Below are 144,179 nucleotides of genomic sequence, written 5' to 3' on the forward strand. Positions count from 1 at the left end.
TGCATACAAAGCGTTCGTGGAGAGAATATTCTCTGTTTGAGGACAACTGTCATCAGGCTTGAGAAACCGAACAACCACCTCTCTGGAACGCAGAGTCTTCTTGAAGATAAACCAGAAAATCTTGTTTGGTTGAACTGTTGTTAACAAGTGTCCTATTGCTTATCTTTTTGCTGTTGTTGTAGATGGTTTGTATTAACCCTATTTGAAGGGGTTAGTCAGTGATACATGTTTAGTATTAAATAAACACAACATTTCAAATTTGCCATGACTTCATTTGTTGTTTTTTCTCTCTCTTCTGTCAGATAAAGGTAAAAGGTACTTGATTCTTCTTACATCTACTACCAAAGTTTTTTTTTTAAGCATTGGATTGGTGTGAACATGGACAAGAGTGTTTCCCTCCACCATATTTCTTGCACCAGTCTAGGCACTTATCCTTTAAATCCAAGTCACATTAGAATAGATTTATAATTTAAACCTAACCAAACCTATGTCCTGGCCATGGAGTTGTATGGAGTCCTCTAGTGGCCAAAAGCCTGTGTTAGCATGGGCAGCACCATTGAGGACTATCGCAATTTTGATTTAGTCAACTGGGCGGGACTTCCAACTTCATTGGCTGATCCCTCCTGATGACCCGTTTGGCATGACCTGATGAGTCGTATTTCAAAATGGAGATGGCCTCAATGGCGCTACCCATGCTCTCACAGACGCCATTTACATTTACATTTACGTCATTTAGCAGACGCTCTTATCCAGAGCGACTTAGAAATTGGTGCATTCACCCTATAGCCAGTGGGATAACCACTTTACAATTTTTTTTGGGGGGGGGGGGGTAGAAGGATTACTTTATCCTATCCCAGGTATTCCTTAAAGAGGTGGGGTTTCAAATGTCTCCGGAAGGTGGTGAGTGACTCCGCTGTCCTGGCGTCGTGAGGGAGCTTGTTCCACCATTGGGGTGCCAGAGCAGCGAACAGTTTTGACTGGGCTGAGCGGGAACTATGCTTCCGCAGAGGAAGGGGAGCCAGCAGGCCAGAGGTGGATGAACGCAATGCCCTCGTTTGGGTGTAGGGACTGATCAGAGCCTGAAGGTACGGAGGTGCCGTTCCCCTCACAGTTCCATAGGCAAGCACCATGGTCTTGTAACGGATGCGAGCTTCAACTGGAAGCCAGTGGAGTGTGCGGAGGAGGGGGGTGACGTGAGAGAACTTGGGAAGGTTGAACACCAGACGGGCTGCGGCATTCTGGATGAGTTGTAGGGGTTTAATGGCACAGGCAGGGAGCCCAGCCAACAGCGAGTTGCAGTAATCCAGACGGGAGATGACAAGTGCCTGGATTAGGACCTGTGCCGCTTCCTGTGTAAGGCAGGATCGTACTCTCCGAATGTTGTAGAGCATGAACCTGCAGGATCGGGTCACCGCCTTGATGTTAGCAGAGAACGACAGGGTGTTGTTCAGGGTCACGCCAAGGCTCTTCGCACTCTGGGAGGAGGACACAACGGAGTTGTCAACCGTGATGGCGAGATCATGGAACGGGCAGTCCTTCCCCGGGAGGAAGAGCAGCTCCGTCTTGCCAGGGTTCAGCTTGAGGTGGTGATCCGTCATCCATACTGATATGTCTGCCAGACATGCAGAGATGCGATTCGCCACCTGGTTATCAGAAGGGGGAAAGGAGAAGATTAGTTGTGTATCGTCAGCGTAGCAATGATAGGAGAGGCCATGTGAGGATATGACAGAGCCAAGTGACTTGGTGTATAGGGAGAAAAGGAGAGGGCCTAGAACTGAGCCCTGGGGGACACCAGTGGTGAGAGCACGTGGTGCGGAGACAGCTTCTCGCCACGCCACTTGGTAGGAGCGACCGGTCAGGTAGGACGCAATCCAGGAGTGAGCCGCGCCGGAGATGCCCAGCTCGGAGAGGGTGGAGAGGAGGATCTGATGGTTCACAGTATCAAAGGCAGCAGACAGGTCTAGAAGGACAAGAGCAGAGGAGAGAGAGTTAGCTTTAGCAGTGCGGAGAGCCTCCGTGACACAGAGAAGAGCAGTCTCAGTTGAATGACCAGTCCTGAAACCTGACTGGTTTGGATCAAGAAGGTCATTCTGAGAGAGATAGCAAGAGAGTTGGCTAAAGACGGCACGCTCAATAGTTTTGGAAAGAAAAGAAAGAAGGGATACTGGTCTGTAGTTGTTGACATCAGTGGGATCGAGTGTTGGTTTTTTGAGAAGGGGAGCAACTCTCGCTCTCTTGAAGACGGAAGGGACATAGCCAGCGGTCAAGGATGAGTTGATCAGCGAGGTGAGGTAGGGGAGAAGGTCACCGGAGATGGTCTGGAGAAGAGAGGAGGGGATGGGGTCAAGCGGGCAGGTTGTTGGGCGGCCTGCAGTCACTAGTCGCAAGATTTTATCTGGAGAGAGAGGGGAGAAAGAAGTCAAAGCATAGGGTAGGGCAGTGTGAGCAGGACCAGCAGTGTCATTAGACATAACAAACGAGGATCGGATGTCGTCGTCATGACACAGAGATGTTATGTCTATCCAAGTCTATGGTCCTGGCCCATCACCTTATGTATTACTGCCACCCAGTATTGAAACAAAATAAAAACTAGTAGATCAAGTCTGAAAATGAACTGAAACTAAACTGAATTTCAAATAAAAATCTAGAAACTAACAGAAATAAAAACTAGTATTAAATCACAAAACTATAATAACCTTGTTCCCAGGTCATTTTGGTCCCCTCCCTTTAAATCCCCATCCAGGAAATAATGTTATCACATTACACAATGAAGAAAGTACCCCTCCCCCAATATAGTTTTTTGTCTCCCCTTTGTAACCACCACACCACCAGTTCTGTAAAGTACTTAAGTAAAATTACTTGAACGTACTACTTAAGTAGTTTTTTTGGGTATCTGTACTTTATTTTACTATTTATATTTTTGACAACTTTTACTTTTACTTCACTACATTCCTAATGGAAATTATTTACTTTTTACTCTATACATTTTCCCTGACACCCAAAAGTACTCGTTACATTTTGAATGCTTAGCAGGACAGGAAAATTGTCCAATTCACACACTTCAAGAGAACATCCCTAGTCATCCCTACTGCATCTGATCTACGGACTCACTAAACACGTGCTTCATTTGTAAAGATGTCTGAGTGTTGGAGCGTGCCCCTGGCTATACGTATATTTAAAAAAGAAGAAAATGGTGCCGTATGGTTTGCTTAATATAAGGAATTTCTACTTTTATTTCTACTTTTGATACTTAAGTATATTTTATAAATTACATTTACTTTTGATACTTAAGTATATATAAAACCAAATACTTTTAGACTTTTACTCAAGTAGGATTGTACTGGGCGACTTTCACTTTTACTTGGGTCATTTTCTATTAAGGTATCTTTACTTGTACTCAACTATGACAATCGGGTACTTTTTCCACCACTGCACACTACTATATAATCCTCCTACTTTCTCACTTCCCCCTTTTCACCTTAAAGCACTGCAGGGCTTTTCTCCTCATGTGGGGCACCAAGGTTAATTATGCAACAGTAACGGTCAAACCATGGAAATAACAGAAAGAGAAGCAGTAGAGAGTACCAAATTCACCCAAAGGCTGCCTGCCTATAAACAGAGCAACATTCTGTCCCTCAGATATAGTTGCACACTAACAGATGAAAAAGCCAAAGCGGATTGCAGAGGGCAGCATATGGCACTACAGTATGTGCTCATGGTGTGGTTCATGGAGCTTTGGCCTACCACTAATGAATTTACCTTGGTTACCGTAATCAGTTAGGACCTGATGGGAAAGTCCTTTACACAACAGGTTTAGCAAGGAGAGAGAGTGAGGGAGAGATTGAGGGAGAGAGTGCGAGAGAGAGAAAAGAGAAAGAGAGAGAGAGAGAGGACAGATAAGTAGAGAGATTGCATGTGTGTATTTGATCTATTCAAATGAGTTCATTGCAGTGAAATCAGATTATTATATCACAACAAAGCCTCCTGTGAGAGGGAAAACGACCAGAACCATGGACATAGAAGTTGTCATCCACTTTATTTACTGTCAAACAATATTACAGAACAGAGAGAATAAATTAACCATCTACATCAAAATAAAGAGATTTCAGTCCTGAGATTGACAAAAAAAAAGCAGTTACATTAGATTATCCACTATGGTACCTGGGCTGGAGGAAGGGGGCTGGAGGGGGTTGGAATTGGGGGTGAGGGAGGGGGCATACAGCGGCAGTCACAGAAAATTGGATGTGGTAGAGGTGGGGTGGGAAGGGGAGGTGAGGGGGGATGTCAAGGCGATTAGGGGGAGATTGTAGAGGTGGGCTGGGATAGAGGGGGGTAAGCAATCACAGGTATGCTTGGCTGTAGGCACATTCAAAAGTTGAAAATCCCAAGGCTAAAGAATTTTACAGCTTTTTTAATTTTTTTGAATTCAGAACCCTCCATTCGAAATCCAAGATCAATATATATTATTAATGTTTCCAAAAAACAAACAAAAAACAAACGTGTTCTTTACAAATGTTTCATCCTGAGGAGGCTAAATTATAAATACAACACTGCAGGGAGAACAATAAGAGAGATGCTTTATAGATTTCCCATTTCCATATATATTATTTTCTCAAGGTTGCGGCACCCTCAGACTTTGGCAGCACTGGCGCATTGGAGATCAATGTAGAATCAGTCCTGTTTGTCTACAGGAACATTCTGTGTGCCAAACAAACAATAAATAGATACAACTAAAACAAACCAAAAATCCCCAGACTTTTAGATTGGATACAGCAATATAGCCACTCCATGAAATAGAGGAGATATTTGGGGGCCCTTCTAGAATTAATTTGTGTTGTTATAGGGGAGACTGGGGGGCAATTGTAAGAGTTTTTCTATTTTACTCTGTTGCTCAGAGACCACTTGAACTAGGCCGGTCATTTTTATATATAAGAAACTTGCATGTCTCCTAATCACTCATATCATTTATGTCTGTACATAAGACGGTCGGATCACAATATTGATTTTAATCCGAAAAGTCAGGACGTTACATTTTCTCCGCTTCTATTGTAAAAGTAGCTGGGGTCAAATGTAACACCTAAAAAAATAAACCAAATAAATTCACTTACCTTCAAAAACATTCATGTTTATGAATTATCATATGATCATAGACGAACGTAATGATTCTGCAAGAAATTTGAGTATTTCTATGTACTTAACCAATAATTACAGTAACACCCTTGTTTGTGCATGGCCATTCGCTTCCTCTCAAAACATCTGAATAGTCTGATTGTGCCCAGATCATATCTGTTTACAACTTATTTGGCACTCTACAGGACCCCAAGGCTAGTTAAAGTTATTATGTTACAATATTAAAGTTAAAATCACTTGTTTTCATCATTTGACTGCTTGGCTCAGGGTCATTTTAAAATTGCGTTACAATTACCCCCAACCCAGCAGCCATGACAAAACCTCATGTGCCTAGCAAGAGACAACAATAGTGACATGTCATTCATGTCAATGTTTAGCCAACATATAGTGATGAAAATTATGCTCGTTTGAATTACTGGATATTAATGCTCAGGGCAGTATAAGAAAAATACAGCTGCTGGAAAAAACTACTTTCACCCCTAAAAAACAAATAGTGAGATATTTGGCTGTAACTTTTCAAGCAGAAAGATAACTTAAATGGGCATGTACTGTGGACGTTTCATCACTCTAGCTTGTGTCTGTTTGGATAAATTCAAGGTGTTACAATTGCCCCCAGTCTCCCTTACATACAGTTGTAACATTGAGGAAAATGCAACGTCATAGGCACCTGAAATTGTACCCAGCTGCACTTCGTTGGCAGAGAAGGGATTCTAAGCTTTTCCTAAGGGACAAGGGCATCCCACTGATAATACTTATTTGATCTTTGATCTGTGCTATGAGTATTTTGGGGGGATTATTTTAATGATTTCTAATGATTTAAAAAAAGATAACGCTACATCACCAGTGCTGTACATTCAAACATAATGATATTCACACATCCATCTGTCAACTGTATCACCAGTGCCTATGAGGAGTAACTGTAAGCACTCTGCTCCAAATATGTGGGCAATTCAATCCCCAATATAGATAATGTGCAACATCTATAAGGCTCTTAGGTCACCTATACAAGCCTCCTCAGGAAAACCAGAATTATCAATAGAAACAATGCTTTGCTTTAAACAGACAGAAGAGCGAAATGGAGAGGACTGTGTTGATGATATGATGTTCCAGTTGGCAGTGGAAAAGTGGAGGAGGATAGGAGAAGTCCCTGGGATAGGGGAACCCAGGGGGCAGTCAGAGGACATGTCTCAGCCAGCCCTCTAGGTCTGGGCAAAGCAGTGTCTAGTAGGAGGAGCACTACTCCACCCCGTGTTATCTGTGTGTGCAAGGTACCGTATATAGAGACAGCGCCAAGGCTCTACAGAGAGAGCATCTGCCCTTTTTTGTTTACTGAGATATCTTAACAGCCAGTCTATCACAGTCGATCACTCTTCACCTCTCTCCCCTTGGCCTCATAGTATCTTCCCTTTCCCAGAGTCATGGTGCCCTTGAGATACCTGAGATACAAAGCACTGGAGGAATAAGTCAATAGACATTCTGTGAGGTTAACTTTTCTCTATACAGGCATTGGCCACAGGAAGATAGCACACATGATGTGGAGATCATTCTCTGTGTAGTAAAGGAGTGGGAGATTGTTATATATCCACTACCCTCTGCCCTTCCAGGAACAAATGGCAAGTGATAAATATGAATCTACCATTTGTGCTTCATACAAATGGAACTTTTCAATTCCGCTTACTGAAGACTGTCCTTCAATAAGACAGAGACCTAGGCCAGGATTCAAGCAAGCTGCACTGCGCCAACATCACACTGCACATCTGCAGTATTGACCAATGAAATTTACCAGTAAAAAAAAAACAGTATGATATTGGTGTAGTTTGTTGGAATCCTGGCCAGAGACCTTGATTGATAGGCAGAAGGGCTTTGATGTGAGCGACCAGTGTGCCTCATTACATCCCCAGAGAAACACACTACTTTTTCTCATTGCATAGAGTCACAGGCTGGGTGGCTGAAACCAGAAGCAGCACCCGCCGCAACGTGACAATTATCCTGATTACTAAATGCTTCAAGGGCCTGCTCTGACCCCCTCTGCTTCGCCATCTTGCTCTCTCTCCCTGAGATCTGTCACAGAGAGCAGAAAGGGCCCCTCAGCCAGCAAGCCAGGGCCAAGGCACATACAGTAATCCAACAGAAAACAAATCCCCCTCCATCATCAAAAACAGCAGGCCATCTTTCAAAGGTGCCTTTGCCGCCTCGGAGCCCAGGGCGGTGTGGAGGAGGAAGGCCCTCCGAGATGGCACTGCAGTGGCTGTGGTTCAGTGCCCACCCACCCCCTCCACACTTCCCCATCCCGTCAGTCCTCCTTAACCTGGGTTTGTTTAAGCACTGGTGAACACTGTTGGCCCTGGATGAGGGGGAGGGAGGGCTTAGATAATGACATGCCATATGCCACTCTGCCTCTGAAGCTGAGAGAGGCCTTGCACGGATGGACGGGCGGTCACAAGTTTTATTGAAAATGTAATTCCATTATCCTAATATGGGCTGAGCATCCATCACAAAGGAGCCTAGAAATCCTAGTAAGAGGCCAGTGCAACAGAGGTATAGTCCACCAACAGTAACCCCCCTTGGGACAGACGGTTTGGAGGCTGTGTGGGAATAAAACCCCCTATCCCACCCCATGAAGCATCATGAGGGATGCATGGTAATAGTATTACTGTATCCTAACAATATAAAATAATCACTTTCATTGACCAAGGGAAATGTTCCCTATTTTTATCAATGGAACGATAAATTAAAGAGACTTTCTTTTGGAATGTTTAAAGATTTGGCCCAGTTTTAGATTTGGTTCATTAAGAAATGCTAGCGGCCATTACTGAATTAAAACATGAGTTGGTTTCGGGGTGTGGTTTGATGTGGGTGTCTCTTGTGTGTGTTCACAGGTGGGAAGACTTAGCCGAATCATTTAGCCAATTAGCTTCAGCCGGCTGGTGTGCGACCGTGGCCGGTTTGACTTATTTTTTTATATATTTTTGGAGCTATTGACCTTTTAAGATATTGTCCCATGTACATTGTTTAATTTACTGATGGACCCTAACTAGCCCCATAGGGATATCTAATGTCAAACCAAATCTCATGCAAACCATGGGCATTATGATAGGGTCGCGTGCAGCGCTCAGAATTGACGACTACTTGGGTGCTGCCAGCTGTTGGCATGTGGGCAGGATAAAAAATAAACCCAACCCACGGAAAACTGTTACGGTACCCTTTATTCCGTGACATAATATTTTTTCCTATCATCTTGCAAATCTCTTTATGACCAAAATTATCTTATTTACACTTTGTACTTAATTATGACACTAGAATAAAGGTTTCTGACTCATATCGATGCCACATAGGCCATTTTCAAGGGCTTTATAAGGGCAGTCGCTCTTTACCTCTAAACCACAGTATCATCCTCTATCCTCTCATAATGACAACTCTGAAAAAGCAGAGAATTGCAAATGGACATTAAATAAATCACCTGTCTACTGGACTAGAGTTTGAGAGGATAGTGTCCATAATGATGTGCAGGGCTTTATATTTGGATATAATATAAGCCTCAATATAGGTCTGTGTGGAGTACAGACAGGAAAGAAGAACAGAGCTGAGTACTAAAGTCCTGCACATCCACTGTTAAAACACAACCTCCCAAAAGTGACAGAGAGAAGATGACAGGCCAGGTCGGAAGAGATGACCGTCTGGAAGGTTGCTCTGAGACGTTCCTTTTGTGGTGACAACGATCTGACAGACACAACCAAAAGAAGAAAGACAATCCGTCACAATGCCAAGTGCCCAGGGACTTGTGTGGTTAACTTAAGTGTCTGCCACAGTGACATCGGAGGGGGTGAGCTCACAGTTCAGACCTGTTTCTAACATAGCTATATCCCTTCAATTGTCCAATGATGAAAAAATCTGAATAAATTCTAATGTATTTTGTCATTATCTAAAAAAAACGAATAGACAAAATATGTGATGGGAAACATCAGGAATTAATAAGGGATATAATAAAATATTTATTAAGAGTTTTGATTCTTCTGTCCCTAAAGATAACCCCCCTGCTCTCTGTAAAACAGGGTATTTTGCATTACAATCCTGTGGGCAAATGCACGTCCCTCCCACTGTCAGTCGGCCTGGTGTTATCCAATACTCCCATTAGATGGGAGGCACAATACCAATAACCTCTCCTTGTGGGAAAACGCTGACACCAACTGCTCCACACACTGCCTGTAGTCTCACTATAGCCCTCCTCCAACATCATGTGACATGGTTTAATGCTTGGGTGCAGAAGCCAAAGGGAAGGGGATTTGGGATCAGATACATCTTCTGTAAATCTGTCAAAATATTTCAACAAGACTGAATAAAACGATGCCAGAAACATGTGGCAGGATGTTAAGCTGTTGAAACAACGTGAAAATATTTCACTGTGGAATGTTAAGGATGCTTACTTACTGTATTAGTGCAAGTCTAGATACTCCTTGGTCTAAGAGCTTTGCTTTGTCAGCCTTCCAAGGATTTCCACAAACACTATTACCGTATTCATTTAAAGGGGCAATCAGCATTGCTACATACATTTTTGGACTTATAAATTAATGATATGTACCCATTGATTCTTGAAGAATACAGTGCCGTGAAAAAGTATTCGCCCCCTTTCCGATTCTCTATTTTTGCATATTTTTGATAACGAATGTTATCAGATCTTCAACCAAAACCTAATATTAGATAAAGGGAACCTGAGTTTACAAATAACAAAGAAAAATGATACTTATTTTATTTATTTAATTAACAAAGTTAAACAACCCAATTCGCCTGTGTGAAAAAGTAATTGCCCCCTTACACTCAATAACTGCAATGACTGCAACCAAATGCTTCCTGTAGTTGTTGATCAGTCTCTCACATCGCTGTGGAGGAATTGTGGCCCACTATTCCGTACAGAACTGCTTTAACTCAGCAACCTTTGTGGGATTTAAAGCATGAACTGCTCATTTCAAGTCCTGCCAGAACATCTCAATTGGGATTGGTTCTGGACTTTGACTAGGCCATTCCAAAACATCAAATTTGTTGCTTTTTAGCCATTTTCATGTGTGCTTTGGATCATTGTCTTGCTGCATGACCCAACTGCGCTTCAGCTCACAGACGGATGGCCTGACATTCTCCTGTAGAATTATCTGATACAGAGCAGATTTCATGGTTCCTTCTATGGATGACATGGGTCCCATTATGCCTAGCGAAAACCAAACACTGCATTCATTACACAGTAAGAACGTTATACCAACGGTCAAGCATGGTGGTGGTAGTGTGATGGTTTGGGGATGCTTTGCTGCCTCAGGACCTGGACGACTTGCCTTAACAGAAGAAACCATGAATTCTGCTCTGTATCAGATAATTCTACAGGAGAATGTTAGGCCATCCGTCTGTGAGCTGAAGCTGAAGCGCAGTTGGGTCATGCAGCAAGACAATGATCCAAAACACACAATCAACTCTAAATGAAAATTGCTAAAAAGCAACACATTTGAAGTTATGGAATGGCCTAGTCAATGTCCAGATGTTGTGGCCGGACCTGAAATGAGCAGTTCATGCTTGAAAACCCACGAATGTCGCTGAGTTAAAGCAATTCTGCATGGAAGAGTGGGCCAAAATTCCTCCACAGCGATGTGAGAGACTGATCAACAACTACAGGAAGCGTTTGGTTGGAGTCATTGCAGCTAAAGGTGGCACAACCAGTTATTGAGTGTAAGGGGGCAATTACTTTTCACACAGGGGTATTGGGTGTTGCATAACTTTGTTTATGAAATAAATGAAATAAGTAATTAATTGTTGTGTTGATTGTTCACTCAGGGTCCCTTTATCTAATATTAGGTTTTGGATGAATATCTGATAACATTCAGTATCAAACATATGCCAAAGCAGACAACTAGAAAGGGGCAAATACTTTTTCACAGCACTGTATAACTTATAAATGCCTCATGAGCTTAGTTAACTGTCATACCCCATCAGAACCCAAAATATAAGCTTGTTTTACGCTAATGTTTGTAAACAAAGTAAACTTAAACAAATACTGTACAGCCTAAAAACATGGTTAAAACTATAATTTGCAACCATAGCTCTGTCTTTAAATTTGAGATTAGTTACATTTCTCCAGCCCCATCACCCTGCTTTTTACAGAAATAGTGGTGGGGAAAAAGCTTTGGTAATGTTTCAACCGCTGATTGCCACTTTAAGGCTCATGGTAAAGGGGGTTATCTTGAGGGGGAAATGCAAATCACGTTTGCTGATGCATTGAGATGCAAAACAATGAAAGTCACAGTTTCAGTTTTCTCGTTAGTAATCTACTTTTTGTGGCTCTACTAAAGCTAAGGATATAGAGTTGGAATATCTTCAAATCCTGGTATAGAAAGACTGTAGGTCGATAACTACTTTCTTTCAGTGGTAGGCCTATATAAACAATGGTATGGATATGGCTATTTGAACACATTGTGGCAAATTGAAAAGATGATAAATCCATTATATAAAGGTTAGTTTGGTGGAAGAGGTTCCATAGTGATCACAAAATCATTTATGAAGCATTTGGGACATGGTTGGTGATCGTATGAGGTTATTAAAAGGACCCTTGTTTCCTAAATTGTTTCAGTTCATCTTTAACACACATTCCACACACAAACCTCAGATCTATACACACACCATGAAGAGACTTGCCAAAAATACGATCCTCTCCAGAATCATGGATATTTGACTTGAGTCAATCTTTTTCTCCGACAATTTTTTTGAGGAACATTTAAAAAATTAATAATGACAGACCTCACAGCCAAGATGTGGCTTCTGAATATATCCTTAAATGAGATTTATTTTACACCTCAAAACAGAAAAGTATCGGGCACGTGGTACATTGGGAATGTATTCACAACTGTAGTTTACATTTTTTGGTGTAAGCTCAGAGAAAGATGTTAATACAGTCATTATAATTGCACTTCATAAATCTCCACTGTTGCCAGCATTTCCATGTGGCAAAGCCTCAGCTCTCTCTCCAGTTAATAAATTCAATTTACCAGTGAAATTTGACTGACCAAGGAAATGCTAATTTAGGACCGCTGCACTGATCAATTATTATTATTATTTTTTAAATATTTTCACTTGAGTCCCTCAAGCCAAGGCATTAGACATTTCAGTAATTTAAGTGCAGTACATTCAAGGGAAACTCACAGTCATAATAAATATTTCAATGTTCTGAATCCTAAAGTCAATGAATGACTTGGGCTTAACGCATCTCAACCATGGGCTGAAATGGACCAGGAAAAAGCAGTGTACCTTGTCTCATCTCACATCACCTGAGAGGACAGGGCATGATTGTTTCACTTTGTTGTTTTCGGGGTATGGGGCACATCAAGACTCCCCTTTGGTCCCATATCTCAATCCTCCTATATGATAGTGCCCAAAAGTGAAAGGGATATCCCACTTCTACCATACTTATAAAAGGGAGGCATGACAGGAATAGCACTATAACGGATTGAAGTTAAACGCCTCCCATAGTTAAAAGCTGATTCAGCCTCATTTTCAGATTCCTAAACTGGGGTTTCTTTGTTTGGGGGGGATGGGCAAGTCTAGGGAACACAAATCTGGGGATTAAAAGGAATACACTACCGGTCAAAGGTTTTAGAACACCTACTCATTAAAGGGTTTTTCTTTATTTTGACTATTTTCTACATTGTAGAATAATAGTGAAGACATCAAAACTATGAAATAACACATATGGAATCATGTAGTAAACAAAAAAGTGTTAAACAAATCAAAATATATTTTATATGAGATTCTTCAAATAGCCACCCTTTGCCTTGATGACAGCTTTGCAGACTCTTGGCATTCTCTCAACCAGCTTCACCTGGAATGCTTTTCCAACACTCTTGAAGGAGTTCCCACATATGCTGAGCACTTGTTGGCTGCTTTTCCTTCACTCTGCGGTCCAACTCATCCCAAACCATCTCAATTGGGTTGAGGTCAGGGGATTGTGGAGGTCAGGTCATCTGATGCAGCACTCCATCACTCTCCTTCTTGGTAAAATAGGCCTTACACAGCCTGGAGGTGTGTTGGGTCATTGTCCTGTTGAAAAACAAATGATAGTCCCACTATGCCCAAACCAGATGGGATGGCGTATCGCTGCAGAATGCTGTGGTAGCCATGCTGGTTAAGTGTGCCTTGAATTCTAAATAAATTACAGACAGTGTCACCAGCAAAGCACCCCCACACCATAACACCTCCTCCTCCATGCTTTACGGTGGGAACTACACATGCAAAGATCATCCGTTCACCCACACCACGTCTCACAAAGACACGGTGGTTGGAACCAAAAATCTCAACTTTGGACTCCAGACCAAAGGACATATTTCCACCGGTCTAATGTCCATTGCTTGTGTTTCTTGGCCCAAGCAAGTCTCTTCTTATTATTGGTGTCCTTTAGTAGTTTCTTTGCAGCAATTCGACCATGAAGGTCTGATTCACAGTCTCCTCTGAATGACTGTAAGTCGCTTTGGATAAAAGCGTCTGCTAAATGGCATATTATTATTATTAACAGTTGATGTTGAGATGTGTCTGTTACTTGAACTCTGTGAAGCATTTATTTGGGCTGCAATTTCTGAGGCTGGTAACTCTAATGAACTTATCCTCTGCAGCAGAGGTAACTCTGGGTCTTCCATTCCTTTGGCGGTCCTCATGAGAGCCAGTTTCATCATAGCGCTTGATGGTTTTTGCGACATTAAGAAGAAACGTTAATTTAAATGCTTTCCAGGTGTTTACCTTATGAAGCTGGTTGAGAGAATGCCAAGAGTGTGCAAAGCTGTCATCAAGGCAAAGGGTGGCTACTTTGAAGAATCTCAAATATATAATATATTTTGATTTGTTTAACACTTTTTTGGTTACTACATGATTCCATATGTGTTATTTCATAGTTGTGATGTCTTCACTATTATTCTACAATGTAGAAAATAGTCAAAATAAAGAAAAACCCTTGAATGAGTAGGTGTTCTAAAACTTTTGACCGGTAGTGTATATTAAAATAAATATATTAAAAGAAGTATAACTAAAACACACAGGTCATGGTGGAAAATCTCCCAATCATACAGTAACAATCTTCAATAGTGAAAAAAAAAATCATCTTTTTTTTGTTGCAACATTTTCTTTTTAGTAAGTGTTTTCAAGATGTACTGTAGATTCCAGTGTTGTTTAGAGAAGAGAGCTCTCTGGTTAGGTTACAGAACCAGAGCAGCGACTATGCCTTACACCAGGACATCAGAAACTGTCAGCTTGAGGTGGAATAACAAAATAAATCAATCAACCCAAAATGAGACAGTTTTCCTCCATAGCAGCCTATGCATATAATATACCTACAAATATAGAAAACAACAAAAATAGGTTCACGTTTTCAAGTTTCTTAAATATATCATATCCAAACTACCCAATTCCAAACTCCAAAGTTAACAAGGTTTTTAAACTCCAAGCAGTGCAATTTATGGTATCAATTATAACAACAATAATTACTAATATTGTCATATATTTTTCATTCAACATTGTGACGTTTGTGTGTACACGTCTGTGTTTGTGTATGTGTGTATGAGTTTTTGAGCGTGTGCATGTAAATGTATGAAAATGTGTGTGCGTATGATGTATTTCTTTAGGAATTTAGAAATCAGCCCTACACTTTGGCCCTTTGGGACCTTCTCTGTGACTATAGCACCCCCGTTGCTTGTATTTGGATGGGGGAACAACAGAGGTGGCTGTATGCACTTCATATCAAGCTATGATTCTCACCAAAAAGTTTAATCAACTCAAAACAACAACATCAACAACAAAACAAGAAAGGAACAAATGAAAATAAAATCAGCCCCAAATTCCTGTTGGCAAACCACACCATTGAACATCTGGCAAATCTTCTGTCCGGGCACCCAAAACCACTGAAATCCCTTTTCTCCCTGACTGATTAATAACCACTCTGGGCTGGGAGGGAGAAACCCCCCAGCCCGTCACCCAATACAAGATCCACTCTAACACCATCGCTTCCCTCCCTGGAGCTCCCGAGCTGCTTCAAGCAGTGCCAGTCTATACATCCCCAGGAAATCAAGGTCTTCTCCTCTGTCCCTAAGCTTTTGATACAGATTTCGCATCATTCATTAATTCTTGTTCCCCCCCGCTCTATCTGTAAATCGGGAGGCGGATGTGTGCGTGCTGGTGGTCCAACAGCCGTGGCACCGACACAGTCTCGTAGCCTTTGCCCAGCATCTGCTCTTTGATGCAGGGCGGGTGGACGTCGTTGATCAGGTACTCCAGAGACTGCAGGCTGCTGCTCAGCACCGACGTGTTGCACAGCTGGCTCTTACTGGGCAGGCTGCAGCACATGCCTCCCCCGCTCCCGCTGTCTATGGCGGAGGGGTGGTGGTGATGGTGGTGGTGGTGGTGATGGTGGGGATGATGGTGGTGGGGGTATCCCATCTCCCTGTGCCCCCCCGTGGCTGGCCCTCGGGTTTTGGTGCCCAGGAGCTCCTGGTGTGGGTTGTAACAGTCACTGTCGGGGGTGACCAGCACGCTGTTCCAGGGCGGTGCAAAGTACTGGCCCACTGAGAAGTTGCCATGCATCCCCATGCAGTTCAGAGGGGAGGAGCTGACCTTGTCCAGGCACCCCCCGCCCCCTCCACTGCCACCGCCCCCCGTCAGGTGGTAGGGTCTGGAGGTGGAGGAGGATGACACTTGGGCCATGATCCCTGCTCCCCTCGGGGCACCACAGCTTTCAGGGGACTTACTGATGGCCCCTCCTCCCCCGCTGCCCCCACTGTACATGCGAAGCACAGCCTGCTGCTGCTGTTGCTGTTTCTGCCACAGGATGTAGTCCATACTGTCCGAGTACACCCCGGCCTTCATGGCCTCGCCACTGTGCGCCGCCAGCGGTAGCCCCGCCCCTGTGTACACCAGGTTAGGTTGGGGCGCCATGCCGCCCACATAGCCGCCTCCCGAGGAGCAGGAGGATACCCCCATGACACCCCCCGCACACTGCTTGGAGGGGCTGGGGTTGGTGGAGGGTGCGGTGGAGGAGGTTGCACCCTGGCACACCTGCTGCAGAGCCTGGGCCTGGCAGTGCTGGTTGATTTGATAGATGATGCTCTGGATGGAGGGGAGGTTGGACTGGGGGGGTAGCTGGGCCAGGCCTCGTCCCCCTGTCACAGGGATCACAGAGCCGGCCACAGTGACGTTAGGGGGCACCGAGAGGGAGAGCCCAGGGGCCTCGGGGGGCTTCGAGGGTCCAGTGTGGTACACCATCCGGCAGTGGCCATTGGCTAAAGTACTACTGCTAGGGGGCGGGTACGGTGCGACAGCTATTTGGGCTGGGGAGAGCTTAGTCCGCCTGCCTTCCGAGTTCTTGAGGACGCCCTTAGTGGGGGCGAAGTGGGAGGAAGAGGAGGAGGAAGAGGCCTTGACAATGGCCAGGAGGCCTGTGTAGCCTCCGGTGTGGAGTTGTGGGTAGGGGCTGTAGCGCTGGCTACCTGTGGTGTCAAAGCCGTTCACAGTCCGGTTAAGGTGCTTGTGCTGGGGGACCCTGATATTGGTGGGGAAGATCTTGATGGAGAGCGGGCTGCTCTGCGTCTTCTGGGCGTAGGCATCCAGCTCAGCCACGCTGGGGTAGCGGGGAGAATGTATGGGAACCACCATCTCACCTGCAAGACAAATAGAAAAGAGACACATGGGAGTGAGCACAAGAGACCCTAAACCTCAAATAAATCTTGTAATAAATAATGTGGAAATTGAGCAAGTTGAGGTGACTAAAATGCTTGGAGTAACCCTGGATTGTAAACTGTCATGGTCAAAACATGTTGATACAACAGTAGCAAAGATGGGGAGAAGTCTGTCCATAATAAAGCACTGCTCTGCCTTTTTAACAACACTATCAACAAGGCAGGTCCTACAGGCTCTAGTTTTGTCGCACCTGGACTACTGTTCAGTCATGTGTTCAGGTGCAACAAAGAGGGACCTTGGAAAATTACAATTGGCTCAGAACAGGGCAGCACGGCTGACTCTTAAAAGTAAAAGGAGAGCTAACATTAATAATATGCATGTAAATCTCTCATGGCTCAAAGTGGAGAAGAAATGGACTTCATCACTACTTGTTTTTGTAAGAAGTGTTGACATGCTGAATGGTGTCTGTTTAAACTACTAGCACACAGCTCGGATACCCATGCATACCCCACAAGACATGCCACCAAAGGTCTCTTCAGAATAGACTATTGGAGGGGCACAGTACTACAGAGAGCCATGGCTACATGGAACTCTATTCCACATCAGGTAACTGATGCAATCAGTAGAATCAGATTTAAAAAATACACCTTATGGAACAGCGAGGACTGTGAAGAGACACACACAGGCACAGACACACATACACATGATAAGACACGCACTCTACACACAGATTTTAGATATGTGATAGTAGAGTAGCGGCCTGAGGGACAGACTTAATGTGTTGTGAAAAGTGTTATGAAATGTAATGTCATGTCATATTTTAAATTGTATATAACTGCCTTAATGTTGCTGGACCCCAGGAAGAGTATCCTTAATAAATGTGCTGACTGCTGACATAAAAGCAGATAAACTGCTGGGCAAAATACAAATCTGAGGCATTTTGTAAACCAGAAATGACATCCCTCCTCCATCCATCCATCTCATTTTCACCCCCTGTAAAAGTATATCCCTCGACGAATCGATCTTAAAAAAAAAAACTAATTCTGTGGAAGGCTGGCACCTTAGGCACTGTTAAATCAGTGCTTTGTGAAATTAATTCAGACTCTCTTTAGCATCGAATTGGGTTAGCCTTGGATATGAGGAGGGATGAGGGGGAGGAGGAGGGGTTATAGAAGCATATTTAATTGCAGTGGCACAGTTGAGATTTATAAGTAGTATCACTTACTGGGTTTTACCCTTCCTCAATGATTCGACCCAGGACTACATGGAGATGGGGCGATGGAAACCCGAACTAAAATCCCAATTAACCACCTGTAGGGAATTCTTAACCTGGTTTTAGGGTGAGCTAAATACTGAGAATAACAAGTCACGTTTAATACAATGTGTTTCAACCCTACTGTTACAAAACACTAAAGAATGAAGATACACTACCGGTCAAAAGTTCAGACACACCTACTCATTCAAGGGTTTTTCTTTAGATGTACAATTTTTTTACATTGTAGAATAATAGTGAAGACATCAAAACTATGAAATAACACATATGGAATCATGTAGTAACCAAAAGTGTTAAACAAATCAAAATATATTTTATATTTGAGATTCTTCAAATAGCCACCCTTTGCCTTGATGACAGCTTTGTACACTCTTGTCATTCTCTCAACCAGCTTCACCTGGAATGCTTTTCCAACAGTCTTGAAGGAATTCCCACATATGCTGAGCACTTGTTGGCTGCTTTTCCTTCACTCTGCGGTCCGACTCATCTCAAACCATCTCAATTGGGTTGAGGTCGGGGGATTGTGGAGGCCAGGTCATCTGATGCAGCACTCCATCACTCTCCTTCTTGGTATAAATAGCCCTCTCCTCCATGCTTTACGGTGGGAAATACACATGCAGAGGTCATCCGTTCACCCACACCGGGTCTCACAAAGACACGGCGGTTGTAACCAACCAAAGGACACATTTCCACCGGTCTAATGTCCATTGCTCGTGTTTCTCTTCTTCTTATTGGTGTCCTTTAGTAGTGGTTTATTTGCAGCAATTCGACCATGAAGGCCTGATTCACACAGTCCCCTCTGAACAGTTGATGTTGAGATGTGTCTGTTACTTGAACTCTGTGAAGCATTTATTTGGGCTGCAATTTCTGAGGCTGGTAACTCTAATGAACTTATCCTCTGCAGCAGAGGTAACTTTGTCGGTCTTCCTTTCCTGTGGCGGTCCTCATGAGAGCCAGTTTCATCATAGCGCTTGATGGTTTTTGTGACTGCACTTGTAGAAACGTTCAAAGTTCTTGAAATGTTCCATATTGACTGACCTTCATGTCTTAAAGTAATTACGGACTGTCATTTCTCTTTGCTTATTTGAGCTGTTCTTGCCATAATATGGACTTGGTCTTTTACCAAATAGGGCTATCTTCTGTATACCCCCTACCTTGACACAACACAACTGATTGGCTCAAACGCATTAAGGAAAGAAATTCCACAAATTAACTTTTAAGAAGGCACACCTGTTAATTGAAGTGCATTCCAGGTGACTACCTCATGAAGCTGGTTGAGAGAATGCCAAGAGTGTGCAGAGCTGTCATCAAGGGTGACTATTTGATGAATCTCAAGTAGAAAATATATTATTTAGTATTTTTTTGTGGGGGGGGGGGTTAGTTCAAAAATGTACGCCAAAAGGTTATTCTAAAGGTTCTTCCATTAAAAGGGGTTCTTTGAAGAACCCTTTTAACACTTTTTGGGTTACTACATGATTCCATATGTGTTATTTCAGTTTTTATGTCTTCACTATTATACTACAATGTAGAAAATAGTAAAAATAAAGAAAAACCCTGGAATGAGTAGGTGTGTCCAAACTTTTGACTGGTACTGTAGTAAAGTGTAACTCCAAAAGGTTTAGTTTTAAAATCTCTGAATTGTAAAGCTTAGATTAAAGTTGGCACATGGCTTATATAGAGTTTGTGTAATTACAGTATAGGGGTCCACTAAATTAATTAGAACACATAGTAATATACAGTCATATGTACAGTGGGGAAAAAAAGTATTTAGTCAGCCACCAATTGTGCAAGTTCTCCCACTTAAAAAGATGAGAGAGAACTTGAATTTTCATCATAGGTACACGTCAACTATGACAGACAAATTGAGAATTTTTTTTCCAGAAAATCACATTGTAGGATTTTTAATGAATTTATTTGCAAATTATGGTGGAAAATAAGTATTTGGTCACCTACAAACAAGCAAGATTTCTGGCTCTCACAGACCTGTAACTTCTTCTTTAAGAGGCTCCTCTGTCCTCCACTCGTTACCTGTATTAATGGCACCTGTTTGAACTTGTTACCAGTATAAAAGACACCTGTCCACAACCTCAAACAGTCACACTCCAAACTCCACTATGGCCAAGACCAAAGAGCTGTCAAAGGACACCAGAAACAAAATTGTAGACCTGCACCAGGCTGGGAAGACTGAATCTGCAATAGGTAAGCAGCTTGGTTTGAAGAAATCAACTGTGGGAGCAATTATTAGGAAATGGAAGACATACAAGACCACTGATAATCTCCCTCGATCTGGGGCTCCACGCAAGATCTCACCCCGTGGGGTCAAAATGATCACAAGAACGGTGAGCAAATATCCCAGAACCACACGGGGGGACCTAGTGAATGACCTGCAGAGAGCTGGGACCAAAGTAACAAAGCCTACCATCAGTAACACACTACGCCGCCAGGGACTCAAATCCTGCAGTGCCAGACGTGTCCCACTGCTTAAGCCAGTACATGTCCAGGCCCGTCTGAAGTTTGCTAGAGTGCACAGAAGAGGATTGGGGAGAATGTCATATGGTCAGATGAAACCAAAATAGAACTTTTTGGTAAAAACTCAACTCGTCGTGTTTGGAGGACAAAGAATGCTGAGTTGCATCCAAAGAACAGCATACCTACTGTGAAGCATGGGGGTGGAAACATCATGCTTTGGGGCTGTTTTTCTGCAAAGGGACCAGGACGACTGATCCGTGTAAAGGAAAGAATGAATGGGGCCATGTATCATGAGATTTTGAGTGAAAACCTCCTTCCATCAGCAAGGGCATTGAAGATGAAACGTGGCTGGGTCTTTCAGCATGACAATGATCCCAAACACACCGCCCGGGCAACGAAGGAGTGGCTTCGTAAGAAGCATTTCAAGGTCCTGGAGTGGCCTAGCCAGTCTCCAGATCTCAACCCCATAGAAAATATTTGGAGGGGAGTTGAAAGTCCGTGTTGCCCAGCGACAGCCCCAAAACATCACTGCTCTAGAGGAGATCTGCATGGAGGAATGGGCCAAAATACCAGCAACAGTGTGTGAAAACCTTGTGAAGACGTACAGAAAACGTTTGACCTGTGTCATTGCCAACAAAGGGTATATAACAAAGTATTGAGAAACTTTTGTTATTGACCAAATACTTATTTTCCACCATAATTTGCAAATAAATTCATTAAAAATCCTACAATGTGATTTTCTGGATTTTTTTTCCTCATTTTGTCTGTCATAGTTGACGTGTACCTATGATGAAAATTACAGGCCTCTCTCATCTTTTTAAGTGGGAGAAGTTGCACAATTGGTGGCTGACTAAATACTTTTTTTCCCCACTGTACGTATGTATTTCTATGGCTGTAACACTAGCTAGAAATCCTGCCTAATGCCAGAATTCCACTGTCATAAGCAAGCTCATCTGTCACTTACAACTAAATGGTGGTTGTGGTATGCTACCTGAAGTACCTGCAGCCATTCCAACCCCCATATTAAATTCCACAACATCTGAGTTCATTCACACAGACTAGTATTATTGGCCTTTACTCAGGTAGCAACAGCTTAATCGACCCAGAGTAGAGGTGACAAAGTAGGAAAATGTCCCTTTCTAAAAGCCCTCCATGATTTGTCAGTGTTGGGGGGAGGGATACAGAGATTGGATTTAAACGACATTCAGGCAATTTCATGGCTATTTAAAAGGTGACAGGCAAAGGTTTCCCTGTTTTTCTAAACCTTTCTTTATACAACAGCTAAATACATCATAAAATGACCTGCAATAATATTTTGGTCAGGGTAGATTTTATATCCTTGATATAACACTAAAAGACGCATGACTACATGCTCCTTTGGAATGTTTGGAAATGATGTCATTTGAGGGTATTGTGAAAATTCCATAATTTGAAAATGTTCAAAGTTGTCTTATCTCTGAGCTCACATGCTCGATATTGTACTGAACATAATCAGAACTCTATTTCACATTTGATCCAGCTATTCCGTCAGGAGATAATCTGATAATCTGGCTGTAGCTAGGTACCGGGATTTCAAAGTAGTTTTTATTTTTCACTTGTGATGCACTGTGACACTCGGTGGTCGGTCGGATTCATACTGCAGAATGAGGAGACAAGACGCTGTTCTCCTTCTAGCTAACTATAATAAATCACTTGAAACGACACTACTGTTTACAGTGATCTTTAGTTATGGACAGCTCAATGTAGTAAGAGTATTTGGGATTGAAAGAATATGCTTTTCAAAGCAATTTCACCAGGAGAGATTATGATCATGGATGTTCTTGGCTAGCTAAGCCACACTTGGGCTAGTTAACGTTTGCTAGCTAGCTAACCTTGAGCTCACAGTACAATTGTCAGAAAGGGTCTAGCTATCTATATATGGTAACATTTGATCAGAAATAGCTGAATTGTTTTCATGTGGTAGTTAGCCACGTTTTGGTTAGCTAGTTAGCTTTCTGTCTGCAATGGCTGCAGCCAGTGTAGCTAGCTAGATAGCATCAATATTGTTTCCCAAGAAGTAAACTAAATTTATGAGCTAGGTAACTAGCTGGCTAACATTCATTATACATGTGTTCTGTCATACAACAAGTCTTACCAACTAAAATATTTAGCTAGCTAGTTAGCTAGCTAGTCTTAGCTGTTTGAATGGCAGCCTCATCACATTGATTGGGAATAATGTACACTGTCTTGCTATAGCTAGCTAACTAGCTAGCTAGATTATATGTCATTCTCTGCATATGAATACATGTTTATTTCCCAGATATACAAGTGTCTTCTCACATCATGTCAGTATCATTCGTTTTATTTCTGATTCAGAAAATGACTCATAAAAGCCATGTCTGTAGCTTATGTTCTTTGCAGTATTATATGGCCAGAAAATGACATCTTCACCAAAAAGTAGAAATGACAACTAAAATGTTGTCATAGACAAAAATGTTGTTGAGGCTTATTTTAAAAGGTGCACTATGCAGAAATTGCGCCACCATTTCCTGGTTGCTAAAATTCAAATATTTAGCCTAATTTCAGTTTGTGACAAAACAAGCAAGTATAGAGTAGAGCAGGGTTTCCCAAACTCAGTCCTGGGGCCCCCCCTGGGTCCATGTTTTGGTTTTTGCCCTAGCACTACACAGCTGATTCAAATAACCAACTCATCATCAAGCTTTGATGATTTTAATCAGCTGTGTAGTGCTAGGGCAAAAACCAAAATGTACACCCAGGGGGGTCCCCAGGACCGAGTTTGGGAAACCCTGGTGTAGAGAATCATTGTACCATCTAAACCGCTGTGAAATATATTTTCCATTACCAAAAATATTGCAGTTTCAGCTGTTTAATGCTGGTGTACAAAACCGAAAGTCAAAGGCACAAAAATGAAACTTAAGAACAGGAAGCATATAAATAGCGCACAAAGAATAGATCTACCGCTTCTTAGACTTGCTTTCAATGAGAATGACAGATCTATAACTAACATTTCTATGTCAATTTGGTCGGGTCACCCAAAAAGTTATTAATTATTAAGGTGTTTTTGTGGAGACCTTTGCCTGTCACCTTTAACTATGTGCAACAAAAAGAGGGGCATCGGGGAAGAACTCAATTTAACAGAAATAAATACTCTGCCACCAATGACTCGTACCCCTTAAAAAATGAAATTTTCATGCAAAAGCTAACAAAAAAAAGCACCAAGATTAAGTGAAATAAAAACGTGCCAGTCAGCGAATGTCATGGCGACCTGAGGAGTTGAGGCTAGGGGCTGTGTGAGCAGGACTCACACCATTTCATTTTAAAGAGACTTTACTGCCAAGCAGTCACCAACTCTTATTCTTTCGCTCCCATTACTGATAGCATGGGGAGTTAATTTCTACTATCCAATGGGCCTCCAACTGTGAAAATTATTACATCTACAAGATAGAAAGCAGAGGGGTGAAGGGCATATTATTTGTGTCTGTGAATTCTCCATGCTAAATGGAAGACACTTCTTAAGCACAGTCCCGTTGCTCCAACTACAAGACAGGAAAAGCCTATTAAATACTGTTGAAGTAAAACATATTGATGCTTCAAGCCAAATATATTAGGCCTACACATCACAACCTTTTCAATAGTCAATGACAGTACTATCAGACTCCAGCATCACACTTGGTCCTAAATAACACGAGACAATTGAGTATCCCTTTCCTGCAGTCAAATGACCAAATCACCCTCTAGTGGCCTCATGGGGGGAATGTTATTAATATTTGTTATTATAATAATAATAATAATAATAATAATATGCCATTTAGCAGACGCTTTTATCCAAAGCGACTTACAGTCATAATTAATCAAAAAAACTGTAAATGCTGAAAATCCAGTGTTTCTATGTCAAACGGTTTTGTTATATTTTAGTCTTCTGTGATGTACGTATATAAAGTGTAATATTGGGATGCAAACTCAAAATATAATATATCTCAACTCTATATCTGACATGGTACGGGTGTTTTTAGGCCCATAACAATGTGTGTGAGGTGTATACTTTTGTTTCAAAGTAGATTTGTTTAAGACTTCAAGAAACACTCAGTGTGATCCTGATTTAGCCCACTACGGTAAAAGGTTAAAAAAATATACAATCTTATGTTTATGGCTGTAAATTAATCTGATCACATTTTAATGGGTTGGGCTGGAATGGTCATATATGACTCTGAAACCAAGGATGCATGACTGTCCTTATAAGGATACCGTACATACAGTGGGGAGAACAAGTATTTGATACACTGCCGATTTTGCAGGTTTTCCTACATACAAAGCATGAAGAGGTCTGTAATTTTTATCATAGGTACATTTCAACTGTGAGAGACGGAATCTAAAACAAAAATCCAGAAAATCACATTGTATGGTTTTTAAGTAATTAATTTGCATTTTATTGCATGACATAAGTATTTGATACATCAGAAAAGCAGAACTTAATATTTGGTACAGAAACCTTTGTTTGCAATTACAGAGATCATACGTTTCCTGTAGGTCTTGACCAGGTTTGCACACACTGCAGCAGGGATTTTGGCCCACTCCTCCATACAGACCTTCTCCAGATCCTTCAGGTTTCGGGGCTGTCGCTGGGCAATACGGACTTTCAGCTCCCTCCAAAGATTTTCTATTGGGTTCAGGTCTGGAGACTGGCTAGGCCACTCCAGGACCTTGAGATGCTTCTTACGGAGCCACTCCTTAGTTGCCCTGGCTGTGTGTTTCGGGTCGTTGTCTTGCTGGAAGACCCAGCCACGACCCATCTTCAATGCTCTTACTGAGGGAAGGAGGTTGTTGGCCAAGATCTCGCCATACATGGCCCCATCCATCCTCCCCTCAATACAGTGCAGTCGTCCTGTCCCCTTTGCAGAAAAGCATCCCCAAAGAATGATGTTTCCACCTCCATGCTTCACGGTTGGGATGGTGTTCTTGGGGTTGTACTCATCCTTCTTCTTCCTCCAAACACGGCGAGTGGAGTTTAGACCAAAAAGCTATATTTTGCTCTCATCAGACCACATGACCTTCTCCCATTCCTCCTCTGGATCATCCAGATGGTCATTGGCAAACTTCAGACGGGCCTGGACATGCGCTGGCTTGAGCAGGTGGACCTTGCGTGCGCTGCAGGATTTTAATCCATGACGGCGTAGTGTGTTACTAATGGTTTTCTTTGAGACTGTGGTCCCAGCTCTCTTCAGGTCATTGACCAGGTCCTGCCGTGTAGTTCTAGGCTGATCCCTCACCTTCCTCATGATCATTGATGCCCCACGAGGTGAGATCTTGCATGGAGCCCCAGACCGAGGGTGATTGACCGTCATCTTGAACTTCTTCCATTTTCTAATAATTGTGCCAACAGTTGTTGCCTTTTCACCAAGATGCTTGCCTATTGTCCTGTAGCCCATCCCAGCCTTGTGCAGGTCTACAATTTTATCCCTGATGTCCTTACACAGCTCTCTGGTCTTGGCCATTGTGGAGAGGTTGGAGTCTGTTTGATTGAGTGTGTGGACAGGTGTCTTTTATACAGGTAACGAGTTCAAACAGGTGCAGTTAATACAGGTAATGAGTGGAGAACAGGAGGGCTTCTTAAAGAAAAATTAACAGGTCTGTGAGAGCCGGAATTCTTACTTGTTGGTAGGTGATCAAATACTTATGTCACGCAATAAAATGCAAATTAATTACTTAAAAATCATACAATGTGATTTTCTGGATTTTTGTTTTAGATTCCGTCTCTCACAGTTGAAGTGTACCTATGATAAAAATTACAGACCTCTACATGCTTTGTAAGTAGGAAAACCTGCAAAATCGGCAGTGTATCAAATACTTGTTCTCCCCACTGTATGTAGGAATGTCCTAATATGGACACTGTACATGCATGCCCATAGAGATCCAGATCAGTGGGCAGCAGGACTGGGGCTGCCTGACTGGGGCACAACTCTCCCAACCTAACCTTCCCTGGTGACAGCGTTGGTGGCACCACGCTTTGATGTTCCCACAGGCAGGGGAAACTGACAGAAGACTTATTTCATTTGCTCCAAAGAAAAAAAATAGCTGCATTCGCCAGTCCACATTCAAATAGACCGGCTGCATTTTTTTTTCTGAACAACGCAGGGTGAAAAAAACATCTTTGATCATCACATGGTTTAAATGAGGAGCGATACTCGGCTTTGGCATATCAAGGGGCTGTGCCCCCCCCACCCCCCACAACATGCCCATCATTCCCCCTAATTACTGCCACATGAAGAAAAAATTACTTATCAAAACAACCAGGAAATTCATTCAAGGGTGGCTAATTTCCATTCCTTCTCAGTGACTGAGTCCATATTTTCCATGCCTGACTCTACTGTGCGGTCTCTCCTTCTGCCGCGGAGAAAAGCCCCACTACTCCTGATCTCCTCAGTCTCCCTCCGTCTCTCCCGGCCCGCCCGTTGTTTGTCAACAGGCAGAGCCTTTGGCGAGCGACCTGACATCAAAGGGTTTCACACTTCAGAGGCCACAGGGATTAGAGGCTTGACAGGCCCCACAATACCCATCTCAGCCCCACAAAGGCTTCCGGTTATTAGAGCCTCCTGGCACTGAGGAAGAGGAGGAGGAGGCAAATGAGCGTATGCTCTTCCGTATTCAAGTTGCCTACAATATTCTGTTTGTTGCAGAGTTGATTAAATGTGACACACACGCACAGACACACTGACACACACACACACACTTTGATGTGCTGTTTGATGTGCATGGCCAGGGCATCTTCATCTGTCCTCTCCCAGGAGGAGCTGTGGGTCTGCAGGATAAGTAAGCTAAGGGCATGGAGGAGGTGAAAGGAGAGCGCCTAGCGGTGTTGAGGCCAGCTCTGCAGCGCTACGTGACTTATTGGCTCCAGCTGCAGTAGATCACAGTGCTGAGCAGCAGCGTACAGATGGTACTGGGTGATAAACAGCCTCCGAGGTGCCCGCCACTGCCTCCTCTGAGCTTCCCTACCTCCTCCTCAAAGGGCTAGGGTTTCCTGTACACACACTCACGTGTACACATGTACACACACACACACACGCACCTACGTGCACATGCGCACACAAACACACACGAGAAGAAGCTCCAGCTGTGATTGTGTGTTTCACTTGCCATCACTGGAGCATGTTGTTTTCCTCTGCTCGGTGCGCTCTGCTGAAATGTAGGGCAGGGACGACAACAGGTGCCTGCAATGCCTCCTGGGCTAAATGCTTCACACTTGCTTCATTTCAACACGCGACAGCCTTGTACGGATTAATTATTTCCCTTGGGGATGGAATAAGACACTTTTCTATTTTTTTTATTTTCCACAACAAGGCATGAGGCGACGACAGGCATTCTCATATGCACATCTGAAACAGCATCAATGAACAGAGAAAAAACTGGAAAGACCAACACAGCTTCATAGCGTAACGTTACAATATCACTATCCAAACCCAGACTTCATAGTGAGGTCATCCAATCCCCGTACCATAAGATTGAATTGCCTATATACTATAGCAGTGAAGATAAGTGGCAGCGCCAGCACCATACAGCTAGTGGTGGTGAGAGCTGGGAGCTGGAAGCTGGGCTCCCACGCCAGGGAGAGGAGATGGCAGGGAGGCAATTAACGGGCTGACCTTCATCCTTAATCACCCAGCGCCTGGCACACAATGCCTGTGTGTCAGAGCGGGCACATCTCAAAATGCCATCGCTCATTAGCGCTTCGCACTCGAGTGAGAGAGGCTGTGTGTTTGTGTGTATACAATATATAGCATGGCAAGACAGAACTGAACAGAACAGCAGAGGGCCTTTCTCAACAGAATGAAGAAGCTCTTTAACCCCTAAGGTTTATTAGCATAAAAAAATATATAATAATAATCTGTCAATTTAAGCTAGAAATATCTGTTTTTTTGCATTGGATGCATCTCAATCCACTACATCCGCCTATGTCGCACTTCTGCATCTGCAGTGAAAGGTAACAGAGCTAGAGCGGTGTTTGTCAGACTATGAGACATCCACAAAATCCCTCTATGGAAAGATGAGACTCTCGCGAACACAATAGTGTTCTCCCTTTTGCTCTACGAACTCCACAAGTGTCCGTCGATAGAGCCGATCTGCCAACTTCTGTCTGTAGCGTCCGAACCGTTTGGGCTATACACTAATATTTTGCTCTAGGACACCCACAGGCCTCACAAGAATCCTCTGAAGGTCCCCCGGTACTAGTTGAAAAATGTAATGGAAGTATATACAATGGGGGGAAAAAAGTATTTAGTCAGCCACCAATTGTGCAAGTTCTCCCACTTAAAAAGATGAGAGGCCTGTAATTTTCATCATAGGTACACGTCAACTATGACAGACAAATTGAGATTTTTTTTCCTCCAGAAAATCACATTGTAGGATTTTTTATGAATTTATTTGCAAATTATGGTGGAAAATAAGTATTTGGTCACCTACAAACAAGCAAGATTTCTGGCTCTCACAGACCTGTAACTTCTTCTTTAAGAGGCTCCTCTGTCCTCCACTCGTTACCTGTATTAATGGCACCTGTTTGAACTTGTTATCAGTATAAAAGACACCTGTCCACAACCTCAAACAGTCACACTCCAAACTCCACTATGGCCAAGACCAAAGAGCTGTCAAAGGACACCAGAAACAAAATTGTAGACCTTCACCAGGCTGGGAAGACTGAATCTGCAATAGGTAAGCAGCTTGGTTTGAAGAAATCAACTGTGGGAGCAATTATTAGGAAATGGAAGACATACAAGACCACTGATCATCTCCCTCGATCTGGGGCTCCACACAAGATCTCACCCCGTGGGGTCAAAATGATCACAAGAACGGTGAGCAAAAATCCCAGAACCACACGGGGGGACCTAGTGAATGACCTGCAGAGAGCTGGGACCAAAGTAACAAAGCCTACCATCAGTAACACACTACGCCGCCAGGGACTCAAATCCTGCAGTGCCAGACGTGTCCCCCTGCTTAAGCCAGTACAGGCCCGTCTGAAGTTTGCTAGAGTGCATTTGGATGATCCAGAAGAGGATTGGGAGAATGGCATATGGTCAGATGAAACCAAAATATAACTTTTTGGTAAAAACTCAACTCGTCGTGTTTGGAGGACAAAGAATGCTGAGTTGCATCCAAAGAACACCATACCTACTGTGAAGCATTGGGGGTGGAAACATCATGCTTTGGGGCTGTTTTTCTGCAAAGGGACCAGGACGACTGATCCGTGTAAAGGAAAGAATGAATGGGGCCATGTATCGTGAGATTTTGAGTGAAAACCTCCTTCCATCAGCAAGGGCATTGAAGATGAAACGTGGCTGGGTCTTTCAGCATGACAATGATCCCAAACACACCGCCCGGGCAACGAAGGAGTGGCTTCGTAAGAAGCATTTCAAGGTCCTGGAGTGGCCTAGCCAGTCTCCAGATCTCAACCCCATAGAAAATCGTTGGAGGGAGTTGAAAGTCCGTGTTGCCCAGCGACAGCCCCAAAACATCACTGCTCTAGAGGAGATCTGCATGGAGGAATGGGCCAAAATACCAGCAACAGTGTGTGAAAACCTTGTGAAGACTTACAGAAAACGTTTGACCTGTGTCATTGCCAACAAAGGGTATATAACAAAGTATTGAGAAACTTTTGTTATTGACCAAATATTTATTTTCCACCATAATTTGCAAATCAATTCATAAAAAATCCTACAATGTGATTTGCTGGATTTTTTTCCTCATTTTGTCTGTCATAGTTGACGTGTACCTATGATGAACATTACAGGCCTCTCTCATCTTTTTAAGTGGGAGAACTTGCACAATTGGTGGCTGACTAAATACTTTTTTTCCCCACTGTGTGTATATGTGTATATATATATATATATATATATATATATATATATATATATATATATAATTTATATAGACTGTTTAATGCCAAAAATATGGGGTTAAATACATGTAAAACAAAAACTAACAAATGTTTCCTGATCTTTCTTATATTTACATTTGAGTCATTTAGCAGACACTATTATCCAGAGTGCATACATTTTCATACTTTTTTCATACTGGTCCCCCTTGGGAATCGAACCCACAACCCTGCCATTGCAAGCGCCTTTTTCTACCAATTGAGCTACATGGTACCCCTCTATAGGAGAGACACTTCAGAACAAACTTCCTTTTGATATGTTTTTGGGACCATTTGTTGTTCCATGTAGTGAATCTGTTATTCAATGCGTTTGTATGGGCTAATGGCAGTAAGGCCATATATTTTTGATACTTTAAGGGGTCTTTCAATTCAAAATCAAATAGCAAAATGATCCTTGGTATGACCTTCTTAATACAATTCCATATAGCTTTGTAGTACCCCCCTCCCCCGGCTTAGACAGGGCTTAGACTCTTATGGGTTAAAAGAACAAAGCAGAGGGGGCGGATGTAACTGTACTCCCCCTGTCTTTTGAGTGAAGTGGAGCTCCCCAAGCACATCGTCCTTGGGGTGCCCTGTGCCATCTTTGGGGGTGGTTTGTGTGCGCGTGTGTTGCCCAATCCTGAACACTCAATTAACACTCCTTTAATTAGCCAGCGGTACTCTGAATTCTGATGAACTAATTTTTCTGTGTGTGGGGGTGGAGGAGGGAAGGGTGGGTGGGTGGGTGGGTGGGTGGGGGGGGGTGAGGTCCACTGGGTACGAAACAGCAATAAGGAGAGAACTGGGAACGGGATCAGACTATAAAAAATCAATTCAATTCGGTGCACTTCTTCCAAGTGAGTGGTCAAATTGTGTTTATCAATAGAAGCAGTGGCAGATGGAGTGAGCAGGAGAGGGTAGAGTTAGACAAGATGGAGGCGAAGGAGAAAGTAAGGGATGGAGGGAGGGAAAATAGGACAGCAGAAAAGGAGAGACAGACAGGGATGAGGAGTCAGAGGTTGTGCAGAGAGAGTGCAGTATGAAATTCAGAGGAGCATAAAACTGCTTTGCATTCTAATTAGCGGCTTAATTGAATATTCACAGGAATAAGCCAGAAAGAACTGCCTGAAACCCTCTCCTTCCTTTCTCCCATTTATTAGAGCTCAAAATGTTCTAAAATCATGAGCAGGTTGGAGACATTTCTAGTTATTAGTGAAACCAACGGGTAACACCGACACATCACATGAGAGCATCTGGTATGTTCTCGATCTTTACTTTCAGCCAGTATCAGCAATGTGGTGCTTACTTATACACTTTAATCTATCCCCTCTTTCTTTCTACAGCAACAAAGCCAAAGAAAATGCCATTTAAGTTTTTTTTTTAAGAGGGGTAAAGACCATGTGGTTGAGCGGTTTGCAATTATGTCTTTACAGAACGATGAACACATAACACTCATTAGCTTTCACCAAATAAGCAGAGGCTGTGAGGATGACAGGGTTAGGGCAATTACAACAGGAGCTGATTCTAAGTGAGAGAAAGAGCGAGAAAGAGAGAGATGAAAGAAAACACTAGGTCAGCAGCTGTGTAACATCCGCCAGGTTCACCAGGAACCTTTTCTCCAGAGAAGAGAAGCTGCTGTTAAATGTGCATGAGCTGTCAGCACTATCAAAGCCCAAAGAAGGCATTATCCGCTGCAGCCCCGGCCCCAGCACCCACCACCATGTGTCCTTTTAAAACCACAGGTCCCTATAAATTACAATGTTTTTAGGCCAAGCCATGCTAATCTACTTTTTTTCCCTTCCACCATCCTGCTGCATATTCAATCTGTCCTGTCTCCACGGAGCAAGCAAGGAACGCTTTGCCCTTTCCACCTCATTGTTATGGAGCTATTCAAGTTAATAATTAATGTCTAGAACAGCCTTCGAATCCCTCATGCTTGAATCACTTACTTTGGAAAAAGTTTGACTTGTTCAAATGTATTGTTGTTCGGGAACGGACGGATTTGAAAATGCATTGTTGTGAAGGGACACCCTTGACCCGTGCCTATCGTTTCGTCCTGGGCTAGATAGACCCTGATCCTATGACAGACATCCTCTCCGCCCCCCTCTGTTACCAACGCCGGACAAAAGCTGAGCTATGAAAGGAGGCGCAGGCGGGGGTGGATGGGGGAACTAGAGGCAGCTTTGCTCGCTGAACAATACCTGCCTTGTGCTAATGGAGGTGTCATCTGCCACAGGGCTGACTAGTTAGCGATTACAGGCTGGCCCTCGATTGCCGTGACAACTGCTGCAATGCACAATGGGCCCTGACAGAGCCAGCTGTTTGGTCCTCTGCAATTAACCCTGCATCCCTGTTGTCTCAGCCGGGGCGCCGCCTCTAATTGACTATTGGGCACACAAAGCAGGGGCTGTTGGCCAGACCACTCGGACAGCACCCCCCACCTCCTTATCGGAGGTAAAAACTATAATAATAGAGGTGCTCTGCCGACTCGGCCGTCAGTCAATCAAAAACCTGGCTCCCCTGCAGGAGCATTCTGAGTAGAGTGATGGAGAGCGAGAAAGCAGCATGTGTGAGCCAGCGATCAATAGGGAAGAGTTGCCTGGCGGGGGGGGTGGGGGGGGGGCATGTTGAATATGCCCTCAGCTAGGGAAACTAATCAATTCAAGTCCATGTGGGGGCAAATGAGAGCCCTGCTGCTTGTAAGTGCGCCTACAGTAGGCCTATGTGTGGTCTCAATGAAATAGAGTAGGCTGCCTATGTATGGGTGGAGAATCACGTGGCAGTTAGGCCTATCTTTCCAAGGAAATTTACTTAAATATGATTAGGCTATAATTTACTACAGTGTCTGTAAATACAGTGCCTTCAGAAAGTATTCACACCCCTCGACTTGTTCCACATTTTGTTATGTTACAGCCTGAATTTAAAATGGATTAAATTTAGATTTTGTGTCACTTGCCTACACACAATACCCCATAATATCAAAGTGGAATTATGTTTTTAGACATTTCTTTAAATTTTCTGGAGTCAATAAGTATTCAACCTCTTTGTTATGGCAAGCCTAAATAAGTAAACATTTGCTTAACAAGTCACATAAGTTGCATAGACTCACTCTTTGTGCAATAATAGTGATTAACATGACTTTGAATGACTACCTCATCTCTGTACCCCACACATATAATTATCTGTAAGGTCCCTCAGTCGAGCAGTGAATTTCAAACATAGATTCAACCACAAAGACCGGGAAGGTTTTCCAATGCCTCGCAAAGAAGGCACCTATTAGTAGATGGGTAAAAATAAATAAGCACTGTAAATATTGGTAATGGAAAACATTTATCGCTTTCAACCAACGTGAGTTGAGGTGCAATAAAAATAAATTATCATTGAAAAGGAAAAAGGTGCAACAAGCAGACCATGGTGTGCAAGCGTTGTGCCTTTTCCTTTTCAATAAATATTGATTAACGGGGCTCGAGTGGCGGAGCGGTCTAAGGCAATGCATCGCAGTGCTAGAGGCGTCACTACAGATCCGGGTTCGATCCCGGGCTGTGTTGCAGACGGCCGCGACTGGGAGACCCATGAGGCGGCGCACAATTAGCCCAGTGTCGTCCGGGTTAGGGGAGGGTTTGGCCGGCCGGGATGTCCTTGTCCCATTGCGCTCTAGCGACTCCTGTGGCGGTACGGGCGCATGCACGCTGACTTCGGTTGCCAGTTGGACGGTGTTTCCTCCAACACATTGGTGCGTCTGGCTTCCGGGTTAAGCGAGCAGTGTGTCAAGAAGCAGTGCGGCTTGGCAGGGTCGTGTTTCGGAGGACGCATGGCTCTCGACCGTCGAGTTGGAGCGATGGGACAAGACTGTAACTACCAATTGGATATCATGAAATTGGGGAGAAAAGGGGGTATAAATAAATAAAATAATAATAATAATAATATTGATTACCCATTTATTTGTCTCTGCCTGCAAATCATCCCGCTCCTGAAAAGGTAGGTTATATCCTATATGCAAAATATAGCTCAAGAGAAAGTGCAAGTGTCCACTCTCATCATTCTTGCTGCTTCAAGTTCAGTAGCCATACCTCTTCTCTCCTAGTTGGGCGTGCAAGATCAGGTGCAAGTGTGGTCTCAATTAAATAGCATATGCATGGGCGGAGAAGCACGGGGGCAGTTATCTTTCCAAGGAAATGAACTTCCTAAAAATTATTAGGCTATAGTTTACTACATTGCCTAGAAATAAATATTGATCATCCATACTTGTCCCGCTCCTAAAACATAGGCTATATACAAAACGTAGCTCAGGAGAAAGTGTCCGCTCTCTCTCCAACTTTGCTCTCTTCAAACTATGTCTAGCCTATTGGCTGATATAGCCCTGTAATGCCAATAGCCTAATATAATGGGCCACGTGACAATCTCTGGTATTTTAACCTATTTCTTCACATTTGTATATTGCCTATAGGACCATGGCTGTCAAGCCAGCTGCGTCACATATACCTAAAATAACATTGCGGGACTGCAGTTGGGTTCGAGACCAGTTCTTGCGGGCGCCGGTGGGAGTCGGACAGAAAGCCAGCAGGAGCGGACGGGTGCAGTATGAAAAGCTGTGGGTGCAGGTGGGAACGGGATTAAGAAATCAGTCCCACGCAGACCTCTACCCCAGAGTTAATACTTGGTGGAAGCACCTTCGGCAGTCATTAAAGCTGTGAATCATTTTGAATAAGATTCCACCAACTCTTAGGGCAACACTTATCCATTGTTTTTGTCAAAATTACACAAGCTCAGTAAATGTGGTTGGGAATCATTGATGGACTGCAATTTTCAAACATTGTCTCAGATTTTCAAGCAAATAAAGCCAGGACTGAGACTGGACCACTCAACACCTCTTGGAAAGCCATTCTGGTGTGTCTTTGGCATTAACATTTGTGTAATTGTCCCACTGGGTTTTCAGAAGACTGGGGAAGGGTTTGCCTCTAACTTTTTACCTGGGCTTTACGCATGTAATATTTATTTTGATCCTGACAAACTCCCCAGTCCCTGCGAGTGACAAGCATACCCATAACATGATGCTGAGACCACAATACTTGAAAATACAGAGGGTTTCACACTGTGATGTGTTGTATTGGATTTGACCCAAGACTACCGTTTTTAATTTAGGCCAAAAGGTTAATTTATTTGCTGTGTTGTCTTACAGTATTACTTAACGGCCCAGTTGCAAACAGAATGGATGATTTGTACTGGATTTTTTAGCAAGGGGGAGGTGGGAACAGGTAGCTGACTAGTGGTGGCTATTCAGCAGCCTGATGGTTTGAGGGTAGAAACTATTGGCCAGTCTTTCAGTTTTTGCCATGATGCTCCTGTACTGCCAGCGTCTGAGTTATTGAAGCAGGGAGAACAGGGCATGGCTTAGGTGGCTGGGGTCCCTGATCTTCTTGGCCTTCCTGCGACACCTGGTGTTGTAGGTGTCCTGTAGGGCAGGCAGTGTGCACCCAATGGTGCGTTCGGCTGCACGTATCACCCTCTGAAGAGCTTTGCGGTCCGCGGCGGTGGAGTTTCCGTACCAGGCTGTGATGCAGCCCGACAGTATGCTCTCGATGGTGCTCCTGTAGAACACTGAGGGCCCTCGGGGACAGGCCGAATTTCTTCAGCATCCTGAGTTTGAAGAGTCGTTGTCGTGCCTTCTTCACTATGGTGTCCGTGTGGTTAGACCATTTCAGCTTCTCTGAGATGTGTACGCCGAGGAATTTGAAGTTATTGACCGTCTCCACGGCGGCCCCGTTGATGAGGATGGTGGCGTGTCAAGCTTGGTTCCACCTGAAGTCCACAATCAGCTCCTTCGTTTTGGCTAATGTTAAGGGAGAGGTTGTTTACCTGGCACCATGCTGTCAGAGTGCCTACCTCCTTCCTGTAGGCTGTATCTTTGTTGTTGGTGATCAACATACTTGATGATGGAGTTGGAACTGTGTGAGGACACGCAGTCGTGGGTATACAGAGAATACAGGAGGGGCCCCGTGTTGAGGATCAGAGTCGAGGAGGTAATGTTGCCTACCTTCACTACCTGGGGGCGGCCCGTCAGGAAGCCCAGGACCCAGTTGCATAGGGAGGAGTTCAGACCCAGGGCTGTGAGCTTTGTAATGAGCTTATAGGGCACTATGGTATTGAAGGCCGAGCTGTAGTCGATGAACAGCATCCTCACATATGCATTCCTTTTGTCCAGGTGGGTAAGGGCAGGGTGCAGTGCAATGGCGATTGCGTCGTCCGTGGATCTGTCAGGACGGTTGGCGAATTGGAGAGGGTTGAGTACCAACGGTCAAGCATGATGGTGGTAGTGTGATAGTTTGGGGATGCTTTGCTGCTTCAGGACCTGGACGACTTGCCTTAATAGAGGGAACCATGAATTCTGCTCTGTATCAGAGAATTCTACAGGAGAATGTCAGGCCATCCGTCTGTGAGCTGAAGTGCAGCTGGATAATGCAGTAAGACAATGATCCAAAACACACAATCAAGTCTAAATGAAAATTGTTAAAAAGCAACACATTTAAAGTTTTGGAATGGCCTAGTCAAAGTCCAGACCTAATCCAAATTGAGATGTTGTTGCAGGACTTGAGAAGTGCAGTTTATGCTTGAAAACCCACAAACGTCGCTGAGTTAATTCAGTTCTGCATGCAAGAGTGGGCCAAAATTCCTCCTTAGCGATGTGAGAGACTGATCAACAACTACAGGAAGCGTTTGGTTACAGTCATTGCAGCTAAAGGTGGCACAACCGGTTAGAGTGTAAGGGGGCAATTTCTTTTTCACACAGGGGAATTGGGTGTTGCATAACTTTGTTAATTAAATAAATAAAATAAGTATAAATTGTTTTTGTTATTTGTAAACTCAGGTTCCCTTTATCTAATATTAGGTTTTGGTTGTAGATCTGATAACATTCAGTATAAAAAATATGCAAATACCTTTTCACGGCACTGTATAGGACTAAGGCTGAGACAATAAGAAGAAACAGTGGCAGAATAAATTCAACCACACCTTTGATTCAACACAAAACCGGAGAGCAACCTCTGTCCTGTGAACACAAAGCATATAGCATGTAACAAACAGTTACATGACCTACAGCATGATCAAGCAAGTTAATGTTTCTGACTCACACTACTTGTAGAGAAACGGCAATGCCATCCTCCTCTCTTTCATGTTGACGAAACGGTCTATGACTCTGTCATACAGTACACGCTTTTAGTTTCTGTTGTCCTAGCCTACCTGGCTAAAAGGCTTGCAAATATTGGCCCACTCTTGGAACTTCCTTTAAATGGGCAACGATGAGCCAGCTAGTTAACATTAGCCAACTACATCTAGCTACATATTGAACTTCCATCCTCTCAGGCCAGGGGCACAATGTATACATTTATGGTTGGATCAAAATCAAAAAATTGATTTTTTGGGGGTTTGTATTATGTGATTTACACAACATGCCTACCACTTTGAAGATGCAAAATATTTTTTTATTGTGAAACAAACTACAAATAGAACCCCCCGGTGGAAATGTGTCCTTTGGTCTGGAGTCCAAATTTGAGATTTTTGGTTCCAACCGCGTGTCTTTGTGAGACGCGGTGTGGGTGAACAGATGATCTCTGCATGTGTAGTTCCCACTGTGAAGCATGGAGGAGGTGGTGTTATGGTGTGTGGGTGCTTTGCTGGTGACACTGTCTGTGATTTGTTTAGAATTCAAGGCACACTTAACCAGCATGGCTACCACAGCATTCTGCAGCGATACACCATCCCCTCTGGTTTGGGTTTAGTGGGACTATCATTTGTTTTTCAACAGGACAATGACCCAACACACCTCCAGGCTGTGTAAGGGCTATTTGACCAAGAAGGAGAGTGGTGGAGTGCTGCATCAGATGACCTGGCCTCCACAATCCCCCGACCTCAACCCAATTGAGATGGTTTGGGATGAGTCGGACCACAGAGTGAAGGAAAAGCAGCCAACAAGTGCTCAGCATATGTGGGAACTCATTCAAGACTGTTGGAAAAGCATTCCAGGTGAAGCTGGTTGAGAGAATGCCAAGAGTGTGCAAAGCTGTCATCAAGGCAAAGGGTGGCTATTTGAAGAATCTCAAATATAAAATATATTTTGATTTGTTTAACACTTTTTTGGTTACTACATGATTCCATGTGTGTTATTACATAGTTTTGATGTCTTCACTATTATTCTACAATGTAGAAAATAGTAAAAATAAAGAAAAACCATTGAATGAGTAGGTGTGTTCAAACTTTTGACTGGTACTGTATATAGCGCCACATCAAAACTACACTGAACCAAAATATAAACGCAACATGTAAAGTGACATTTTTCATACGCACAAAACGCTTATTTCTCTCAAATGTTGTGCACAAATGTGTTTATATGCCCGTTAGTGAGCATTTCTCCTTTGCCAAGATAATCTATCCACCTGACAGGTGTGGCATATCAAGAAGCTGATTAAACAGCAAGATCATTACACAGGTGCACCTTGTGCTGGGGACAATAAAAGGCCACTTTAAAATGTGCAGTTTTGTCACACAACACAATGCCACAGATGTCTCAAGTTTTGAGGGAGCGTGCAACTGTCCACCAGAGCTTTTGCCAGAGAATTGAATGTTAATTTCACTACCATAAGCTGCCTCCAACGTCGTTTTAGACAATTTGGCAGTACGTCCAACCGGCCTCACAACCGCTGACCACGCGTAACCACACCAGCCCAGGACCTCCACATCTGGCTTCTTCACCTGTGGGATCGTCTGATGGGGGGTGCTGAGGAGTATTTCTGTCTGTAATTGTCACGGTTTCGGCCGAGGCTGCTCCTCCTCCTTGTTCAGGCAGGCTTCGGCGGTCGTCGTCTCCGGAGTACTAGCTATCACCGTTTGATGTTTTCGATGTCTGTTTGGTTTTGTCTGATTGTGTACACCCGTTTCCTGTTTGGTTGATTATGTCTCCTATAAGTTTCTCTTTTGGTTAGTCTTGTGTTGTGTGTTATTGTTCCGCCTGTCTACTGTTGCTGTTAGTTTTGCTCCTCTGTGTTGAAGAGGTTTTGCGCACGGTTGTGCGCGTTTGCTTTGTATTTTGTAGTTTACGCCTTGTGTGCGTAATCGCTCGCCTCCGGGCTCTTTTGAGGCTCGTTTTGTATTTTTGTGACTAAAATCTGTTGGACTAAGCTTCTGTGTCCTGCGCCTGATTCCTGCACTACATCCACATTCAGCACGCCTGACAGTAATAAAGCCCTTTTGTGGGGAGAAACTCATTCCCAGTGGGTGGGCCTATGCCCTCCCAGGCCCACCCATGGCAGCACCCCTGCCCAGTCATGTGAAATCCATAGATTAGGGCCTAATTCATTTATTTCAATTGACTGATGTCCTTCTATGAACTGTAACTCAGTAAAATCCTTGAAGTTGTTGCATGTTGTGTTTACATTTTTGTTCACTTTAATTAGCTGGTTTGTTGTAGCAACCTGCCTTTTATGGGCTGTAGGGGAAATGACTGAGGATTCTGAAGAAGTCCTCTGTACACAGGGCCTAACACGCTCGCAGGCACACACACATACACCATCCTTTTCAGAACAGATCACCCAAACCTCAGCTCTTCAGCTGAACCTCACTTCCTCTAGTAACTGACACTGTGCATCATTTTAAGAAGTCTGGATTTTCTCCATCCCTCTACCTTCTTTCCTCACTCTATATTTCATTCTCCACCCCTCCCTGTCTCTTCTCTCTCCCTGAGTAAGTGAGTTCCATTGGGGGGTGCTCGCAGAGTGAAATCACCTAGGGCGAACACTTTATTATCTGTAGTCAAAGAGTCACCACAAATACCATTCTACACACACAAGTGTCACTTTCCATTTGTCTGCTCTCGAGCTGCATTAGGCCTAGAGCAGAGCCTTGTCTCAAACGCGGCCGGCAGAGGAAAAGCAACAGCGTGGGAAAGCACTACAGCATTCCTGCCCTGCAGAGCCCTGCAGACACCACTGCTACAAGGAATTCCTCTTATCATTTTTAGGATTATTATTAGGAGGAGGAGTAGTCCTCGTAGTGCTGGTGGTCATGTCATAATGGTGCCTATATACACTGCTCAAAAAAATAAAGGGAACACTTAAACAACACAATGTAACTCCAAGTCAATCACACTTCTGTGAAATCAAACTGTCCACTTAGGAAGCAACACTGATTGACAATACATTTCACATGCTGTTGTGCAAATGGAATAGACAACAGGTGGAAATTATAGGCAATTAGCAAGACACCCCCAATAAAGGACTGGTTTTGCAGGTGGTGACCACAGACCACTTCTCAGTTCCTATGCTTCCTGGCTGATGTTTTGGTCACTTTTGAATGCTGGCGGTGCTTTCACTCTAGTGGTAGCATGAGATGGAGTCTACAACCCACACAAGTGGCTCAGGTAGTGCAGCTCATCCAGGATGGCACATCAATGTGAGCTGTGGCAAGAAGGTTTGCTGTGTCTGTCAGCGTAGTGTCCAGAGCATGGAGGCGCTACCAGGAGACAGGCCAGTACATCAGGAGACGTGGAGGAGGCAGCAGGACTGCTACCTCCGCCTTTGTGCAAGGAGGAGCAGGAGGAGCACTGCCAGAGCCCTGCAAAATGACCTCCAGCAGGCCACAAATGTGCATGTGTCTGCTCAAACGGTCAGAAACAGACTCCATGAGGGTGGTATGAGGGCCCGACGTCCACAGGTTGGGGTTGTGCTTACAGCCCAACACCGTGCAGGACGTTTGGCATTTGCCAGAGAACACCAAGATTGGCAAATTCGCCACTGGCGCCCTGTGCTCTTCACAGATGAAAGCAGGTTCACACTGAGCACGTGACAGACGTGACAGAGTCTGGAGACGCTGTGGAGAACGTTCTGCTGCCTGCAACATCCTCCAGCATGACCGGTTTGGCGGTGGGTCAGTCATGGTGTGGGGTGGCATTTCTTTAGGGGGCCGCACAGCCCTCCATGTCCTCGCCAGAGGTAGCCTGACTGCCATTAGGTACCGAGATGAGATCCTCAGACCCCTTGTGAGACCATATGCTGGTGCGGTTGGCCCTGGGTTCCTCCTAATGCAAGACAATGCTAGACCTCATGTGGCTGGAGTGTGTCAGCAGTTCCTGCAAGAGGAAGGCATTGATGCTATGGACCGCCCGTTCCCCAGACCTGAATCCAATTGAGCACATCTGGGACATCATGTCTCGCTCCATCCACCAACACCACATTGCACCACAGACTGTCCAGGAGTTGGCGGATGCTTTAGTCTAGGTCTGGGAGGAGATCCCTCAGGAGACCATCCGCCACCTCATCAGGAGCATGCCCAGGCGTTGTAGGGAGGTCATACAGGCACGTGGAGGCCACACGCACTACTGAGCCTCATTTTGACTTGTTTTAAGGACATTACATCAAAGTTGGATCAGCCTGTAGTGTGGTTTTCCACTTTAATTTTGAGGGTGACTCCAAATCCAGACCTCCATGGGTTGATACATTTGATTTCCATTGATAATTTTTGTGTGATTTTGTTGTCAGCACATTCAACTATGTAAAGAAAAAAGTATTTAATAAGATGTCATTCATTCAGATCTAGGATGTGTCATTTTAGTGTTCCCTTTATTTTTTTGAGCAGTGTAGTATTTTTATTATACAGAAAGATTTGGCCCTAGTCAAAAGTAGTGCACTATATAGGGAATAGGGTGCAATAGGGCTCTGGTCAAAAGTAGTGCACTATTAGGGAATAGGCTGCCATTTCAGATAGCGTCAAATATTTATTTTTAATCCCCACGGATAAAAAGGAGGTTGCTGACTATTTTAAACAGTGATTCTAGCCCTCCATCTCCCTGGTTGAGCAGCTAGCTAGACCAACAACAACAGGGATAGAGAGACACACAGACAGAGAGAGAGTCAGGGAGAGACACGAGAGAGTCAGGGAGAGACACGAGAGCGAGACACAGTGAGAGAGACACAGTGAGAGACACAGGGAGAGCGAGACACAGAGAGAGAGAGACAGAGAGAGAGAAAGCAAGACACAGAGAGACAGAGCGAGACATAGAGACACAGAGAGCGAGAGAGAGAGAGAGCGAGAGTGAGAGAGAGAGCGAGAGCGAGAGCGAGAGACACAGAGAGAGAGAGCGAGAGAGAGAGAGCAAGAGAGAGTGAGGGCTGGCCGAGCCGGTCCTTCTTTGTGCTGGCTGGGGAGGAAGAATGCAGTCCGTCAGCAGCAGCCATGCCGGCTCTATTGTGGGTCAGCGGCCATGCCAAACAAACACAGAATCTGGGGCAACATGTTTACCCCACACTTCATGCGACACCCTACAAACAAAACAGGCCAAACAAAAAAAGCTATGCTTTGTTGTTTGTGCTGTTCGTTCCCATGAAAGCCAAAAAGGGTGTTCCAATCAAACATGGAGAAAAAAACAACGGAAAATGTTTAATCTCACGCCGCCGGCAAAGCCCATAGCCCCGATCTCATTTCAATCCCCGAGCCTCACCAGTCTTTTTATTTTCCATTTGCAATAATTTATGGGGCCGAATGCGTGACATAATAAATTAGAAATGGAAAGGAAAATGACTTTATTCACCGGCCTGTCCTTCTATTCGAACGGAGTATGGCTGTGACGAGCCTGCCCCTCTCCCTGGGGCAAGCCTGGGCCACCCTCATTGTGCACACAGCATGGTGTAGAAAGCCGAGCTTTATCAGCAAATACCCCGAGTCAGCAGCCCTAGCTAGCGGCGTGTGGTTATGCGTTGCGACTGGCACACCAGCCGATATTGTCATGTGCGATTTGGCCTGTGCTCAGGAGCCTGTGAACTCATTCCTGTGGCATCAAAGTCACCCCAGCCCCCTGCTCCCTCCATCCCTCCCCCTCTCTCTTCCTCCCACACCATTTCTCTCCCTCTCTAGCCCCCGTCCAGCCCTGCCCCCTCCGACACAATGGGCCCCCATTGCATTGTGTTCTGTATTAGAAGCTGAGCTCCAGAGCTGAGGGATAAAGAGCCAACATTCAATATCAACCCAGACTGGTTTCCAATTCCAAAACAGTACTAATGGCCTTTTTATATGCTAATGATCCCTGAGCCATAGGGGTCACCCACAGGTTACAGCCAGCCAACGGACCAGCATGTACTGGGGCACTTGTTTCATCTCATCACACCTCTCCAGATGATAGCCCTGATAAAGAGGGACAAAGGGAGGCTCTGTGTAAAGCAGCGCACACACACACACTGTACCCATCTATATCATCTATGATAACAACAAGGCACCTCTCCTGTCCTGGCTGCTGTCAGTAGTATTTGCCACTGTGCTACACTATTCCCTCAAAAGCCTAAAAGTGGAGCCGAGAGCTGGCGGCAGCATGCGCACACACACTTCCTCTACATACACAACCAAACCCAGAGTTTGAGTAGGGGACCTGAGGACTGGAGATTGTAGGAGCACACAGACACAGAGATAAGAATGGAGGCAGAGCTGAGCGGAGCAGCAGTTGAAGGGAAAGGGAGAGAGGGAGGGAGATGAGGGGAGGCGGTCCTGGGCAGGCCTGGGCTGTCAGACTGGAGGAAGCGCTGGTTCGCGGGCCTGCACGCAAATGGGAGAAGAGAGGCACCCGCAGGCTGCCTGAGGCAAAAGCCTGGGCCCTTCTGTTCTATCATTTAGGAGACAAGTCCTCCACTGATTCCCAATTAATATTTAACACTGCACAGACAACAAGGCCCTCCGCTGTCTGCATTACACCAGCAGCCAGGGAAGAGAGGGAGAGAGAGACGGGAGAAGGAGAGAAGGAGAGGGAGATAGAGAAAGAGGGAGGGAGGGAGCGAGAGAGAAGGGAAAGAGAAAGGCAAAAGAGTTAGGAGAGAGAGAGAGAGAGAAAAGCAAAAGAGGGAGAGAGAGAAAAAAGGGGAAGGTCCGAAACAGAAAGACAGAGAGAAGGCAGCAGTAAATATTACAGCTTTAATGACTCAATGCAGGTCAGAAAAGAAACATCCTCCATTGACTCAAATCATTGTCCAATATGGATGGATACTGTGGTCTGGATATATGAGTAAGGAATTTCATTAGTATTTTCTCAACATAAATCTTTCTGTCACTGGTTTGGATGTGTGGTTTGAATGATTCATTTTAGCCCTCAGGGATCCCGAGAGCAGAGGTGACAGTTAGGGTCAGCAAGAACACTCCAGCCATGTCACACATCTGATACAGTTATTGTACACTGCTATAGGTCTAATACCTTGGATGGCCAACCCCCTGATAAACGCGCACGCACATACACACATAACACAGTTAAGATGGACTACATTAATTAAAGTTAAAGGTTCTTCAGGAGCCATGCTTTTAGCATTGTGCTGTGGCCAACTTTCGCTCAGATGTTTTCACAGTCCATCCCTCTCTTCTCTCTGTCCATCCCGCTCCTATCTCTCCATCTTTTCAATCCATCCCTCTCATCTCTCTCCATCTTCTCAATCCATCCCTCTCATCTCTCTCCGTCTTCTCAATCCATCCCTCTCCTCTCTCTCCATCTTCTCAGTCCATCCCTCTCCGCTCTCTCCATCTTCTCAGTCCATCCCTTTCAGTACTGAATGGACAGAGGCCAGGGGAAAACTGTCAGTCACCATACGCAGTGCTGGATATGGACAGCAACTGTAAAATGATCAATTTGAAAGATGGCGTCGTTAGTATGATTATTACGACATTGTTTATGATGTCAATTGTGATGAAGAAATAGTCCTACTCTTGGCAGTGACAACAGAATCTCACAGCCCCCATGATACCAACGTGCAACACCGCCGCAGCATCCTACGCTCCAGCCCACTGAGGGCTCAGCTCAGGAGATGGCAGGGGCTACCATGTCATTTCCTGTGGGACAGCAGGGGCCGTGGACACTCCCTCCCCTACTAGTAATAGGGTGTCAATGCCATGCACCTGTGATGCCCAAATGCCAGCTAGCTCGGAGGGGGTTTGGCTTGGAACAGGGAGCCTAAAGTATGTTTCTAAACCAAGTCCCACTGTGGCCAAAACTAGAGCGGTGGCCTGCCTCCCAGAGCCTAACCGCCCTATGCAGTAACAATACTCCACACCCCCACCCACACGCTACCTCCTTGCCCCATAAACAGACGGCAGAGGGCAGAGCGAAGGGGCATGACACTGTGGGATGCGGCCCGCCGGAAATGATCATCTGAGTGCCAGCGCTGAGATTCCCTCCACCATCCTGGCACAACAGAGTGCTAGTGGGCATGAGACAGGCTGCTGGTGCTTGTACTGTTTGCCCAGACTGTGCCTGTCCTCAAAACCATGCTCAAACCTGGGTTCAAATAGTCGTTGTTTTCTTTCAAACACATTTGAACGTCTGATCACGCCTTCCTTTAGTGCCAGATTAGGGCGGGGTTTGAACTTTTGGGACTATTCCATTGGTTCCATGGTGCCAAGCAAGCTCAATCAAGTGCAGGTAAAGTTGTTACTCATGAAAAGAAATCGGTGCATTCTAAAACGTTTTTTTTTGGGCTGTTGTAGAGATACACTTCGTGATACTAAGGGAGAGGATGGAGAAGAGTGTATATCAGGGAGCGGGGGCAGGAGCATGAAACGCTTGGCTGTCAATCACCTCTCACTTTGAGAAAAATCCTTCTGACCTCTCTCTCTGTTCTCTGGCTAAAGTGGAGTAAGTGGAATAATGACGGCGGCAGGCTGGCCATGTGCAGTGAGTCTGTGGAATTCCAAACAGGAGATGGAAAAGAGGCAGTTCAATCAGTGGGGAAAGGTCAAGTGCATGCAGATTCTCCCCAGGTCCACCGCTCCTTCTCTCTCCTCTCTACATTTCCACTCCAATCCTCTCTCCCTCCGGGCTCAAAGGCAATCAGGGAAAACGTTGTTATTTCTGCTGCTACTCGTGACCACATTTAAATATTCTACAGAAAACCTTTCCCTTTTTCTCCCCACTTAACAGGTCCTGGAGATACAGTGCTCGAATTGGATATGGAAGGGTAATTCTACTGTCATGTCTACCTTTGGCTCAAACACGAGAGCGAGAGAGAGAGAGAGAGAGAGAGAGAGTGAAAGAGAGAGATAGAGAGAGCGAGAGAGAGAGCGAGAGAGAGCAAGAGAGAGAGCGAGAGCGATAGAGAGAGATAGAGAGAGAGAGCGAGAGCGATAGAGAGCGAGAGAGAGCGAGAGAGAGCGATAGAGAAATAGAGATAGAGAGCAATAGAGAGCGATAGAGAGCGATAGAGAGATAGAGAGAGAGCGATAGAGAGAAAGAGCAATAGAGAGCGATAGAGAGCGATAGAGAGATAGAGAGAGAGTGAGAGAGAGCGATAGAGAAATAGAGATAGAGAGCGATTGAGAGCGATAGAGAGATAGAGAGAGAGCGATAGAGAGATAGAGAGAGAGAGCGATTGATAGAGAGATAGAGAGAGAGCGAGAGAGAGCGATAGAGAAATAGAGATAGAGAGCAATAGAGAGCGATAGAGAGCGATAGAGAGATAGAGAGAGAGCGAGAGCGATAGAGAGATAGAGAGCGAGAGAGATAGAGAGCGAGAGAGATAGAGAGCAAAAGAGCGATAGAGAGAGAGAGCAAAAGAGCGAGAGAGAGAGAGCGATAGAGAGCGATAGAGAGAGAGCGATAGAGAGATAGAGAGAGCGATAGAGAGAGAGCGATAGAGAGAGAGCGATAGAGAGAGAGCGATAGAGAGAGAGCGATAGAGAGATATAGAGAGAGCGATAGAGAGATAGAGATAGAGAGAGAGTGATAGAGAGAGCGATAGAGAGCGATGGAGAGAGATAGAGAGCGATAGAGCGATAGAGAGATAGAGAGAGAGTGATAGAGAGAGCGATAGAGAGCGATGGAGAGAGATAGAGAGCGATAGAGAGATAGCGATAGAGAGCGATAGAGAGCGATAGAGAGCGATAGAGAGAGAGAGATAGAGAGAGAGAGATAGAGAGAGAGCGATAGAGAGACTGGAGGTCATTATCTGGACATAGGCTGTGTCTATATTGTGCACTACTTTTTGACCAGGGCCCATAGAATATCAGCATAGATAATGGCTAGAACTGACATTCCCATTCTTTTACTTCCTGTTCTACTCATTCTCCATGCACCTCCCCGATTGGCTTCCAAGGCCGGCTGGATGATGATGTCAGCATGTCTTCTGGACATTGGGTTTAGAGCCAGGGCCTGCTGTTGGCTGGAGGCACGACAGGGAGACACAGATTTAATCTGAAGCCTGATCCAATCACAGGACAGAGCCCGAGAGGTCTGATCCAATCACAGGGCAGACATGGGAGCAGCTGTGACATGTGTGGTCTAACGAGGGAAGGACCTACAGCAGTCCGACCGGGGAAAAAGAACCCACCAACGTGCAGAACCCATTCTGACAGGGCTGTCACAAACACACCATATGGATAGCCACGAGCATCATCGTCACTCCTGCTTATCTTGCCGACATCAAACACACCATACAAAGAAAATAAATGACGTTACAGAGAATAAAATGGCCTGGACAGTGGACACATTCTTACATTCTCACATTCTTGTCAAATTGTAGATCGAAATCATGTAGGTGAAATGAAAAGTTGACATGCTGTAGAGAGTACAGTACAGTAGCTTCTGTCTGGGACTAGAAAGAGGTGCTATAGAAGGGCTGCTGGGTGCTGTGCTCCCTCCTGCCCAGCCATCTTAGAGTTACTAACTCAAACCTCAAAACACTTCTCTGTCCACACCTCCCTATCTAGAGAGAGGCCAGTTCCACAGGGGTAGGTGGCTGTAGGTTGAGAAAGTGAGAGGAACAGGCCTGGGTGCCAGGGGACTGAGGTCAGTGGCATCCTTCTCCCCCACAGGCCCAGGGCCTTCCCTCGCTCTCCTCTGACTGGGCTTGCCCTCTCTGGGAACCAGCCTGACGAGAGATCCTGGCTCCCCCGCCGTCTCCTCCCCTGCCTCCATCTAGGGCAGCGTATACAGTTGCTGCAGACAGGCATGATGGGGGGGAGGACGTTACAAATGTCACCCACAAGGGGAGATTTAATATAAAATGACAGGGCCTGGCGCAGGGAGAGTGCAGCCACATACGTTGGGATTTGGGCACGCTGAAAGGAAGTGCCTATGATTTATAATTTACGTAATGCTTCCCCACTCCTTTTAATTCCACGTCCAGAAAGGAAAAAAATTGCCCAGTGAGCAGTGGCCTGTATTCAACGATACAGGCTTCCCCAAAAAAATCACCAATAAATGTTTTTAATAATTTATCTTTCATCTCTGTGTTTCATAATGTTCCTTCAAGAGACTGAACGTATCTCACTGGAGAAAGCATCCGTGCTGTCTGGTCAAAAAGAGTATTACATTGTTGCCGCCCATAGCATTGAATGTAGGGGAAGCCAGCGACCATTTGGCTTCACACCAATCACAAGCCAAACATAATTTACAGAAAAAGTTGAATTGTTGCATCTCATTGTGTCGTTGTCCTCCGGTGGCTAGCTAGCTAAATTTGTCCCTTTCTTAAATAAGCCATGGATAGAGATAGGGATTTTACTTAATTCTCCGTACTGGCCAATGATTATAATGGCGATTCTGATCCAACCATAAATTCATACATCGTGCCCCTGGCCTGAGAGTACGGAAGTTCAACATGTAGCTAGATGTAGTAGGCTAATGTTAACTAGCTGGCCTGGCGCATCGTTGCCCATGAAAGGAAATTAGGCTAGTGAGCAAGCATTTTAGCCAGGTAGCCTAGGACAACAAAAACTAAAAGTGTGTACTGTATGACAGAGTCATGAAAGAGAGGAGGATGGCATTGGCGTTTCTGTGCGAGTCAACATGTTTTTTTTCCTACTCAATCACACAGACACAGACACACAGAAATCCATGGACAGCCATATCATATGTAGCTTACGTTGATTGCACAAAATTATTTTTGGTACACTATTTACACACAAAGGTATGTGAAGAAATTAGTGTATTCAGCTATTTCAGCCACACCAGTTGCTGACAGGTGTATAAACTCGAGCACACCGCCATGCAATCTCCATAGACAAACATTGGCAGTAGAATGGCCTTACTGAAGAGCTCAGTGACTTTCAACATGGCACCGTCATCGGATGCCACCTTTCCAACAAGTCAGTTCGTCAAATTTCTGCCCTGCTAGAGCTGCCCCGGTCAACTGTTAGTGCTGTTATTGTGAAGTGGAAAGGTCTAGCAGCAACAACGGCTCAGCCACGAAGTGGTAGGCCACACAAGCTCAACGAACAGGACCGCCAAGTGCTGAACTCGTAGCGCGAACAAATTGTCTGTCCTTGGTTGCAACACTCACTCCCGAGTTCCAAACTGCCTCTGGAAGCAACGTCAGCACAACTGTTCGTCGGAAAGCTTCATGAAATGGGTTTCCATGGCCGAGCAGCCACACACAAGCCTAAGATCACAATGCGCAATGCCAAGCGCAGGCTGGAGTGGTGTAAAGCTCGCCGCCATTGGACTCCGGAGCAGTGGAAACGCGTTCTCTGGAGTGATGAATCACGCTTCACCACCTGGCAGTCCGACAGAGGAATCTGGGTTTGGCTGATGCCAAGTGAATAGTGCCAACTGTAAAGTTTGGTGGTGGTCGAATAATGGTGTGGGGTTGTTTCTCATGGTTCGGGCTAGGACCCTTAGTTCCAGTGAAGGGAAATCTTAATGCTACAGCATACAATTACATTGTAGACGATTCTGTTTATCCAACTTTGTGGCAACAGTTTGGGGAAGGCCCTTTCCTGTTTCAGCATGACTATGCCCCCATGCACAAAGCGAGGTCCATACAGAAATGGTTTGTCGAGATCGGTGTGGAAGAACTTGATTGGCCTGCACAGAGCCCTGAACACCTTTGGGATGAATTGGAAAGCCGACTGCGAGCCATGCCTAATTGCCCAACATCAGTGCCCGACCTCACTAATGCTATTGTGGCTGAATGAAAGCAAGTCCCCGCTGCAATGTTCCAACATCTAGTTGAAAGCCTTCCCAGAAGAGTGGAGGCTGTTATAGCAGCAAAGGGGGGACCAACTCCATATTAATGCCCATGATTTTGGAATGAGATGTTCGACGAGCAGGTGTCCACATACTTTTGGTCATGTAGTGTATCGTAGTTGTCACTGTATTAGACTAAGCGTAGGTGATTTGATATTGAAATGTGCTGGAGTAGTGGAGGCAGCTCCTGTTTTCTTTGCGACTTGCGGTAACTCTCTGTGGTTCTAAATCAATAGTTGTTTAGTAGTCCGAAAATGTTGGAAACATTACCTTGCTTGACCATGCTGTAGTAGGTCATATAACTGCTTATTTGTGGACTTCACCGGACAGATGTTGCTCTCTGGTTTTGTTATAAACAAAGGTGTGGTTGAATGTATTATGCCACTGTGTCTTCTTATTGTCTCAGCCTAAGGACTATATATATATATAACGGTGGCAAGGGATATGAACTTATAGGTTATATTGCAAACAACGCAATTATCAAAACACATAGGTTGTAATAAGGCTTTTTTTCCAGGCTTGGCTTCCTCAGTGATATTACCCACGCACTGAGATTTTTAAGGGCTTTTTTAAAAGTCTCTCTCTCCTCTCTCCTTCTCCCCCACTCTCTCCACCTCCCGTTTCTCCCGCTAAGCTCTGTGCGCTCTGGGGAAATTGATTGTCTGGCGAGACGATCTGAATGCTTCCCGCCAGTTAAGTCCTTTTTTATTGAGGGTATGAGGGATTTTTAATGGGAGTCGCGTCAATGAACTGTGCAGCCCCTCGGCATCTACATGCAGGGCGGTTCTAATATTCCTGCTGCCCCACTCCTCACCCTCTCATCCCCCTACCCATCACCGCCTCCTGCTTTTGTGCAAAGGACAGAAGATGCAAATGGAAGAGCAGCTCACCTCTCCTGTCACTGCCAGGTAATAATCTCCCTCACATCCTCTTTCTCTCTGGTTGGAATCATTCAGGCAGGCAGAGACAGGCAGCAGCGTGCTACTGAGAGTCCGGGTCAACTTCCCCTCCTCGTCCCTCATCTCTTACTGGGCCAAGGGTGATCGATCGACGGTGACCTAGCTTTGCACGAGGGAGCCCAGTGTGTGCCCACGTTTCCCCGGCCAAAGCCGACATCTGCCTCTCCGAACCCCTTTTGAGCCTGGCTGAACAATCCCCTCTCTCATTGAGGGGCCAGGGCTGTAGAGTACAGTACAATGCTGAAATTCAACACTCAGTCTCACCTCCGAAGGGACAGAAAGGAGGCCATTCTTCTCAAATACACTCATTATGAACCTCAATATGGCCACGGTGGTAATCTTTCAATCAAAGGATTTAATAGGGAGAGAGAGAGAGAGAGAGAGAGAGCGCGAGAGAAGGGGAGGGGGGAGGGGGGGGGGCAAGGAGAAACTGTTATTTTTCTCTATTGATTCCAGCTCTGACTCCTCTTCAATAAGAGGCCCGGGCGGGGAGGAAGTGTGCTAATCCTGTCCATATTGGAAGGAATCGATTAAGATGGCCATTCGAGGCCGCCCTCTTTTTTTCCTCACACTCTCCATTTCTCCCCTCCCCGTCACTTTCTCACTCACTCAACTGGATGGACTTCACTCCACTATAGATCTGCTCCATCCCCATGGATCCAGGACACACACACGTAGGTCTGAACAAAAGCAACACTGTAAGCAGGTCCTCTCTTTACCCCTCCCCTTTGATAGTTGACGCAAACAGGGGGAGGACATTGTTGAACGCTAATAGGCCTGTGAGACCCAGGTTAATATTTCATTTCCTGCCCTACAGCCAATCAGTGGCGTTGACAGCCTTTCAATTGGGAGATGGGTAGAACAAGGAAGCGGAACAAGCCCTGCTATCCCCATTACAGGAGTTACATGTAACTCTTTAGCCATAATATTTGTGTTTAAAAAAAATAACAGCTTAGAAATGCTTGAAATAGCTGAGTATTGCTTTACAACCTTATCGTACTCTAAAAAAAACATCTGTTACAAGTTGTCAACCTTGCAAACAAGAATCAATCGTGCAACAGTGAAAGGTGTACATAAGCTGGCCAGACCCGCTAGTCGCAGTTAAAAAAGCAATTTTATTGTGTCAGAAAAGTATGTTTCCTTTACTAATAGTGAAATGTTATTAAAAATTAGGGCTATTAGCAGGTGAAACTGTTACATGTACAATAGCGCCTTTAAGCTTCTCTACGCTGAGGTAGAAACTGCTAGGTTAGTGTGCTCCTTCCCTACTTCCCTTTTAATCGGCTTGTGAGGTAGTAGGACTGCCATGCAAACATAGGCCACTAAATACTCTGGGAACATTCTATAAGCGGAACATCCCCCCCACCCCGACACACACACAAACAGGACATTTTCGTTCCACTAAAGTGCTAATCCTGAGGCTTCAGGGAATTTAGGCAGAAATTCACCTTCCAGGGGAATACGGCAGCTTTTAATCCTTAGCTGGTCCAAACTAGTTTCTTTCCCCTTCCATTTTCCATAACAACTTCCCATGGACATACAGTGTTTCATGAGAGGGACGTTGGAGGCTTGTGTTCTGGGCTCAAACAGAGCAGCTGTGGTGCTTTACAGCCAGCCCACTGGGCCGCAGAGGCAGGGGCCAGACACTGTAAATGTTTACACACCCCGAGGGTCCCCGAGGGTCACCCAGGGCAAGGGAGGCACATTAAACACTAACGCTGTTCAAACGCGCCGTTGCCAGGACTGCACAGCTAAACAGTCCCTCTCTTCACAATGAGGAACAACACGGCAACCCCAAAGTCTCTCTTTACTGTAAGTGCACACCACATCAAATACAGCGCCTTGACTTTTTCCACGTTTTGTTGTGTTACAGCGTGAATTTAAAATCGATTAAATTGAGATTTTGTGTCACGGATCTACACACAATACCCCATAATGTCAAAGTGGAGTAAAAATGTGCTTAACAAGTCACATAATAAGTTGCATAGACTCACTATGTGTGCAATAATAGTGGTTAACATGATTTTTGAATGACTAACCCATCTCTGTACCACACACATACAATTATCTGTAAGGTCCCTCAGTCGAGAAGTGAATTTCAAGCAGAGTCAACCACAAAGACCAGGGACGTTATCCAATGTCTCGCAAAGAAGGGAACCTATTGGTAGATGGGTAAAAATAAACAAGGCAGACACTGAATATCTTTTTGAGCATGGTGAAGTTATCAATTACGCTTTGGATTGTCTATCAATACAGCCGGCCACTCCAAAGATACAGGCGTCCTTCCTAACTCAGCTGCTGGAGAGGAAGGAAACCGCTCAGGGATTTCACCATGAGGTCAATGGTGACTTTAAAACAGTTACAGAGTTTAATGGCTGTGATAGAAAACTGAGGATAGATCAACAACATTGTAGCTACTTCACAATACTAAAATGACAAAGTGAAAAGAGGAAAGCCTGTACAGAATACAATTATTCCAAAACATGCATCCTGTTTGCAATAAGGCACTAAAGTAATACTGCAAAAAATGTGGTAAAGAAATTTACTTTTGGTCCTGAATACAAAGCGTTATGTTTGGGGCAAATCCAAAACATCACTGAGTACCACTCCATATTTTCAAGCATGGTGATGATTGCATCATGTTATGGGTATGCTTGTCATCGGCAAGGACTAAGGAGTTTTTTGGGATAAAAGTAAATGGAATAGAGCTAAGCACAAGCAAAATCCTAGAGGCAAACCTGGTTCAGTCTGCTTTCCAACAGACACTGGAGACAAATTCATCTTTCAGCAGGAAAATAGCCTAAAACACAAGGCCAAACATACACTGGAGTTGCTTACCAAGACAATATTGAATGTTCCTGAGTGGTCTAGTTACAGTTTTGACTTAAAGCTGCTTGAAAATCTATGGCAAGACTTGAAAATGGCTGTCTAGCAATGATCTTAAGAGCTCTTAAGAGACTTACCCCAAAACACTCACAGCTGTAATCGCTGCCAAAGGTGAATACCGTTAGGGGTTGAATACTTATCTAATAAAGATGTGTTTTATTTTTCATACATTTTTTTTTTATCATATAATTTTTCTTCCAATTTGACATTAGAGTATTGTGTGTAGATCATTGACAAAAAAGGACAATTACATCCATTTTAATCCCACTTTGTAACATAACAAAATGTGCAAAAAGTAGGGCTGACCCCATTTAGTCGACTGGTTTGGTCGATAGGCTGTTGGTCGACCAAGATTTTTTTTGTAGAGCAGTGGCAAATATAAAATGTATGGCACACGGGACCCATGTCTGATTTATGCCTGTCTGAGAGGGCTTATCCATTACGGAGATGGCACCCCACTATCACCAGTAGTACATTTATGTTGATTACCATAATTTATCATCTACAATGTTTGTTTGGTTACGGTAATTTCTATTAACGCTGTCATTGTAGGAGTGGACATGTTGTTTGCAGAGCGCACAAGCTTGGCTACACTTTTGGTTTATTTCATTACATTTACGAGTTGTCAATTTATTCATTGTCTTTTGTTTGGAGCGCTCCTGTCAATCTTGATTAAGGACACGCACCTGCTTATGCATGGAAGTACAGTAGGCCTAGGTTACCTGGCCTGCGCGTAAATATAGGCCTATAAATGCGCCCATTTGGGGATCTGATACTATTTTTGATTGTGTTTACTCACCATCACTGTGCAGCTTCTCAAAGTATTTTTTTCTTTGCCTCAAACAGCAAGTTTGAAATCCATTGAGAATGACAATAGTTCCTCAACGTAGCCTATTTGAAAAATCTTTCCTGCTCTCTCGCTTTCGATAACCACTCGGCATGAAAGGGGAAAAAAATGTCATGCTCTGATCCAGTGGAAACTTCATAAAATAGGCCTGCCTTATTATTTCTTATACCTTGCACAAATAGCCTAGAGGTGTGGGTGTCTGTCCGGAGCTTGCTGGTGCAGGAAACTCTGAGGGCCCAGAATATTTTATACAATGTTGCAAGTTTGCTAGCACAAGCTTTTGGACCAAGTTAATAATTGATACAAGGTTTCAAGTTCCTTGCAGACAGGCCATGCGTAGCCAATGTGATTTATAGGATATTTATTTTTATCAGGATATTTTCTACCTGCGGGCTGCAATGTTTTTATTTGTTGGCTTTATGTAAGCTATTATTACCTATTGGCAATGGCAATAGAAGTTACTTTTAGATTTGTATCATTTTCATTAATATTTTTTATATTTAGTCTTTATTATAAATGAAATGAAACTGTCCCACGAAAATGTTCATATGAAAATCATAACTGGCATGCAGATCAGTAGAAATAGTACAATAACTTGGCACTCCAAATGGAAAAGGTTGCTGACCGCTGGTGTAGCCTATTACCGGCAACGGGGGGTCGGGGAACAGGTTTTTTTCTTCTGGTTAGGCTATATTGATCTCTGGCTCCCTCTTTAGTAATTTGTGTTTCTTCATTTTTATTCGCAGTGCATAAAGCATCAGACAAGCTCAGTAGCGTACATTTAGTTGAATTTATTCAAACAGTGTGTCTATATATGTAAAAATACACGTTTTAAAATTTAGACCAATCGATTGGTCGAAAGAACAGACGACCAAGATTTTTTTTAGTCAGGGACAGCCATCGTAAAAAGTCAAGGGGTGTGAATACTTTCTGAAGGCACTGTACATTTGGAAACAACAAATAACGTCAACCTAACAAAACCCCTGACCTTTCTGTGACCTTTCTTTGTCGTGGACTTACATTTTCGGCTGAGGGCTTGAGGCGGCTCCAGGGCCTTGCTGGCACACAGGGGGTGCTGGGAGGATGGGATGGGAGGGTTCTGCCTCCTCTGCAGGCAGGCCAGCATGGCGGGGGGGCGGGCAGACAACTACAGCCGGTGGACTGCCAAGGCCAACCTAGGGGAGAAAGAGAATGAGAGAGGGGAATGAAGAAAGAATGTGAGAAAAGCATCAGAACAGAAGAAGCAAAGCTCCATGGGCATGGAGGTCTGTGAAGCTCAGTAGCAGGCTGGGACTAGGACTGGCTCTATGCCGCCTACAACTGCCTGTCTTCTTAGCAACTCTGTGAGAATGATAAAACAGGCACCTGCTCTGCGCTGGGGACAGAACAGTTCAAACAGGTTAGAGGAAGGAGGGTCCAAACTGACGCTTTCAAACATGGCATCTGCTCTAGCCTGACTTCTGTCTAACTAACACATACAGTGCCTTCAGAAAGTCACACCCCTTGACTTTTTCCACATTTTGTTGTGTTACAGCCTGAATTTAAAATGGATTCAATTTAGATTTTTTGTCACTGGCCCACACACACACACAATACCCCATAATGTCAAAGTGGAATCAAGTTTTTTGAATCTTTTACTAATTAAAAATGAAAAGCTGAAATGTCTTGAGTAAATGCAGTGCATTCGGAAAGTATTCCGACCCTTTGACTTTTTCCACATTTTGTTACGTTACAGCCTTATTCACAAGCATGTGCAGACAATTAAAAGGGTTTATTTTCTCATTCTTACATTCATTGGCTAAATGTAACTTGCATGAAAATAACACAGCTAGGTAATGGTAGTTAATTCCGTTCCGTACATATGTGGGCAACCGCGGCATTCAAACGAGGCTGCGATGAAAATGGGACTGTAGCGACTGTGTTGGCATCAGAATCCGGGGTGGGTGCTAACTTTCGATTCAGCGTTGATTGACATGGTAATGGACCAATAGTATTGGAGAAAAGTCAAAAAAACTGACCCCGCTGACGCTGTATGTTAAAGTGTGACATGTCACGACATAACGTACGGCACGCATTATTCAACTCATTCTGTGCCATACAGCCTCTTTCCACCAGTTGTAGCGCTTCTCTCGAAGATTAAAAACAAGAAATGATCAATGGTGAGTGTAATGGTGAGTGTAAAGTTAATTACTCATGAGTTCATCAATAGTTAATTCAAATTTTTTTTTTTTGCGTAATCACTGCGAGCCATCATGACTCTCAAAAACCATGACACCCACAGTTAAATTGTGAAGATAAAAAACCCTATTCAAATTCAACACAAACCTTCAAATAGGTATGTAATGAGACATTATATAAACTCTTTATAGTGTTTTATTTACATTTTAGAGGTGATAAGTTGGACAAATCGGGTGAAAAAAGCTGCTTCCTCACACATCTCCCCCTTTCACTATGATGCAGTAGCTTTCGCTTCCCCACCCACCATTTTTAAAATGACCCGGCGGAGCTCCATTGCTTTCTTCAATCATGCAGAGACGGGCAGCTTGAAGGTCTCGTCATTGATTTTGCTGAGAAATTGTGCTTTACAATGGTATTCATATTACAGTTGACCTGGAAGTATTACGTTTTTGGGGCGCTAAAATAAGGTCAAATGTACGGAACAGCGCGATGTACAAAAGTGCATTAGCTACCATTAGCTATGCTAGCTAGTAACGTTAGCATATTAAACATGAACGTTTACCCCTCTCATACGAATATGTAAAAGTACAGTTCCACCGTATTAAAGTTACCTTAGAACAAACCAGGCTTCATTTTATCAATATCATGGAAGTCATTATATGAGGTAAACGAAAAATGTTGATTGAAAATGTTGATATTCCCTTGGTGAGTTGATCAGCTTCTTGCTGCATGCTTCTTGCCTGGACGGTGGCTCAGGCTGTTACTGCAATTTCAGGTGAAAACTCAATAAAGTCTAAAATATAATGAAAATGTCTATACATTTCAGCTGTATCAAAAACATTGCTCTGCTATTAGTATTTTTACTGTATGAATGTTGGGCTCAACGAGACAATTCTGTTTACACTGCCCCGCTTCGAGCAACTGTCGGGCAGGTGTCGTGCGCGACCAACAGAGGTACCGTTCAAGACGTGAGAAATATACATTACAGTAATGTCTCTCAAGAATAGATATGAATTCTCGTCAATGAGAATGGACCCTCAGATAATAGGAGACGCGTCCCCCGGCACTCAGGGGGCTGTCTGCCTAGACAAGCATCCAACCAGATGGGGAGAGCAACCACAGGAAAGGGCCTCTCACGCTCCAAAAGTGGAAGCCATTGCAGGAATGTATGAGTAGTGTGTATGTGTATTTGCGACTGTCTGTCTGTCAGTCTCTCTGTTTGTGCGTGCAGCCCTGGTGATCCCCCCGCTCCCCATCCCCATCCCCCAGAGCAGGTCAGGTCTGGGAGCCTGGTGGCGGGTTGGCTGGTAGTGGGCGTGCTTGTTGAACAGGGCAGGGTTTGGGCATAATTTAATGGTGGCCCACCGGCTCACTGTGGGACGCCCCATGCAGCGTTTTTAACAAGCTACTGTGTCTCCCCTGTTAATAAACCCAAACAAGTTAATCCAATCGACACACTCAAATCCCTCTCTTTTTCTTTAACAAGGCACTGCCTCTACCCCGCTAATCCCCCAGCTCCCCCTCTCCCATATGAATAGAGGGAGAGTGAAAGGCCCCATTACCTTAGGAATGGCTGGCAGTAAACTCCCCTGCACCTTAACTTACACGCACACATTCACGTATCCACACTAGTCTATGGTGGATAGGGCACACAATAGAAGAGTTACAGACCCCAATTTGGACACACAAACACAAAAGGAGAGGCTCCCATACACCACACCAGCACACACAATCATAAACAACACACACATACAAATCCTGAGAGGACATTTGCTGACAGGCACGCACCCTGGGACATTAAATAAGGCATTGTTAACCAACCCTCACAGCTCCACTAACAAGAGACATCAATTCCCTAGAACAATACAGGCCCCTAGACATAGTCTGTACCCAACAGTCCTGCACAACCCAATACACCAGCAGAACAAATAACTGGCACAACAAAAGGCCATTGTGTGCTAAAGCCTACAGGAACTATTTGGAAGTTAACACATTATTTCTATAACATGTAAGGAGAATGGTCAGTGCAGAAGGATCCATTCACTTCACTGTTAGTAATCATGGTAATTGGTATTACAGAATGACAATACTTACAAAGCCTTACCTCTTTAAAGGTAAGTATGCCTACCAGTAGCCATTGTCACCACACAGCCTAGTTTGTTTGCCTAAATAGCAGGGCCCAGTTTCCCAATAGTGATGGAATTTAGGCTTACGGGTGTTTTAACGACGCATCTTTCCTACAACGGCCGACGGTGTAGCAAGCGTTTCCCAAAACACGCAGAGAGAACAGTTGCTAAGTGTGTCGTTGGAGGATGTATCGATACTGACAGGATCGAAAGAAAGGCAATGCTGCTCTCTACGGCTGCAAATATTGATGTGGCTTATTCTAATGCTTGCCTATAAAAACGCACTAAATCACCGATTTGGCACATCATTGCACACGTTAGCCTACACATCATGAAATATATTGAGACAAATTACAGACAGTAGCCTACAAGTAGCAAAATAGAACTACATTTATTGAACATTAAATGTATTTCAATATGATTAACATAGGCCTATAGCCTACTGTATTTATATTTTAATACAGTCATCTCAGTTATCATTTGAAAAATATTTGTATACGTCGCCTGTTTATCAATTGCAAAGACATTGAAAAAACGTTTGATTTGTAGTCAACTTTGTTCTGAAGTTATCAGCGATCACAGAGATGGATAAATCATGTATAAAGTCATGCGGGAGGGCAAAAAAGCATTAACCACGCATTTAGCTGTTCTGTGAGTGGTCTGAGGCAGGCATTAGATTACAAACTTTCTCAAGTACAACGTTAACGATAGTTTTGGGACACAGCTCGGAGATTTAACGATGCTCCTAAGAAGGTTCTAATGATGAATTTAGCTTTTGGGAAACCAGGCCCAGGTAAGTACCAGCTAAAACTGGGCTGTCAAATAAAATAAAGCAGTACCCTTTTGGTTCCATATTCCAGTCAGCTTCAGTGTTTCAGTCATGGGTTGCTGTCAGACTTCTGGGCTGACTGCTGTGTCTCAGCGCAGGGCTAGTTTTTACATTAATTCCCAATAAAAGGCCACCCAAATGAGTCAACCGTGACACTCTGACCAAGCAACAACCTCTTAACTACAGTTTACGTATGAAAAATAAATTCAGTCATAACTACACTCTCACCGCCATTGGACTCTGGAGCAGTGGAAACGCCCTCTCTGGAGTGAGGAATCACGCTTCACCACCTGGCAGTCCGACAGAGGAATCTGGGTTTGGCTGATGCCAAGTGAACACTACCTGCCCCAATGCATAGTGCCAACTGTAAAGTTTGGTGGAGGAGGAATAATGGTGTGGGGCAGTTTTTTATGGTTTGGGCAAGGCCCCTTAGTTCCAGTGAAGGGAATCTTAACGCTACAGCATACAATGACATTCTAGACAATTATGTGCTTCCAACATTGTGGCAACAGTTTGGAGAAGGCCCTTTCCTGTTTCAGCATGACAATGCCCCCGTGCACAAAGCGAGGTCCATACAGAAATGGTTTGTCGAGATTGGTGTGGAAGAACTTGACTGGCCTGCACAGAGCCCTGACCTCAACCCCATCGAACACCTTTGGGATGAATTGGAACGCCGAGCTAGGCCTAATCGCCCAACATCAGTGCCCGACCTCACTAATGCTCTTGTGGCTGAATGGAAGCAAGTCCCTGCAGTAATGTTCCAACATCTAGTGGAAAGCTTTCCAAGAAGAGTGGAGGCTGTTATAGCAGCAAAGTAGGGACCAACACCATTTTAATGCCCATGATTTTGGAATGAGATGTTCGACGAGCATACTTTTGGTCATGTAGTGTATATCGGTGATGCTGTTGGCCTGTAAGAAATGAAAATACAAGTATAGTCTGTCAGAGACGACAGGGGAAACACAGGAGCAAGTAGCATTTAGTCTCTGTGGTCCACTGCAAAGTTGTGACTTCCCTGTGACGCCCCCCATGATGCATCCAGCTCTTGACATGTCAGTGTGTCACTTGGGTTCCTCCATCACCGACATATCTTACCAACTGAGAACATGCTAAGACAACCACTCAAGTAGGACTCAGCTTAATTATTATTAAAAGCTTACTTTAGAATTATGCCTATATGCAAGTTTTTGCTCAGAGGGCTCTTACTTGACATAGTTATGGTACTGAATCCCCCCACCCATCTACCCTTCTCAATGCCTCATCTCCAAACGGTCTCCAAACCCTGGTCCAAAAAAACACAGAAGTTTCTTATCCCAGGGTATCACTGAATGTGTGTCACAGACAGATCTATTCATCGATTAACACAACAATAAAACAACAGCCTATTCTACTACCCCCTCTTCCCCCTCCTATATGCTGCTGTGTTTGAATATTCAAACACAGAGCGTCGTCTTTCGCCATTTTGTTCATTGTTTGTTGGTGCCATCGTTTCTCAGCTTGGCTCCGATAGATCAAATAGAAGCCAACGTCATTTTATGAAGTAATCAAACACAGACAAACAGAGAGACAGAAATAGCAACGCCTTCTCACTCGCACGCACACACACACACACACACACGTCACATGCATGGACGCACACAAAATGCTTCCGCCTGAAAATATGTATGTCTGAAAATATGTGTCGTCAATAAATCAATAGAATATAATTAAAAGTAAACATGATTTATTTCCTTGTTTCCTTCATGTTTAGTTCTGAACAACACCACTATGTGCTGGTACTCAGGTGACCCCAGGTTCTGACTGGAGGGCATCACAGATCAAATGGTGGTGCAGGGTTATGAGGGCCTCTTCGGGGATAACCAAACAGTGCAGTTTATATATTGACACTGATCGCATTCAATCAAACTGACGGGTGACAGTTTAATTTACTTTTGTGCAGTTGGATTTCAGGTCCCTACTGTAGGTGGCAACGTGAGAACAGAGCAGGTGTTTACCTCCACACACGCACACTGAGTCATGTTTTTAGACCTGAGACTAGCAACGGTTATCGGAAAAAATTTACGGTATTTATTTTATTTTATAGAAATGCAACTGTTGGACAATGGATGAAGATACTCCAAACATTTAAAACAATTTCATCCATCAGATATTGACTGAACTATAGCACATAAACCAATGTACTGGCACTGACAAATAATGAATGGAGTTCAGGCATTTTGGTGGGAATTCAGGTATTGCATTTCTTGTAAAATGTCACTTTATCCTTTCTTATAATGCACTCATATATATACACATGTTCTTAGTATACCAGCTATTTTTTTTTAAATACTTTGTGATAAAATAACGAAAATTAGATGTGCCTCATTTGCATATACTGTATACAAGGTGTATTTGCATACATTAATACATTAATATGAAGGGGTGGAAGAGGGCTGCAACAACCAAAAACGTGCTTTGTCTAGGCCTACCTGTGCTCACCTGCCCTGTCTAGACTACTGCTTAATTAATTATTCATTACTGTTGTTGTCACACTCTTGCATAATTCAACAAGTGTGTCAAGAGAAGGATACCCAGTGATTTAAAATAAAAACACTTGGCTCTAGATTACACTTATCTATACATACTTTACATTGTGTGCGAGATCAGACATAATATCACTATAATCCGAGTGTTCATTTTCGGAAGTTGCTTTTATTTCAGCCCATCTAATCTGTAAACATTTCAACTGTATTAAATCATAACCTTTGTTCAATTTCATAAAAAATCAATACCCATCAAAATAAAGTTATTTATTCTCTTTATTGTGATGTAAGTGTCAAGACGCTATGTTAAATCCCCGACCAAGCTTTAGCGTTTTTATACAGTTGAAGTTTACATACACTTAAGTTGGAGTCATTAAAACTTGTTTTTCAATCACTCCACAAATTTCTTGTTAACAAACTATAGTTTTGGCAAGTCGGTTAGGACATCTACTTTGTGCATGACACAAGTAATTGTTCCAACAATTGTTTACAGACAGATTATTTTACTTATAATTCACTGTATCACAATTCCAGTGGGTCAGAAGTTTACATACACTAAGTTGACTGTGCCTTTAAACAGCTTGGAAAATGATGTGGATATATTGAAGCAACATCTCAAGACATCAGTCAGGAAGTTAAAGCTTGGTCGCAAAAGGGTCTTCCAAATGGACAATGACCCCAAGCATACTTCCAAAGTTGTGGCAAAATGGCTTAAGGACAACAAAGTCAAGGTATTGGAGTGGCCATCACAAAGCCCTGACCTCAATCCTATAGAAAAGTTGTGGGCAGAACTGAAAAAGCGTGTGCGAGCATGGAGGCCTACAAACCTGACTCTGTTACACCAGCTCTGTCAGGAGGAATGGGCCAAAATTCACCCAATTTATTGTGGGAAGCTTGTGGAAGGCTACCCTAAACATTTGACCCAAGTTAAACAATTTAAAGGCAATGCTACCAAATACTAATTGAGTGTATGTTAACTTCTGACCCACTGGGAATGTGATGAAAGAAATAAAAGCTTAAATAAATAATTCTCTCTACTATTATTCTGACATTTCACATTCTTAAAATAAAGTGGTGATCCTAACTGACCTAAAACAGGGAATTTTTACCCGGATTAAATGTCAGGAATTGTGAAAAACAAGGTTTAAATGTATTTGGCTAAAGTGAATGTAAACTTCCGACTTCAACTGTAGACACAACAGAAAGCCAATGTATTCAATTGAGCCCATTTCAGCCATTACCAGAATTTGACAGGTCATTACAAATGTTTCCACGGTCGTTACATTAACGGAGAAAAACGAATGGTACAAGCAAGAGTGGGAAAGAGTCGCCAGAGTAAAATGAAAGCAATCAATCCAGCGACATTTAAATGACAAGTGGATTTTGCACCCCTCAAACACAGGAAATAGATGGCTGAAAAGGAGAGATCCTCAGGTGGGTGTGGCATGCGAATTGCTACTGAGACTCTCAACAACAGTCCTCCCTCTACTCTGTAATGCTGAGTGTCCAGCTGTTGTCATCATGCTCCTTCACAAAGCTGGCCTTGACCGAACAGAGCCAAGCTGCTCGCGCCAGGAGAGACGATCCTATTGGACCAACACACGTCCATCTTAATCACCTGCTGGCTACAGGCGGTACGGAAACGCCACCAAGCTGTTCCCATGGAACAAGGAGACATTTATAGACCCACATGACAGGTAGACTTGTCTCTCTCAGACTCACACAACACTGAGCTCTAAGACAAATTGAAGAGAATGAGTGTGCGGTAAAATGAACCGTTGGGGTTGTCATCTAAAACATACATACATCCCTTCTGTACTATGGGTCCTTTAGCACAGAGTGTGTGCTAAAAGACCTCTTCCTCCTGCCTATATACCTGCAAGGTCTTAGTGTATTTATAGTTCAGTGATAAGAGAGTGAAAAACTACCTGGGTCATAACCATTTTAAAATGGTGAGCATTTTTTTTAATCAGCGAATGTGACCAGACATTTAGAGATAACAGCATGGGCTGACTGATTATTAGTCTCTTTTCCTTCTCAAGAATTTGGAGAAGTTTGGTGCCCTGGGGGAAAGAGAGAGATATGGAGAGAGGGGGAGAGAGAGAGAAGGAACTAGGATGTTGGATGAAGTCATCCTCTTTATTGATGTTGCTCGTGAAGTTCAAGGTAGTCCATGTTCCCAGCACATCAAAAACATCAGCGTAAAAAAGACCCGAGACAGCCATCTTCCTGTGGCCGCCTCTCCAGCAGATCAGTGGCTGCTGCTCCAGGTTGCATCCCTGTGAGTTACAGTTGTGTGCCCAGGTTTGTCCTTCACTGTAGACAGGTAGTGCTGCCAAGACCCAGTAATTAGTGCAGATGGAGACCGTTATACTCTTTTCCCCTCCCAGCAGAAATGGCAAGGGAGTGAATTCTATAAATTCCGGCATATTATTTCAATTTTAAACCACTCCAGAGTCTGACACCTTGCTGGAAGGCGGATATAAAGGAAGGGTGAGTGGCAGCATCTCTGACGCGTGACCTCTCTGAACATTAAAGTCTTTGACGTCATATACGCGCGCACCGAAATATCAATAACAATCTCCTTTCTCTCGCCGAAACAAAACAAACCATCGCTCCTTATTCCTGACCTTAGCCATTACAACTGGGACCCTATCCATAATTAAACAGTAATCTAAAAACCCATTTTAGCTAGGTCGGTCGTTGTTCCTGCACCACCATGCCTCCCTCCCTCCATCTCCTCCTTTTTTCACCCTTTTTTTTGGAAGATCTAGTTGGAGATAACATTAGCATGAGAAAGCAGCCTGGTAATTGTCTTCACCCCACTGAGTGATCCCTGGGTAGAGGATTAGCTAGAGAGAGCCCTGTTTCAACTCTGCACAGATGCTGCTGCCTCCTGCTCACAACCACCACCCACTCCACATTAGATAAAGACTGCTGAGGATGATGCCGAGCAACCCGTGACTTCAAACAATATGAAATCAAACACACGGGAAGGAAGTGCACCACCCCCATCCTACACAAGTATTGACCTCTCACCTTTTTCAAAATGTCCAATTTTTTCCAAATCTACTAGCTAATATGCTTTTCTGTTGAAAATGGGGATTAGAGTATAGGCAGCTTAAACTCTCTCCCTCTGTGATGATATATGGGATTTATTTAGAGCTGGATCTGCCTAAATCGCCCCCGTGGGCCACCCTGTCCGCCTCTAATCCGCCTGCCCTACTCATATGGAGGTGTCACATTTCTGGCTCACTTTCCTGGGGATAAGCACTTCAAAACACGGCTGCCTCTTCTCCTGACCTTTGCACGGAGATGATCGATTTAGCCCAATTGGATTGATTCCACAAACAGTGGATACAAACCGTTACATAAAAAAACCAAGGAATTTACCCGAGGCACAACTTAAAATCCATTTAAGCTTTGCTGGCTTTCAATTTTGGTTGGTGGTTTTAATCCAATTTCTCCAACTATATATATATATATATATATATATATATATATACACATACATACTGAGTGTACAAAACATTAAGAACACCATCCTAATATTGAGTTGCACCGCCTTTTGCCCTCAGAACAGCCTCAATTCGTCGGGGCATGGACTCTAAAAGGTGTCGAAAGTGTTCCACAGGGATGCTGGCCCATGTTGACTCCAATGCTTCCCACAGTTGAGTCAAGTTGGCTGGATGTCCTTTGGGTGGTGGACCATTCTTGATACACACGGGAAACTGTAGAGTGTGGAAAACCCAGCAGCGTTGCAGTTCTTGACACATTCAAACCGGTGTCCCTGGCACCTACAACCATGTCCTGTTCAAAGGCACTTCAATATTTTGTCTTGCCCATTCACCCTCTGAATGGCATACACACACAATCCATGTCTCAATTGTCTCAAGACTTAAACATCTTTAAGGCCTTCTTTAACCTGTGATATCAATAAGGGATCATAGCTTTCACTTGGATTGACCTGGTCAGTCTGTCATGGAAAGAGAAGGTGTTCCTAATGTTCTGTACACTCAGTGTATATAGCCTAGAGATCCCTTTCAGTAGCGGTTTTGGTATGGGAATTACGACACAGTCAAGATCTGCATCAACAATCACTGACGCACATCCCGATCCAGGGACCAACAGGCTCTTGAACAGCTTCTATCCCCAAGCCATGAGACTGCTTAAATAGCTAACAAAATGGCTACACAGACCATCGGAGTTGACCCTTTATTTACATGTACATCTCTATGCACACTCACAGGACTCTACACACTCACGCACAGCAACACACACAACGTGCACACGCATTTATACTGACTCTACACAAATGCACACACACTCGAATACAATCTTAATTTATGCTGCTGCTACTCTGTTTATCATATATCCTGATGCCTAGTCACCTTACTCCTATACATACAGTATATACCACTATCAATCCAGTATCCCTGCACATTGTAAATATGGTATTGGAACTGACCCTGTATATAGCTTCTTACTTTCTCGTGTTCTTCTTATTTCTCGTGTGTTTTTGTTCTAAATTATGTTATTTTTAGTACTACATTGATATTGATTATTGCATTGTTGGGTTTAGAGCTTGCAAGAAAGGCTTTTCACTTTACTTGTGCACATGACATTAAAATGTTAAACTAATAGGAAATAATGTTTCCTCCAAGCTGTGGCCCTTAATGTCCCATTGCTGCCACTCAGCAATGATACAGTATGAGCAGCATTATAGCCAGTAAAAGCTCTATCGCTCCCAAGCTGCAAAAGCCATTCAATTACAGTTGTGCAGGCTTCCTGCTTTCACGCCTGGACACTTTCTACATGCACTTTACGCAGGGACAAGACAAAACAATCTGAAGAGAGAGAGAGCCAGAGAGACAGGGAGCTAGAGGATTAAAGGAAGATACAGGAGCAGAATAAATCCCTCTAGAAAATTGTCCCATAGACAAGGTTTCAGAAATCATTATATATTGCCCTACCAGACAAAAGCAAATGTTATTGTTGAGTTTTCCCAAACCCAGGTCGTGTTCAGTAGAGCACAGTGTATCAACATTTTTCAAAATGTTGTGCCTAAGGAAAATGACAAGAAGCATTTCTTATTGGACAAGTTCAGATATAACCTCCCCATTTCACCCAGTTTTGGACTGTTTTCTTCAATATCTTGCCTGCTGAACATGACCTCAATGTGTGTTTGGTCTGAATAGACTGGCCAGTGAGTCCTGCCTCTGAGAGACTATCACTCTGTGCTAATCACATTCTATTTGAATAATGAGGTGATAGCACCCCTCCCTCCTGCCCAGTCCCTCTGCATCCTTCACTGGAGTCTCTGATACACTCATTCTAGTTTCATCTATACAGCTCCTCTCATGCATTTTTTATCAAATCTATTACTTTAGGATTAAATTATAAAAAGACTGTCCTCCTTAAATTTTTAATAGTTTGCATAATTGGTATCAGGGCCCCGAATGCCAGCTATAAAAACCCAGATTGTACAGGACTACGGTCTGGAATGATCCAGACCAAACCTACAGAGCACGGTCTGTACACAAATGACACACACACAAACTCTCGTATAAAGTGCCTCAACAGCACCCTTACTTTCCCCTTTCTCCACAGCGTCAGAAAGTCTGCAGCGTAATGCAGCGGCCTCCTGTGTTTCTCTGTAATCGAAGGCCTCCTGGCCTATCTCCCCCAGCTCTACTCTGTCCTAACTAGGCATCGAGAGGAGACGCACACAGCCTTTTCACTCCTCCTCCGTCTCCCTTTTATCACAGCAGCCCACAGCCTCCCCAGCACCGAAGTTGCCCCCGAAACACTTTCAATTCAATTAGGGTGATAAGATAGCCGGCCAGCGCTGCTCCTCTCCTGTGCTTGTAGACTTCTCAACCCCCCCGTCCGCCAGAGAAGAAGACCGAATGAGGAATGTCGAGCAGCACCACCAAACGATGAGAGGGCGCTTCGTTTGGATACAGAGACCCCCCTCTATACGAGATGGGTAAGAGAAAGAGAGAGAGCGAGAGAGAGGGTAGGGGTAGGAAACTGCAGTGACAGCACTGTGGTGAATAAATTGAAAAAGGCTCCCGTTGAAAATTGTCTATCACTCATGACATACAATCTGATAGGGTGGAGCACGGCAGCGGTTTCACCCGATGACGCATTCGTTCCCAATAGAGCTGTGAATAACCAGTCTATCTCCACAATGCTTAGCACCGGGCCCGCCGCACACTTAATAATGCATACGCTGGTGTGAAATATTTTCCACCGGTTCAGATATGCAGTGGAGCTGCCATGGCACTAATTTGGAGGACAGGGACATGCTCAGATTTCCAAAGGGCGCTCTGGTTTGAAGGATCTCACACACAGACACACACAGGTGTGGAGGGGATGCGGTTTAACCCCAGTTTGAACTGGCTGAAATAGTCTGGAGGAGCAGCACAGTGGTTGGTGACTGTTGGGATTGGTGAGCACCTGCTAAGTAGCTACCAGGTGACCTCCTTTCCTGCCCCCGGCTGCCTTCTGCTCTTTCTGATACAGTCCCTCTCTTCCTCCCACAACCCAGCCTATGGCTGCTCATGCCCCACTAAAAAGACTAAACAAATATACATTTCAATGGATCCTCGTAAATCAGCAGTGAAAAGACAGAGCGGGTGACATCAGCAGTTTTGTTAGCCTTGATTCTTACTAAGACTAGTTTGACCTGCAAAGCGGTTTGGAGTGTTTCCCATACATTTCAGATGTCCTTTGAAAGCTTGATCCAGACAGCCTGAGCTGAATAGGCTGTGATGTGAAAGGGATAGATGCTAGAGATAAGCACACACACAGTGCCAACAATCCCACTGAGGGCAGCGTTTGTTTTGGGGGACAAGGTGACCCTGTCGCTCGGGGGGCCTGTGAACAGACACAATGAAGGCCTCTCATCCTCCACGCACACACACACTCCCAGCCGGCTGCGTCGGTCGGGGCCTGCGACGGGACGAGGGGGGGGGACGACAACACCCCCAACGCAGCAGTGTTAAACCCCTATTCAGAGACAGAGAGCCCCCCCCGAGATGGGCGCCTTTCACATCTCGCACAGACGATGTCAAATCCCCGCTTGCGACGCCCAGGCATGCAGCCGACAGATGGGGTGGTTATTGAGTGGCGGATCACCCTGGCAGAGGCGCCTGGGCTCCACATCCATCCCCAGTGGAAACAATGGGGTGGCAGGTCAAGAGTGCTGTCTCAATGGGGAGGTCAGGAGAGGCGGAGGATGCCTCTACACACTACTGTTTAGCTATGCATCGCAGCCCTTTTGAAAGGGAAAGAAATTCTCGATTTTTGGGTGGAGGGACAATTAGTGGCTGTGTGATCACACGCGCGCACACGCTACTTGCGCTGGATTGAAGGCATTGGTAGACTAATGAGAGGCTGAATCTGAGACAGCAGTGTTTGTGTTGATTCAGGAAAACAAAAAGAGGTTCCCTCACTGCGCGCTAACACACATCTGCCAGGTCAGGAGGAACACTGACACATACAGTCTCAAATAGGTATACCTTCACTCACACACACAAACATTTAACTAGGTATCCCACAAAGAGCCAGGTTTGCAATTACTGTACATAAGATTCTGGAAGTCATGAAATAACCAAGACAGCAAGACCTTCCAGGAGGATAGTACAAAGTAAACTCCTTATTTACCTGATATTGTAACAGCATTGTATCAACATTGTAAAGACTCAACATTCTGTTAATCTAATATCGATATTTCTGTAGATCAAGTTAACATTTACACCACATACACATGTACCACATTAGGATTCTGCAAGAATGGAATAGTGTCAGACTAGAGCTTTACGTCATGGGTTATATTGTTCTGAACTCTGTGCGTGTCTCATTATTAATGTATTGATTTACAGTGTTTTTCAGAATAGAAGACTATGAATAGCTCCGCAGAGAGAGAGAGAGAGAGAGAGAGACCACAGAGCTTGACAGTGGTGGTTGACCAGAGGACCAGAGGGGGAAAGTCAATCCAACCCCATTGACCAGGACTTGGGCCTGGGGGTCTGGTTTAGGGAGGGAGGGAGAGAGCCAGAGAGGTAGGGGGGGCTATGGGGTTGGCCCGGCCCAGCCCTGGGAGTCTCAGTCAGCCCAGCCGGGCCGTCTGGAGCTGAGCTGGGCCTGTCTGATCAGGTTTCTAATGAGACCACAACCAAACTGGCCTGGAGGGGAGGGCAGGGGAGACAAGGACACAAGTACCCTGATAGCGTCCAGTATCTTTATACTACAGCCACCATACCTCATAGAACAGCAACTCTGGCTGCTGTATAATTCTGTTATTTATGTGTATATTTCCGCATCATCCATTCTTAAATGAAGTTGGATTTAGTAGCAGTGCACACAGAGGCTTTCATTACAAATTAAAGTGTCAAGAAGGCTTTTCCTTGAAAGGGGTAGTAATCTGGACTCAGAGAACAGACTTCCCACTGTTAGGAAAATTAACACCAATTACATGTAATAGTAACACTTACAAAAGAAATAACCCTTAGCAACCACAAGTCAGACAGCTTTCTTCTGAGAATAAAAAAGGATTGTGATGTAGACAACATGGGACCAGCTATGATCTCCACAGATATTAATGTTGGTTAGAAGAAAAGGGCTGTTCTACAAGGTTGCTGTTCTGTTATGCACAGTGACTTGTTGGCCTTGTTACTGTTGCATCGCTCAGTGAGAGGTCGCTACAGCATGAATTTCTGAATATACTGTAGCAATATTGAAACATACTGCTACTACAGAATGTATGAAGTTCCATTCTCCCATAACAAAACAGATACATAATTCCATATACGCTTAGAATTTGCTATAAATACAGGAGTTCTATTCAGACTGCCATCTTCCAGATCAGAGTACAGACCAGGGTTTCTGTTAGGAAAATGTGGTGCCAGACATTTGACCGGCAGCATTTTAATTTACCGGGCATTTAATCAATTTACTGGACCCATATGCATTGAGTGCGTAACCTGATTAGGGCATCCACCCACGAGGCTCAGAATGACAGAAATCACAGTTAGATTATGGTAATTCATATTAACAGAACATGCAAGTCAAGGATGCAATGATGTGTGGTCCTTCTTCCTGAATTCTGATGCACACTTTGAAAATGTTAGAATAATTCTCCATATTTACCTTTTCTCAGCAAACAAGACGAGTAACGAACAGCAAAATCACTAGCCTATATTAATCCACTATCCCCATAATAGAAAAGTTGACCTATTCTATTAGTTACCTTGTCGAGAAAGAAATAGCCTATTCCAAACAGACTCTGGGACAGTTGTAGGACGATAGATCCAACCAGTAGGCCTAGGCAACATCTATGTTTTATTTTTTGTAGCAATGAGTATGATGCAACAGATCAGACCGTTTAGCTTAACATGTTGATTAACTATTATTTCTTCACATTATAAGGGCAGCAATGCGTACAAGGCAGTAGACTATGTGAAGGTTTGTTCCATAATGTAATTAGCGGGAAAACACCATTGTCAAAAGGGCACCACACATACGAGCGGTTTCACGTGACAGAGATGAAAATATCTGTAACATATTTAGAAAAAGGGGAGATCTAATATGCAACAACTAGCATGGGTTGCTTATATGAATAGGATTGTGCCTTTGGCTACTGGACAATGAAAGAAAGTTGATATAAAATAACTGCCTCCATGGATATGGTCTGATTTTGGCTAGGCTACTTTGAAGCAAGGTAAGACATTCCTCATATTATGTGGGTAAAACGTTTAGGTTTCAAACAATTAAGTATATGTTTTCAAAATGTATACTGCCTCCAGCTCATTGCAAAGTGGTGTGTGACGTGCTGATGTTGCCTATACATTTTCTGTTTGAGATGCTGTGGCAGCAGCTCTTGCGCTGTCTGACAGATTTTACGCTCAAAGGCTTTGTATCTGTATGCTGTACGCATGTAAATAAGATACATAATGAATATACTGTACACACGGACCAATATAATTCCACTAAATATGCAAATTAACCTAAATTAACCTATAGACCGATAAGCATGACCAGTCAAAGGTATTTCCATCAACTGGTATTTCCATCAATGAATAGGCTAAAAAGCATTATTTCCCAATGGAATTTTCTCGTCTTCTCCCGGACAATTGGCGGCAATTTTATTTATCTGCTAAAAAAAAAGGACCAAAAGCCATCTATTACCTGCTAATGGAACCCTGGTCCAGACACATCTGCTGGAGTCATTCAGGAGAGGAGAGGTGGAGGGTGTCCTAAAATGTTGACCGTATCGGAGTTTCAGGTGCTTCTGACTGCACTCAGGCCCAGTAGCGGTGTGTGGGTAAAATCACTGGGGAAGCCAAGCCAGGGGGAAAAAAACCATATTACAACATACAGTTGAAGTCGGAAGTTTACATACACTTAGTTTGGAGTCATTAAAACTCGTTTTTCAACCACTCCACAAATTTCTTGTTAACAAACTATAGTTTTTGCAAGTCGGTTAGGACATCTACTTTGTGCATGACACAAGTAATTTTTCCAACAATTGTTTACAGACAGATTATTTCACTTATAATTCACTGTATCACAATTCCAGTGGGTCAGAAGTTTACATACACTAAGTTGACTGTGCCTTTAAACAGCTTGGAAAATTCCAGAAAATGATGTCATGGCTTTAGAAGCTTCTGATAGGCTAATTGACATCATTTGAGTCAATTGGAGGTGTACCTGTGGATGTATTTCAAGGCCTACCTTCAAACTCAGTGCCTCTTTGCTTGACATCATGGGAAAATAAAAATAAATCAGCCAAGACCTCAGAAAAAAAATGGTAGACCTCCACAAGTCTGGTTCATCCTTGGGAGCAATTTCTAAATGTCTGAAGGTACCACGTTCATCTGTACAAACAATAGTACGCAAGTATAAATACCATGGGACCACACAGCCATTATACCGCTCAGGAAGGAGACACGTTCTGTCTCCTAGAGATGAACGTACTTTGGTGCGAAAAGTGCAAATCAATCCCAGAACAACAGCAAAGGACCTTGTGAAGATGCTGGAGGAAACAGGTACAAAAGTTTCTATATCCAAAGTAAAACGAGTCCTATATCGACATAACCTGAAAGGCCGCTCAGCAAGGAAGAAGCCACTGCTCTAAAACCGCCATAAAAAAGCCAGACTACGGTTTGCAACTGCACATGGGGACAAAGATCATACTTTTTGGAGAAATGTCCTCTGGGCTGATTAAACAAAAATAGAACTGTTTGGCCATAATGACCATTGTTATGTTTGGAGGGAAAAGGGGAACGCTTGCAAGCCGAAGAACACCATCCCAACGGTGAAGCACGGGGGTGGCAGCATCATGCTGTGGGGGTGCTTTGCTGCAGGAGGGACTAGTGCACTTCACAAAACAGATGGCATCATGAGGAAGGAACATTTTGTGGATATATTGAAGCAACATTTCAAGACATCAGTCAGGAAGTTAAAGCTTGGTTGCAAAAGGGTCTTCCAAATGGACAATGACCCCAAGCATATTTCCAAAGTTGTGTCAAAATGGCTTAAGGACAACAAAGTAAAGGTATTGGAGTGGCCATCACAAAGCCCTGACCTCAATCCTATAGAAAATCTGTGGGCAGAACTGAAAAAGCGTGTGCGAGCAAGGAGGCCTACAAACCTGACTCAGTTACACCAGCTCTGTCAGGAGGAATGGGCCAAAATTCACCCAACTTATTGTGGGAAGCTTGTGGAAGGCTACTCGAAACATTTGACCCAAGTTAAACAATTTAAAGGCAATGCTACCAAATACTAATTGAGTTTATGTAAACTTCTGACCCACTGGGAATGTGATGAAATAAATAAAAGCTGAAATAAATCACTCTCTACTATTATTCTGACATTTCACATTCTTAAAATAAAGTGGTGATCCTAACTGACCTAAGACAGGGAATTTTTACTAGGATTAAATGTCAGGAATTGTGAAAAACTGAGTTTAAATGTATTTGGCTAAGGTGTATGTAAACACCTCCAACTTCACACCTCCAACTTCAATTGTATGTGTTGTGATAATTGCATTGTTTGCTCTATAACCTGTTATGCATATATCACGGTCGCAAGGCATATAAACTAAGGCCAAGACAATAAGAAGACAGTGGCAGAATAAATTCACCCACACCTTTGTTTCATCACAAAACCAGAGAGCAAGTCCACAAAGCATATTGCATGTTTGTCATGGTCAAGAAAGTTAATGTTTCCGACATTTTGGGACTACTAAACAACTATTGATTTAGAACCACGGAGTTACACTGCAAGTCGCAAAGAAAACAGGAGCTGCCTCCACTATTCCAGCACAACGACACAACGAGATGCAACAATTCAAGTTGTTTCTATTGATGACGTATTTCTCTGTGATAGGAGTGAAACCAAACCAAACTGGCTTCCCTTCACACTTTTTTTGGGTGCTCCCAGACCATTCACAGTTGAGCTCACTCAGTTTAGCTCAACGCTGATTGGCTATTATTTTATTTAAAAAATGATCAAGGGCGGCCAAATGCTCGCTGGCTTCCCTTGCATTCAAAGCTATAAGCCGCAACAATGTCATACTCTTTATGACCAGACCGCATCAGATAGATGGCCTACACATACAGACAGAGGGGCGCTGTTTTGCTTGCTCGGATGCTTTCTCCAGTGAGATATATTCAGCCTCTTGCGAATTGAAGGAACATTTTCAAAACACAGAGACGAAAGATACATTATTTTATGTTTTGTTCTTGGTCAATTTTTTTGGGAAGCCCTTGGCACCATGAATACACCCCACTGCTCAGACCTCAGCAGCATGCCCCCACAGCAGCAGACCAAGATTTCTAATATTGTTCCTTTTAAAGAGGATCAGCTTTCCTGCCACAAATTAGACCTAACCCAGCCCCGTTTCCTCCCCTTTTCCCCTTTGTGTGGTCTCAGAACAAACTCAAAGTTTTTGGCAAACACTGCTTCTTCCATAGCCGTGTGAAAATGTTTGGGGGTGGGGGTGCTGCAGATAAAAATTGCCTGTGCTACAATAGGCTATATCGGTCCACTAATACAGATCTAGTAAAGGCCCATTGCACTACTTTTGTGGAAAAAAACATTTATATTTATTATAATTTTTCAGGGGGTGCAGCAGCACCCTCAACATCCCTTCTTCCCCCGGCTATGGCTTCTTCGCTTAGGCTCTTCTTTAAAATATTAATAGGATGCTGTCCTTGTGGCAGAAATGTAGTCCGAGGAGTTTCCGTGACAACAGGAAAAGTTTGAAAAGAAAGCAGAGAGAGAGACCATTGTCACGGTTACCAACTGGCTGCCGACACCCAGCTCCATTGGTCTTTCAGCTCCAGCTGCCAATCACAGTGGTGGGGCATCAATGGAGAACATTTGAATGATAAAACCATAAGTCACGAACAGACCATTTCCTTGTCATCGGGGGGCTGGGTGGGGAGTGGCTGAATGGGGGCCAGAGGAGGAGAGGAGAGGTTACCACTACAGAGCCATATGGAATGTTGAGATGCTGGACAAGTCTCTGAATGTCCTTGAGTGGCCCAGCCAGAGCTCGGACTTGAACCCGATCCAAGCGACGCTCCCCATCCAACCTGACAGAGCTTGAGAGGATCTGCAGAGAATAATGGGACAAACTCCCCAAATACAGGTGTGCCAAGCTTGTAGCGTCATACCCAAGAAGACAAGGCTGTAAATCGCTGCCAAGGGTGCTTCAACAAAATACTGAGTAAAGGGTCTGAATACTTATATAAATGTCATATTTCAGGTTTTTATTTTTAATAAATTAGCAAACATTTCTAAAAACCTGGTTTTTCTTTGTCATTATGGGGTATTGTGTGTAGATTTATGAGGAACAAAAACTATTTTATCCATTTTAGAATAAGGCTGTAACGTAACAAAATGTGGAAAAAGTCAAGGGGTCAAATCATTCTCAAACCACCCGCAGGCCGGATTGGACCCCCTCGCGGGCCATATGTTTGACACCCCTGCCGTAGATGGAGAGCAAAATGTAAATGGGACTGGGAGACGAGCCTTAAGTGACACTTAATTGGAGACATCAAGGCATTCTCTCTCTCTCTGCTCCAGTCAACAGTATCCATAAAACTTTGTTCAAACCCATCGCATCGCAGTTTCAGCAGCAGCTGTCTGTCTAGGGGTAGACAACCAGCAGTCTATGCCTGAGAGGCCTGTTTTAAAATAGTACAAGTCATCCACTACTTCTGTCTCATAATAAAAGCAGGAAGGTGGATAAGGAAGGTGGATGGCAGTGTCATGACACTATCCTAGAACTGACCTCTTCTTAGTCAGTTCATATAGAATTATATGCTACATGTTTCCTTTTCCATGTGCCATTCCACCAATAGCTTGACAGAAGCTATAGACAGACAGCATCAGGGAGAGGAGGAGAGGAAAGAGCAAGCGATGCGTTGATAGAAAGAAGAGACAACAAGCCCAGTGAACAGATGCTTTCCTCCCTTTCCTTCACCACAGGCTCATCCCAGGAGGAAGTCCCATGTGCTCTCTCTCTCTCTCTCTCCCTCTCCCTCTCCCAGATCCTGGTTTGTGGCTGACAGAGGGGACTGGCACTCTGCTCTCCCCACCCCACAGACGGCTCTATGGGCATCCTCCTCCTCTCCTTCTCTCCACGCTGCCAGGAGGTTGGGAGCGAGGGAGGGGAGAGATGGAGAGGGGGGCTACATGAAGGAGAGAGTCTCCCAGTGGGTTGTTGTCAGTTCCAGGCCATTACCTCACTCGCTGGGACTTTGTTTTACATACGCACGCACAATCCAGAGGTTGAGCATTTTTAGTAGGGATCCCGCTTAGAATGAGAACAGAATGAATTGCAGACCAAGCCAATTCCCAAGGTATTTGACAATGTCCAAAACAGGGATCACACCCATCATCAAATAAACAACACGTGAAGGTGTGTGGGAGTTTTTTTTTTAGTTGGTTTAAATTGACTCAACCAAGTCAACCAAAATGACAGGTTCACAGATCCATTTCGGTTGCTTAGTGCGGTACAGGGTGGATGTACTGTATATAATGTATGTAAACTGTTTAAACTCCACTGTCTGCATTAGGTCTCTAAATGTTGTCTATCACTAGCAGCACCATATCAACAAGTACAATTCTGTGTACTTGGCGAATAAAGGTGTTCTGATGTTGCATATGTATGCGCCGCCAACCAATAGGGTGGATGTAGTATTACAGTGATAATGTATAGTGTGAGACTGCATAATGAACAAACCCATCGATATGTCATTACCATATCAGCCATATTGAGTGTACCCATGGGGGTGCAGTCAAATTGCCGTGTTCTAAGGGGCTTTCCCCTTCTTGTGATTCTACTTATATGGTCAGTACAGTAGTCATGTAGAGTGAACATGCTTGACACTCTTCCGTGGTCTTCAGAGACTAGAGTAGAGGCACGCTGCCCCTTGCGTGTTCAGCCTCTACAGATGTTGCCTCGCTTGGATACCAGCTGACTGGCTGGCTGTGATGACAGCTGGACAGCTGTTCCTTCCCGGAGACGCAGTCACAGAACCATACCACAAAGGGAGGGAGGAGGGGTAGAATGTTTCATATGTCTGTATGAAGTTCCCCGGACGAGGGAAGCTGTCAAAACATAGCAACGGATGTAGCAACGGTTTCTTGCGTCTGAAATTTCAAGAGAGATGGTACTAAACAGAAGTGAGTGAGTGAAGCAGCACACAGTTGACCGAACGACAGACAGACGTGGATGAGACGACCACTCTAATCCTCCAAAAATAAGCAAATACTTCAAGACGTAATTCTGCACCCAAATGTGTGCTTTATTAAGGCAACACCAACTGGCTATACCATCCTGTACACATTTACTTTGAACCCCACATATTCTGGTCTGTATTGAAGATGTTCATGTTTAATTTGAACTTCTAATTAATATTTTACCTCTACATACATGGGAAAATGAGGAGAGGGAGGGGTGTTTTCAGAAGCAGGGAAGATAATTGGCCAGGCATTAAAATGATGCTGGACTTTGGGCACACATCAATGACTGCTTGGATGAAAGCATGTGTAAATTGCGGTCATGTTCAAATAAATGCCTTCATCCTGCCATTTAAATACAGGCCTACCTACCATACCTACCTACCCCAAGTTACCTGCTCAATCAACAGAGTACAAATGTTGGGTTAAAAAGCTTGGAGCTATGCCAGTCATTTCTGCCTAAACTCTAATTTCCCCTAAGCAGAGAAGGCAATTAATTATGCCACCAAGGGTCAGCAAGTCCTTCAACTCAATAAAAATGTTAATAAAACTAAGAGCTCACAAAAAGGAACCCTGATCCCCCCCCTGGTCTCTGAAGATGAAGGTGTGTGTGTGTGTGTATGGGGTTGGGCGTCAAACTCCAACTGCTCACCGCCAAAGTAGATAATGCTTCAGCGGATATGCTACAGCAGGCAGTTTGAACTTATATATAGGGAAAAGGAACACACACAAACACAGGTTGTTGAATCAAACAATAGAGCTCCAACCCCCACACCCAAATCTCCAATTTCATATCCACCCCCACCCATCTAAATAAATTAAAATACTATTAGGCAGATTTCACAGGATGGCGGTGGGTTTATAATTATACATGACATCTTTGAGAGATAAAGTGATTACTCTGGATGCCAGTCAGGCTGGGGAGGGGGGACAGAGACATTTTCTTTGCTTAGCAACCAGTCATTATCCTCGGGAGTGGATCGAGGTGACTGGCCATCCGGCGATCTCTGGTGGCCCGCCTATCTCCCCTCTATCTCGCTGCCTTCTCCCCGTCCGAATACAAACAGAGATAAAGAACGCCGCAATCGCTCTTGACACACAAATAGGTTAACACAATAAAGCCGGCTTTGCCTGGCTCACTCGAGGGAGGAAAGCAATTTCAGCAGCAGGCGGGAGGTAATAAAAACAGGCGCTAGGAGAGAGAAGTGGATGTGTGTGTGTCCATATGTGTCCTCATGCCAGTGTTTCTATGTTTCTGACTGTACGTGAGTGAAAGCAGGCACAGAGAAGCCAAAGGGCCTCAGATCCTAATATCGCAAGGATTTCTAACAGTGGGTTTAGGCTAGAAACATATACCAACTACCCCCCATCCCAACCTTCTCGCATGCTCTCTCACAAATCTGTCTCTAGCTTGGTAAAAATTCAATTGAATGACCTTTATCTGTGAATGCCTCAGCTTTCCACTCAGTGTCGCCGGTGCTAGGCCCGGCAATAAAAGATCCAAATCTCCAGAGTTGTATTAAATTGTGTTGCGTTCACCCTGAGCTGGGGAAACGAAGAGGGGTGGCTTCTCCAATTACCATGCCGAACAGACAACATTATATTCTCCAGTCAGTGGAAATTGTATTACCTTTACAGCAATGCCATCAGAATTGGGTAACAGCCTCTTTTTTTTGTCACAGACGCTAATGGTCGCTGTGTCACCCCCGTATAAGTAGTATCCATTTGCAACAATCAAGTCATGTAGCCATTGTCACACACACTCCCAAAGCCAGGCTAGTGAACACATTACAATGCCTAACGTTTTGAATGACATAATATCTGAATTGGCTGTGCAAAATTGCAGTACGTAGCTTATTTCTGAATGACTGCCTTCTAATTAAAACAAAATTGAACCATGAGACATCCATACTGCTGAAGCCCATCTACAGCACAGGCCCTGAGGGCATAGGATGATGTAGGTCATTCACATTGGGCCTCAAACCCCTGTGTAAAACTGCCAATATGTAAAGAGCACTTGGCTACCATAGCCAGAGCTACCTGATCATTAAGGAAATTAATTTAAAATAGCAGACAAAAGTTCAGCCCATTTAAGTCACATGACTATTTGCAATTTTGTAAATCATTGGCCCTGTTTATTCGAGCTGACAGCTCCTACAACCAGGTAATCAACCAACCAGCAAATAAAATTACATGTAAAGTGCTGGCTATTGTCAACGGAGAATGAATGGCCAAAGCATAAAGACAAAACGCTTTATCTTGCCCTCCCCCCAAGGTAAGGCAACTGACCAAAATCCAAGAGAGACGGAGATTAGGATGATGTGCAGTTCCTTGTTCCATTAAAGTTTCATCTTCCTCAATAAGCGAGGAGAATCAGATAGCTCCCGTTCCAGATTAAAGTACACCAGCATTGGGGGAAGAGAGATTAATCAGACGATTGCACAAGATTAAAAAAAAAAAACACCCCTAGCTGTTTCTGGCATGGAAACAAGTGGCAATTAAGAGTTCAGGAGATAATACGCAACACAATAGCGAATCAAACAGCATCCAAGCCTCCACAACGAATCAAAGCTTCCTTCATGCATAATTGCTGATGAGGCCAAGACACACACACATAGGCTTATGGCAGAATAAATGGCCCTAATCATATCCAAGGCCTTAACGCAATGCTGAGGAGTAAGGAACCTCTTTTGGCTCAAGCACACCCCCAGAGTGAAAAGAATTGCCATATAGCCTCTTTAATGCACTACTGAGGTTGAGGTGGCTTCAGTGAGTTTTTGAGTTGAGTTCTCATTGTGCTGTGTCTCCGTGGTCCCCCTCACAATCCTTGAGATCAATGTCATCACCAGGGTGATTTGAGAGCAGCCAGCACTGTCACACATGACAAATCAATGTTACCATGAGGCAAGGCCAGAGAGGCATTGTTTTTAAAGGAGAACAAATTTGCTGTTGGAGAGCTTGTCAGATTTGTTTTATCCTCTCCCTCTTTGTGGGAAAGTTTTGGCGACAACACGTCTTTCCTCACTCCAACTCGATTAGTTATAAATCTAGCAATATTCTGTATTGCCGCCTCAGCAGCTGAAGTTATTTAATTCAGCCTATTAATCTTCGATGTGCAAACCCGAAACGTATAGGATTCACATAAATATCCTTACTGGGGACAAGGTCCTCTTGGAGATTCCATCTTGTATCTCAAATGCATAACTGTATTCTGTATGATGGGGTTGTATATTAACCTCTATGAGAACTGGTTAGCTTATCACTGAGGAGGAATAGAGTGTCTTAACGGAGCCTGGTTCCATACTGTTGGATGTGTTAGTTATACTATAGTTCCACTCTTGAGCCTGATGAAAAGCCCACTGCCTGCCATCACTATGGGTTACAGTGGATGAACACCAGTTAGGGCACATCACCAACCTGTCCTCACAGTCCAAGGCAAGGTAATCATGTCTGGAGATGACCTCAAGGCACAGATATAATAAGGCTTAGAGACCAAAACTAGCTCGCCAACGGAGCCACAGCAGCCAGCGGAGACACTGCAGGGGGGCATACACAATCAAGACTGGAACATTTTTTTCTTTGCACTCTTGTATCCCAAAAGATCCAATGTCTTCTATGTTTCTCTCAGCAGATTTCTAAAATAAAAATGTGTGCGTCTTAGGCCGTCCAACAGGGTAATAGGAAGGAGAGGGCTGATATCAGTAGCCAAAAAGGAGGTGATATTGGGGGTCATGACTTGATAAACATAGATGTGATCAAAACTTTTGTAACAAATTAAAATGAAATAGAATTCTGTTGTTAGGACATGAGATGTAGGCATGACTCATGTATATCATTCTAGTCCCAAATCAACCTTCTCCTTTAACACCAATCATTTCAGCCTCATTAAAGACCCAAGCAATGTCAAAACCACATGCCTGAAACAGAAGCTTGGTAAACTGTATCATATGATTGTTCCTTAATCTTTACAAGAGTGGGCTAGACAAACCTCTTTTTGTGTCCTTACATTATTTGAAAATACAATAAAACTAGCCACATCGGTCGATCCAGTGCCTCTTTAAGCCGTGTTGTGCTAAGGCAACAAGACCAGGGAAGAAAGTGTCACTGAAAAAGATACTGTAGAGCCACTTGAGACTACACCCAGCTTCAATCCTTCCTAACACTACCAACCATATGGGGATACGCATACAGCACAGTACCTATACCTCAAAATGGCAAACAATACAGCCCTGGTCGAAACACAAACCAACGCTCAAGGGAACATCTTTCTTTCATTTGTATTCATTCATATGTAAATTGTTAACACAAATAATTGTGCACACTGTAGTCGGAGCAAATATATACAGTAACCTCCCTGCATGAGGAACTCTTTGATCAATATCTAATGAGATGCTGTTTGGACACCCTTGAGAGAGAAGGTTCATGGACCTAACTCCCAAATGCCCATTTGTCACATTAAATTGTTTTGCCTAAATGCATTTCCTGGAAAGAAAGAAGCAACTTAATATTGTCAGTGGTTGTGGAAGCTGTGCCACAAGATGAAGATAAGATCATTGCATTAATTAAATTAATTAATAATCATTGCTTTTCATTCCCTATACTTTCATTTACTAAATATAGCCTATACAGAATACATCAAACACCTCTATCTGGAAAACAAATGTGCTATTGCATTGCTGTAAATATATCACAAAATGTCACAATCAAGCTGGCACAGTAATCTTATTTTATATTGAAGATAAACCAAAGCATATGATTTTAAAATATCATAAAAGGTATGTTTGTAGTGGCATTGCACATACTGTGCTAGTTGGGTTTCCTTGCCTCTGGGTCTGCATTTAGAGAATCAAACCATAGTGGGATTTTTAAAAAATGATTAATACATAGAGCAGGAAATTAAAGTTGAGCTATTATAAAGATATTCATCAGCAAACCTTACTTATTCCCTCATGGCTGCAGTTTAAATAAGCAAGGAGTACAGTGCATTCACGCCAATGCTATCAATCAATCAAATCAAAATAATAGTTCAGTGTTGGAAATGTATATAGTGCCTGGGCTTGCTTAGTATAACTTCTGTTTTAATATCTTGCCAAAATGTAATCTGTCCTTCAACCAATACTCTGTGCACATTAAGAAGGATACTTGTTGAAAGTTCAGGCAACAGCATTAGATTTGTTCTGCTTTTTAGATGGTTTTGGGAGGCAATTAATCAATACAAAGATGGAGTTTGAAAGATAGTCTTATTGCATTTACCCAATGTAGTGTTGAGTTAACCTAGGATGGAACAGTCTTAACCTTTTACTGCAATTGGCTAAATCAGGGTCTTAAACAAATCTACTTGGAAACAAAAGTATAGACCTCACACACATGGTTATGGGCTTAAGAAATAGAAGACACCTGTACCATGTCAGATATAGAGTTGAAATATATTCAATTTTGTGTTTGCATCCCAATATTACACTTTATATACATCACAGAAGACTGAAATATAACAAAACCATTTGACATAGAAACACTGGATTTTCTGTGTAAAATAAATAATGTTGATTAATTAAGAAATTATGAAAAATATCAATAACGTTCCACTCATGAGGCCACTAGAGAGCGCTTTGGTCATTCGACTGCAGGAAAGGGCTACAGCTAGACTCCTTAGTTTCTACATCCATTTTTGGACTTCCTGTATAAATGAATGATATACACTGCCTTCAGAAAGTATTCATAGCCCTTGACTACAGCCTGAAATAAAAAAAAATGGATTAAATAGATATTTCTCTCACCCATCTACACACAATACCCCATAACAACAAATGTATTGAAAATTAAATACAGAAATCTCATTTACATAAGTATTCACACCCCTAAGTCAAAACAAATCAAATGTTATTTGTCACGTGCCGAATACAACAGGTGTAGACCTTAAAGTGAAATGCTTACTTACAAGCCCTTTACCAACAATGCAGTTCAAGAAATAGAGTTCAGAAAAGATTTACTAAATAAACTGAAGTAAAAAATAAAATAAAAAGTAACACAATAAAATAACAATAACGAGGCTATATACAGGGGGTGCCGGTACCGAGTCAATGTGCGGGGTACAGGTTAGTCGAGGTAAATACGTTGCAGAAGAACCTTTGGCAGCGATTACAGCTATGAGTCTTTCTGTGTAAGTCTCTAAGAGCTTTGAACACCTGGATTGCGCAACATTTGCCCATTATTCTTGCAGAATTCTTCAAGCTCTGTCAAATTAGTTGTTGATCATAGCTAGACAATCATTTTCAGGTCTTGCCATAGATTTAAGTAGATTTAAGTCAAAACTGTAACTTTGACACTCAGGAACATCTTGGTAAGCAACTCCAGTGTAGATTTGGCCTTGTGTTTTAGGTTATTGCCCTGCTGAAAGGTGAATTCATCTCCCAGTGTCTGGTGGAAAGCAGACTGAACCAAGTTTCCTCTAGGATTTTGCCTGTGCTTAGCTCCATTCCGTTTATTTTTTATCCTTAAAAACTCCCCAGTTGATTACAAGCATACCCATAACATGATGTAGCCACCACTATGCTTGAAAATATGATGCTTAGTAATGTGTTGTATTGGATTTGCCCCAAACATAACACTTTGTATTCAGGACAAAAAGTGAATTGCTTTGCCAAATATTTTGCAGTATTACTTTAGTGCCTTTTTTCAAACATGATGCATGTTTTGGAATATTTTTATTCTGTACAGGCTTTCATTCTTTTCACTCTGTCAATTAGGTTAGTATTGCGGAGTAACTACAATATTGTTGATCCATCCTCAGTTTTTGCTATCACAACCATTAAACTCTGTAACTGTTTTAAAGTCACCATTGGCCTCATGGTGAAATCCCTGAGTGGTTTCCTTCCACTCCAGCAACTGAGTTAGGAAGAATGCCTGTAGCTTTGTAGTGACTGGGTGTATTGATACACCATCCAAAGTGTAATTAATAACTTCACCACGCTCAAAGGGATATTGAATGTCAGCTTTTTTTTTTTTTACCCATCTACCAATAGGTGCCCTTCTTTGCAAGGCATTGGAAAACCTCCCTGGTCTTTGTGGCTGAATCCGTGTTTGAAATGCACTGCTCGACCGAGGGACCTTACAGATAGTTGTATATATGTGAGGGGTACAGAGATGAGGTAGTCATTTAAAAAATCCTGCTAAACACTATCATTGCACACAGAGTTATTCCATGCAACTTAAGTGACTTGTTAAATAAATGTTTACTCCTGAACTTATTTAGGCTTGCCATTACAAAGGGGTTGTATACCTACTAACTCAAGACATTTCAGATTTTCATTTTTACTTAATTTGTAAAAATGTCTAAAAAACACTGACATTATGGGGTATTGTGTGTAGGCCTGTGACACAAATCTCAATGTAATCCATTTTAAATTCTGGCTATAACACAACAAAATGTGGAAAGAGTCAAGGAGTGTGAATACTTTCTGAAGGCACTGTATGCCAATTCATTCTTGAAGAATATAACTTATAAATGCCTCATTAGCTTAGTTTAACTGTCGTACCCCATCAGAACCAGAAATAAGCTTTACTCGTAAATGGAAACAAACACTGTATGGCCTCAAAACATGGTTAAATCTATACATTTAATATCATGGATGGCCAGTGCATTAATCCATAGCCCTGTCTATGATTTGTGGTTACATTTCTATAGGCAAAATCCGTCAGCTTTTTAGCCAAACGGGCAGGGAGATTTCTTTGTTATTGTTTCCATTAAGGACTATAGCTTGAAGTCTTTTTTTACAATAGAAACGTTGCTTAAGTTATTTTCTATATGGACTTAGAATCCTGCGAATGAGATTGTACAGTAAAAACAATCAGCTGGGATATTCATTTTTGAATAAAATATGTCGGGATACTTAGTATCAAAATCCCAATTCAGTAAAACACTTTAAGCCCACCATGTTTATTTTCAGCCTTCAGAGGCAGAATGAGTCCCGATATTTCGTCAAAGAAACAGAGGCGAAACAAAATCCAAGAGGTAATTCACTGACCTAGCCTACATATTAGGCTGTGCTTCTAGCTCCAGTAGCTAGCCCCATCCTCCCCAGCCCCCGTCTCCAACCATCATGTTAAGGCAAGCATTATGCTGGGGAGACTGTTTCGATGAGGAGCAGCCGCAGTGCTAATATGAGCACGATTTGCTCAGCAGGTCATAGGCGCCGAGTGGAGGAAGTAAATGAGGCGGCTTTGCCCCTCAGGTGAAGCCTCGGCCTCATACATCACCCAATGTTTTATTCAATACTAGCAAACAGGCACTGTGCTATGCTATAGCAGGTGCCGCACAGGGCTGGCGACTCTAGGATGTAGAGGGGCCCCATGTTAGATGATCAATGAGCAAGCGAGGAAAGGGCAAAGCTCCACTGTGCTCAACTGAAGGCTACTCCACTATCCAGCCACTGAAACAATGCAGAGATAGATACTTTAAGCAAAAGCCTGGCCTGAAGTGGTCTATGAATAAATGGATTATCCAGGCCTGTTAGCTAGTCACAAACTCCAGGATTATCACATAGGAAAAAACAAAACCCATTTGCTTATGTTAGTGTGTGTGTCCCCTCTGGTCTCTGAAGAAGGTGTGTGTGGTGTGTGTCAGATGAGGCTGGTGGGAGGAGCTATAGGAGGACAGGCTCATTGTAATGGCTGGAATGGTATGCTACCAAACACATCAAAACAACGCATTTGACTCCGTTCCATTGATTCAATTCCAGCCATTACAATGAGCCCATCCTCCTATAGATCCTCCCAGTAGGCTCCTCTGGTGTGTGTTTGTGGCCTAATGGTCCCCATGTTAAATCCTAAACAGATAAAAAAAAGATTTAATGTTTCCTGTTAGCACCTGCTGTTTACAGTAGCTTGATGCGGTGTGTGTGTGTTTATCAACTTCGTTTATCAACTTGTCCCATTCTTATTCAAAAAATTCTACAACAGGTTGGTCAAAACTAATCCTGAATGGTGATTGGTTAAAACCGCATTCCAGCCGGTGTCTGTTCCACAAGTTACAACCGGCTAAATCTATGACCTTAAAATGCTTATTTACTCTGTTCCATCTGACTGCGCAATCCAATGTCTCATCAGCGCAGCAAGGCAATTTATAATCTTGATCTCCATCTAGACATTATCTCATTTCTTTTAGACTAACATTTCGTATTTAACAGCGGCGATTTGTATAAACCTTGCGGTCTGTCTCTCCGACATTTGCAACATTGTTTCAATATTCAAATTCAATCTCCTGCTGTCCCATAGTAATAAACGTGTCGGGACGAGAGAGCGAGGCAGGCAGCGTTTCTCAGCCAGTCGAAATCATGAATTCTCTGGCATCATTTTTATGGATATACACAAAGAAATGTCAATTGAAAAAAGGTCAAACAAAACGAAGTGCAGCTAGTTTGCAGTATTTCCAGCTTCAGTTTGAAGTGATTGTGTTAGCTGTGTTGTTAGCTAGCTCCTCTAAACAACAGTGTCCTGACGAGAGAGCACATTTTCTATGCCAGGCGAAATCGTGCCTCATTAGCTCATTGTTATGGATGTCCCCAAATAAATGTCACGAGAAAACAGCTTAAACAAATGCAAATGCAGCTTCTGTTGTTATTCTGGCTGCACTGTTTGACGTGACTGTTAAGTTAGCCGTAGTTGGCTAGCTAGCAAGCAAGGGATAAGAATGTTGTCATCCAGTATGGCAATGGAACATTTAGAACAAACGACTGGGTTGTGTCTTTGGCAACCAATCCGATAGAATGAATGACCAGCCGGCTTGGGTAGCAACCCTAGATTTGTGTTGGGACTATATCTTGTGGAAGGATGAAATAGTAAGTATAGATTCATCAAAATAACGTTTTTAATGAAAATATGTCAATCATTATTTGAATATGTTGGTAATCCATTGTATAAAAGTGATAATGCCAGAGAAGCCGGTGTTTGGAGGATATATTGGCAGTGCTGTAGTTAGGCCGAGACTATGTCGCAACAATGTGGGTTTGTAAAAACGTTACAGATTGTCTCTTGACATTTGCAATATTGTTTCAATATTGAAATTCGATCTCCACTGTCCTATTGAGAATGTACGTGTCAGGACGAGACAGACATCTTTTCTCAGCCAGTCGAAATCATGAATCAGCATAATTCGGAAAGTATTCAGACCCCTTGACTTTTCCACATTTTGTTACATTACAGCCTTATTCTAAAATTGATGAGGATAAAAAATAAAATAAAAATCTATCTACACACAATACCCCATAATGACAAAGCAAAAACTGGTTTTAGAAATGTATTACAAATACAAAAACTGAAATATCACATTTACATAAGTATTCAGACCCTTTACTCAGTACTTTGTTGAAGCACCTTTGGCAGCGATTACAGCCTCGAGTCTTCTTGGGTATGAAGCTACAAGCTTGGCACACCTGTATTTGGGGAGTTTCTCCCAATCTTCTCTGCAGATCATCTCAAGCTCTGTCAGGTTGGATGGGGAGCGTCGCTGCACATCTATTTTCAGGTCTCTCCAGAGGATATTCGATCGGGTTCAAGTCCGTGCTCTGGCTGGGCCACTCAAGGACATTCAGAGACTTGTTCCAAAGCCACTCCTGCGTTGTCTTGGCTGTGTGCTTAGAGTCGTTGTCCTGTTGGAAGGTGAACGTTCGCCCCAGTCTGAGGTCCTGAGTGCTCTGGAGCAGGTTTTCATCAAGGATCTCTCTGTACTTTGCTCCGTTAATCTTTCCCTCGATCTTGACTAGTCTCCAAATCCCTGCCGCTGAAAAACATCCCCACAGCATGATGCTTCCATCACCATGCTTCATCGTAGGGATGGTGCCAGGTTTCCTCCAGACGTGACGCTTGGCATTCAGGTCAAAGAGTTCAACCTTGGTTTCATCAGACCAGAGAATCTTGTTTCTCATGATCTGAGAGTCCTTTAGGTGCCTTTTGGAAAACTCCAAGTGTGCTGTCATGTGCCTTTTACTGAGGAGTGGTTTCCGTCTGGCCACTCTACCATAAAGGCCTGATTGGTGGAGTGCTGCAGAGACGGTTGTCCTTCTGAAAGGTTCTCCCATCTCCACAAAGGAACTCTGGAGCTCTGTCAGAGTGACCATCGGGTTCTTGGTCACCTGACCAAGGCTGTTCTACCCCTATTGCACAGGTGGACTCCAAGATTTAGAAACATCTCAAGGATGATCAATGGAAAAAGGATGCACCTGAGCTCAATTTTGAGTCTTATAGCAAAGGGTCTGAATACTTACGTAAATAAGGTATTTGTTTTTTTTATTGTTAATAAATTTGCAAACAATTCTAAAAACCTGTTTTCGCTTTGTCATTATGGGGTATTGTGTGTAGACTGATGAGGAAAATGTTGTATTTAATCAATTTTAGAATAAGGCTGTAACGTAATAAAATGTGGAAAAAGTCAAGGGGTCTGAATAGTTTGAGTGCACTGTATACAAAGAAATGTCAATAGAAAAACAGGTCAAATTAAATTAAATGCATCTACTTTGCTGTTATTCTAGATGCACAGTTTGACGTGACAGTGTTAGCCATAGTTGGCTAGCTAGCAAGCAAGCAAGCTATAAGAGTGTTGCCTGCCAGCAAGGCAATGGAACATGTAGAAAGGACGACTGGGTCGCATCCATAGATATAGAACAAAAATACTTCACAACTGGGTCGCGTCTCTAGCTAACTGATAGAATGAACGGCCAGCCGGCTTGGCTAGCAACCATAGATGTGTCAGGACTAGGCCTATATTTTAGTTGAGGGATGAAATAGTAGCCTAGGGGAGGGTTTGGCCAGGGGGGGCTTTACTTGGCTCATCGAGCTCTAGCGACTCCTTGTGGCGGGCCCGGGTGCCTGCAGGCTGACCTCTGTCATCAGTTGAATGGTGTTTCCTCCGACACATTGGTGCGGCCGGCCTCCGGGTTTAGCGGGCGGGTGTTAAAAAGCGCGGTTTGGCATTCATGTTTCGGAGGACGCATGACTCGACCTTTGCCTCCTGAGCCCGTCGGGGAGTTGTAGCGATGAGACAAGATCGAAATTGGGAAGAAAAAGGGGGTAAAAAAAAAACTGATAGTCAAACTGCGGATTTATTCTTGGAAACTGTTCTTAGGCACATGTACTCGGGCATAGTCTATACTTAATGGCTACATCGAATGAGACAGTGGTAGGCCAACCTGTAAGGCATAGGCTATAAGCATCAACTAAAAAAGTTCTGAGGAATTACTCACTGGTGATGCTCTTTCATTTGAGGAAAAGAACATCTGAGAGCTCTGATCAACATCAGTGTATGACATTAACTATTTAAAGAAACGCAGCACCAGTTACACTTAAGGGGAAATCATTAATTTCCACTGAAACTATATTTACTCACTGCTCATTAAAAATAATATGACGCATGGGGGCATACAGAAAAGAATTTCACACCCTAATTCTGAGCCGCCCATGACTGTCAGTGCCTTGCTTGCTTAGCCTACCTCCGACAATATACTTAATTGCTCCCCATCCTTGAAATACCAAATACTACACATCAAAGCAGGTCATAAAGCCATTCAGTAACTGACATCAATTTTACAACACTTCCTTTACTGTAGGTTAGGCTATGCGTGAAAACAAAGGTTTTATAGCCCATCCTATCCCAGAGTCCTATCAAAATCTATGCAACGTAGACCGAACATTTTCCATCCTCATTCTATTTTCTTCCAACACTATTCATCAATTGTTATACGCTGTGCCGCCCTTCACTCCATCCATCAATTATGATATGCTGACATGTCGCCAAATGACCCCAGCTGCCATTAGGCTGGAACAAAATCCCACATTTACGCATGCGATGAATTAATTACTAGGCCTATATCGTTTTGGCACGTGAAGAGTTAGTTAGAAAGGGAAAAATATTTACCATAAATTGTTTCGTATTGCAGACTAGAATCCCATGCAGGTTACCTGGCGCTGAGCAGTCTGCTTCAGAGCGTTGCGTCCAGAGAGAATTCAAAAACGTTTCATCCCACTCTCCAAAACCACAAAACCACTCGTCGTTGATCAGCAATACAGTTTATTCTCCCCTTTTCAGTGCCATGAACATTCGGACAGTGAATCTGATTCCAAACTGGAAAACCCAATAGTTAAGATAATTGCTCTTTCTGTCAAGGCACAGTACTGTTGTAAATGATGCGTTTCGTTTCCTGGGTTTAACGATGGTGTATTAAAACCTCGACAAATAACAGGTCGGCAAATCCAGGAGCGTTGCGTGTCAATCTCTCCCGTTAAACGGTGGTTTCACCTAACGTATAGCATACTCAACCTTTCGCCCTCCGAAACAAAGTAACCTGTCAAAATGATCCGCTTTCGTGTTCTTTCTTCTCCTCGTTTCCCGGATAATATCTCCAAAAAGACTTGTCACAAAACGGAATTGTCAATCCAAAATAATTGATATAGCATAGGCTATAGGCAAAGTATTTCGCCTATTTAGTCTAATCAACCTGGATTTGTCCAGTAGACAAAATGTTTAAACGTAGTCTATGGCACCGAGTAACCGTACAGATTCCAAAGCTTGGTTTTGAAACAAATGCAGTTGTCGGAAATAAATTAATAGGTGCTATTAAATCCTGGCGATGAAGCCCCGTTCGTCTTTTACACTTTCTCTGGCGATGTCTGGACTAGAGCCTATCAGAAACCTCTGTCCTCCGGATTACAGACTCGGATTTTCCAATTGAGGTAACAAAACAAGTTCTAAACGTTCCTCTGCGTTGTTCCTCTCTTTCATCTAAATACCAAGCGATATTGATAATGTTAGTCTGTTTAAGGCAGCTCACTGCGTTTCGGGATGTGGTCCTCTCCCTATGCCGAGCTGCCGAAACTGACAATAACCGGAACGATGCAGACTCTCCCCCGCTCTTCAGACCGCCCACTAACCAATCATTGTACTGAGGGAATTGAAACGTTTGCACGGGTTAGCCAATCATTGGTAATTGAGGATTGTTACCACGGTGACGCTGTCAGCGTCCAGGCGTCACGTTTGAAACCACGTTGTTTATTCGCGGAAAATCTATCCAATTTAATGAAATTAGTAGACTAGTTGCCTAGAATGGAGAGATTCAGTCTAGCCGACTCGACTGCACATTGTAAATAAGAAACGTGAATCCGTGTATTATAGCCTATTATAGCCTATAATTTATAGGCCCGATAATAAAGGGAATACACGGATTGATTATTCTTACTTTATTATAGGCATAATAAAGCCCTCATAAGGGTCTCCTAATTTAAGAAGGAGAAGCCATATACAGTAAATGTAGGCCTGTTATGTGCTTTTAAGTCTTATTCTTACTTACCCCCACGGGGAGCCAGTATGAAAAATGTATGCACTCACTAATTGTAAGTCGCTCTGGATAAGAGCGTCTGCTAAATGACTAAAATGTCAATTGGATCACTAAAAAAATTACAATTAGCCGATATATGTAACAAACTGTCTCATGGTTTTCACAATTTGTCAAACAAATGCTAGTGCCTGCTGCTGTGAGCACTAAATAGTCTAAGCCTGGCAACAAGGGTGAGAGCAACCCAACCCACAATTAACAACCATCTGTTAACCTTTCCCATTTCAGCAATACTTTAATTAAGACATCTTATTACATGTATCATCCACAATAAAGATGGAAATGAAATAACTTACTCTGTCCACTTGAATTTGACCCCAACAGCTTATAGTCTATCCATCATTGGAATTCTGCTTGCAAAAATGCATTCCACATTTAGGAAACTATCACAATGAATACAGGGAGCTATATGGAGTTTGCGATGAGTGACATGAGGCCATCTCCAAAAGCACTCTGTCCAGCCGGCAGCCTGGGACACACATACAGACCCTGCTGGAACACACAAAAGCAGTACAAGGCAATCACATCATGGCCTCTCATAATAAGCTGACGCTGGGAAGTGGGTGATGCAGCCCTCAGCTTATGCCAGTGCCGATAAGAGCCTGAAAGTATTACCTCGCTGTGGCAGCCCACTCTTCCAGAAATCCATCCTGAGCCAGGTCATCAATTCTGCCCTATCTGATTGCTCACCAATCCCCCTTGCACTGGCAGCTCCATGCTATGTTACTGGCTGTCCTGGACCTTCCCTTGAAAATACTCTGTATGACTTGCACTTTCATGCTAGTCTCAGTAGGCTAAAAAGTAACATATCTTTGGAGGATACATAAAGTATGTGGTCTTTTATGTGATCTGAGACACTGGACAATACTCTATGGCAATCATCCTCTCTGGGCACAGATGCCAGTTTAACGTCTAGTTTAGATTTACGTTAACTCTAAGTGAAATCAACAACAAATTCACCATGTCATTGGATTTAGGTTAAAAGTTGGGTGAAAAAAATACGAAATGCCCTTCCGTTGATTACTTTTTGCAAATCCAATCAGTTTTCCACGTTGATTCAACGTCATAATTTTGATTTTTTTGGGGGTTGAAATTACGTCGAAACAATGTTGATTCAACCAATTTTTGCCCAATGGGTGGGCTCTAATAGTTCCTCCCTTCTAGTCACCCTCCAGTTGTCATACCCTTTCTTTATCGAAGGATCTGGCTGGTTTGTGAGAGACAATCCTATCTCGACCAACAGTGTACATTGAATCCAGCCTGTCAATCAACTCAATATCTTATTAATTGAAAAATACTCAAGCAGAGCACTGTTGTGCCCGAGCGAGGCATGCAAGCAAGCTATTTGATTAGCTGATAAGCAAATGACTCAACTGTTGATTCTCAACAAATATTCAAAGCATGTTTACTCAGTTTTATTAGAGTACGCCCAAAACGCCGAAGATTGGACACAACTGCGTTGTGAAAACACTTAGCTGTTCCAATCCCCCAAGGCACCATGAGGGCACATAAAAATAATGAATTATTTATGGAGGAGACAAGCACAATATCACAGTGGATTATTTTCTGTGCGGCTATATTAAATATAGGCTTCAAAATAATATGTCTGAGCTTGTGCATCAGCTGGAAATAATTTCCAATTATATTTGCATCTGTGCCATAAAGGCTGAAGATAGTCCTAGCAGATCACATTGAACATTTCCCTGCCAAGAGACCTGGAAGCAAAACTTCCCCCATGCAATGCACTGGTAACCTTTGTTTTCTCCCTAAATGATACTGATCCGAAATGGCCTGGGTACAGCTACAGCTATTTTCCTATTTGAGTTTTTTGAGTGGCAATCTGGCCAATATTGGATAGGCCACTACTGTACATCTAGGGAGGTGGATGTGGTTTCCCATTTTTATCCAGATTAGTCTCATTGAAATTCATTGTCATCTGCAAGAGAGACCTTTTTTCGCAAGAGAGAACTTCTGTCTTTGACTAAGCAATTGTATATCAACTTTGCAATAACATTAGTGAGAGTAGGTCTAACCTCCAAAGACATCAAGTCCCAGTTTATTTTGTATATGGGGCACCTCATAAATAGTGTTTGTCTGAGTTTTGGCAGGGATTTGCTGTCTGTTACACAGATACAAGCCTTGCCCTGTTACAATTTGCTCATCGGGAAAAGTCAACTGGAGTTTAATTGAGCGAAATTCAAGTCTTCTCAAACACCAAAGTAACAGAAAATGTTTTTATGGCAGCAGAGGCATGGAAAAAAGAGATTGAATTGATTTATCTGCCATTGATTTGCACGGGGATTGCTGCATCGTGGCCCACAGGTGAAACACACACTGTCTGCCAAATGATGGAATGAATCTGAAAATGTGTCAAGTGGTTAGAGGACACAGGGGTGGATGATGACTTGGGAAAGGGGAGATGGGGGTAGACAGGGGTGGGGGCAAAGGCAAAAAGTATCAGATTGAAAAAGAGGTTGTGGATGGATCAGATTGGATAAGACTGGATCCCACTTGGCAAAAACTGGTTGAATCAATGTTTTTTCCATGTAATTTCAACAACAAAAATGTAATGTGATGATGTTGAATCAACGTGGAAAGCTGACTGGATTTGCAAAAAGTCATCAACGTAAGGGAATTTTGTATTTTTAATCTAAATCCAAGGACATGGTGACATTTTTTGTTGTTTTCATGTTGAATTCACATTAGTTGACAACTCAACCAAATGTAAATCAAAACTAGACAATGAAATGACGTCTGTGCCCAGTGGGATGAGGTAGGCTATAGATGACTTGTGAGCTGCAAAGACTGGTTAGGGACAGTTTCTGGAAACAGTGATGCTTTTAGGTGTCCAGACCATGTGTGACATGGCTAGTGTGTGCTCAGGGTAAATCAACTACCAATTCCCTGGAAACCAAGAGCACATAACTAAGTACTGATGGAAAATACTGAAGTACTGATGGAAATTATTGTAGTACTGATGAAAGTACTGAAGTACTGATGGAAAGTACACACCATAATATAAGTGATGGCTGTATCCAGGATGCTTGAATACAGGTGTGGTACAGTATTAGTGTACACACATTTACACTGAGTGAACAAAACATTAAAGACACCTGCTCTTTCCATGACAGATTGACCAGGTGAATCCAGGTAAAAGCTATGATCCCTTATTGATGTCACTTGTTAAATCCATGTCAATCAGTGTAGATGAAGGGGAGGAGACAGGTTAAATAAGGATTCTTAAGCCTTGAGACAATTTAAGCCTTTAGACAATGGATTGTGTATGTGTGCCATTCAGACAAAATATTTAAGTTCCTTTGAACGGGGTATGGTAGTTGTTTTGTACACTCAGTGTACATTTGAATAGATTTGGCTTACTGTAGAATTAGATCACAAAATATGTAAAGTTTCAAGGGTCAATAGTCAACAGATACCTCAAATAGAATGACATTTTAGTAAGATATTCAACTTCAAATGTCATGCCTAATTGTTCATGAAGGTTTTGACTGACATAGTGGGTCGAATTGTCCCAGGGTATTCCAGCTCTCTGTCTTTCAACTCATTCCCTTGCATATAAATGAATACATAGATGCATGCATTGTGTGAATGACTTTATTTGAGATGTAATATTGATGACACACTGTTGACATGTATTTGTCTGGTATCCAAAGTGATTTTCCTGTGACTTGACATGTGACCAGCAGCACACCAAAGAGGAGTGGGAAGGTCAGACAGAGAGTGACTCCTCTCGCCTGAGGTGTGAAAGGTCATAAGGCCACTCGAACACAACCTTTTCCCTATAGCGCTCTGTCTGTACAAGAGCCAGATTGTTGAAAACATAAACTATAGAGACATAATGTGCAAACACTGTACATCCATTAGGTAAACTACTTTATGAAACAATTCAGGAAGCTATGTCAACATCTGAAATGTTTAGAGGTTGAAGTGGAGTGGACTTGTCTTGGGTATTTTTCACATAAAAGTCTGAACTGTCTTAAGGTCAAAAGTGATAGCCATCAAAATGACACTTTATCGCCAAAACAACAGCTGTTTTGGAAGGTCTTGCCAACAACACAACAAACCTTGTTTGTTCTTTGTGAACGCTGTGGTAGCATCTCTCCCCTCTCCCCTTAGACAAGGCCATTGTTCCCTGATACCTCGATGCCACTGGTGGATGTGACAGGTAAGAAGGCCCTCCATCACAACCAGCACACTCATACAGAAACCTGGCAAAACACTGTCACCAATTACTGCTGTTACTCTTGCTGTCTTCCCCAAATAACACACCAATGGTAGGATATGATAGAACATAGAAACCCAAAGTAAATGTAATATAAATATAATAAACCGAATATTAATATTGAGAATTCATTACCAGTTATTATTAGTAGTAGTAGTGAGTTTCTTTATAGGTGATTTATTCAGTAGCGTTATTGTTAGCGTATCAAACTACATTGGTGATTTATGGAGGAGTTTTTGTAGTTATACCTGGAGATTCGGCTGGAGACTCCCTCCTTCCTTCTGCCTCCCCTCCATCTCTGTCAGTCAGGCTCCAGTAGACAGAAGGACCATCATCCTTTGCTTCGCCCCAACGCTCGGCTCTGCCCAATTTTGCACCTCCGTTCGCAAGTGATAGAGTACTATCAGTTCTGACAGCCCCCCTGAGCCATTGGGATTTGAGTGCTCCCTCCTTTCACCCACTGCCCCTCTCCCCCCCACCCATCTCTCTCTCACTCTTCTGTCAGTCTCAAAAAAAAAAGGACAGGGTCTGGAGATGATAGGCGGAACAAAAGCTGTCAGAGAAAGACAGAGAAACAGAGGAGCGAGGGAGAGAGAGATCTGCAGGGGATGTGGAGGACAATTGGCTACTTTGTCCCTGGTTTCATGATTGGCCTGTGTTTAATTTCAACCAGACAGCTAATCACGTTGGAGACAACCTCTCTCTAGATCACTACAACACTCCCTTCTCCATGAAAGTCCAATTAATACTTTCTCCTCAGTCTCCTTCCTCACATATTGTCCTAGTTTAGAGTGGAACAACTGACTATGAGGGTTAGACTCCCTGCCATACTTCTAAATATCTGCCGAGTAGGCTATTATCCTTTCGGTTGGACTACGTCACTTGCAGGAATTGTCCTCCTAAAGCATCATCACTGGGTGTCAAACATTTTCAGTACGGAACATTGTATGATGATGGTGATGGAGACATTGTTGCATGCTCATTCCCCTCTCTGAAATGATGCCCCTAATGACACTGTTACAGTGTATCGATTCTTCAGCCTTCTTCCATGATGCCGAATGAAGCCAGAAGAATCTGACTAGGATGACATCTGTGGTTCCTTTGGTATCCTAGTTGATGCTCAGTGCTAAATTTATGGAATGCTCACAAATTAAACAAAATGTTATCTAAGCTGACTGTGCCACTAGAAAAACTCTTCAAGGATACGCTGTTGCTGTCTACTATCTATCCTGTTGCCTAGTCACTTTACCCCTACCTACACATACATAGCTACCTCAATTAACGCATACCCCTGCTCATCGACTCGGTACTGGTACTCCGTGTATATAGCCATGTTACTTTTACTCGTTATTCATTATTCACTGTGTATTTATTCATCATGTCATTATTTACATTTTGTATTTGTACTTAACTGTGCAATGTGGGAAAATTACCCGTAAGTAAGCATTTCACATGTCTACACCTATTGTCTTTGAAGCATTTGACAAATAAAAACAGATTTGAATAGATTTTTTACATCATTGTGTTCATCAAGGTGCACAAAAGAAAATCATTTTGCAACAAGAAAATTAATATTTCTTATTGGACAAGTCCCAGGTAGTCTCTCCCTGTTTTAATTGGTTTTCTTCCATTTGGTGCCCAATGAACAGCTCTGGCAGCTGGGCAAAAGCACTGTGGGACTTCAGGAAATGAAGTACACAAAGTATGAATGAGGACAGAGAGAGGGGGCTAAAATCAGGGTCCTGGGGATGGAGAGTGAAAGAGTCGGAGCAGAAAAGAAACATGCAATCACTACACAAGGAGGAACCAAGTTCAAACAAGCAACATACCATTAGAAAGGGTTACAGGATTGAGGTCTGTACAATTAAATAGTACATTTCCCATTTCACAGGATATAATTGACACCCAGAGTGATTGTGTGCTATTCAGCTGATGTTGCTCTAAAAAAAGAGACTCAAATAAGCTTTTTGGATAACGGAGAGCCAGGTACTCATTTTCACTCCATCATATCCCACTGTCTAGAAACAGCTGTAAACCTCTGTTACATGGTGAGCTTGGTCATGTTAATTAGGACACACAGTATAAATATTTCAAAACATTTTGAAACGGAAAAATGAAAGTTCAGGTAGTCCTTCCCTGTTTCAGTCTGTTTTCTTCCGTTTGGTGCCTATGTCACGGTCGTCTAAGAGCGAAGGAGACCAAGGCGCAGCGTGTCCAAGAAACATGACTTTATTAATTAAAGTTACGAACTACAAACAAAAGACGACTCATGAAGTTCACGGTGCCACTGACCGAAACGGAAACAAAAACCCACAAACCCCAAAGGAAAACATACAGATTAAATATGGCTCCCAATCAGAGATAACGAGCCGACAGCTGACACTCGTTACCTCCGATTGGGAGTCACATGACTACACAAGAACTAACCAAAACCACACACACCCAAATGAACACACCCTATTCCCAACCTAACCAAAACAAACCCCAACAAAACGAATACACCCTGGCTCAAAATACAAGTCCCGGAGCCAGAGTGTGACAGTACCCCCTAAAGGCGCGGACTGCGACCGCGCCTCAACTAGGGCTAACCAAGGGAGGGCTGGGTGGGCATACCTCTTCGGCGGTGGTTCTGGCTCTGGTCGTGGTCCCCACCCCACCATAGTCACTACCCGCTTCCGTAGCCTCCTCCAATTGACCACCCTCCAACTTAACCCACCCGGATTAAGGGGCAGCACCGGACTAAGAGGCAGCACCGGACTAAGGGGCAGCACCGGACTAAGGGGCAGCACCGGACTGAATGGCGGATCCTGGCTGGCTGGCGGATCCCGGCTAGACGGCTCTGGCGGATCCCGCTGGACGGCTCTGGCGGATCCCGGCTGGACGGCTCTGGCGGATCCCGGCTGGACGGCTCTGGCGGATCCCGGCTGGACGGCTCTGGCGGATCCCGGCTGGACGGCTCTGGCGGATCCCGGCTGGACGGCTCATGGCTGGCTGACGGATCTGGCTGCTCATGGCTGGCTGACGGATCTGGCTGCTCATGGCTGGCTGACGGATCTGGCTGCTCATGGCTGGCTGACGGATCTGGCTGCTCATGGCTGGCTGAAGGCTCTGGCTGGTCCTGTCTGGCGGAAGGCTCTGGCTGATCCTGTCTGGCGGAAGGCTCTGGCTGCTCCTGTCTGGCGGAAGGCTTCGGCTGCTCCTGTCTGGCGGAAGGCTCTAGCGGCTCCGGTCTGGCGGACGGCTCTGAAGGCTCATGGCAGACGGGCGGCTTAGACGGCGTTGGGCAGACGGGCAGTTCAGGCGCCGTTGGGCAGACGGGCAGTTCAGGCGCCGTTGGGCAGACGGGCAGTTCAGGCGCCGTTGGGCAGACGGGCAGTTCCAGGCGCCCGTTGGGCAGACGGCAGACTCTGGCCGGCCGAGACGCACTATAGGCCTGGTGCGTGGTGCCGGAACTGGTGGTCCCGGGTTGAGGACACGCATCTCAGGGCTAGTGCGGGGAGAAGGAACAGGGCATGCTGGACCCTGGGGACGCACATAAGGCCTAGTGCGTGGTGCCGGAACTGGTGGTCCCGGGCTGAGGACACGCATCTCAGGGCTAGTGCGGGGAGTAGCAACAGGGCATGCTGGACCCTGGGGACGCACATAAGGCCTATTGCGTGGTGCCGGAACTGGTGGTCCCGGGCTGAGGACACGCATCTCAGGGCTAGTGCGGGGAGCAGCAACAGGACGCACAGGACTCTGGGGACACACAGGAGGCTTGGTGCGTGGTGTAGGCACTGGTGGTACTGGGCTGGAGCGGGGAGGTGGCGCCGGAACACCGGACCGTGCAGGCGTACTGGCTCCCTTGAGCACTGAGCCTGCCCAACCTTACCTGGTTGTATGCTCCCGGTCGCCCGACCAGTACGGGAAGGAGGAATAACCCGCACCGGGGCTATGTAGGCGAACCGGGGGACACCATGCGTAAGGCTGGTGCCATGTAAGCCGGCCCGAGGAGACGCACTGGTGGCCTGATGCGTTGGGCCGGCTTCATGACATCCGGCTCAACGCTCAATCTAGCCCGGCCGATACGTGAGCTGGAATGTACCGAACCGGGCTATGCACGCGTACAGGAGACACCATGCGCTCTACTGCGTAACACGGTGTCTGCCCGTACTCTCGCTCTCCACGGTAAGTACAGGGAGTAGGCGCAGGTCTCCTACCTGACCTCGCCACACTCCCTTTAAGGCCCCCCCCAAGAAATTTTTGGCTAGTGCTCACGGGCTTCCAGCCTTGCCTCCGTGCTGCCTCCTCATATTGCCTCCTCTCGACTTTAGCTGCCTCCAGCTCTTCACGAGGGCGGCGATATTCTCCCGGTTGTGCCCAAGGACCCTTTCCATCCAGTATCTCCTCCCATGTCCATGAATCCGTGTAGGTTGGTCCTGTTGCCGCTTGACACGCCGCTTGGTCCTAGAATGGTGGGTTTTTCTGTCACGGTCGTCTAAGAGCGAAGGAGACCAAGGCGCAGCGTGTCCAAGAAACATGACTTTATTAATTAAAGTTACGAACTACAAACAAAAGACGACTCATGAAGTTCACGGTGCCACTGACCGAAACGGAAACAAAAACCCACAAACCCCAAAGGAAAACATACAGATTAAATATGGCTCCCAATCAGAGATAACGAGCCGACAGCTGACACTCGTTACCTCCGATTGGGAGTCACATGACTACACAAGAACTAACCAAAACCACACACACCCAAATGAACACACCCTATTCCCAACCTAACCAAAACAAACCCCAACAAAACGAATACACCCTGGCTCAAAATACAAGTCCCGGAGCCAGAGTGTGACAGCCTAATGAACACGACAGTATTCTTCCGTTTGGTGCCTAATGAACATGACCCTGGAGTTCAGTAGTTAACTGGCTTCTTTCTCTCTGAAAATAATGAGGGGTGTTTCCCTCGCTTTTCTTTCTCCCTTTAACTGGAACTATATTGCTCTGTGTAATATCCACATGCTCACCATCTTTACCTTCATTTCCCCTCCCTCTCACTTTCTTTCCTATCTTTTTAAACATTTGACATTTTCTGCCATTCTTTTATCTATTTTTTTCAGCACTATGCCTCCCCTCTTCCCGCTTAACTCAAATCAACGTTTACTGGTCGCGTACACAGTTTTTCAGATGTTTTCACAGGTGCAGCAAAATGCTTATGTTTCTAGCTCCAACAATGCAGCAATATCTAGCAATACAATAATAACACACACATAATCCAAAAGTATATATATTTTTAAACAAGAAATTAAGACATGTCAGAACGAGCATTATCAGAACGAGCAATGTCAGAGTCCGGAATATAAATACATATATACAGTGTATGTGAATGGTGTATATAGACAGCAGTGGAGGCTCCTCAGAGGAGGAAATGGAGGACCATCCTCCTCAGTGAATTTCATGAAAATAAAATTGTAAAACATTAAAAAAGTTATCCCTTTTAGATAAAACTATACTAAATATATTCACGTCACCAAATAATTGATTAAAACACATTGTTTTGCAATGAAGGTCTACAGTAGCCCCAGTAGCACTCTATAGGGTAGCACCATGGTGTAGCCGGAGGACAGCTAGCTTCTGTCCTCCTCTGGGTACATTGACTTCAATAAAAAACCTAGGAGGCTCATGGTTCTCACTCCCTTCCATAGACTTACACAGTAATTATGACAACTTCCGGAGGACGTCCTCCAACCTATCAGAGCTCTTGCAGCTTGAACTGACATGTTGTCCACCCAATCAAAGGATCAGAGAATTAATCTAATACTGAAAGCATAAGCTACAGCTAGCTAGCACTGCAGTGCATATAATGTGGTGAGTAGTTGACTCAAAGAGAGAGAAAGACGATAGTTGAACAGTTTTGAATAAATTCATTTCTTCCAAAATGAAGGAGAAGCAAGAGAGAGATGAAAAGAGAGAGATTGTCATTTCTTTTCACTTTCAGTTTTACTTACTTAGCTAGCAAATGCAGCTAGCTAGTTTAGCCTGCTAAAACACCCTGCTCAAACAGAGGGATGCTAGCCGGCTATGACTATCTAACACAACACTGGAACTCTTCCAAGTCAAGGTAAGCTTTTGGTTTTACAAATGTATTGCCACCGGGGCCAGCCGGTGTAAGTGCTAAACTGCTTACTGACTGTACACTGTAACTTTACTGCATGATTGTAATGGGTTTACTAACGCGTTAGTTCTATTAGCTATGTTGACTATGATGTTACTTTAGCTAATATGGTGACAACGATGTAGGCTGTGTGTAGTGGTTATGATAAGGTTTGGCTTGGAAAGGTTTTTTCACCTGGTCACATACAGCTGATGTATTGTGCATTGAAGTCCACAAGCGAAGGGAAAAAGGTGGGAGGAGGAGAGTGCATAAATGCGAGAAGGAATACAATGTGGCTGCTAGAAAGTAAACTGTGTTTACGCATGATCAGGGGTGTATTCATTCCGCTGATTCTGTTGAAAACGTTTCTTAAACGGAAGCAAACGGAACAAAATGGGGATAAACATACCTGAATTTGTCCAACAGAAACTCTTGTTTGCAACTGTTGGTCTAATGATTACACCCTAGATCAGCTAGCGGTATTGAATGTGTCACTGTCTGTCCATGTGTCACTGTCTGTCACCTCAACATTTTCTCTCGACCTGTGTGGACATACGTTGTAAACTTTTCTTCATAGGCTAGGTTGTAGCAACCTCATGATGGGTATAGGAAAAATCTGAGTATCATGAAGTAGCCTAAACCTATCGCTGTTACATTGAACTGGGTGAATGGAATATGAATGACAGTCATCCAATATATTGTAATAGAAATAAGGCCATGCTCATGAAAATAAATGGTTGTCCTCCCTCATCTTAAATGGCACCGACCGCCACTGATAGACAGTATGGACAGTATATGAAAAGGTGTGTACAGCAGTAGCTATATAGGATCAGCCATGACTAGAATACAGTATATACATATAAAGTGGGTAAAACAGTATGTAAACATTATTAAAGTGACCAGTGTTCAATGACTCTATTTACATAGGGCAGCAGTCACTAAGGTGCAGGGTAGAGAAACAGGTGCTAGCCGGCTAGTGACAGTGTCTAAGGTTCAGGGCAGGGTACTGTGCGGAGGCCGGGTAATGATGACTTGTTCAACAGTCTGATGGCCTGGAGATAGAAGCTGTTTATCAGTCTCTCGGTCCCAGCTTTGATGCACCTGTACAGTCTCCGCCTTCTAGATGGTAGCGGGGTGAACAGGCCGTGGCTCGGGTGGCTGAGGTCCTTGATGATCTTCTTGGCCTTCCTGTGACACCAGGTGCTGTAGATTTCCTGAAGGGCAGGTAGTGTGCCCCCGATGATGCGTTGGGCTGACCGTACCACCCTCTGGAGAGCCCTGCATTTGCGGGCAGTGCAGTTGCCATACCAGGCAGTGATACAGCCCAACAGAATGCTCTTGATGGTGCATCTGTAGAAAGTTGTGAGGGTCTTAGGTGCCAAGCCAATTTCCTTCAGAGGAACTTGAAGCTTGTCCGTGAACGAGGCATCGGTGTCCACGACATGGCTGGCTTTCCCTTTATAATCTGTGATTGTCTGTAGTCCATGCCACATGCACCTCGTGTCTGAGCCATTGAATTGCGACTCCACTTTGTCCCTGTACTGTCATTTTGCCTCTTTGATTGCCTTACGGAGGACATAGCTGGTCTGTGTGTACACGTCCATATTCCTATATCCATATCCTAGTCACCTTGCCGGGGTTAAATGTGGTGGTTTTTGCTTTCAGTTTTGTGCAAATGCTGCCATCTATCCACGGTTTTTGATTTGGATAAGTTCTAATCATCACAGTAGGAACAACATCCTCTATGCACTTCCTGATGAACCAAGTCACCCAGTTCACGTGATCAAAATAGTCTTGAAGCATAGATTCCGATTAATCAGACCAATGTTGAACTGTCCTTACCACAGGTGCTTTCTGCTTAAATTTCTGCCTATAGCGGGAGGAGTAGGATGGAGGCATGGTCTGATTTGCTGAAGGGAGGACTTGTAGCTGTCCCAGAAGGGAGAGTAACTATGGTCAAGCGCGTTCTTGCCATGTTTAACACAGGAGAAGTGTTGATAGAATTTCGGGAGCGTTTTACTCAGATTTCCTTTATTAAAGTCCCCAGCTACAATGAATGTGGCCTCAGGATATGAGGTTTCCAGTTTTCACAAAGTCTAGTGTAGTTCCTTGGGGGACAATATACAATGCAGTGACAATAAGAAAATACAATTCACTCGGGAGGTAATGCGGTCGGCATTTGATGGTGAAGTATTCCAGATCGGGAGAACAAAAGGACTGGAGTTCCTGTACGTTACAACAATCGCACCATGAGTAGGGCTGTTGTGGTGATCATATTACCACCATACCGGCGGTCACGAGTCATGAAGGCAGTCAAATTCCACGTGACCGTTTAGTCACGGTAATTAGGCTTCTCCAAGCTCTGATGCTGCTGATGGTCATTAGTAGCCTAACAAACTTGCTAACTGCCTGGTTCTCAGCACTCTATTGTCCCTCTAATCACCCTGACATCAAATGTAATCGAAAATCTAATCAAACACTTCATGAGAGCCCATGAGCTCATGTTGCGCAACATTTCTATAGGCTATGCAATTGCGTGAGAAAACAGAGTGATGGCCTCTATTAAAAAGAGGAGGATCCCATCAGCGTTCTATAGGCTAGGCCTACTATATTTATTTCTCAACTTTCCTAATATTAAGCACATTGCTTCTCTTTACAACAAGAGTATAGCCTACCTGGCTCGCATGAAAATGAACCACGTAAAAAGCGTCCTCCATTTGTTATTTAAGTGCAGCTGATATGTTATGCATTTCATCGGCAGGGACTGGAAAACTGGTCAGAATTGAAGGAATAATGGATGGCGCTAAATACAGGAAAATTCTTGAGGGAAACCTGTTTCAGTATGAAAAATGTATGCACTCACTAACTGTAAGTCACTCTGGATAAGAGCGTCTGCTAAATGACTAAAATTTAAAATTTAAAAATGACAAGCATTTTTCCCCCTGTTTCGAGACTGGTGCATGATAATGCTCCATTCTAAATCAAAACGAATTTCACACATATATTATTTAGTATATTGTAAAGACAAGATTACAGTGCCTTGCAAAAGTATTCATCCCCCTTGGCGTTTTTCCTATTTTGTTGCATTACAACTTGTAATTTAAATGGATTTTTATTTGGATTTCATGTAATGGACATACACAAAATAGTCCAAATTGGTGAAGTGAAATGAAATAAATAACTTGTTTCAAAAAATTCTAAACAATAAATAACGGAAAGGTGGTGCGTGCATATGTATTCACCCCATTTGCTATGAAGCCCCTAAATAAGATCTGGTGCAACCAATTACCTTCAGAAGTCACATAATTAGTTAAATAAAGTCCACCTGTGTGCAATCTAAGTGTCACATGATCTGTCACATGATCTCAGTATATATACACCTGTTCTGAAAGGCCCTAGAGTCTGCAACACCACTAAGCAAAGGGCACCACCAAGTAAGCGTCACCATGAAGACCAAGGAGCTCTCCAAACAGGCAGGGACAAAGTTGTGGAGAAGTACAGATCAGGGTTGGGTTATACAAAAATATCTGAAACTTTGAACATCCCACGGAGCACCATTAAATCCATTATAAAAAAATGGAAAGAATATGGCAGCACAACAAACCTGCCAAGAGAGGGCCGTCCACCAAAACTCACGGACCAGGCAAGGAGGGCATTAAACAGAGGCAACAAAGAGACAAAAGATAACACTGAAGGAGCTGCAAAGCTCCACAGCGGAGATTGGAGTATCTATCCATAGGACCACTTTAAGCCGTACACTCTACAGAGCTGGGCTTTACGGACGAGTAGCTAGAAAAAAGCCATTGCTTGAAGAAAAAAATAAGCGAACACGTTTGGTGTTCGCCAAAAGGCATGTGGGAGACTCCTCAAACATATGGAAGAAAGTACTCTGGTCAGATGAGACTAAAATTCAGCTTTTTGGCCATCAAGGAAAACGCTATGTCTGGCGCAAACCCAACACCTCTCATCACCCCGAGAACACCATCCCCACAGTAAAGCATGGTGGTGGCAGCATCATGCTGTGGGGATGTTTTTCATCGGCAGGGACTGGGAAACTGGTCAGAATTGAATGAATGATGGATGGCGCTAAATACAGGAAAATTCTTGAGGGAAACCTGTTTCAATCTCCCAGAGATTTGAGACTGGGATGGAGGTTCACCTTCCAGCAGGACAATGACCCTAAGCATACTGCTAAAGCAACACAGTGGTTTAATGGGAAACATTTAAATGTCTTGGAATGGCCTAGTCAAAGTCCAGACCTCAATCCAATTGAGAATCTGTGGTATGACTTAAAGATTGCTGTACACCAGCGGAACCCTTACAGTTAGTGCATACATTATTATTATTATTATTATTTATTTTTTTCATACTGGCCCCCCGTGGGAATCGAAGCCACAACCCTGGCGTTGCAAACGCCATGCATTTCACAAGCCACTGTAAATCAAGAATAATCTGATGGGTGACAATATTAGCCTATCACTTGTGAATTATATATTATCATTTGTGAATGATGCCCAGCATAAGGCAAGAAACAATGCCTTTTTTCTTGCGACTTTTTCGAATCACAGTCGCACACCTCATGTAGTCTAGCCCATAGGCCTATCTGTTTGATAAGGTTTGTATCACAACTAAAGTGGCCAAATAACACATTAATCCGCTTTACAAGGGGTGTAGAGGCTAACTGGCATAAATAAGCAGCGCATGAGTTTCAAGTTTGAGGAAGATAATTGTCACCATAAAAATGCACCTTTATAATATTGGCCCTCCTGTAGCTCAGTTGGTAGAGCATGGTGCTTGCAATGCAAGGGTTGTGGGTTCGCTTCCCATGGGGGGCCAGTATGAAAAATGTATGCACTCACTAATTGTATGTCGCTCTGGATAAGAGCGTCTGCTAAATGACTAAAATGTCAAAAAATGAAAGCATCACATGCATAATCGCATATGCGGCCACTTTTGATAATGGTGTTTTCCCGTGTGCGTATTGCAGCGCTTATAATGTGAAGAAATAGCCTAATAGTTTATCAACCTTTTAAGCTAAACGTTCTGATCTGTTGCATCAGCCTCATTGCGTTAAAACATTTTTTTGATGCTAGTGGTTGTTTTAATTTGGGATCTACCACATCCCACAACTGTCCCAGACTATGTTTGGAATATTTATTTCTCGCACAGAATAGAATAGGTCAACTTTTGTACTATGGGGGAGAGTAGATTGACATAGGCTAGTGCTTTTATTGTTCGTTAGGCCTACTCATCTTGTTGGCTGACGAAAAGTAAATGTGGACAGTTCTTCCAATATCTTCAATATGCACCTCGGAATTGGATAAGGACGCGCGCCGTTGCGTCCCCGATGTGTCTGTCTTCACTTGTACCCTGTGAGAAAGACCTGATCACGTGATGGAGAGCCATGTGAGTGAGAGGTGCTTCGGAACACGCAGCACTCACGGAGAGGCATGGATTTTGTTAGGCGGCATTACTGCCATACAAAGAGGATGCTGCCGGGAAAGTAGAGGCATTATCAAGTGCTTGTCAAACTGTAAATGACAGACTGATGAAGTGTGTACAGCCTGCGCGAAAAACAAAGCAGAGCTCATGCCTTTCAAGTTACTTTTTTCAAATCATCATTACAATGTATTAAAAATCATAACATATAGCCCAACGTTTGTAGAACAACTAAAGTTACATTAATAACTCTAAATTAAGCATATAGGAGTACCTATTTATTTGTTAACCGCTCAACACAGAACAGCCGCATGTCCGCACTCCCTCAAATCGTTTGGAGAAAATATCCTTTCTATTTTATTCAGCTTTGTTCAATTGTATTCTTCATACTATAAAATAATGCCACGGAATTCTAAGCAAATCTTGTCTGCTAAATTCACTAGTGCAGGACCTAACATAAGGACAACTCAGAGTATGCTATTCTGTTCTTTTGAAATAGACTACATTTTCTTCATATCATGTTTCTTTAGACCTGTCTAAAATAAATAATGGATTTATTGTGAAAGTGTAGGCTATATTACATGGATTTATTATACTTTTTTTTATGTAGATGTTCCAAAGGTCTGCATCAGTGGCTTGTAGGCTATGCGTGGAACCCAGGAGATACTAAATGTGTTTATGTTAATTAACGGTCAATTACCATGAGACCGGCAGGTATTTGCTTGAAAATCACCGGCTGACGAAATTTCGTGACCGCCACAGCCCTAACCTGTTATTTTTTTCCTGTGCGCACAATGAACTGAGAACCCCGCTGGATGTATGGACGGGGACAATATATCTGGAGAGAGCCATGTATCCAAAAACAGAGTATGTTACAGTCCCTTATGTCTCTCTGAAAGGAGATCCTCACCCTGAGCTCATCTACTTTATTGTCCAGGGACTGAACGTTATATACTCAGAAGCGGTGGATGGTTTGCTCGCCACCTGAGCCTGACTAGGACCCCTCTTCTACGTCTACGTTTTGGTGTAGCACCCAGGATGAATGGGGCTGCCTCAGGGAGTCCTAACAAAGGATCCAGGTCAGGGAAGTCGAATTTCTGGTCAAGTTTTTGGTGAGTGACCGCTGATCGAATGTCCAAAAGTTATTTTCAGCTGTACGTAATAATACTAAAAGCGTTCTGAGCAAATAACGTAAGAAATAACACACAAAAAACCCAATTACTGCGTAGTTGGCTAGGAGCTAGAAACAGGGTGAACGTGTCTGTCGGTGCCATCTTGTCTTTTGTCTCAGACCCCCAAATATCACTATTTTCCTGGTGAATTATTGTCCTGTCTTCTGCGAGGCCGTACCAATCTATTAATCTATCTTGCCATTTGACTGTCTTTTTTTCTTTCCCTGGCTCTGTTAAAGGTTGGCTGCCTCTACTCACTCTCTCTTGCTTTCTCTCTCCATCTGTCAGTCAGTCTTTGTGTGCAAATCCCACTTCTTTCTCCCACAGACTGCATTATTCAATTTAGACGCCTCTTGTTTCACAGCTGGCAGGAGAGGGACGGTATGTGCACTCTCCTCCGTGTAGACCATGGTGCTAATCATCCACACACACAAACACACTACACCCCCCCTCCCTATTTCTATTGCCCTTTATTTTTTTATTTTTTTTATCGCTTTGGTACTATTTTCACAACTCTTAGTACAAAACTCCAAACTGGTCACACTTGTAACGCAGCTAGTCTTTCATTCAAAACCCGTCTTTGTGCATTCATTTGGATTGTAAACATCTTTAGACACACAACCATTGATTAAAAATATATGTTTATTGTGAAATGTAATGAGAACATTGGTTTAATCAACAAAACATAACATGATATCAATTCAATTTAGTCGTTTTAACTACCAGTTAATCCAATCGCAAACAATGCAAGATACGTGTTTAAAATCGCCCTTAGAAGTGCTGAATGTAATATGCTATAGTACTGTAAATTACAGTAGATTACCGTTTTCACATTAGGCAATACACTTACATTACCCAACACAATTGACATATCTATAAATTCCATAATATCTATCCAATGTGTAATCAAAGGGGTGATCAATGAAGACATCCTCTACAATCATTCATGCAACAATTTTTTAAATTTCAGATATAATTGCAACATTGGTGTACTGTCTAATCAAACAAAATAAATTAAATGAAACAAATGAAATGAATGAAAATAAAACAAAGTTTAGCACGCATTCATCTGCTGTAAGGGTTGATGTGAGGTGTGACACAGGTGCGGTGCAGGACAGACAGTAGGCAGTAGGCAGAGATGGTGAAACAAGGATCTTTACTGGTGGTCCCGAAGCCAGGATACAAAACAACGGACTTAACACGATAAAATAAATGTGGAGCAAATAGGTCTCCAAAAACAGGCTGACAGCCAAAATACGAAATAGTAACTATGACTGAAATAATAAAGAAACAGGGAGAACACTTCTTGAGTACCTGTACATACTTCTCCGATCAGACACTGATTAGTACTGCTGAGCATAGTGAAACTAGCAGAGAAAACTGAGCAAGGCAACACAGGGAAGTAAGGGCATAAATACACAGGTGAACAGGTAGACACAGGTGACACCAGTAGGATGATGATTAGTCCAGACTGTGAGTAAGGAGATGCCTAAGGTTGTCGGAGGATGACACCTAGTGGATCGCTCCGGAACCGCGACCCTCTCCTGTAACAGGCCCCAGCCGTTCACCTCGGTGCCTGCGGGTGGAGGCGACGGAATGTTGTTATCAGCCCTGGGTCCAGAATGTCCCTCCTGGGCACCCAGGACCGCTCCTCCGGCCCATAACCCTCCCAGTCCACCAGAAATTGGAGACCCCTCCCCACCGCCGGCAGTCCAGGATCCGGTCCACAGTAAAAGCCGGCTGCCCTCCGACGAGGCGCAGCAGGGGAACAGGACAAGGAGGGGGAGCCAAGGGACAGGTGGCGATGGCCTTGAAGAGGGACACATGGAACGTGGGATGCACCCGCATGGTGGGGGGAAGTTGCAGGCGGTAGGCAACTGGGTTGACTCTCCGGACCACTGGACCGGTCTAAGACAGCTTCCTGGACTCCACGCGGAGGGGAAGATCCCACGTGGAGAGCCACACCCTCTGTCCCGGGCAAAAAACCGGGGCCGGGCCACGCCTGCGGTTGGCCTGATGTTGAGACCTGACGGCCCGCAAGCACCGCCCGTTGCCGACACGACGATATGGGCCTGGACCGACAGGACCACCGCCTCCTCCTCTTGCTCTGGGAATAGTGGGGGTTGGTACCCGTACTGGCACTGGAAGGGGGACAGGCTGGTCGACGAGCAGAGAAGGGTGTTGTGGGCGTACTCCGCCCATGCCAGTCGCTGACTCCACGGAGCTGGGTTGCTGGAGGCATAGCACCTCAGCACCCCCCTCCAGATCCTGGTTGATGCGCTCCGTCTGCCCGTTCGACTGGGGGTGGAAGCCTGAAGACAAGCTGACGGAGGCGCTGAGGCAGGTGGTGAACGCCTTCCAGAACCTGGAGGCGAACTGAGGGCCCCGATCCGACACCACATCTTGGGGAAGGCCGTGGACCCGTAAAATGTGCTGCACCACCAACTTAGCCATCTCCCGGGCCGACGGGAGTTTGAGAAGTGGAATGAAGTGGGCATCCTTCGAAAACCGGTCCACAACAACCAGGATGACTGTGTATCCATCAGAGGGGGGTAGGGCAGAAATGAAATCCAGCGAGATGTGGGACCAGGGGCGCTTGGGGATAGGCAGGGGTTGGAGCAGCCCTGTCGCAGGCTGACATGAGCTCTTCATGCGAGCGCACACGGGCAAGCGGCCACGAAGGTGTGCATATCAGCTGATGGCCACCAGAACCTCCTACGCAGGAACTCCAACGTCCTGGCACACCCCTGGATGGCTGGTGAGGTCGGACGCATTCGCCCACTGAAGCAGTCGCGAGCGCGCCACCTTCGGTACGTACATCCTCCCCGATGGACCTCCGCCTGGATCGGGCTCCCGCCGTAGCGCTGCTCTGACCAGCCTATCGATTCCCCACGAAATTCGGGCAGCAATCAGGGCGTTGGGGACAATGGGGTCGTCCCTTTCCACCAGGTCCATGGGGTCGAACTGCCGGGAGAGCACGTCAGGCTTGGTGATCTTCGACCCCGGACGGTATGATATCGTGAACCGGAACCTGGTGAAGAACAACGCCCACCTGGCCTGGCACGAGTTGAGCCTCTTGGCCCCCTGAATGTAGGCTAAGTTATTATGGTCAGTCCATACGACGAATGGATGGGAGGCCCCCTCTAGCCAATGCCTCCACTCCCCCAGGGCGAGCTTGACCGCTAAAAGCTCACGGTTTCCCACATCGTAATTCCGCTCCGCTGGGGATAGCCAACGGGAGTAAAACGCGCAGGGGTGAGTCTTGCAGGATTGCTCCCACCGCAACGTCTGAAGCATCCACCTCCACAATGAACGGTAGGGACGGATCAGGATGCCCTTGGACCGGGGCCGATGTAAACGTTGCTTAAGCTCATCGAATGCGTTCCCCGCTTCCGGGGTCCAGGCGAAGGAGCGCACGCTCGTCTGGGTGAGGGCTGTCAGGGGAGCGGCTAGGGAGCTAAAATTGCGAATAAATCAGTATTGAAAATTAGAGAACCCTAAAAACTGGGCTGGGGCCAATCCAGTACCGAGCTGACCTTGGCTGGGTCCATCCGTAGGTCTCCCTGGGTGACGATAAACCCCAGGAAGGAGACTGTCTCCATGTGGAATACGCACTTCTCCGCCTTGACGTAGAGCTGGTGAAGGAGAAGGCATTGGAGGACCTGCCGAACGTGCTGCTGGTGTTCACTCATGTCCTTTTAAAATATTAGGATGTCATCCAAATACACGAAGACGCTGTGGTCGAGGAGGTCCCAGAGCACGTCATTGACCAACGCCTGGAACACCGTAAGCGCGTTGGCTAGACCGAACGACATGACTTGGTACTCGTAATGCCCACTGGGTGTGTTAAAAGTAGTCTTCCACTCGTCCTCCTCCCGAATCCTCACCAGGTTGTAGGCATTTCGTAAGCCAGCTTGGTGAAGATCCGGGCTCCCTGCAACGACTCGAATGCCGTCGTCATCAGGGGGAGTGAGTAGCGGTTCTTGACCGTGATGTCATTGCCCAGTAATCAATGCACGGCCATTGCCCACCGTCCTTTTTCCCCACGAAGAAGAAGCCAGCGCCCGTGGGTGAGGTAGATGGGCGGATGTGACCCTCGACGAGTGCCTCGTCGATATACTCCCTCATGGCCAGCGTCTCCGTCCGGGACAAGGAAAACAATCGCCCTCATGTTGGCATGGCTCCCGGAAGGAGATCAATAGCGCAGTTGTATGGCCTGTGAGGAGGCAGACCCTTGGCATGCCTCTTACTAAACACCTCCCCCAGATCCCAATACTCCCGGCAAACGCCTGCCAGGTCTGGGCCGGTGACGGAGTCTGTAGCCGCCGTCCTCCCGGTGGCAACCGGCGCTAGGGCAGTAGGCGGTTCGGAGTGCGGGACCTGGGGAAGAAGTGAGGACTGGTAGGTGGTCTGGGACGGTGGTTTGGGCTGATGAGTTGTCGGTGGAGACCGGAACAGGACGGTGGCGGATCCTCCCTCCAGGATGAGCCGCCCCGTGGACCGGTCTATCCGGGGTTTGTGGGCGACCAGCCAGGGGTGCCTGAGGACAAGGGGACACTACGTAGAGTCCACAATGAAAAACTGGATATCATCCCATAGCCCCCCTGCCACCTGGACACGCACAGGGACAGTGCGCCAGGTGATGAAGCCCGACCCCAACGGCCGGCCGTCCAGTCCCATGACCGGAACCGGTTCAGAGAGGGAGAGTAACGGAATGCTCCACCCTTGGGCCAGCCCCACGTCCATCAGGTTTCCCGCGGACCCAGAATCCACCAGTGCATGCGCCGACTCGCAGAGTGGTCCCACTGAACCATGACGGGGAGAAAAGTCTGAGAATCTCTGGAGTTTTGGTTCCGGCTCGCTAGCACCCCTCCCGATACTAGCGAGCCCTCCCATTTCCCAGCTTCTCCGGGCATGAGTCGCAGTGGTGACCTGGAAGGCCGCAGTACAGGCAACGTTCCTGGTGCAGACGCCTCTGCCTCTCCATCCTGGACAAGCGCGCCGCACCCAGCTGCATAGCCTCCTCCTGAGGCGTCTCCTCCCTGAATCAGCGGAAAGCCTCTGGGCTAATAGGGGGACGCGGAGGCGTGCCTTGCGTCATCCCTCTCTCGTGCGCCCTCTCACGATGCCGATTGTCTACACACACCGAGAGGTCGACGAGGCCGTCCAGTCGCTCTAGCAGCTCCCTAAAGGAGAGTTCGTCTTTCGTTAGAGCATGCCGGAGTTTGGCTCTCCCACTCCGCGGTAGCCCAGGAAAGGGACCGACCCGTCAACAGAGTGTTGATGTAGGCCACCCAGCCCTGCTCCGTCGGGAAAGAGGAGGGTTGTAGGCTGAATACCAGGGAACACTGGGTGTGGAATTCCCTGCAGCCCTCTGGACGTCCGTCATACCTCTCCGGACGTGTTAGGCGGGGTTCCCGCGATGTCGCAGGCAAGACTGGAGACACCACTGCCGCGGCTTCCACTCCGCCGGCTGCCGGGGCTGGTCGGGTGTCCACCCGGCTCTGCGCGGTGATCGTCAGATGGCGGAGATTCTCGGTGAGCTGCTGCTGGCTACGGTCATGTTGGTTCAGCATAGCAAAGCTATGTGATGCTAATGGGCTCCAATACAGTGCTGCCTCTGCTGTGTCCATATTGTCTCAGTTTTCTGTAAGGGTTGGTGTGAGGTGTGACCAAGGTGCGGTGCAGGATAGACAGTAGGCAGTAGGCAGAGATGGTGAAACAAGGATCTTTACTGGTGGTCCCAAAGCCAGGATATAAAACAACGGACTTAATACGATAAAATAAATGTGGAGCAAATAAGTCTCCAAAAACAAGCTGACAGCCAAAATACGAAATAGTAACTATGACTGAAATAATAAAGAAACAGGGAGAACACTTCTCAAGTACCTGTACATACTTCTCTGATCAGACACTGATTACTCTAAAAATATATTTTGGTTAGTTATTTTTACAGTAGTGTCTAGTAACTTAGTGTTTTTGTCTGAATTGGTATTGGCTAAAGAGGTAATTGTAGGCCCCGCCCACTAAATTAGATAATGAGCTACAGCTGTTTAAATGTTTGTCGTCGTGTACCAGTGGGGGAGAGAGGTAAACAAGGATAGACCAGTGAAGATGATGCTTTTATTCTTGGTCTTACTCTTTTAGTCCTTGTTTTTATCATTTTAACTCTTTGCCATTTTGAAGCCTGTTTTTGTGTTTGTATATTTATTGGAAATAAATCTCAAAATTTAGAAGAAACTGTTCCAGTTCTTTTAGTAAAACCCTTTTTACGTGAAGGTCATCGGCCAGCCCTCTCACAGCGCCACATACATTGCCTTCGGGAAAGTATTTAGACTCTTTGACTTTTTCCACATTTTGTTACGTTCAAGTTTTTCCTCATCAATCTACACACAGTACCCTATAATGAAAAAATGAACACAGGTTTTTAGAAATTGTAGCAAATGTATATAAAAAAAACAACAGAAATACCTTATTTACATAAGTATTCAGAACTTTTGCTATGAGACTCGAAATTGAGCTCAGGTCCATCCTGTTCCCATTGATCATCCTTGAGATGTTTCTACAACTTGATTGGAGTCCACCTGTGGTAAATTCAATTGACTGGACATGATTTGGAAAGGCACACACCTGTCTATATAAGGTCCCACAGTTGACAGAGCATGTCAGAGCCAAAACCAAGCCATGAGGTCGAAGGAATTGTCCGTAGAGCTCCGAGACAGGATTGTGTCGAGGCACAGATCTGGGAAAGGGTACCAAAAAAATTCTGCAGCATTGAAGGTCCCCAAGAACACAGTGGCCTCCATTATTCTTAAATGGAAGATGTTTGGAACCACCAAGACTATCCTTGGAGCTGGCCGCCCGGCCAAACTGAGCAATCGGGGGAGAACGGCCTTGGTCAGGGAGGTGACCAAGAACCCGATGGTCACTTTGACAGATTTCCAGAGTTCCTCTGTGGAGATGGGCGAACCTTCCAGAAGGACAACCATCTCTGCATAACTCCACCAATCAGGCCTTCATGGTAGAGAGGCCAGACGGAAGCCTCTTCTCAGTAAAAGGCACATGACAGCCTGCTTTGGAGTTTTCCAAAAGGCACCTAAAGACTCTCAGACCATGAGAAACAAGATTCTCTGGTCTGATGAAACCAAGATTGAACTCTTTGGTCTGAAGCCAAGCGTCACGTCTGGAGGAAACCCGGCACCATCCCTACGGTGAAGCATGGTGGTGGCAACATCATGCTGTGGGGATGTTTTTCAGCGGCAGGGACTGGGAGACTAGTCAGGATCGAGAAAATGATGAACGGCGCAAAGTAAAAATAAATCCTTGATGAATACCTGCTCCAGAGCGCTCAGGACCTCAGGCTGGGGCGAACGTACACCTTCCAACAGGACAATGACCCTAAGCACACAGCCAAGACAACGCAGGAGTGGCTTCGGGACAAGTCTCTGAATATCCGTGAGTGGCCCAGCCAGAGCCCGGACTTGAACCAGATCGAACATCTCTGGAGAGACCTGAAAATAGCTGTGCAGCGAAGCTCCCCATCTAACCTGACAGAGCTTGAGAGGATATGCAGAGAAGAATGGGAGAAACTCCCCAAATACAGGTGTGCTAAGCTTGTAGCGTCATACCCAAGAAGACTTGAGGCTGTAATCGCTGAGAAAGGTGCTTCAACAAAGTACTGAGTAAATGGTCTGAATACTTATGTAAATGTGATATTTCCGTATCACATCCGTGTCATTATGGGGTATTGCGTTTAGATTGATGAGGGGAAAAAACGATTTAATCCATTTTAGAATAAGGCTGTAACGTAACAAAATGTGGAAAAAGTCAAGGGGTCTGAATACTTTCCGAAGGCACTGTATGTGTGAAGACGGATTGAGGAGCTGCAACCTCCTGCGGCAGCTCGGGGTTTCATACCTGGAAATCAATATGTCGAGACGAGCATTTCCCTGAAAGGTGCTATTATGATTCGCTAATACCCCTGGTGCAGGGGTCATGGGGTCTGCGCCCGCTCCATACCTCCTATTAAGTGGGTTCTTCGGAAAAGCATGACTCATCTTAGAGAACACAGCAAGAGGTTAGTTACGTTTCCTTTGCGATGCCATAATGGTACAAGAGAATATACAAATAGCCTTGACTCAAGGATATCTTTTTTGATTCACTTGGACATGGTGATTTACTGCATGAAGGTGAATATATCAAATTGTCTGGAAATCTTTGGTTGCGGCTCACTGAAGTTAACGGGATTAGATTTTCACAGGATTGAAATATGTATGAGAGCATCCAAGGGGCAACATGATTCTCCATTTTGATGTCCTTTAAATTGAATGTATTTATAGTGACAGAAGATGCAAAAGTATTCATCCCCCTTGGCGTTTTTCCTATTTTTTTGCATTGCAACCTGTTATTTAAATAGATTTTTATTTGGATTTCATGTAATGGACATACACAAATTGGTGAAGTGGAATGAAATAAAAATAAATAACGGAAAAGTGGTGCGTGCATATGTATTCACCCCCTTTGCTATGAAGACCCTAAATAAGATCGGGTGCAACCAATTACATTCAGAAGTCACATAATTAGTTAAATAAAGTCCACCTGTGTGCAATCTAAGTGTCACATGATCTGTCACATGATCTCAGTATATATACACCTGTTCTGAAAGGCTCCAGAGTCTGCAACACCACTAAGCAAGGGGCACCACCAAGCAAGCGGCACCATGAAGACCAAGGAGCTCTCCAAACAGGTCAGGGACAAAGTTGTGGAGAAGTACAGACCAGGGTTGGGTTATACAAAAATATCTGAAACTTTGAACATCCCACGGAGCACCATTAAATCCATTATTAAAAAATTGAAAGAATATGACACCACAACAAACCTGTCAAGAGAGGGCCGCCCACCAAAACTCACGGACCAGGCAAAGAGGACATTAATCAGAGAGGCAACAAAGAGACCAAAGATAACCCTGAAGGAGCTGCAAAGCTCCACAGCGGACATTGGAGTATCTGTCCATAGGACCACTTTAAGCCGTACACTCCACAGAGCTGGGCTTTACGGAAGAGTGACCAGAAAAAAGCCATTGCCATTGCTAAGCAAATATTTTGTTGGGAGACTCCCCAAACATATGGAAGAAGGTACTCTGGTCAGATGAGACTAAAATTGAGCTTTTTGGCCATCAAGGAAAACGCTATGTCTGGCGCAAACCAAACATCTCTCATCACCCCGAGAACACCATCCCCACAGAGAAGCATGGTGGTGGCAGCATCATGCCGTGGGGATGTTTTTCATCGGCAGGGACTGGGAAACTCGTCAGAATTGAAGGAATGATGGATGGCGCTAAATACAGGAAAATTCTTTAGGGAAACCTGTTTCAGTCGTCCAGAGATTTGAGACTGGGCAATGACCCTAAGCATACTGCTAAAGCAACACTCGAGTGGTTTAAGGGGAAACATTTAAATGTCTTGGAATGGCCTAGTCAAAGGCCAGACCTCAATCCAATTGAGAATTTGTGGTATGACTTAAAGATTGCTGTACATCAGTGGAACCCATCCAACTTGATGGAGCTGGAGCAGTTTTGCCTTGAAGAATGGGCAAAAATCCCAGTGGCTAGATGTGCCAAGCCCAAGAGACTTGCAACTGTAATTGCTGCAAAAGGTGGCTCTACAAAGTATTGACTTTGGGGGGGTGAATAGTTATGCACGCTCAAGTTCTGTTTTTTTGGTCTTATTTCTTGTTTGTTTCACAATAAAACATATTTTGCATCTTCAAAGTGGTAGGCATGTTGCGTAAATCAAATGATACAAACCCCCCAAAAATCAATTTTAATTCCAGGTTGTAAGGCAATAAAATAGGAGAAATGCCAAGGCGGGTGAATACTTTCGCAAGCCACTGTAAATATACTCAACCTGAGTGGGCCTGTTGGTCTGGTTATCTCTAAGTGGAACATTGTACAAAAATACACAAACTGTCTATTAAATGCAGTCCCCATAGAGATGTGGAACCAATTTAATTTGAAATGTCACCAAAGGACCAAAATCCTCTTGTCAGTGTCATACACTTGTCCTCTATTCTCTGGGTTCTGACAAACATGTTGTCCCTGGGGCCTGTCTCCTTCCCCATGCCATGGGCTTCAGCTGCTCTAGTAACACCTCTGCTCCAACTGCAAATGGAGGCAATCCGTTGCCCGGGCAACACACTTCCCTCCTGGCTTCTGTCATGCAAATCCATCTGAAGAAAGGGTACAAAGTTAAGGAAGCCAATACAGCCACTGTGCACTTTCCTGTGAGAGGGACAGGGTTTTTTATGTTGCAGAAGGACTCTTGACAATAGAGACCTCGGGTCTGTATCCCTTTTTTCTCCCTCCCCACTTCTCCCCATAGGTGGTCAATTGAGTAAAGAAATCATTTTTACCACAACCCCATTACTTCCTCTTTTAGACACGTACACGCACACGCACACTCACACAAAGCAACAAAGCTTACCTCTTGAAACATTTCCGCAAACTAAAAATGTACTGTACTTTCATCTTGAAAATTACAAATGGAATTGAAAAAAGAACATACAAAGCTCCAAATAATATAGCAAAAAAGAGAATAACCTATGTCAAATTAAATGTAGGAGTGCTTCTGTGTGCCCAGAGGACCCTACCGTGGGCATTTTCTCCTCTCCCGCCTAAGAGCACTCTCCCGCCTAATGGAAGGGAAGCAGAACAGATGGGACACAAATTGCACTTTCATACACCTCGAGGTTCAAGGCAATTTCCCCTATGCGCCTGTGAAGTTCTCGGATTGCCTCTCCAGTCCTTTGAGCTGTGCACTCTTCAAAGGGGTTTGGTTTGTTCTGTGCCCACGCACACGTGCATACACACGCCTCCTCCAAAGTACTCGTTCACACCCGACATTAGTTTTCACAGTCACTGAACATTTGGTGTGACCACACAACAATGTGTCCATGATTGTATAGTTGGGTGTTGGTGCTAACTGCACCTTGCCACTCTAAAGTAACCAATCCCATACATTTTGGCGTGCCAATTGCACTACTTTTGTATGACACCCCAACAGCACAGTCCGGCAGATTATTACAGCTAGAAAAGACAGATGTGTTTTTAAGGGGAACAGCATTGCTGGTATAATTAAATTGAGGAGATTTGTTTCCTTTGATGTCACGACTCGTCGTCTATGGTTGAATGGTCCAGGTGCTGGCAGAGCAGAGTAGAGCGAGCTGCTGAGGAGGTAATAAAAGAGCTCCAGCAGCATTGTTTACTGCTCCATTAACAAACAAACATCAGGGCCCATTTGACTAAAAACTGCTGACAGAGAATGCAGTGATTAATTGCCATGGCAACCGCCACTGGTTAATAAAGTGCTGGATGCTTTAGGGAAGCCAAATAACCTTTTTTAGAAAGGGAATGGGTTTGTGTGACTGAGTGTGTGCGTGCGTGTGCAGGTGCGTGTTTGTGTGTGTATGGGAGGGTGATTTTTAAGCGCTCTCTGTTTTATTTGTGCCCTTTGTCCGATGAAGGGAGGAGTAGGCCTGCTCTGCATACCAATCGAAGGGTTAACCGTGCAATGCAATTACAACCAATTGTGGAGGTAGTTAGCAATTAGTGCATTAAATGTAATGAGTATGCCGTTGCCATGACGACATCATTTGAGATGATACTTGTCAAAATGAAGAGCACTTGAAAAAAGAGAGGAGACGTTTCAGCTGTTGCAGCCTTTATCCATTAGACGTGGGTTTTGCGTCATGTCCATAATCATCAGTTAGGTGATGATCCTGATTAGTTTTCTAGTTGTAAAGGCTGTTGCTATGATCCTTCATTGCTAAGATGTTTATTTTTGATTAAGTACACTAGATCCTGGTTGCAATCAGACTAGTTTTAATGGCCATGGTCTGTGTTAGGATTACAGCCTGATATACATATACACTGAGTATACAAACATTAGGAACACCTGCTCCTTCCATGACATTGACTGACCAGGTGAATCCAGGTGAAAGCTATGATCCCTTATTGATGTCACCTGTTAAATCCACTTCAATCAGTGTAGAGAAAGGGGAGGAGACAGGTTAAATAATGATTTTTAAGCCTTGAAACAATTGAGACATGGATTGTGTATGTGCCCATTCACCCTCTGAATGGCACAAGACAAGAAATGTAAGTGCCTTTGAACAGGGTATGGTAGTAGGTGCCAGGCGCACCGGTTTGTGTCAAGAACTGCAATGCTGCAGGGTTTTTCATGCTCAACAGTTTTCTGTGTGTATCAAGAATGGTCCACCACCCAAAGGACATACAGCCAATTTGACACAACTGTGGGAAGCATTGGAGTCAACATGGGCCAGCATCCCTGTGGAACGCTTTCGACACCTTATAGAGTCTATGCCCTGTTGAATTGAGGCTGTTCTGAGGGCAAAAGGTGCAACTCAATATTAGGAAGGTGTTCCTAATGTTTGGTATACTCAGTGTATATGGTGGAAGAATTGATTATTACTCCTAAGCATGTCCTGTGACTAACATTAATTAAGGCCCTGCGACCTAAGATCATAGGTAGGCTTTTGAGTCTACTGATTTCCGTTCTCATCACTTAATTATCAATAATTTATTCCATTCCATTTTAATTGCTTAGCTGTTGAGAAGTGGAGAACCTGTAAGAGTGTGGCTCTGGAGGGTCAGAGGTAAAAGCAGAGGCAAAGTATTCTGAGAACCAAGGACTTGTTCTTAGCTCAGACCTATTGTGTCTTCTTAGTACTTTGTAGACGAGAGCAATATGGCTATGGAAAAACTACTAAAGTTTGAAACCTATAGAAAGATATGGAGATGGGGGGGAGAGAAGAAAAAAAAATGCAATTTAGTCTGGATATGTGACAGTTTTGTCTGTGCCTTTTTCCTGTTTCTTTATAAAAGCATTTGTACGACCGGGGGCAGAGTCCAGAGATGATTTATGACAGATTTATGAAGAGAGGCCGAGGGGGGAGAAACAGATTAGGACGGAATCTGGAGAGATAAAGATGACATCTGTCTGCTGCTGAGGGCAACGAGCCGAGCCCGAGCCCACATCTGTATCGGGCTCAAGGAAATGTGCTCAGGGCTCTGACAGACAGCATCAGAAGATCTCAGAGCAGACAAGTTGAAAACATGGATACAGTCAGAATCATTTTTTTTTTCTTGGTGTGTGTGTGTGGGGTGTATTATAAATATTAACATAATATATCATGCGACGACGTCGACACAGACATATAATTGCCATATGTCTAATTTTGGAGCAGGCTGGATACAAATTACAATATTAAATGCCCTCTCTTGGGTTACTTTAGAGCAGTGTTTCCCAACGGTCCTCGAGTACCCCCAACAGTACATCTTTTTGTTGTGGCCCTGGACAAGCGCACCTGATTCTACTTGTCAACTAATCATCAAGCCCTTGACAAGTTGAATCTTGTTTTTTTGTCCGGGGCTACAACAAAAATATGTGCTGTTGCGGGTACTCAAGGACCGGAGTTGGGAAACATTGCTTTAGAGCATGTTGCCTATTCACAAAATGGGCTAGCTAAACAGGTTATAATACAGATGTATCTCAACATTAGATCAACGTTACGTCATCTGCTTCCAGAAAGAAGCCAGAGGGACTTTGTCATCTGGCTACGTTGAAAAGTTTTGATGTTTTCGTACTGAGAGAGAAAAAAAAAACATTTTTTGCTGACGAATCACCAGTAAACTGGGCTGATCCAGCCTGTTTCCACTGCCTTCAGCTTCAATCTCCCTTCCATTTCTCCCCGTCGCACAGGTAGGATGACTGTCAGCCATAATACCGGTCAGCGTGAGCTGGGCACAGATGAACTTGGGCAGGGAGCTGGAAGGCCTATGTGATTACCCATACCCCCCTCCCCCTGCTTGGAGCCAATGCAGCGGCAGAAGTAAAGAGAGGGAAGGGAGAGAGTGGCAAGCTTTTAATACCAGGCACAATAGGGCATCCCGACCCCAGACAGGCACCATATTTAGACAAAGCGCAGGCTCTCCCTGAGCCTTATGACAGAGCAGGTGGAATGATGGCCCTTATGCCTCGCAGCCAGTTAGGGATCCATAATTCATGAGGTGAGGTGGATGGGGGCTGCAAACAGGGGCCATGCTTACCAAGGGGGGGGGGCACCGCCTGAGCAGTGTGTGCTGAGCCCTCTGTGTCTAAGTAATTAAATGGGATTAGGTATGCGCTGAACCCATTTTCAGAGAGATTGGCTGGCAATGCCATTATTATTGGAAAGGATCAGAGGGGCTTATAGGCACTGGGAAGAAAGGTAACTGAAGAGAGAGGTTTGAGGAGATTTATTAAAAGAAAAAGAGAAAAAACGACTCTCTCTCTCTTGACTGGAAACACTTTTTTCTCTCCCTCTTTTTCTCCTCAGGATGGAGGTGAGAGTCACATGGTTCAGTGGACCCTGTCTTTGTGAGGAGGTGTGGAGGTGGTCTCCTCATCAAAGGAAGCCCAGAGCTGAGTGGGTCCGCAGTCCACACCTCTCCTCAGCCCCTAAACGGACGTTTCTCATTTGTGTAACAATGCACCGCGTGAAGGGCACCTGATTTGCAAGAGGATGCCTGGAGCTGGTCTCATTTGAATATGCACACATCTGGGTTATCTGGGATCAGGAGACAGACAGAGCTCCCTGCCAGACATACAGACAGACAAATACACAGGCACAGACACAAACACACACAGATGAACAGAGCTCACAGACAGACAGAAGGACAGACATGGGGCCTCCCGAGTGGCGCAGCGGTCTTAGGCATTGCATCACAGTGCTAGAGGTGTCACTACAGATCCAAGTTCGATCCCGGGCCATGTCGCAGCCGGCCGCGACCAGGAGACCCATGAGGCGGCGCACAATTGGCCCAGCGTCGTCTGGGTAAGGGGAGGGTTTGGCTGGCTGGGATGTCCTTGTCCCATCGCGCTCTAGCGACTCCTTGTGGTGGCCGGGGCGCATGCCTGCTGACTTCGGTCGCCAGCTGTACGGTGTTTCCTCCGACACATTGGTGCGGCTGGCTTCCGGGTTAAGCGGACAGCGTGTCAAGAAGCAGTGCGGCTTGGCGGGGTCGTGTTTCGGAGGACGCATGGCTCTCCCCTGAGTCCGTACGGGAGCAGCAATGGGACAAGACTGTAAATGACCAATTGGATATCACAAAAAAGGCACAACCTCTTTCCTCTGCATCTCTGAACACCTTTAACACCCCCGGCTACAAACCCTTCTGTGTGCACCTGTACTTAGTGTAAACCCAACGTGCACAGCTAACAAATTGCTCCCCACTCGGTCTGCCATGTAACACCGCATTTCATTCTCCAATCTGAATGGATGGCAATTCCAGGCGAGCGTGTCCCACTGAACGATGATTTCCTCCTCCTGTTGAAACAGCTGAAGCTAGTTCTTGTTTGTGCCTCTTCCAGTTGTATTTTTTTTCTTCTTTCTTTCCAGAGAGAACCTTTCAGCGACAGCCACCCCGGGAGAGATGCAGAAAGCACGTCCTCCAGGGAGAAAAGCCTATTTACAACAAGCTGTGCTTGTTACTTTCATCAAAATAGAGCACTGAGCTTTTCTTCTGCCTTGCTTTTTTTCTTTGCACTTTTGGCAGAAGGTTGTTATTGTAAAGCACCAAGTCTGACTCCATTGTGCTCAACGTTGCGGTGAGAGTCTAGCTTTCCCTTGTCTGAGGAGAGGAAAGGAGGAAAGGAGAGAAGGGAGGAAGATTGGAGAGGGAGAGAGGATAACGCCTTTTCTCTCCCTCCCCCTGTTTAATGGACCTTGAGTGTTTTTTAAAGAAGGAGAGAAACCTGCTATGTCACTGAATTTCCCCAACCTGTGATCCTCAGCTGTACTCCATCAGGTTCAATTAGAGAGGATCGCTGGTCTCTGGCGGCCCCGTCTGTCATAATCTATCGGGTACGCTGCATTCCAGATATTGAAGGGGTGGACAGAAAATCAATAGACTGAATTGGGGCTGCCAGGCCCAGAGGGAGGTCTCCTTACCCTGCTCACCTGTCCAGCCTCAACTCTCTTCTCCTCCAAGGCTCTCTCTCTCTGCTGCTGTTCTTTGTGGCTGTCAAATTGAAAATTGAATTTCAGCAGTAAAAAAATAATGTCCGTTTTTTGTTGTTCCACAGCCGCACCCCTCCAACTCCCAATTACAACAATATTAGTAAATAAATGCTCTGGCCTGAATAGTAATGCAATAATAATAACAGTAATTTTTCAAACAAAGTTTAAAGGAAAGCTCACACAATCTTAATGAATTGTCCAAGACTAGTGTAATGTTGATGTTGAGAGCCAGAAGAAGATCTACAGATGTATGATCTTATTTTGATCACCCTGTTGTTGTGGGAAATGTCCTGTACTGCAGGAAATGCAAACTTGTAGTTTATTTGAGGTTTAAAAAGGCTTCTCCAGTTTGTAATTTCCACTTAAAAATGTCTGACTTGATTTGCCTTAACTACAAATGTATCAACCCCTTCAGAAATGTCCATTAATTATAATCCTCACAATATTTCACATTTCCTGTTGCTGCAGGATTATTTTCCTGCTGTGAGAAACGGGTCAAATTCAGATCCTACATCTGTACTAAAGTGTCAACACAAGACTCCCAGATGAGAGGGCAGATAGGAACTATGGGAGGAATCAAGGTCAGTGACTCCTTAACAAACTGTTCCATCTGTGAAGTATTATCATATCATTACTTACTCACGTCAATGGCCATGGCTGTTTTTTACTCCATCTCCATAGTAATTGATTCATTGTTTGTTGGGCCAATCATTCCTGGACGATTACCCCTTGATGATGTGATATGAGCGGGTGTGTGTGTGTGTGTGTGAGTGTGTGCCAGCGACAGCGTGTGTTTGTTTGCATGTGCTTTGCCTTACCAGGCCACTCCAAGGACAATGTCCAATCCCTCTACTACAGTAGACAAAGCACCAGTGTTGCAGGGGATATGGATCATCCTCCTCCCATGAGATGTATGGGGGAGCTCCATGCAGAAGAATGGTAATTTAGTGGATATGGTTTTTAAAACCCACATTGTCAACCCCAAAAATGGAAATAAGCGTTTCTGAACTCCAAGTAGTCCCTCCCTGTTTCTGTCCAAATTCTTTCCGTTTTGTGTCAAATAACATGACTCAAGAGTGTTTCCGACTTTCCCCTCTCCTCCATTTATGTCTTCAAGTATGCAGAACAAACAATGAAATAAATATCCCCCGAAGGAGGTGGTCCACCTCAAAATCTATAAAGTCCTCCATCAAAATCAGCTCCCTCGCTTTACGAGGACATTAATCTGCTGGCGTGGCACACTGCTCTGCTCTTCAAAGCACCTTGACAATGCGATTGTCCTTTCCTCAGCTGCTGGGGTTTCTTGTGTGCTTTGTTATAGGAAATGAGAATCTCAATAGTTTATCAAACAGAGAGAGATTGTGTGTGTGTGTTTTTGTGTGTGTTTGTGTGTATGTGAAAGAGAGAGAGAAAGAGAGAAAGAAGAGAGAGAGTGAGAGGGGAACAAAAAATGGAGATGAAAAGAGAGAGGGAAAAATATATAAAGGAAGAAAGAAGAAAGAGTAATGCCTCTGAGCAACAGCCCTGCCAAAAGAAGCCCTCCAAGGAAAAACAAAATATATCTCTGAAATAAAAGTCTTAACATCGCCTTCCAAAAACCACTGCTACTTCCATCTATTACTCCCAAGTGTCAGATACATGTCTGGAGAGATGGAGGAGTTGTCCTTGTGGTTGTGCATTCTGCCCCCACATACATACATACACACACACACACATACACACTCCTCTGACACACACACCTCCATAGCCGACCGGGTCAGTCGAGCGAACGCTTGGCCGTCCAGGTTTCACTACCATGCTGATTTAATTGGCAGTCAGTAGATGGGGAGAGCGATGTCAGTCCAGCCAGAAAGATAGACAGAGGGGCTTTATGAGCCATGGACAGAGCAAGAGGGAAATAACAAAAGCCTCCACAATCAGATAAATCACAGAGTTGCACCACTGAGGACCCAAATTCTTAAAACGAGCGTCATTGATCGTGATAAAAGGCTCCTACGCCAAAGCCCCCCCACCCCACTGTCATCATCCTCATATTTATCATTGGCGGTGCTCATTCGCTTCGGCCAAAGTGCGCCGTTGAGATAATTTACGGCGCATTGGAAGGCCCTACCTTTTCCTTTAACGGCCCCGCCACCGTCGCAGTGTGGATGGAGAGTGCTGCCGGGAACCTGAGCAGAGCCGAGCCGGTGGCACTGCTCCGTTCCTTTAGTAAATAAATGAAGTGGGTAAATGAGGGAGGCGAGCAGCAGGAGCAGGAACCCCACTCCTGTTAATGATGCCCTTGGCTGCAGCCGTGGGACTCTGGCATACTAACAGGTGGGCCCTGGATTACTAATGGCTCCAGGTGGGCTTGTCAAGCCAAAGCAGGCCCCTCCCCATGTAGGCAACGGTGGCCAGGTGAGATGCCTACATGGGGTCGTGTATAGACAGCAGGGCAAGAGAGCCAATCAGAAATGGGATGGGGGAGGGCCAATCGACCGCTAGTATCACTTACAGCCCAGGATGCATCGCCACTCAAGTCGTTTCTTTTAATGTCCTTTTTTTAAAGACACAATTCATAATCACAGACGAGAGACGACGCGGCGCACATCAAACGAGACGAGCGACTTCGGCTTCTACACAGCCGCCTAATAAAAAAGCAAACAAGCAATAAATAAAAGAGAATTTTATAGAGGGCCGTCTGTCGAGGTGTACAGGGCTGGGTGGAGGTGTCGGGGGAATAGGGGGTGGGGGGACGGGGATGCGGAGAGAAAGCACGGGAGAGCTGGGGGGAGACATCAGAGAGCACGTTGCCGTGACATTGCCTATTAAAAATACAATGTCTTGCTATTTAAATGTGATGGCAGAAGCAGGTTGGCTGCGAGCAGAGCTGGTATGACAGCTCGTAATGAGATCCTTTGATGTGGCAGATGAGGGGGAACTGAGAGAGGGAGAGAGGGAGATTAAGAGAGAGGGCCCTCTGGAGGAAAGAGAGGTGAGAGGAGGCCAGCATGTCCCTCCAACAGCCACAGGGGAGAGTAGAGGAGATAGGCTAGGAAGCAGCTCCTTACTGGCCAAGCCAAAGCCAGGATCAAACAGATTGAAGCACTGAGAGAGAACTGCATCAGACTAGAGGAGAAAGGCGTTTTACATGAGGCCACAGTACAATATGCTCCAGATATTGGAATCCAAGTCAACATTAAAGCCTGAACAACCATATAGACACACACACACACACACACACACACACACACACACACACACTTATACACACATATACAGTACACAACACACACACAAATACTCACAGAGCATAAGTGCTGGCTATTTGTCTAAAGCAGGTGGCTCCTACTGACTGGGTCCCACCCTTCTGCCACAGACAGACCTCTTCACCTGCTACCTCAAGCCTGCAGAGCTGCATTTGGACACACACACACACCTACCCTCTCTCAATCAAGACACACAAATCAAGCCACTGCTAAGCTGGAGTGTCCTATGGCTTCATCCACCCTACTCTTACCTATAAGCAGACAAACACACCCCACATTTACACACACACGCTCCACAAACAAAAATGCACCATGGGTAGCTCTAAAAACCAAACACAAGGCGTTGTTTGATGTCTTTTCCTCTGAACAAAGCGCAACATGGAAGGGAGGGATGATTTGACGGAAATAGATTAGGTGACAATGTGTGTATGCAGGTGAGGCAGTGCTATTGAAGCTTTGACAAAATCTCAACACAAGTCATGTTCTCTCTGATTGGAAACAAACTGGTTTCATTACCCGAGTGTTGTCACCTCATGATCCTATGGATGGGAGAACAGAGGGTAGGTGTGGCCTTTGATTTTGGGAAGCATTAACACACGCTGTGTTGCCTTGATCTGGGTCAAGCTTAGCTGATCACTCAATGCTCCTTTATGTCGTTTTTCTCAACTTCTGACCAAAGTTGTAGAGGCTATTGAAAAGTTGATTGGATTTGTACTGAATGTTACTAATAACTTAAATAAGAATGTACAGTATAAACTACTGTATTATGTCAAGGAGTGCAATTGACTGAGAAGAAAATGTGAAAATATAAGGAAAGGTTGATTGGAGTATAATGGTATACCGTCATTTATGGGGGTTATGAGACTGGATCAGATGCAATACAATTCTCACAAGTACCCATTGGCAAAATCATATTACCCACATACAGAATCTACAAACCATAAGCTTTGAGACACGTAGTTGGGAAAGTCGTCCGGAACATCAACGCCTCATCAGGAATACAAATGGACAGTCATAACACTGTCCCCCTTTCTTCTGTGGTATGGAACAACATTCTAATATTTACTGTCAACGTAGGGTGATCAAGTTCTGTTCCAACTGGAGATCCATAAGCCCATAGGAACCTGGGTCCCGTATTCACAAAGAGTCTCGGATTTGGAGTGCTGATGTAGGATCAGGTCCCCCCTGTATCTGTAATCTTATTCATTATGATCTACAAGGCAAAACGGATTCTAGATCAGCACTCTACTGCTTTATGAATACAAGCCCTGAACTCAGAGAGTCCCAGCAACTGCCATATCACCTGGCTGGCGGGTGAGAACTCGTGTGGCACGCCTAATTTCCTCTGTGTCTTCATGCCTGTTGGCAGTCAAACGACTCGAGCACACGATCAGCCTCTACACCGGAGACTGCGTGTCATTTCCCCCCCTTCACGTGGAGCTGCACATATTGGAAATAACCTCTGTGAGATTAAGTTTGGCATTTGCATGAGAGAGACTTTTAGCATGAGATACTATCAGCATTTTAATGTAATTTCAATAAAGTGGAAGTGGTAGCCTCCCAAAGAATTTGTTAGTCAACTGATGGCCAAACCACAAAGCCCAGAGACTATATAACATCTAGGAACAGCCTGGGTTAAGGCTAGCCGAACCGAACAAGTGTGCTCGCATACTCCTTTAAAAGACCTTCGCTTGAAAAACAAGAAAAAAGCAGCAATTGTACTGTTTGTCCGTTTTGAGACGCCGTAGCCAGTATACACTTCAAAATAGTCTAAGATAACTCAAGAAATCTGTCATTAATTTTGACGTTTTTTGCCGAAGAGATCTTAGTCGCGCAATTGTACATCTAACTAAGATGTTTGGTGCAGTATTTTTCTATGGAAAATGTCGCATGAAAACGAGTCATCTCTCATTGAATAACAACAAAGACTTTATTGAAGAATCCCTGCTGTTGACCAATTTTTGTGTGCCTGAATACCCGAAAAAACCCTCACCAAAGTCCAAAATGAACAAAAACATCACAAAATGTCATCATAATACAGTGCATTCAGAAAGTATTCAGAACACTTGACTTTTTCAACGTTTTGTTACGTTACAGCTTTATTCTAAAATAGATTAAGTAAAAAAAAATCCTCAGCAATCTACACACAATACCCCATAATGACAAAGCAAAACAACTTTTTTAGATTGTTTTGCAAATGTATAAAAAAACTGAAATACCTTATTTACATAAGTATTCAGACCCTTTGCTATGACACTTGAAATTGAGCTCAGGTGCATCCTGTTTCCATTTATCATCCTTGAGATGTTTCTACAACTTGATTGGAGTCCACCTGTGGTAAATTCAATTGATTGGACATGATTTAGAAAGGCACACACCTGTCTATATAAGGTCCCACAGTTGACAGTGCATGTCAGAGCAAAAACCAAGCCATGAGGTCGAAGGAATTGTCCGTAGAGCTCCGAGACAGGATTGTGTCGAGGCACAGATCTGGAGAAGGGTATGAAGAAATGTCTGCAGCATTGAAGGTCCCCAAGAACACAGTGGCCTCCATCATTCTTAAATGGAACAAGTTAAGAACCACCAAGACTCTTCCTAGAGCTGGCCGCCCGGCCAAACTGAGCAATCGGGGGAGAAGGGCCTTGGTCAGGGAGGTGACCATGTACCCGATGGTCGCTCTGATAGAGCTCCAGAGTTCTTCTGTGGAGATGGGAGAACCTTCCAGAAGGACAACCATCTCTGCAGCACTCCACAAATCAGGCCTTTATGCAAGAGCGGCCAGACGGAAGCCACTCCTCAGTAAAAGGCACATGACAGCCCGCTTGGAGTTTGCCAAAAGGCACCTAAAGACTCTCAGACCATGGCCTGAATGCCAAGCATCACGTCTGGAGGAAACCTGGCACCATCCCTATGGTGAAGCATGGTGGTGGCAGCATCATGCTGTGGGGATGTTTTTCAGCAGCAGGGACTGGGAGACTAGTCAGGATCGAGGGAAAGATGAACGGAGCAAAGTAGAGAGATCCTTCATGAAAACCTGCTCCAGAGCGCTCAGGACCTCAGACTGGGGTGAAGGTTCACCTTCCAACAGGACAAAGACCCTAAGCACACAGCCAAGACAACACAGGAGTGGCTTCGGGACAAGTCTCTGAATGTCCTTGAGTGGCCCAGCCAGAGCCTGGACTTGAACCTGATCGAACATCTCTGGAGAGACCTGAAAATAGCTGTGCAGCAACGCTCCCCATCCAACCTGACAGAGCTTGAGAGGATCTGCAGAGAAGAATGGGAGAAACTCCCCAAATACAGGTGTGCCAAAATGTGGAAAAAGTCAAGGGGTCTGAATACTTTCCGAATGCACTGTATACGCACAAACTCTACCGAACTGTTTCAGCTGGGAAGCATGCGGACGCCTTTAGAAGTACAACTTTAGTGGTTCATATGTCTCCACTGAGGGGTATTGAAGTCTACCGACTAGTTTTAAATCCACAACACACATCAAATAGAATGCATGGAGCAAAACAAGGTTCTATGTAAACATTTCTTCAGTTCCGCAGAGATAAACAGCAGAGGCATTACAAGTGTGTTGTAAAAACATCACAGTCAGCAGTGCACTGTTTGCTTTGCAAAAAATCTATATGGGAGTTCCGTCAACGATGAGTGATCAAGAAGCAGACAGAACCCAACAGTGAATAACTTAACCACTGGCCCATCAAGGAGCAAGGTCTTATAAACAGACTCCTATGTGATGAAAAAAGAACAACATCGCTAACATTGTTTATTAAATTATTTTATATCTGGCTATATCATAGTTTATAGTCTTTATTTTGATATTTTCCTTCTATAATGCCGGTGCTTTGTTCTCAGCACGTGTCTCTGTGTTTTATCACAGGGCTGTAAGCACCACAGTAACCTGCAGCAGGGGCCAACAAGGACACGGCGGGGGGCTCCAGCTGTGCGGTTCCATTTACCCACAGGCCTCTACTTCTGAAACGCCGCTTTTCGGACAGACGCTCCACTTCCTCGTCTCCACTGACAGCAGGGGAGAGAGTCTCCGAAACCTTCCCCCTGTTCCCCTTCCTTCACCCTACCCCAACACCTCACTCACTCCCTACAGGAGATCAAAAGATAGGGCCTTCATCCCCCCCCTTATATGCAGAAGCTACATAGTGTAGAATGTGATAGCCATCATCTGTCTGTAGGGTCAGAATCCAAAGATTTCATGCTTGCTTTGAAAGAAACTCAAATCAAGAAGGCTCATCAAAGGTAGCATGACTTTCACCCCTATCTTTGAGGGATTCTGCGATGGCACACAGGGCTCTGTAAGTCATTACTAATCAGACATCAGAAACCAAATTAAATAGGCTGAAGAATCAATTGAATCCAATCGATCTGGTCTAATGGATAGATGATTCACCTCAGAGAGCACTGGAATTCCAACACCAATTGTATAGAATGCCACTTTATAGCCGCAGCTGTCAGACCCAATTCCGATTAATCTCAGACCTCTGCGTCTGAGTGGTGGCTCGCTCGTGCCTGACTAAAACAAAAGCTGGGAGTGCAGAAGGGATATTGGGAAGGAACTGGTCTAATGGAATTGTGCTGACTGGCCAGATAAGATTCCATCTTTCTCTCCGTGGAAGTTGATGACGTTCCCGACGTTCCCGTCTCTCCTACAGATGGGAGACAGATGGCTCCCGGTTCACTGATGGTGGGTTTCCATTTCTTTAAGGTCAGATGAAGAAAATGTTTTGACCAAAAGACAGGTGAAAACAGTACACACAAATGACCATCATAGTCATGTCAGGGTAAGGTAGAACATTTAAAAATGATGCTTGAATGTTGTCATGGTGTTTTGAATTGACCCGTAGAATAACTTGGCCATCTGTTTGGAAAAGCTCTTCATTTATTGTCACTGACTATGGAAACAGTGATACCACATTCCTTCTACTTTAGCAGTAGATCAATTGGGCAATGAACAGGGTTTGGGGGACTGCTCACAGTGTGTGTTCACATTTTTGCAGTACATGGCAAAACAGCTAGTTGTGTTCGAGAACATCTAAAGTGAGACCGATTCAAGACCAAGACCGGAGCGAATCAAGTTCAAGTCAAGACCAAGACTGGAGGGGGGGGGGTGAGACCGAGACAAGACCGAGACCATGAGGGGGATGAGGGGTCTGAGACCGAGTCAAGACAGAGACCAGAAAAATATGAGTCCAATTCAAGACCATGACGGTAATTTAGTCAAATCTCAACGATGATAAGAGTTCAAAATGTCCAATATTTCTGTGTTCATATTTCAGAAGAACATATGAATTCTTTAGACATTGAGAAATGCGAAAGAAATGCATGCTGAGGGCAAATAGAGCCACTCTATAAGTTGTTAATAACCCAAATACAATGGGGAACAATGAGGGCCTTCTATGGCTCAGAGAAAAGCTAAAGATTTATTAAATAAGAAGAAGAAGAAGAAGAAGAAGAAGAAGAAGAAGAAGAAGAAGAAGAAGAAGAAGAAGAAGAAGAAGATGATTATTCTTTTCAATTATGTTATAATTTAATCTCTTCAGTTTTTGATGGAAAGGAATGTTTCTCAGATTTACGTACAGAATAACACGAAATGCTCTGAGACCAGGTTGGGCTACCATAGGTTGTGTAAGCAGTGTGGTTGTTGGTAGCATTATCAGTGTGGATGCTATCTCTGTGTGAGTGGCAGCCCGAACCTCGGCTCAGCCTCCGGCCTATTTGATTCAGTTGGACGCATTAAGTGACGCTATGTTTGTTCTTTTTCTTGAATTTTGAGTTTGGTACAACGTGTTGGAAGATTATTTTTACCCCACAGCCGCAGGAAGTAGGGGTGCTGAGGGTGCTGCAGCACCCCCTGAAAAAATTAAAGAACCAAAAAAAATAAAAATAAAAATATATATATACATATATATATATATATTATAAATAAATAAAAAATAAAATAAAAATTGTGCACTGAGCCTTTACTAGTATTAGCCGCCCGCCTATTGCGTGGGCTAACATATTTTTTCAGCATCTCCGCTTTGGCAAAAAAAGTAGGTGTATAATTAAGAACAGTATCTTGCAGGATTCAATAGTTGGAATTGTAAGAGTTGTTGCCCTGTCCCTTTCTCTTTGATTGTCATTCTAATGGAATCCAGAAAGAACAAAACCTTGTCCTCAAACATTTACATCAAAAGGTGCAAAGTTATGGGCAAAGACACAAAACGTCCACATCAAATTACATTTATTTATTGATCAAATAACATGGAAAACAACCACTTTTTGTGCAATATTAATTTACCATCCTTACAAACCACTTAATGTAAATGTACGTTACTGTATTGTACATAGGCTGGTCATCTAGAGTTGTACCTGTAGTCTTTCCATCACCGTGAAGAAAAACAAGTGGTTTGTGATGATGTGGCTCAGTTGGTAGAGCATTGCGCTTGCAATGCTTGGGTTGTGGGTTTGATTCCCATGAGGGACCAGTACGAAAAAGTATGACAATGTATGCACTCATAAGATAAGAGCATCTACTAAAATGGAAAAGGAATGAGTTAAAATGCCACTAAGTTAAAATGTTTTTCACAAAAGTAGTGCACTGGGCCTTTACTAGTCATGTATTAGCGGACCGATATAGACGTCTTCAGCGCAGGCAAAGAAATCGTGTGCCCCCTCACCCGCAAACTACTTCCTGCGGCTATGCCCACTGAAGGCCTAGGTCCTATAGCCACGATTCGCCACTGGCTTTTTTCATTATCTGTTTGAAGATCATGTCTATAATAGATATAAAGACTGGGGCACAGCCATGGGTGGGCCTGGGAGGGCAAAAGCCCACCTACTTGGGAGCCAGGCCCACCCACTGGGGAGCCAGGCCCAGACAATCATAATGAGTTTTTCCCCATAAAAGGGCTTTATTACAGACAGAAATACTCCTCCGTTTCATCAGCTGTCCAGGTGGCTGGTCTCAGATTATCCCGGAGGTGAAGAAGCCGGATGTGGAGGTCCTGGGCTGGTGTGGTTACACGTGGTCTGCGGTTGTGAGGCCGGTTGGACGTACTGCCAAATTCTCTAAAACGACATTGGAGGCGGCTTAAGGTGAAGAAATTAACATAAAATTATCTGGCAACAGCTCTGGTGCACATTCCTGCAGTCAGCATGCCAATTGCGCTCTCCCTCAAAATTTAGACATCTGTGGCATTGTGTTGTGTGACAAAACTGCACATTTAAGAGTGGCCTTTTATTGTCCCCAGCACAAGGTGCACCTGTGTAATGATCATGCTGTTTAATCAGCTTCTTGATATGCCACACCTGTCAAGTGGATAGATTATCTTGGCAAAGGAGAAATGCTCACCAACAGGGATGTAAACATTTTTAAGAATTAAGCTTTTTGTGCGTATGGAACATTTCTGGGATTTTTTATTTCAGCTCATGAAACATGGGACCAACACTTTACATGTTGCGTTTATATTTTTGTTCAGTACAATAGTGAACGCACAACTTTCAAATAATTCCTCCCACTCTTTACTACCAGAAAACTCTGATGAGTTTGAGGATATTTTTCAACTAAAGTAAAGACAAGTAATGTTATGAGTAAATAGGCGATAAGATATGAATGATTCATGAAAGGAGTATATATATTTGGCCTGGCGAAGCGGTTTTATGCTCTGACTGAATGGAAGCTGATAGTTATTGTATGAGTTTTTTACTCCTCTGGTCTCGGCTGGTCTCTGGAAGAAATTACAAGTGCTCTCTGTCCGAGACTGAGTCAAGAACCGAGTAAAAATGTATCAGACACTGAGACAAGACCGAGACAATAATGTCTCGAGACCGGACTCGTCTCGAGTACTACAATACTTATCAACATTACAAAATAACAAAATAGTAAAAAGTGTTAATCATTCATTAATCATATATCAATATTGTTTAAAATTTCCTCTAAAAGGCGGTTGTAAATTCCACAAATGTTCTCCTTGTTAGATGCTTACAATTATGGTACAGAACCCTGAGGCCTATGAGTCCACAAACCCAGTCTGAAAGAGAGGAGAAATCTCCTATCATATCAAGTGAAATTACTCGGAGCTTTTCTCAGCCTAATCCGATAAGATATAGATCAGCAGAATAGATTGGCTTTTTTCATTATCTGTTTGGAGATCTTGGAAAGCATTGGGTAGATAATTTGCTATTGTTTCCTGTGACCTCCCCAGATTTAAATGATCTTTGGCTACATGTCAACCCAATCCTCATGTTTAGCAGAGAGTATACATTTCTCAGCGCTGTGTACATTTTAGGACATTTTCCGCTCTAAGCCTCACCCCTACTTGAGTCCATCGTGCGAGGCTTGAGGCTGAGGATGTCCTAAAATATACACCATATCCCAGAGCCATTCATGACAACATACATTATTACTGTCCTATATATGTTTGCTGTTATATGAGACTGTAAGAAGATGTCTGCATTCCACATGAAGGGTATGAATTGAGCAGGTAGAGTGACCTATTGACCTTGTGGGTGTTTGGTAGACAGGCGGACAGAGAACCAGTGTGATGTATGAAGAGGTGGGGAGAGGAGGAGGAGAAGGAGGAGGAGGCGGAGAAGAGGGAGGAGGTGGTGGAGGAGGTGGAAGAGGAGAAGGGGGAGGAGGTAGTGGAGGAGGAGGAGCAGGAGCAGGGGAGGAGGTGGAGGAGGATAAGGGAATGATAATGAATCATAGAAAGTGGAAATTCACTTTCAGCTGAGTGAAATGTCATGGCAAATGATTCAAAACTCAATTCACACTTTAAAGACCAACTGAACGTAATAAGCAACTTCTCCTTTTGAAAACGGCCTATGTGGCATCGATAATGAGTCAGAAACATTTATTCTAGTGTCAAAATTGACTGCAAAGTGAAAATAGGATACTTTTGGTCATAAAGTCAGTCTCATCCAAAACTGAGATTTGCGAGATAATTAGGAAAAAATGGTATGTCACGGAATGAAGGGTAGCGTAACAATTTTCCTTAGGTTGGGTTTATTTCTGGTTTTATTTGTCACATGCACTAGTACAGTGAAATGCTTAACTTGCGAACCCTACCCGACAGTGCAGCAAAATAAAAAAAAGTATAACTAATAATAAAATATAATTAAATAAAAATGAGAGGCAGCATTTTACAGGGTCAGTGCCAGCACTAAATGTACAATGTGCAGGGATACTGGAGTAGTTGAGGTAGATATGTACATGTAGGCAGGAAAAGTGACTGGTAGCAGGATAAATAATAATAATAATAATAATAGTAAACAGTATGGCAGCAGCATAAGTGGTGGATGGGTGTGTATATGTAAGTGTAAGTGTGTGGGTGTAAGTGTTAGTTTGTGTGTGTGTGTGTGTGTGTGTGTGTGTGTGTACAAGAGTGTCAGTGTAGATGTGATAGGTGGATATACAGTTGAAGTCGGAAGTTTACATACACCTTAGCCAAATACATTTAAACTCAGTTTTTCACAATTCCTGACATTTAATCCTCTTAGGTCAGTTAGGATCACCACTTTATTTTAAGAATGTGAAATGTCAGAATAATTTATTTCAGCTTTTATTCCTTTCATCACATTCCCAGTGGGTCAGAAGTTTACATACACTCAATTAGTATTTGGTAGCATTTCCTTTAAATTGTTTAACTTGGGTCAAATGTTTCGGGTAGCCTTCCACAAGCTTCCCACAATAAGTTGGGTGAATTTTGGCCCATTCCCCCTGAGAGAGCTGGTGTAACTGAGTCAGGTATGTAGGCCTCCTTGCTCGCACACACTTTTTCAGTTCTGCCCACACATTTTCTAGAGGATTGAGGTCAGGGCTTTGTGATGGCCACTCCAATACCTTGACTTTGTTGTCCTTAAGCCATTTTTCCACAACTTTGGAAGTATGCTTGGGGTCATTGTCCATTTGGAAGCCCATTTGCGACCAAGCTTTAACTTCTGACTGATGTCTTGAGATGTTGCTTCAATATATCCACATAATTTTCCTTCCTCATGATGCCATCTATTTTGTGAAGTGCACCAGTCTCTCCAAACAGTTTCATCAGACCAGAGGAACCAAAAAGTACGATCTTTGTCCCCATGTGCAGTTGCAAACCGTAGTCTGTCTTTTTAATGGTCGTTTTGGAGCAGTGGCTTCTTCCTTGCTGAGCGGCATTTCAGGTTATATCGATATAGGACTCGTTTTACTGTGGATATAGATACTTTTGTACCCGTTTCCTCCAGCATCTTCACAAGGTCCTTTGCTGTTGTTCTGGGATTGATTTGCACTTTTTGCACCAAAGTACGTTAATCTCTAGGAGACAGAACGCGTCTCCTTCTTGAGCGGTATGACGGCTGTGTGGTCCCATGGTGTTTGTACTTGCATACTATTGTTTGTACAGATGAACGTGGTACCTTCAGGCGTTTGGAAATTGCTCCCAAGGATGAACCAGACTTGTGGAGGTCTACAATTCTTTTTCTGAGGTCTTGGCTGATTTCTTTTGATTTTCCGATGATGTCAAGCAAAGAGGCACTGAGTTTGAATGTAGGCCTTGAAATACATCCACAGGTACACCTCCAATTGACTCAAATGATGTCAATTAGCCTATCAGAAGCTTCTAAAGCCATGACATCATTTTCTGGAATTTCCCAAGCTGTTTAAAGGCACAGTCAACTTAGTGTATGTAAACTTCTGACCCACTGGAATTGTGATACAATGAATTATAAGTGAAATAATCTGTCTGTAAACAATTGTTGGAAAAATGACTTGTGTCATGCACAAAGTAGATGCCCTAACCGACTTGCCAAAACTATAGTTTGTTAACAAGAAATGTATGGAGTGGTTGAAAAACGAGTTTTAATGACTCCAACCTAAGTGTATGTAAACTTCCGACTTCAACTGTACATGTAAACAGGGCTGAAAAGTGACTGGTAGAAGGAATATATACTTATGGTAAATGGCATATTATATTATTATATTATTTATGGTAATATACTAATGGTATATACAGTACATGTAAACGGGAGTCATAGTGACCAGTAGCAGGATAAATAGATAGATACTAATGGTAATGGCAAACAATAATCAATGAACAGCAGCATAGTGGTAGTAATAAATCTAATCAATAATCCATGAGAGGCCATGCCAAATTGCTTCAGCTCCTTTGTCTTGCTGACGTTGAGGGAGAGGTTGTTGTCCTCTCCCACACTGCCAGGTCTCTGACCTCCTCCCTATAGGCTGTCTCATCGTTGTCAGTGATCAGGCCTACCACCGTCGTGTCATCAGCAAACTTGATGATGGAGTTGGAGTCATGCGTGGCCACACAGTTGGGTATTTGGTATTTTATTAGGATGTTGCGAAAGCCGCAGCTACTCTTCCTGGGGTCCACACAGAACATGAAACATGACATAATTCAGAACATTTATAGACAAGAACAGCTCAAGGACAGAACTACTGTACATTTAAAAACGGCACACATAGCCTACATATCAATACATACACACAAAATATCAATTTCCAAATGTCTGAAGGTACCATGTTCATCTGTACAAACAATAGTACGCAAGTATAAACACCATGGGACCACACAGCCGTCATACCGCTCAGGAAGGAGACGCGCTCTGTTTCCTAGAGATGAAAGTGCAAATCAATCCCAGAACAACAGCAAAGGACCTTGTGAAGAAGCTGGTGGAAACAGGTACAAAAGTAGCTATATCCACAGTAAAACGAGTCCTATATCGAGATAACCTGAAAGGCCGCTCAGCAAAGAAGAAGCCACTGCTCCAAAACCGCCATAAAAAAGCCAGACTACGGTTTGCAACTGCACATGGGGACAAAGATTGTACTTTTTGGAGAAATGTCCTCTGGTCTGATGAAACAAAAATAGAACTGTTTGGCCATAATGACCATCGTTATGTTTGGAGGAAAAAGGTGGTAGCTTGCAAGCTGAAGATTACCATCCCAACCGTGAAGCACGGGGGTGGCGTTATCATGCTGTGGGGGTGCTTTGCTGCAGGAGGGACTGGTGCACTTCACAAAATAGATGGCATCATGAGGAAGGAACATTATGTGGATATATTGAAGCAACATCTCAAGACATCAGTCAGGAAGTTAAAGCTTGGTCGCAAATGTGTCTTTCAAATGGACAATGACCCAAGCATACTTCCAGAGTTGTGGCGAAATGGCTTAAGGACAACAAAGTCAAGGTATTGGAGTGGCCATCACAAAGCCCTGACCTCAATCCTCTAGAAAATTTGTGGGCAGAACTGAAAAAGTGTGTGTGCGAGCAAGGAGGCTTACAAACCTGACTCAGACACAACCAGCTCTGTCAGGAGGAATGGGCCAAAATTCACCCAACTTATTGTGGGAAGCTTGTGGAAGGCTACCCGAAACGTTTGACCCAAGTTAAACAATTTAAAGGCAATGCTACCAAATACTAATTGAGTATATGTAAACTTCTGACCCACTGGGAATGTGATTGTCACGATCGTCGGTAAGAGATGAGGACCAAGGCGCAGCGTTGCAGACGAACACTCTTTATTTAGCGATATTCCGACAAAATAAACAAAACGATAACGTGACAGTTCACGGTCTAACACAAACCAACTCGAAACAAGATCCCACACACACGAAAGAAAACAGACTGTTTAAATATGGCTCCCAATCAGAGACAACCAGCAACAACTGACACTCGTTGCCTCTGATTGGGAGCCACTCTGGCCAACATAGAAATAGCACCCATAGAATTTACACCATAGAAACAAAACACATAGATCTACACACCCTGGCTCAACATAACAGTGTCCCCAGAGCCAGGGCGTGACAGTGATGAAAGAAATAAAAGGTGAAATAAATAATTCTCTCTACTATTCTGACATTTCACATTCTTAAAATAAAGTGGTGATTCTAACTGACCTAAGACAGGGAATTTGTACTAGGATTAAATGTCAGGAATTGTGAAAAACTGAGTTTAAATGTATTTGGCTAAGGTGTATGTAAACTTCAGACTTCAACTGTACATATCTCAATCAATCAATCAATCAATCAATTTTATTTTATATAGCCCTTCTTACATCAGCTAATATCTCGAAGTGCTGTACAGAAACCCAGCCTAAAACCCCAAACAGCTAGTAATGCAGGTGTAGAAGCACGGTGGCTAGGAAAAACTCCCTAGAAAGGCGAAAGCCTAGGAAGAAACCTAGAGAGGAACCAGGCTATGAGGGGTGGCCAGTCCTCTTCTGGCTGTGCCGGGTGGAGATTATAACAGAACCATGCCAAGATGTTCAAAAATGTTCATAAGTGACAAGCATGGTCAAATAATAATCAGGAATAAATCTCAGTTGGCTTTTCATAGCCGATCATTAAGAGTTGAAAACAGCAGGTCTGGGACAGGTGGTGCGTATAACCGCGGGCAGAACAGTTGAAACTGGAATAGCAGCAAGGCCAGGCGGACTGGGGACAGCAAGGAGTCACCACGGCCGGTAGTCCCGGCGATGGTCCTAGGGCTCAGGTCTCTCAGTTGGCTTTTCATAGCCGATCATTAAAGAGTTGAAAACAGCAGGTCTGGGACAGGTAGGGGTTTCGTGTGCCGCAGGCAGAACAGTTGAAACTGGAATAGCAGCAAGGCCAGGCGGACTGGGGACAGCAAGGTGTCATCATGCCCGAGTCTGCTGTATGGTCCTAGGGCTCAGGTTCTCAGAGAGAAAGAGAGAACGAGAGAATTAGAGAGAGCATACTTAAATTCACACAGGACACTGGATAAGACAGGAGAAGTACTCCAGGTATAACCAACTAACCCCAGCCCCCGACACATAAACTACTGCAGCATAAATACTGGAGGCTGAGACAGGAGCGGTCCCGAGGCACTGCTTCATCCGAAGAAACCCCGGACAGGGCCAAACAGGAAGGATATAACCCCACCCACTCCGCCAAAGCACAGCCCCGCACCACTAGAGGGATATCCCCAACCACCAACTTACAATCCTGAGACAAGGCCGAGTATAGCCCACAGAGGTCTCCACCACAGCACAAACCAAGGGGGCGCCAGCCCAGACAGGAAGATCACGTCAGTAACTCAACCCACTCAAGTGACGCACCCCCTCCCAGGGACGGCATGAAAAAAGCACCAGCAAGCCAGTGACTCAGCCCCTGCAACAGGGTTAGAGGCAGAGAACCCCAGTGGAGAGGGAACCGGCCCGGCAGAGACAGCAAGGGCTGTTCGTCTGCTCCAGCCTTTCCGTTCACCTTCACACTCCTGGGCCAGACTACACTCAATCATGACCTACTGAAGAGATAAGTCTTCAGTAAAGACTTAAAGTTGAGACCGAGTCTGCGTCTCTCACATGGGTAGGCAGACTGTTCCATAAAAATGGAGATCTATAGGAGAAAGCCCTGCACTCCCGCTGTTTGCTTAGAAATTCACGGGACAATTAGGAGGCCTGCGTCTTGTGACCGTGGCGTACGTATTGAGTATGTACGGCAGGACCAACTCGGAAAGATAGGTAGGAGCAAGCCCATGTAACGCTTTATAGGTTAACAGTAAAACCTTGAAATCAGCCCTTGCCTTAACAGGAAGCCAGTGTAGGAAGCTAGCACTGGAGTAATATGATCAAATTTCTTGGTTCTGGTCAGGATTCTAGTAGCCATTATTTAGCACTAACGAAGTTTATTTAGTGCTTTATCCGGGTAGCCGGAAAATAGAGCATTGCAGTAGTCTAACCTAGAAGTAACAAATGCATGGATTAATTTTTCTGCATCATTTTTGGACAGAAAATTTCTGATTTTTGCAATGTTACGTAGATGGAAAAAAGCTGTCCTTGAAACAGTCTTGATATGTTCGTCAAAAGAGAGATCAGGGTCAAGAGTAACACCGAGGTCCTTCACAGTTTTATTTGAGACGACTTTACAACCATCGAGATGAATTGTCAGTTCCCACACACGGCTAAATACTTTTCCCAGGCT

The 144,179-nt window shown here is 44.2% G+C and overlaps 1 protein-coding gene across 2 annotated transcripts; it reads right to left on the bottom strand.

The window, feature by feature from the left end:
• Window positions 1-14,111: 14,111 nt before the first annotated feature.
• On the bottom strand, window positions 14,112-92,391 carry LOC121551399 (protein FAM222A-like). 2 transcript variants are annotated; one of them, XM_041864029.2, is made up of 4 exons: window positions 91,450-92,391; window positions 72,975-73,119; window positions 56,146-56,300; window positions 14,112-16,799 (listed from the first exon to the last, which is right to left on the bottom strand). In XM_041864029.2, exons 3-4 carry the CDS (start codon window positions 56,249-56,251, stop codon window positions 15,286-15,288), a joined length of 1,620 nt encoding a protein of 539 aa, XP_041719963.2. In that variant the 5' UTR covers window positions 56,252-56,300; window positions 72,975-73,119; window positions 91,450-92,391; the 3' UTR covers window positions 14,112-15,285. The 2 variants fall into 2 exon arrangements, with proteins under 2 accessions (XP_041719963.2, XP_041719964.2); XM_041864030.2 differs by lacking the exon at window positions 72,975-73,119.
• Between the last annotated feature and the right edge of the window lie 51,788 nt (window positions 92,392-144,179).

Source organism: Coregonus clupeaformis, chromosome 18 (assembly GCF_020615455.1).
Source record: "Coregonus clupeaformis isolate EN_2021a chromosome 18, ASM2061545v1, whole genome shotgun sequence".
In the NCBI taxonomy this organism is placed as follows: Eukaryota; Metazoa; Chordata; class Actinopteri; order Salmoniformes; family Salmonidae; genus Coregonus; species Coregonus clupeaformis.

Excerpts from the sequence above, each read along its gene's own strand:
- LOC121551399 (XM_041864030.2), bottom strand. The coding sequence starts at position 56,251 with ATGCTGGCCTGCCTGCAGAGGAGGCAGAACCCTCCCATCCCATCCTCC. Across the intron at positions 16,800-56,145 it reads TCAAGCCCTCAGCCGAAAAT|GTGAGATGGTGGTTCCCATA; the intron begins GTAAGTCCACGA and ends TTTGTCTTGCAG.